Source organism: Sarcophilus harrisii, chromosome 3 (genome assembly GCF_902635505.1).
Source record: "Sarcophilus harrisii chromosome 3, mSarHar1.11, whole genome shotgun sequence".
Taxonomy (NCBI): domain Eukaryota; kingdom Metazoa; phylum Chordata; class Mammalia; order Dasyuromorphia; family Dasyuridae; genus Sarcophilus; species Sarcophilus harrisii.
In genome coordinates this window covers 152515570-152659748 of record NC_045428.1, presented here as the reverse complement: position 1 = coordinate 152659748, position 144179 = coordinate 152515570, and positions in this window count along the sequence as shown.

Sequence of the window (144179 nt, the reverse complement as noted above, 5' to 3'; positions counted from 1 at the left end):
CCAACACACACAAGATGTGTATAAAAGAGATGTATAAAGCTAGGGAAATATTTTTACAGCCAGTGTTTCTGATAAAGTTCTCATTTCTAACACATAAAGAACTGTGTCAAATTTATAAGAATGCAAGACATTCCCCAATTGATAAATGGTCAAAGATTATGAACAGGCAATTCAGGTGATGAAATTAAATTTATCTTTAGTCATATGAAAAAAAGGTTCTAAATTACTATTAATTAGAGAAATGCAAGTTAAAATAACTGATATATCACCTCACACTACATAGATTGGCTAAGATGATAGAAGAAGATAATGATGAGTGTGGGAAGGGATATGGGAAAACTAGAGCACTAATGCATTGTTGGTGGAGTTCTGAAAGGCTGCAACCATTCTGGAGAACAATTTAGAACTATATCCAAAGGGCCACAACTGAGTCTGTATCCCAAGGAAAACATAAAGAAGGAAAAATAACCCACATGTGCAAAAATATTTGTAGTAACTTTTTTTGTGATAGCACAGAATTTGAAAATGAGTAGATGTCCATGAATTGGGGAATCACTGAATAAGTTGTTGTATATGAAGGTAATTGAATATTATTGTATTATAAAAATTATGAACAAGCTGAACGATCTTGAAAACTTAGGTGTGTTTGGAGAAAATTGAATGGTGATATTATGTACATAACACTTATACAAAGAAATGACCATGTATTAGGGCATTAAAACCTCACAATAAAATGCAGAAATGCAAAAATAATAGATGCATCATTTTCAGATCATGATGCAATAAAAATTATGTGTAATAAAGGTCCATGGATAAATAGACTTTAAATTAGTTGGAAACTAAATAATTTAATCCTAAAGAATGAGTGAGTCAAATAATAAATCATATTAACAATCAATAATTCTATCCAAGAGAATGACAATAAGACAACATACCAAATCTTATGGGATGCAGCCAAAACAGTTCTTAGGAAAAGCATGATATCCCTAGATGCTTACTTGCATAAAATAAGAGAAAGACAAGATTAATGATTGAGAATGTAGCTTAAAAAGCTAGGGGAAAAAATTTAAAACCCTTGATTAAATGCCAAATTAGAAATTATGAAAATCAAAGTAGAAATTAATAAAACTGTAAATAAGAAAACTATTGAATTAATAATGAAAACAATTAGTTTCATGAAAAAACCAACAAAATAAATAAACCTTTGATTAAATTGATTTAAAAAAAAGAAAGAAACAAACCAAATTACCAGTATCAAAAGTGAAAAAAGCAAACTTACCATCAAAGAAGAGGAAATTTAAACAATAATTTGGATCTATTTTGTCCCATTGTATTCCAATAAGTGCAATAATTTAAGTGAAATGGATGAATACTTACAAAAACATAGGTTGCCCCAATTTATTTCAGTTAAGGGAAAAATTACTTAAATATTCTCATTTTAGAAAAGGAAATTGAACAAGTTATTAATGAACTTCCTAAGAAAAAAGTCTCCAGGGCCAGATGGATTTATAGCTAAATTCTACCAAATATTTAAAGAATAATTAATTCCAATATTATATAAAATATTCAGAAAAAAATGGGGGAAGAAGGAGTCCTACCATTTGGTGCCTTTTATAAAGCAGATATGATGCTGAAATTATAGACCAATTTCCCTAATGAATTTTGATGCAAAAATCTTAAATAAGATATTAGCAAAGAAATCACAGCAGCTTGTTAATCGGATAATACTCAATGACCAACTGGGATTTATATCAGGAAAACCATCAATATCAAGAAAAACTCTCAGTATAATTGACTATATCAATGACCAAAGTAACAAAAACTACATAATTATCTCAATTGAGGCAGAAAAATTATTTGACAAGATGCAATGCCTATCCCTATTAAAAAACACAAGATCATAAGAATAAGTGGAGTCTTCCTTAAAATGATAAGTAGCATTTATCTAAAATCATCAGCAAGTATTATACATAATGGGGAGAAGCTACAAGCATTTCCAATAAGATCAGGGTGAAATAAGGTTGCTTCTTATCACCATTATTATTCAATATTTTATTATACGTGTTAACTTCAGCATAAAGAGGGAAAAAAAGAAATTGAAGTAATTAAAGTAATGAGAAAACAAAACTATCACTCTTTGAAGTATATGATAGTATAGTTAGAGAATCCAAGAAAATCAACTTCTTAGTTGATTTTTTTAACTATTAAAAACAATAACAAGTTGCAAGATATAAAATAAATGCACATAAATTATCAACATTTCTACATGTTATCAGCTAAGTCCAGCAGCAAAAGACAGAAAGTGAAATCCTATTTAAAATAACTGTACATAATTTGAAATATTTGGAAATTTACCTACCAAGACAAAGTCAAGAACTATAAGAACACAAATAAAAAACACTTCACAAAAAGTTCAATCTAAAGAATTGGAAGAATATCAAGTCTTTATGTGCAGGCCAAGGTAATATAATAAAAGTGACCATTCTACCCAAATTAATCTACTTATTCAGTGCCATACCAATCAAACTGCCAAGAAATTCCTTTATAGAGCTAGAAAATATAATAACAAAATTCATGTGAAAAGATAAGAGGATAAGAATTTTCAGAGAATTCACTTTTTAAAATTCAAAGGAAGGTGGACTAGCAGTACCAGACCTAAAACTATATTATAAAGCAGTGGTCATTGAAATCAGTTCATACGGACTAAGAAATAAAGTAGTGAATCAGTGGAATAAGTTAGGTTCACAAAGCACAATGGTAATTGATTCTAGTAATCTAGTGTTTGGTAAACTCAGAGACTCCAAGTTCTGATATAAAAACTCAGTATTTGACAAAAATTGTTGGCAAAACTGGAATAATAGTATGGCAGAAACTAGGCATTGATCAACACTTACCACTCTATACCAAGATAAGGTCAAAACGAATCCATGATTTAGACATAAAGGATAATACTCTAAGTAAATTAGGAGAACAGAGAATAGTCTACCTCTCAGATCTGAGGAACAGGGAGGAATTTATGGCCAAAGAAGAACTAGATCACATTATGAAATGCAAAATTTTGATTATATTAAATTAAAAAGGTTTTGCACAAATAAAACCAATGTAACTAAGATTAGAAGGGAAGCAAAAAACTAGGGGGGAAATATTAAATATTAAATTGAATGGGCACCATCAGTTGGGGAATGGCTGACTAAGTTAAGGTATATGAATGCAATAGAATATTCTGTGAGAAATGATCAGCAGGCTGATTTCAGAAAAGATTTACATGAACTAATGCTAACTGAAGTGAGCAGAACCAAGAGAACATTATACACAGTGACAAGATTATGTTATGATCAGTGGTGTTAGATTAGACTTTTATCAACAATGTGGTCATTCCAAGCAATTCCAATAGACTTTTCAGCAATGATGTCATTCAAGGCTATTCCAATAGACTTGTGATGGAATGTGCCATTCAATCCACAGAGAGAACTATTTAGATTGGATGTGAATCAAAACATAGTTCTTTCACCTTTTTGTTGTTGTTGTTGCTTGTTTCCTTTCCCCCCCTTTCTTGTGTTTTTTTTTCCTTTTTGATGGGTTTTTTTTTTTGATGCAGCATGAAGGATATGGAAATATGTTGAGAAGAATTGTGCATGTTTAACAATATTGGGTTGCTAGTTGTCTTGGAGAAGGAGGAGGAGGGAGTAGAGGTAGAAAATTTTGAAACACAAAGTTTTTCAGAGTTGAATGTTGAAAATTATCTTTGCATGTATTTGAAAAGATAAAATATTATTAAAATTAAAAGAATGAGTTCAGCACAACAGCTCTGCAGACATTCAGTTTGATAATCAATCGAAAACCTCTCCTCTCTACTTTTCCTTCAGAGCGTCGCAAACGCTGAGTGAGCTCATTATCAATGTGGACATCCCTGGAAAGTATACTGCCAAGTGAACGTATCCACAGCATTCAAAACTTCACCATTTACTATAATTGATGTCTCCACATATGGATAGAGTGGTGCTGGTTGATGGAGAACCTGTGTTTTCATAGTATTAACTGTTAGACCAAACTTCACAGAGGCAGCAGAAAATGGACCTATGCTTTATTGCATCTCAACTTTTTGGAACTTACTTCTCACAATGAATCCCATGATCATATCTGATTTTTGGTTATCATATCCATTTTTTAAGAAAACAGATTTTTTTTTCAAATGAACTGTGATCACATCCTTCTTCTATCTTATAAAGTTATCTCCTTGAACATAAATTTAATATTTTGTATGTAGTCCCATTCAATTTCACTTTGTTAGATTCAGCTGAATTGTCTAGCTTGTCAAAATCATTTTGGATACTGACTGTCATCTACGTGTCAATTATTCCTCCTAGTGGTTTTTCATCTGTAAATGTGATGAAGATATCATTTATCCATTTAACCATGTCACTGACAACAATATTACATAGAACAAATCTACTCATGTCTACTTCACTATATTATAGAAATTCTTTCAAATTAAAATGAAAATATTTTAGGGTACTCCTTGCATTCAGGCATTATCAGTCCTAAATCTACTCAACTCCACTGTCATCTCTACAACTGTACATGGTTTCTTTATCAATAGCATGGGATATTTATCAAGCATTTTGCCAAAATAAGCTATATTTACAGGATTCCTAGATCACTAACACCAAAAAAATTTAACTGAAATGTCTGTTTCTTGACAAAAATCAGGTTAGTTCTTTGTAAATACCAATTCTTCCTCAAAATGCTCACTAAAAAAACTCTTAATAACATATCCTATACTTTTCTCAGAAATTGAAATCAAGCTCATGGAACTATATAGTTTCCTTATTAAATTGATTATCCCGTTGTATGAGGTTTTTGTTTGTTTGTTTTAGGGTTAGGTTTTGGGGAGGGGTCTTGGCAAATCAGAAAAATGTTTTCTTTCCCCAAAACTACAATAAGTCTCCCATTCATCATGAGCATTCTGCATTGTATCAGATACTAGAAGGCAGCCATCCAGTATCCAAAGAGGAAGCCCATCTGTGCCAAATGTTTTAAATTCATCAAGGACAATTTTCTTTATCCTTACCTGTTTTTACATATCTTTAGCTACAAATCTTTGCTACTTTTATCCAACTCTTTTTTCTAATCCAAAGTTCACTCTCTTTGCCAAAGACAGAAACAAAAGTAGAACTAGGCAGTTGTCTCCTTAATTGTTTTCATGTATCATCATTTCTTTGCCCATCACTTTCTCAACATAACTTTAAAAACTCTTTAATATCCTCAACTTCTCTAACTACAGTTGGATCATTGAGCTTTAATACTCCTAACACTATTTTATAATAGTTTGTCATGTTTTTTATAACCATCCATTGTTACTTCCTCTTGCTTCCATAGTCTATGAATATTTTTAAAAATCTAATATGACATGATTTCTCTAAATACTTACCTTGATCCCTTAGGACAATTCAGATTTTTAAATTTTTGTTCTATTACTTCCAAGTAAATGAAAATTATAGAACTTGTGGCTTCATCCCTTATTTTTGGTGCTCTTCTTATTCAGAACATACAGAAGAATCAAAGGACTAACATTTTTAGAGTTAGAAAGGATCTTAGAGTTCTTCTAGACCAACTGCTTCATTTTTTATCAATGTGAAAACTAAATCATTAACAGTTAAATAATTTTATCACATAAATGGAAATAATTATAACATTTAAAGATGCTTCTAGAAATGTCTAGTGAAATCTATACATGAACAGAAATTTTTCATCCAGCATCCTCAGCAAGTGGTCCTTGCTCTACATGATAAACTCTTGTGAAGGGAAACAACAGCTTTCTGAGGTATCCCTTTCTAATTTGGATAGTTTTAAATGTTAAGAAGTATTCTATCAAGGAGAAATTGACCTCTGTTTCATCCTCTTTTTCCCTAGTTCTGCTCTCTGATCCAAGACTACACATCCTCTTGCTTATGTCAGTCCCTAAAATATTTGATGGTAACTATTATTCCCCTACCCCAAGTATTTTGTCCTTCTGGTTTAATATCCCTAGTTCCTTCAAAGGGAAGTAAATAAAAATGCTTTTTTATTCTCTTTTGGCACTCATGTAAAGCCTGATTCTTTATTTTCCAGGATGAACATAGGAAAACTCTTCATGTGTCACTGTTGCCATTCTCTTCCTCCAGGGTAGCTGGGTTTCAGGTAGACATAGGCAATGAGTTAATTGTAGGAAGAACATGAGCTATTTTAAGTCCATAAATCATTTCTAGTTTCTTAACTCAGTAAGACTCACAGCTTGCTTTCTTACATAGAAAAAGAAAATCCCACCAAGTATGAACATTTATCATTTGGAATCTTTTATCTATATGACAAGGCATTAAAAATAAAATAAAAAATAAGAAAAACAAATCCTTGTAATGAAAAAGTCCCTTTTCATTTCAATGGGTCAGGACTGATAAAGCTATTTGCCTGTCATATTCAGGAAATCTCTTAGTTGAAAAGATTGAGTTAAATTAATATTCAGAAATGTACTGAATATAGCTCCAATACAAGGAATAGCAGTTATATATTAGAGCTAGAAAGAATTTTACAACTCAACTAGTCTTACCTCCTAATTTTACAGTTAAGTAAGATGAGACTCAAGCAAAAAAAAAAAAAAATTACTTGCCTAAGGCCATACCAACATTAGTTATTGGCTATAGGAGAATCAGAACTCACATTTTCCTCACTTCTTGTCCAATAAGGTAATATATAAAAATTCTACATCAAATACAAGAATTTTACATTCTACAACTTTTTTTTCTAATAAATGTGGGCCTACAATTAATATAATTTGATCAATATGTACTGAGTTTCAAATGTGTGGTAAGTTATGTTTCAACCAAAAATTTTGGATACAAAGTAGGAGGAGAGAGGATTAGTAGAGAAAACACATACATACACACAATACACCCCTACTTTTTGCATTCTCTTCCTTCCCTTATGGATTTTACCTACCCCAAATTATTTACCTAAGACATATTTTAGATTGCAAATATAGCCTTTGGTTTTCTTTAGTGATTGGTATGTTACTTCCAGAATTCTGAGCCAGTTTTATTACTCTATGAATTGTATACAGCTCAGAAATATGCACACACCTGTGAGGAGGTTGTGACCTATTTGTCCACTGAAAATATATTTGGCAATAAATACAATTATAAATGTCAATGGTTATACAGGCAGATGTTTGGGGGAGGGGAGAGCTATAACAGGTACAATGGGTGCATGTTCACTTTTACAGCTGTACAGATTCCTCAAGTCTTTGAAAATCTGAGCTTGTATATTTGAATTGTTGAATATTCCATACAAATCAATAAAGAAAAGCTTTAAGGATTTAAAAGTGTACTTTCTTCCAAAAGACATTGACATAGTGGTGTTTCTTAGAGAGTTTGCATATTCATTTTGAAAATGAATGCTAGTTCAGGTTCAACTTCAGTTTGGTATTTCATGGTTTTGAAAAAGAAAATTAACTTTTATAACAGAATGAGATTTCAGTCTTCCCTAATGGCATGCAAAGTGCCAGCTCTCAAGGGTTTTGAATAAAATCTAAAAGATAAATTTAACTGATGTGTTTTCCTGTCAAACATTAGCTTTAACATGGACTCCAAGACTCTAATATTTCACTAGAGTTAGTTTTGTAATTGAGAAGCACAGTATTTAAAACAGGTGGAGACCATGCTTAGTTCCCCTTGGAAGTTTAATTCCATGACAAATAATTAAATAGGATATATTGGACAAATAAAGAAAATCCTCTCCAAATTAAAGCCTACAGATTATCACAATATTAGGCATTTGGGCAATTTTCAAAGTATGTTGTTAATGTGGGTACAATATCCTGCACTCAAATACTTACATCTGAATACATTCATGATCTCATTGATTCATTAGTTCTCTCCAGTGATGGAGAGTTCATTTTAGGGATTCTAATAAACATTATAATGACATTCTTCACCCTTATTTCCTTTGGAATTCCTCAACAATTATGTTATAGACTGTTTATCCCCACCATATATATTGCTCACCTTATTTTTCTGAAGTAGTAATTTTTCACCTTTTGCTACTTTACAACACTACTAGTAAATGCCAATATTGAAAAAGAGGAGGTTCATTTTCATGAGAAACCTGGAATCAATGAAAGATCTTCATATTTTCTATGTTTTTTTCTAAAAATCAATAAGACCATCATTTCTCTCTCTGACTTTGCTTCTATTCATCTCTGGCTCCATTTCATTATAAATATTACTGTCTTCCATACATACACACACACACACACACACACACACATATACCATTCAAGTGCATGTTGAAATCTGGGTCTGGTCCTTCCTAAGTGATTACATATCTTTTACAGGAAATTCTAAAATGTTTTGGATCTTGATGTTAGCAGCACAATATTATCCACAAACATCTGGAGGAATCTATCATCCACAGAAAATCCCTCTTCAACCTGAATTCTGTGCCATTACTGAGGCAAATATCTCTGACAAACATTTATCTCCCTATTTTATGCCTCATCTGATTTGATTCATTAAATAGTGAAATATTTGGGGTCTTTTTTATATTCCAAGAAACCTTGGGTTTTATACATATATGTAAAATACCTTGTTGCAAAAGTATCTGTAAGCCAACATTTTATTCTACTGAGACAAATGCTTTTGTATATTCTATAATGAATATAATGAAATTATAGTTTTCTATGTATTTTAGTTAGTTGTAAAATGGTAATGAAGTGAGTTACTGTGGAACAAATCCTCATTGATATTGTCTTTGATCTATTAATGGGTGACTCTCATAGAAATATTATATAGGTGAAATAAGTTTATAGCAGTTTTTGATGTCCTTGAATTTACCTCGTGAAGAATTAATAAAATCTGAGATCTTTCTCATGTCTTTCTTATCTTCCTCTATATCAGATATCTATCAATTCCTAGATTACCTGTAATGATACCTTACTCCTCAATACCCTCACAATTATATTGTCTCTGACATGGGTGTCCTCTGTATTGTACTAATTCCAGCCCAACTCTTATACCTGTCTTTATCTTTTTATTACCAGTTCTGTTTCCTCTATAAGCACATTTGGGCCCATGATGTTAGTTAGGATTCAAGCACAGAATTTCTACCATCCTTCATGAAGACAATAGTTTTTTAGAACATTTAATGCTTTTTTCCCCCATTTTTGTTCTACTTATAATCTTCTGTTTTTCCTTTTATTCTTGATGTTCTTGAGATGATTTTATTTGGCTCTTATAACAAGCTTTCTTTAAACCGATCTTACTCTCCACTGCTTCTCTCTATTTTATAAGATACTACTCACAACACTTATCATCTTTTCAGTCTTCTTATACTTTAGTTGCTGAAACATATTCTGTAGGGAAAAAAGAAGAAAGATTTGTCATATGCCTAGAGGTAACAAAAAACATCTTTTTCAGGGTATATTTAGTGATTACATATTTCAGAACTAAAATAAGTGTCTACAAAAGGAGCACCATGAAAATAATTGCAGCAATGTGGCAACAGCATTCTCTAAGGATGAAGTGCTAGATAATTTCTACAATTTGTTAAGACCCTCCAGATCAAATCAACATTCTAAACATATTTTTATCCACTGTGATTTTAATTCCTTTTTAAATATTTAAAGAAACTCAGTATAGCTGTGTATTAGGATCATTAGGATGATCACTAACATTTTAATGCCATGCATTGTGCTCATCAATTTGCATTACACTTCAAAATACTGATTTTACATTTAAAGAATAAAGCTATTCTGCCATTTCTATATAATAAGGAAACATCTATCTGCACTCTATGATGCAGACAGAGAAACACAGAGAATTAAATGATCTAATTCTATGTCACCCACTAATTCACAGACATAATCGAAATCTGTCAGCAAACAAACATACTGGGAATTTTTAGAGTGCTAGTCACTTTTAATAATTCAGTGCCCTGATACTTCAAGGATATATCAGCTTAATTTTTAAACATAATGGCTGTTTTTCATTCTTCATCTTTCTTGAACACTTAGCATTCTGTTTACTATGCTTTACCCTTTTCACTTGCATAGTCTATCATCTTTAAGTTTTTTTTTTTAAAAGACTATCTCATTGACTATTATTTTCTGTCTCATTTGTAAGGTTCCTCATCCATATCTTTTAGCCATTTTAAAATAGATATCCTGTAGTATTTCAAATTTTACAGGTCTACCCTCTCTCTACTTTCCTAGTATTCTTAGGGATATCACCAACAAACCTCCCTGACTCCTCACTCCCCCATTATAGCATATCTATTATCAAATATTTTGTTTCTACTTTTATAACATTTCTCATACTACCCCTTCTCTCCACTCACACAGCCTCTCCACTCTAGTCTTGACCCTAATCAACTCTCAGAAGAATTATTACAATACCCATTTAATTGGTCTTCCAGATTCTATTTTCCCTTCAATCTAATCCGTTTTCCACTTAGATTTCAACATTATTTTTCATTCTTTCTTTCCTTTCTTCCTTCTACGATTCCTTCCTTCCTCCTTTCCTTTTCTTTCCTTCCTCCTCTCCCTGCTTTCCATATCTCCATATAGAGTATCATATTCTTACCTGTGGATGCTCTGCCCATAGAGATGCAAATTTTCATGTCTGAAACATTGCAAGATACCTTAAGATTTGTGGACTAGATTTCTTTCTTAAGAAAGACTTATCATTGATTGACCAACATAAATCCTAGCCCAAGCCTCGTTGTTTGAGCACTAATGACTCAAGAGTATTTTAAAAATATATATATTTCTGTTTTGGCCAGAAATCCTAGGATCTTCTCCTTTGTTAACTAGGTATATAAAAAAAAGGCATTCTTTCTCTCATTTTTATCTAGTCTTAAGGTACTGAATAGACATTGTCTCAGACAAACACAGTTTTTTGAATATTGTTTCCACCACTAGAATGTGACACCTTTGAGTAGAGGAAATGGGAGAATTTTTGGACTTTCTTGTGTCCTCAGAACTCAGGTCAGTGCCTCACATGTAGCAAGTCCTTAATAAATGGTCATGGACTTACTGACAGAAATGGCAATGCCCTGAAATGAAATAGCAACTTTTAAAAGCTGACAGAACTAAACAACTTTTTCACCAGGTGACCAACTTTCTGACAATGAGTTCCTTCCAATTAAAATAAAAGATATAGAATTCATCAACAGGATGATTATTAAAGCTTTTCTAAGTCTTTAGACATCAGTTTACTTAAACTCCTTTGACATATGCATCAGAATTCAGTGTCTGGTTACCTCCATGTCATAATGGATCATTTATGGAAAATTTTCTTTCCATAAATTGTATAAAAATAGAAAAGACTTGGAATTCCTTTGACACCTACCACACTCTACAGAGAAGAAGAAGGAACAATTCTTGTCTGCTAATAATTGGGACAATTGCCAAGCTCAGAAAGCAAGAAATTGAATGAGAAACCAAAGCAAATATTCCTGATCCAATAGAGTATACAGGATACATCCTGAAATAAAAAAACCAAAGATATTATCTGTAGAAAGGACTAAGAAGATAATTTTTAAATGTTAGAGGGGATACCTTTTCATGGTTGGGTGTTCTAGCAATAGTATTCATTCCTAATTATCTGCTTCTGAGGCAATATAAACCCAGAAGACATTCAAGGTAAAAAAAATAATAATAAGCATTATCACTGCTGCAAAAGTGTGGCTTTTATTCATTTCATTCACTCACTGCGGGATTCAATTTATTGATCTTGGTCTCTGTCTTTTTGTTTCTCTCTGTCTATGCCTGTCTGTCTATCTCTCTCCCTCTTCCTCCTTCTCCTTTTCTCCCTTCCTTCATCCCTCCCTCTCTCCCTCTCTCGATCTGTCTCTGTCTCTGTCTCAGTCTCTTTCTCATTCACACACACACACACACACACACACACACACGCACGCACACACACCCTCCAATCCTTTATCTATGTGTTCATGTATTGAAGCATGGGACAGACATTTCTTTTGGGAATAATACCCAGTGAAGAAACTCACTCTCCCAATACAGACAATAGTCTGCAGGAAGCTTAAGGAATTTCATGAGTTACTCTGAGAGAGTAGACAACTTGCTCAGGTCCCACAATTAGTATGTATCCAAGTTAAAACTTGAATTAAAACTGATTTCAAGGCCAGTTCTTTATTTGCTTTACCTTGCTCTTTCTGTCACTGGCATGTATACAACACTTTAAAGCTGGCAAAATATTTTATACATGTCATCTCATTTGAGCCTCATTATTTTATGATATAATTACTTCTAAATATGATCTCTACTTTTACAGATGATGAAAATGAATTATAGACTACTTAAAAGACTCGTCTTTGATCACAAAAGCTACTAAGTGGTAGAGATGATATTTGAACCCATATCTTTCTGACTTCATTCCTAGAACACTCTCCACTACCCAGACAAATAAATAATCAAGAGAGACTATGAATAAAGTAGAAAAACAAAACTGTATTGAAAAAGAACGGCATTTCAAAGATTGTTCTAAACAGGTGGACAGCCAGAACAACCTCCTAGAAGAAGACAGGAATCAGAGAACGGAAATAATACTATAGACATGAAAAGTGAAATACAATCAGTTTAAATCATTGTCCAAAAGTCATATTAAAGTTTAGTTTCACATATTCTGGTCTGCATAAGGAATAAAGGAGCTTAAATAAAACAGTCTCTGGAAACTCTTTACCTAATGTAATTTGTAAGCTGAAGCCATTTCTAAGCAGGCTATAAAGAATAATAAAGCTACATCCAGAGCCAACAATTGTATATAAAAAAGTTTAAACAAGGTCCCAGTTTGAGAGCTAATGGGAGGAGGAAATTGGAGTTGAGTTCTGTCCTATTTAGAAAAACAAAAAAAGCTAGAAAACCAATGAGACAAACTGTTAGAGAAATCTTTTTAAAAGTGAAAAGAACCTTATCATTTGGATTCTAAGCTTCCTTGCAAAGGTTGTTCATTTTCTTTTTTGCTTATATTAGGAAAAGAAGCAGGGCTTCTCAAATCAGAGAAGAGGAAAAAGGAAATTAAGGCTTTCTATCTGTTAACTTAATAACTAGAATCAATGACTAGGGTTGGGATCGGGTGTAGAGACGGATAGGATTGTCCATGCCCAATTGTTTTTAAAGGGACAAATGGTCCCTTAAAGATATGTTTGATAACTGAAAACAAATCATTGTAAAAACTATTTTGCTCTAACCTGAGTGTCAGGATGTTGTTTAAAAAAGAAAGAAAAGTTTGAAGATGAGTAAACAGAGACCCATTTCATGCCTAATTTATTATTAAATAATACCTATTTATTTTGGACAAGTTTCAAATTTTTCTTTAAGTGTATATTAAAATAATGATAGTTATGGTCCAAATGGATAGAAAGCTTGTCCTAAAATCAGAAACCATGGATGGGCTTCAGCACTTCCTCTGACATATACAGTACTAGTTTTGTCATACTAAGCAAATCAATAATCTCTCAAAAATACCAAAGAAGCTGACTACTTTCATTCATAAGTAGAGAGAGTCTCCACTTCTGAAAGTACCATTTATCGTTCTCTATCTTGGAGTAAGCTATCCTGGTGATAAATAAGGAAAATAAATGCTTACATTTGGTGGCTGAGTCAAAGACATCATCTGAAATATCAGGAAAAACATACAATTGACTTGCTCCTCACTATATGAATGCATAGTAAGATTACAATAACAGCATTTGGTGATCATAACCAAATGGCTAAAACAGTATCTAAGAAAATGCTAAAAAAAAAACTATCCATTAATAGGGGCAGCAGGCAACCAAACTCTGGGAGAAAATTTGTGGTGAGGTTCATTAGAAAGAGTGATAAATCTGAAATTAGAAGGCATGGGGTTCAAAGGCAGCTTAAAGTAAGCTACCCATGTGACCATTGGCAAGTCATTTCATCTCTCCTTATCTTGAAAAAAATAAATGTTTGTTAGAAAAATAAATAATCTATCTTATAAGGATGGCCCACTTACATTATTTTTTTTTATCAAACTTTCAGAGTCTGGATGACAATAAGTTATAAAAGTAGAAAAGCCACAAGTTTGTTTTACTAAAATGAAAAATGCAGACTGGTCTAAAGTGAGATCCATAAGACTCCAAAATAGATCTGCCTAATGGAAAGGTGTTGAGTCCCAATCAAGGGGTTTTATTTGAGTCCATCCTATGAATGGACTAGAGGCAAGATCATTTAATCATGTGTATAACATTTACTCATTTATTCAATCAAAAATCACACATTAAGACCCACTTGGAGTCATACACTGTGTCAAGCCCTGAGGATACAAAGACAAAAGTGAAAGATTATGAAGTTTGGAAAGACTATAAGTTAAAGAAGAAATAGCATGTTTTTAAAAAATAAAACAAAGTCTATGAATTTGTTGTTGAACCTCTGGGTGACATTAGCCAAGTTCTATTTTTTTTCATCCCTTGGGGATCTTCATCTTAAGAGTCCCTCCCAGCTCTCACTCTGTTATTCTATGGTTCTAGTAACTCAAGTATGAAAGAATAAAGAATTGGATTTGTCAGGGAAAAAAGAAAGGAAGAGGTCATTTGTAAGAATATTGATTGGTCTTGATAGATAACAATGTTAGAAGTACATTGCCAAATCCATGCTCAGTATACTCGGTATTTTATTTTTCTGTATCTTAAAGTGAAATTCTCATTTTTCTGTAAACCTTCTCATTGCATAGTGTATTCCTTAGGTTAATCTAGTAGCCAGACTCTATTATTAACTCCCAATACCACAGATGGCTGGGAGACCTATAAACAATTACTGAAGTTGAATCCTCTAGCACTGATATATGGATTAATGTTTCAGCAAACTAATTAAGGTAGAAGAAGTTTGAGCCAAAATGTTACCCCAGAGGTTTCTTTGGTAAAAGTCACAAAAACTAATCACCATCTTTTCTTTCAAACTCATAATCAAAAGTAATTCCTCAGCAGCAAATAGGGACTAGACATGGAAGCAAGTAATCCTTAAGAAAGGGGATGATTGCTGATAACTTTTCTCATTCTTCACTTAGCTGACTGTTCATAGAGCTTAAGGTATTCCCTAGGTTTACCTTTGGTACCCTTTGAATCAATATTTACTCTTTCAGACTCACATGTAATGTAAGCCTTACCTGTGATTTAAAATCAAAAGAATGAAATAAAATCTTTTTTTGAAATCCCTTTCTGTTATTTCTACACAATCCAAAGTGGAACCATTCAAACTGTTATTTTCAATTGAACTTTCTAACCAAAAAACCTTCTGTCTTGAATCAATGGAGTTTCCTAAAGTAAATCTAGATACTATTGGATACTATTTAGGTACTATTTTAGTTACCTGAAGAATCCTGTGATAATCTGAAAAATATTTTGAGTTTACTTATTAGCAAGAATCCCTATCATTGCACAATCATCCAATGTTGTGTAAGACTGATTCTCAAGCATTTCTGACACATCTTTTACAGTTAATGGAGCAGAGAAATACAAGGAAACTAGAAGAGGATAGCCTTGTGTTAAAGTTTTAAGCAGTCTATATAAAGACATCTAGATAGTCATGTGTTTGAATACTGCCTCAGATGCTTGCTACTTATGTAACTTTGGGAAGTCAATTAACCTCTCTGTGTTTCAGTTTCTTCATCATAAAAGGCAAATAATAATAATGCAGGCTGCCTGATAGTGCTGTTGTAAGGATCAGATAAGATTATATATATATATATATATATATATATATATATATATATATATATATATAATGTTCCTTTAGATAGATAGATTTAATATATGTAATGTGTCTTTAGATAGATTGAATATATAGAATGTACCTTAAAGTTTTATATAAATACTATTTAATATTATTATCATCATCATCTACCACCATCATCATTTTCTTCATTATTATCCAAGAAAAGATGAAACTCAAGTTGAAACTCTAGGTACTTAGAACATCTTGTAGTGAGTTAAACATTTGCAGTATGGAAGCAAAATTAAAATTTTAAAGAATTTATTCTCTTACTGCCTGTCATATTGGTTTTAGATTAAAGGTTCATTGAAGGCAGGAGCTGTCTTTGACTTTCACATCTACAGGATGAATATCATTGTTATATTGATAATACTTATTGTGTTGGTCTTGCTACAATTTAAAAGTAAAAGAATGAAGGACAATCACTCTCAAGGTCTCACTAGTTGTGTTTATACACTCCTTGTTAAACATGTTCCATCTGACATGGCTCTTTTCAACAATGAGATGATTGATGCCAGTTCCAATGATCTTGTGATGAGGAGAGCCATCTACATCCAGAGAGAAGACTGTGGGACTTGAGGGTGGATCACAGCATAGTATTTTCACTCTTTCTGTTGTTTCCTTGCATTTTATTTTCTTTCTCATTTTTTCTTTTTTGATTTGATTTTTCTTGTGCAACAAGATAATTGTATAATTATGTATGCATATCTTTTAAAAATTAAAAAGTTTTAATTAAAAAATCTTTTGATTTTGTAGCACTCCTTCAGCTTCATATTGTCAGGATTAGAACAACGAGGGCAGCTGAAACCCTGGTTATGACTACCATGTTGATAGAACTCAATAATTGATTGAATCAAAAGTTCAAGTTAGATTACTTTGACATATACTCTGATTCTATTCTACTACTATGAATTAGCTAACAAATTTTGAAGATGCAGGTTGAGTCTGCTTTCTGACTGCAGCCATCCTAGCTGCCAAGCATTCCAAAATTTCCTTGCCAACCCTATCCCACTATGGATAGTGACCCTCTGTGTTCTCTTACTAGCTTCTGGTGCAGAATAATTCATGACACTTCCTGCATTGAGTGTAACAACTGAATCACAGCAGCTGTGGCAGTAATCTCTTCCATGTGAGGAAGAAAGTGGGTTTTATAAGTGTACTGTGAATTTTTGTATCTTGTGCAGCAGCTGGAAATTTTAATTTTTCCCCCTCACCGAATGAGTGTGAAATTACAGAAGTTCGAATTATTCTCTGGTTTCAACACCTCATTAAAAAGTTTGTAATGCATTCTCCACAGAAATGACTTTGGGTGCACACTTGTGCCTTTGTGTCTGTGTGTGTCCATGTGATGGTGAAGTGTTGTAGTGTGTGGTGCTATGACATCATTTAGAGATATTTTATTATCAACTACTTTCAAAAACCTATGGTCAAAGATGGCATTGCATAACAAAAGACTTAAGCTACCAAGATTTTTATGGGAAAAGATCCAAAATTACCTAAAATTCTTGTAAACTGAAAATCTAGACCAAATTGATCTGGATGTTATCTAAATCTAAAGAAATAATAGTGAACACCAATAATATCCCCTCATATCATATTCATCTTTAACCTGAATGGTCAGGCATAAAGTGCTACTCAATTCACAATGTGGATAACAATGCCATATAAATAACAGATTTAGTTTTCTAAGGCTTCAATGTAAAGATACCGTAAAATGAATGCAGCAAAGTTCATGCACCAAACTCATCTCTTTTGAAAATTCTAATCCCATGTATAATAGCATTCACATATAACAAAAAGTAAAAGAAATAAATTAGGTATTTTTAATTTGGAGAAAAAGAGATTTGGTGTGGGGAACAGAAGTAAAGAATTATAGCTGACCCTTCAAATGTATGACAGGTTTTCAATCAATAAGTATTTATATAGCATTATATGCCAGCCTGCGGTAGGCACTGGGGATAAAAATACAATAAATGAAATAACCTCAATTCTCAAGCAGCTTATGTTCTAATAAGGCTTGCCATGTGGAAGACATATTAGACTTACTTGGCTGCAAAGAACAAATGAAGGATATGGAAAATTTCAGATAAACATATTTGTACTAAAATAAAAGATCAAATGACAATTCTTCATGCATAATTATATTCTAAGCCCTCTTGCAGTAATTCTATAGCCATTTGGTCATCTACAATGCACAGATTGGGAAACCAACAGCTAAAAAAGAAAAATTCTTCTGCGACCTTAGTTTTGTGTATTGACTAACATTGATCAAGTTAATCAACTATAAGGATCAGCCTGGGTCTTAAAATAAGAATCAAGTCATAGGGAAATTGGAGAGACAAAGTCAAAATCTAATTAGAACTGAAGTAAATACGGTGGCCCTAATTTGTAGTAATTGCTGGTGAACCAAGGTAGATGATAAAAGTACCAGAATCTTTTTTATTGATGATATAACCCCCTTAATAGAAATCTTACCAAAAATAATCATGTCCTCTGGTGTCTTAGAAGACAAAGTTTATTGAAGATGATTAAAACTTTTCTTGATGACTGAAAATTACAATTTTAAATATTATTTTGCTGTGGTAGTGTTAGTTGTTCATTTATTTCTGCCATATCCAACTCTTCATGAACTCATTTGGGCTTTTCTTGGCAAAACTACTGAAACAGTTTTCCATGTACTTCTCCAACTCATTTTAAAGATGAAGAAACTAAAGCCAAAAGGGTAAAGTGATTTGTCCAAAATCACATAGCTAGTAAATGTTTTAGACTGAATTTCTACTTATGGAAATCAGTCTTTCTAAATACAAGTCAGACACTCTATCCTCTGCCACACAGTGGTATTTTTAAGGACTACTGAACATGAATTAAGTGCAGAGGAATGCTACTACATGTTTAATAAATAGCTGGGGAGGGGCATAATATAAATATGACACACTTTTTCAATTTTTAAACTATATTATTAATTTTCAAAATATTATTTTTAAGTTTTGAATTGCAAATTTTCTGTCTTATTCCTCTCTCTCCCACCCACCAAGAAAACAAGCAATATAATATCAATCACATATATGAAATCACACAAAATATATTTCCACATTATCCATATTTCCAAAAAAATGAAGAAAAATAAAGAAAAGCATCAGTTCATGTATTTCCAGGTTTTTCAGAAAACATCTTGCTTGTCATTTCTTATTGAACAATAGAATTCTGTCACAATCATAAGCCATAGTTTGTTTAGCCATTGACCAATTGATGAACATCTCTTCAATTTCCAGTTACTTACCACCACAGCGTGGGTAAAAGTTGGTTGGGCCATTTCACTACTGCATCCATTAATGTACTTGTATTTCCCTCACAAGCTCCTTTGTTTCTCATTTCTTATGGGTGTGAGATGGTCCCTCAGAGTTGTTTTAATTTGTATTTCTCTAATAAATATTTACTTAAAGCGTTTCCTCTGAAAAAATGCCTGTTTATTTTCTTTCATCATTTATCAATTAGGAAATGGCCCTTATTTTTATAAATTGGACTCAATTTTACACTTGGTATATAATTGAGAAATGAGATCTTTATCAGAGAAATTTGTTCTACAAAAATTAGCATTATTTCATTGTCTATGATACCTTTTAAAAATGCAATTTCCTTGATTACTTTTTAATTAGATCTATTTTTGCTTTTGCTTGCTCTGAGATTCTTATTGCTACCACTGAATCTTTCCACTTAAGCTGAAGCAAATAGATTCTGCTCCAGTTTTTATTTAACTCACTGTGTATCTTTATGCTTTAAGTGTGTCTCTTGTACAAACTATATTGTTGGATTCTGATTTCTAATCCATTGTTCTATCTATTTCCATGACATGATTGAGAATATCCCATTCCCATTCACAGTTATGATCACTGTATATATATTCCATTCCATTTTCTTCTGTTTCTTCTCTATCATTGCTTTTATGCTACCCTTCTTCAAAGGTCTATTTTGTTTCTAACCACTGTCTCCCTTTCTCTCTCCTAATCTTTATCATCCTTCCATTTCTGTTATTTCCTTCCCTTTCAATTTCCTTATTCATTAATATAAATTTCTATGCTCAACACTGTGTGTGTATATCCTTCATTCTTTGAAACAATTTTTATGAGTGAAATTCAAGCATTGCCCATTATGCTTAACCTCCATTTTTCTCTCCATTATAAAAGCTCTTCCTTTCATATCACTGTTATGTAAGAATATTTTCCTCATTCTTCATGTCCCTTTCTCCTTCTCTCAGAGCATTTCTCTTTTCCAATACTTTATTTTTTTTCATTTTTATAGGTCATTCCAATATAGTCAACTCACACTAAGTCACCTAAATAATCTCTTTTTAACTGCCCTATATTTTAACTACAAATGTCAAAATTCTTAGGAGTTGTATCTTCTCATATAGGAATATAATGAATATTCTTTCATGTTTGCCTTTTTTATTTTTCTCTTGAGTCTTGTGTTTGAAAGTCAAATTTTCTATTCAGCCCTGATCTTTTCTTCAGGAATCTTTGAAAATCTTTTGGATAAGTTATTCTTGGTTGTAATTTTAGCTCCTTCACCTTCCAGAATATCATGTTCTAAGCCCCTTGACTCCTTTAATATGGAAGCCTCTAAATCTTGTGGGATATTTACTGTCTCCATGATATTTGAACTGTTTCTTACTGGTTGTTTGAAGTATTTACTTTTTAACCTGGGAGTTCTGGAATTTGACTATAATAATCCCAAAAGTTTTCATTTGGGAATCTCTTCCAGATGATCAGTGGGATTTATTGATTGTTATTTTACCCTTTGAATTTAAGATATCATGGCATTTTGCCTTGATAATTGCTTGAAATAAGATGTCTTATGATTCTTTCTCTGATCATGACTTTCAGGAAGTCCAAAAATTCTTAAATTACCTATCCTTGATTCTACCTCAATTGTTAATTCCAATTGTTAATTTCTTTTCATTTTTTGACTTTGTTTTATTATTTCTTGATGTTTCATAGAATCATTAGTTTCCATTTGCTCAATTCTAATTTTTAAAGATCATTTTCCTTTTTTAGCTTTATATTTTCAAAATATGTTCATAAATAGCTTTTCATTCACCCTTGCAAAATCTGTATTCCAAATTTTTTCCCTCTCTTCCCACAATCCCCCACTATGACAGAAAGTAATCCAATATATATTAAACATATGCAATGCTTCTATACATATTTCCACATTTATCATGCTGCACAAGAAAAATCAGATCGAAGAGAAAAACAAATGAGAAATAAAACAAAAAGCAAGCAAACAATAAAAAATGAAAATACTATGTTATAATTCACATTCAGTCCCCATAGTCCTCTTTCTGGATGCAGATGACTCTGTCCATCACAAATTTATTGGAACTGATCTGAATCACCTCATTGTTGGACAGAGCTACATCTATGAGAACTGATCAACATATATGTAATATTCTTCTCTAAAATGTAATCTTCTCTGGAAACAGGTTTTTTGGGGGTTTCTGGATGCAGCCTTAGTTTCAATTCAGTGTAATCACCCCGAATGCAGCCAGGAGTTAAAGTTCAAATCCTTTATTGTATCCTTCAAAGTCTTATCTCCTTCACTTGGTGCTCGATTAGTTTTTCTTAGAGGCCTTCTGTAGTCTTGGTTCCAAGAGCTTAAGCTGTCTTCTTTGGCTTGTGAATCTGCTCGACTGAATCCTGGCTGAGGCTGCAAGAGTTTCTAGTCGGCTTGTCTTCTAGTGGGTTTGTCCTCTAGTGGGCTTGTCCTTTAGTGGGCTTGTCCTTCCTGGACCTGAGACCTCCTCCTTATATATTCCACACTGAGTATACACCCATCATTACATCACTAGGAAACCATTATTTGTTGTAGGATTAAATCAATGCTAAAGTAGATTTTAACCATTGTCTTCTCAATTCCACTTAGTACCTTGTTTGAAGTTCTGGCCCATAACATCTCCTTGTAGGATCAGATCAATCATACTGAGCCATGCTAAATCAGATAATTATTGTCTCTATCAATTCCAGTGTCTTATCACCTTGTAAGAATCCTAACACATATACTCTTGTTGTTGCTGTGTAAAATATTCTCTTGATTCTATTCACTTCACTTAGCAGCAGTTCATGAAAGTTTCTCCAGGACTTATTCCATAACATTCAAATACCATAACTTATTCAGCCATTCTCCAACTGATGGGCATCCAGTGAGTTTCCAATTCCTTGCCACTATGAAAAAGGGCCATTAAAACATTTTTGTATATGTGGGTACTTTTCCCTTTTTTATCATCTCTTTGGGATACAAGTCCAGTAGAGACATTGCTGGATCAAAGAGTATGCACAGTTTGGTATACCCTTTAGGCACAGTTTCATATTACTCTCCAGAATGACTGAATCAGTTCATAACTCCACCAATGATGTATTAGTGTCCCAGTTTGTCCATATGCCCTCCAATATTTCTCATTATTTTTTCCCTTAGCCAATCTAAGAGGAATGAAGTGATGCCTCAGAATGGTCTTAATTTGTTTTTCTCTGATCACTCATAATTTAGAACACTGTACACCCACCATCATATTTTTCCCCAAGTTATACTTTTCTCTTTCCTTCCCCTGTTTCCTTCTTCCCCAGTGTTTTGCTTCTGACCATCAACTTACTCACACAACCCTCTCCTTTCACAGATCCTCCCCCTTTCTTATCCCTTTCTCCTTCTAACTCTATTGTCCCTTCTATTAGCCTTCCCCTTTCTTTTCCCTTTTCCTCTCCTCCTTTCTTATAGGATTAGCATTTTTATCTCCTTTTTCATTTGGCCAATTGACCCTTTAAATGATTTGTTTTGTTTTTTAGGGAATTGTTGTCTTTTTCCATTTTTTCCATTCTCTTTTTCAAGGAGTTGTTTTCTTCTTCCATTTCACCAAATCTATTTTATAAGGAGTTGTGTTCTTTTTCCATTTGGACAAATTTATTTTCAAGAAATTTTATTCAGGTCATTTCTCTTTCCTTTTCCAAACTCTGCTTCAAAGCTCTCATTTCCTTTTCCCATTTTTCTTCTAAATCTCTTTCAAGGTTCTTTTTGAATTCTTCCAAGAGAGCTTTTTGAGTTGGAGACCAAATCATATCACCCTTTGAGCCTTCATCTGAAGACATTTTGCCTTTAGTGGCCTCAAAGTTTGAGATTTGTTTTTTTTTTTTTTTCCTGTCAAAGAAGATATCTATGGTCAGAGATTTTTGTGCTTTTTTGCTCATTTTTAAAAGTTGAGGTCTGCTCTTAGGGCAAATGGGAGTTTGTCCCAAGTTTTCTCTACAGGGAACAGTCCCTTCATGCTGTCCTGGGGCTAGTTCTGGTAGTGATGGTTTCCATCCTATGCTGGATGGTCATAGTCAAGTCTCACTTGTTGTTCTTGGGTTTAGGGGCTCAGTACTTGCCTTCTATATTTGCACTGGAGGTCTCACAGCTAGTCTGCTGATCCATGGCTTCTGAACCAGGACAGAGTAGCCATTGCTGTTGTATTTTGGCTAAAAGCCTCTCTGTAGATTTCTTGGCGCATGGAAGCTTGTCTGTGCTGAGTCTATATGCTGTGCCTACACTGGGCTGCTTCCCTTCCCTTATTGAGAAAGACTTTTCCTGATGTTCTTCCACAATATCTTCTGCTGGAAATTTGATATATTCCAAATATTTGTGGGTTCTGTCATTCCAAATCCCATTTGGTCTGGTGTTGATCTGAAGGAAGCCAGGAAGAACTCAAACAAAGATCTGTCTACTCTCCATAATATTAGGTCCATATAACTGTTCTTGACCTTGGAACTATGAACAGTTCCCCTGTTTCCTTGTAATCCACCATCATATTCCCAATCACTACCATTGCACTTGGTGCCAGTAAAGGGTCAGTATTCTATAATCTCTGACATACTACCTGACCCTCTCATCATCTCTGGGCCAAGACTTTTTAAAACTTCTGCTACTTTTGCTACTTATTTTCCTGCTGTATTTTGGGCCAGCATCCACCCCAGTGTTACAGTTCTATCCCTCTGATCCCCTAAATTGTCTTAGGCTGGGAAAATGTATCACCCTAACTTTTTGTCTGCTCTGTGCTCCAAAAAATTTTTGAGACATTATTTTAAAGTTATTTGAAGGGGAACATTATCCTTATTAATAATACCCTTTCCTTTATTTTCCTTGCCAATCTGTTGTGGCCCCAGGAACATTTTCTGATACAGAAAACTCGTGTTTCCCATCTCATTTTCTATTTCTTAAATCTTGAATGGCCTTTTCTTTAGCGCTCTCCCATTCTTTCCTGAACACCTTTCTTGACCTAACCCCTATGACACACTTTCAAGTTTTATCTTTATTCTTAACTCTTTCAATCACTTTCTTGAGTCTAGATAATCAATAAACAGTAAACCAAGCTTTTATTTGTAACTTGGAAATCTGTAATGTTTAAATGCTCACAGTAAAAATTTAACAATTGGCCTATTCTAGCTACTTCAATCTGTCTCCAGCAATTTTTAGTTTTAAGCAACCACATTGATTTACTCCTCACTATTACCTTTGAAAAGTATTTGTCATTTTGTTTGTTTTAATTCTGTGGACACCCTTCTCATTGTCAGCCTGTCAGGTATCTCTCAGTGCAGATATATGCTTCCCTCCATCTTTTCTCTTTATAATTTATTGCTCAAAGATAAAATTTCTTGAGAACGTATGTTATTAAATCAAGGATTGGGGACAGGGATTGGGCCTATGATGTCCTTTCTATAGGGAAATCCTAGACATGAAAAGTCTCTTCCCAGTGCATGCTAACCCCTTCTGTGTAATTATGATCTTAAGGAGCTAGCTAGATCATTGAGAAGTTAGTGAATTGAATTGCCTAAAATCTTGCAACCAGTATCTAAGAGACAAGATTTAAACCCAATACATTCTGTCTGTTGGACCAGCTTGTATTTAATAGTATAGGTAATTTGGACTGCCAGAGTTTGGGGGTGAAAATGTTGAATGTTGGAAGGGATGCAGGAAAACTGGGACACTAATGCATTGTTGGTGGAGTTGTGAACGAATCCAATCATTCTGGAGAGCAATTTGGAATTATGCCCAAAAAGTTATCAAACTGTGCAAACTCTTTGATCCAGCAGTGCTATTACTGGGCTTATACCCCAAAGAGATACTAAAGAAGGGAAAGGGACCTGTATGTGCCAAAATGTTTGTGGCAGCCCTGTTTGTTGTGGCTAGAAACTGGAAAATGAATGAATGCCCATCAATTGGAGAATGGTTGGGTAAATTGTGGTATATGAATGTTATGGAATATTATTGTTCTGTAAGAAATGACCAGCAGGGTGAATACAGAGAGTCTTGGAGAGACTTACATGAACCTGATGCTAAGTGAAATGAGGGAGATCATTATATACTTCAACAACAATATTGTATAAGAATATATTCTGATGGAAGTGGATTTCTTTGACAAAGAGAAGATCTAACTCAGTTTCAATTGATCAATAATGGACAGAAGCAGCTACATCCAGAGAAGGAACACTGGGAAATGAGTGTAAAATGTTTGCATTTTTGTTTTTCTTCCCAGGTTATTTTTACCTTCTGAATCCAATTCTCCATGTGCAACAAGAGAACTGTTCGATTCTGCACACATATATTGTATCTAGGATATACTGTAACATATTTAACATGTATAAGACGGGGGAGGGGGTGGAGGGAGGGAAGAGAAAAGTCGGAACAGAAGTGAGTGCAAGGGATAATATTGTAAAAAATTGCCCAGGCATATGTTCTGTCAATAAAAAGTTATTAAAAATAAAACAATCATCTACCATATTTTTCAAATTTTGTGGCTAAAGACATTTCCTTGAAACCACTTAAAAATACTTTTTGTTTCAGAAAGCAAATTTTAAGAATCTTTATTTTTGAAAGTAAATTCTCTCCTAAAAGAATTTTTATCTTAGTATTTAAAGGGTTTGCTCCTTTGTAAGCTGAGAAATATAAATACGCAGAGTTGAAAAGAACACAATATTGCAAAAAAACAATTTAAAAAATTAAAAATAGAATTCCAAGGACTCAAGAACACAAAAAGGCTCATTACTAAGAACTGAATTTTTCTGGGTGATGATTTAAATATATTTAAATAAATTTTAAATAAAAGCAGAACAGTTTGATAAAAACAAATGCATGATTAATTAAAAATAAAAAAAAATTTCTCATTCTAATTACTAGGGCAATAAAAAATCTGAACAGACTTTTATCATGTTATGTTCTTAATAAAGGCATATTACTCTCAAAAGTGATGCTATTAATGGAGAACTATGCCCAAAGAGTTATAAAACTGTCCATCCCCTACCACTACTAGGTCTGTATCCCCAAGAGCTCATAAAAAATGCAAAACGACTCACATATATAAAATATTTATAGCAGCTCTCTTTGTGGTGGCTAAGAATTAGAAAATGATGGGATGTCCACCAATTGGGAAAGGGCTCCACAAATTGTGGTATGTGAATATAGTACAATGCTATTATTCTATAAGAAATGGTAAGCAAGGTTATTTAAAAAAAAAAAAACCCTAGAAGAACTTAAAAGAACTGATACTGAATAAAGTGAGCAGAACTAGAACATTACACACAATACTAGCAACATTGTGCAAATGGTCAACTTTGATAGACTTTGATTTTTTCAGCAATACTATGATCTAAGACAATTCAAAAAAATCCATGATGGAAAATCATATCCGCATCCAAAGGAAGAACTATGTAGTATGAATGCAGATCGAAGCATACTATTGTCACTTTTTTGTTGTTTTTTATTTCTTGTGATTTTTCCCTTTTGTTATAATACTTCTTTTACAACATGACAAATGTAGAAATATTTTTAATATTATTATACATATATAACCTATTTTAGATTGATTGCTGTCTTAGAGAGGGGTGAAGGGAGGGAGTGAGGGAGGAAAAATGGAAATCAAAATATTATAAAGTAACAGTTGCAAACAAATAAAATTTTTAAACAAGTTATTCTCTTAATAAAGAAACCAAGGACTTGGAGTAGGGATGGGGAAGAAGACACATGGTTTAGTGTATTCACTTGGCAATGAATCAAAATAAACTAATTCAAAATCAAAGGGGGAAAAAATTATCTTGGGGAAATCACATTTAATTTCTCTAAACCTCAGTCTCTTCTTTTGTAAAATGAAGATAGTAGGCCAGATGGTCCTTTCTAACTCTAAATTTATGATTCCATGATCTTTCTAAACAAATAGTTACTGCTCTCCTCTCCTTGCCATGGACAATATCCTTAGAAAAGAAATGATTTTTCGACTCAGTAAAATATATATTAGCAGCATTTCACAGAATATATTACCAAATAGCTCGAATAGTCACAGCTACATTCAGTTCACTTCATCTCCGTAAGAATGTACTAAGTGCCAAGTAAGTGAAAGAGGCCCTGTGTATGAGATGAGTAAGAACAAGCCCATACAAGCAGGAGACATGCACAATGACACAGTTGTTAGCATCCAAGAAGTACACACCTCATTTTCACAGCTTTGAAAATTAATGATCTAATGTGAACTGGAACAGAAGACAACTTCTCATTGTTATATCTTCAAGTGAAAAAATTCAAGTAAAGCTGTGGTAACAAAAGATCTTCAAAACTGTTAGACTTTTAAAAGTGAGATTTGGCACCCTAGTGATACATACCAATTACAAAAGAGGGGAATGTCTGAAAATTGAGCAGAAATGAATCCAACAATAAATCTGCTGTACATTGTTGGCCTTGGGACCAGTGGAGCAGGATGTTGAGCATAATAAAAATGTTCCTTACAGTTTACATGAGCAGATACTTCAATGAATCAAATAATTTCCTCAAAATTTGGCTAACAAAAATATTATCCAGCAAGCTCTGGAAGTAATGTATAAAGGAATTAGTTCCATTTATCCTTAACAAAGTATTATTCAGTTAGACACTAAGATTTTAAAGAGATAAGCTTTTTAGTAGATTTTATTATATAGTTCACCATCTACTGAAGCTCTAAAGTGAAAGCTCTCAAAACATTTTGGAAATCTTATAAACATAAGACAGTCATAATTGCCTTGAAGTAAGCCTTAGAAATTAGATTTTATGAAAAGTGAATATTATTTAATTTTGGTTTTTATTGACTTACCCTTAACTGGTCCCCTCTGTATGCAGAGCACTGTGATATTTACTAGTACATACATTTAAATAATGCATGTCTCTTACTTTTCTCAACCATACAAAGATATAGTACAGTTGAATAACTCTAATAGCAACTATTTCATGTCATTTGGATTATAAATATATTTTAGGTCCAAGGATGAAAGGCATCACCAAAGGAAAAATCAGGGAAGTCTTCATGAAGGAGGTAGCATTTAAATTTGTGTTTAAAATATGACTAGAAATTTGACAGATGAAGAAAGAGGGCATTTTAGGCATATATATTAACAACTCAAAATGATAGTAGTATAAAGGTATAAGAAGTGTTTTACAAGGAGAAATATAAATTAGATGACTAAAGTGTATAAAAAATAAAACACAGCAAGAATATTTGACAAGGAAAGGCATCAGATTGTAGATATCTTTCTAAGAAAAGTATTTTGAGCTTAACTTATTAGGCACTAAGAATCACTGAAGATTATTGAAAAGATAAATAACTACTACAATAACTGAGAAATATTATTCTTGGCATTGGTAATTATGGATATAGGAAAGAAAATAAAGTAGAGGCTGAAAAACATGTTAAGAAACAATTGCAAATATCTTAAAAGATGATAATGAGAGGTCATAAGATTTTAAAGATAGTAAGAATCACATGGGTCATCTAATTCAATACTCTCTTTTTAAGGGAGAAAAAATGAGTTTGCAGGAAGGAAAAATATTTGCCTAAGTTTCTTTTAAGGTAGTAAATGATAGAGACAGAATTTATATGAATTTTTTTCTCATTGCAAATTCAATATTCTTTCCAATGCTTTCTATATACAAGAGTAGTAGCATTGGTAAGAGGAGAAAATAAATGTAAAAGATTCTGCAGAGATAGAGCAACTGAACTTGGTCAATAAGTGATGGAAATTGAAGAATACAAAATAGTAAATATATATATATATATATATATATATATATATATATATATATATATATATGATAAACATAAGAATTTAGGTGAATGGCAATACCAGACAGAACTTGCTTGGGGGAAAGCAAAGTTGGATGAAGAAAATCGGTTTAATTTGACATCAGAGATGATAATGAGATCAAAGACTTAGTTTAGTGCCTGAATAAATATGAAAGGTAGATGGATCAGTTGTGGTCAGAGAAAACTTTAAAGTTTTCCCTCCTGAAAATGGATGGTGACATAATGGAGAGAGTTCTAGTTCTGAAGTCAGAAAGACTCATTTTCCTCAGTTCAAATCTAGCCTCAGACATTTATTAGCTGTGTTATCCTAGGGAAGTCACTTAACCCTGCTTGCCTCAATTTCCTCATCTGTAAAATGAGCTGGAGATAGAAAACTACTCCAATATCTCTGTCAATAAAACAAAGTAAAACAAAAACAAAAAAAAAAATGGGTTGTGAAAAGTCAGACAATGAACATCACAATATCCTGAAGATGGTAAAATTCTGAGAGATGGTAAGATCTTACACAATCATCTCAGGGTATTTCTGAAAGGGGGTAAAGAAGGAAATCTAGAGAGTTGAGGAAGCTTGAGAAAATCTATATTCAATTATTAGAGAGGAGTCATGAATAAAAACAGTGAAATCCTATACGATAATAGCAGTGAATGAGGTGGAAAGGAAAACTGTTAAGGTAGTACGTTGAAAATAGTTGTCTCCCCAAAATGGAAATGATTCACATGGAAATATATAAACAAAGAATGTACATATAGAACCTTTTTTTTACATTTACCTGGTAAAAATAAAAATAAAAATAGAAAAACAAAAATATGAAATTATTAGTTTTCTTTTAAAACCCCTGTTCTAACCAAGGCTTCTTAAAATGCATACATATATATGTATGTATATATGGAAAAGTTGGGGAAATAAACTAGATATCAGCTTAGGAACGCAATAAGGACAGAGAAAGGATAATATATGTAAATCATATAGACTTCTACAGAGGAAAAATCAATAAAGACTGCTAGTAGAAGAATGGTCTAGGAGTAAGACTGAGGACAAGGAATATACCAAGTCATCTCCCTAGACCTGTAACTCTAGATAAGTAGGAAAATTAGTGATTTTTAATAGAGAGAACTGCAATGAATCAAAGTCCTCAAGAGAATGCTAGTTTCAAATTCAAGACAGGTTGAATTTTGGTTGACAGGTTCAAGGGTGCAGGGAAGATTGTTGAGAACAGAATTGGAATTCAAGGGCCACAGTAGAATAAATGAGGTAGTTTGCTTTGAATTTGAGGGGAGAATAGAATTGATAATTATAAATCTAAATAGTACTTTAAGGTTTACATTAATACTTTATAACTCTCTATAAAGTTAGAAAATGAAAATATTAATATTCTCATTTTTCACATGAAGAAACTGACCCTGAGAGGTTAACAGATTTGCTCATGATCACACAGCTAATAAGTATCCATGTTTAAGATTCAGGAATCCTGAAAAACAAATAAATAATCAGAGTAACATTTTCCCCCTCTTTATAACTTGAAGTATGCTGTGGTGGATAGAATGTTGGATTTGTAGTCAGAAAGACAAGCTCAAAACCCATCTCTGACCCACATTCTGTAAACAAAGGCATTGCTTAACTTTTCTATTCTTCATTTTTTAACATCTGCAAAATGGGGACAATAATAACCATCATATCTACATAAGAGGATTTCTGTAAGATTTAAATGTGTTAAGGTATGTAATGTTTGTATCAATTTAAAGGGCTAATAAAATGTCAGTTCTTCTTCTTATTATTATTCAACACTGCCAGATCCTCATAAGGTTTGCCAGAATTTATCCACCACTACTAATTCCCTGACTTATGCAAGACTTCACATGATTAGGAAAGAAAAGAGGGCAGGTCAAATATAGTCTCCAACAGCCATATGCTCAGCATTTTTGAAAGTCCTCAGAGACAAGAAAGACAAAGAATGAGAAGGGAGTGGTAGAAAATCCAAAATTCCCATTATAAATGCAATAGTCCCAGACAAGATTCTGAGAAGTGGATTTGGAATAAGAATGAATTCCAGTCATGGGGAATGGCTTGCATGAATATAGAGACACAAATATCTACAGTACAGAAGGAACTAGAATCTAGTTTTGCTGTAAAAAAAGCATGAAGGGTAGTGTGATAAAATAAAGATAGAAAGGTAGGATCTAAAGCACAAAGCTAGAAGAATCACTTACATTCTAGCCCAATTTTCTTTCTTACAGATGAGGAAACAAAGAACCAGGGGAACTATCTTACATTTCTCCCTCTCGATTCACACAATTAGTAAATATCAGCAATGGCATTTGAACTAAGGTTCTCTGTGGAACTAATATGGTCTCCTTTGTTGATTTTGTTTAAGGCATCTATTCTAAGAAAAAGACTTGTATTTTATTCCATAAGGAATGGAGAGCCATTGAAAGTTTCTGAGCAGGAGAGTGACCTGATCACTTATGAACATTAACAAAATTGTTTTGGCAGTTTTTTGAAGGGTTATTCATAAAGGAGAGTGACTGGAAATAGAGAGACCCATTTAAGAAAAGGAAATAGGTTGTCCTGTGATAATCACAGAGGGGTCTCTCTCTTAGTCACTGATGACAAGATTCTTGCCAGAGTCCACCTTGAAAGGCAGATTCTTCACCCGGAAGATGGTCATCTACCTGAGAATCAGTATGGCCCTGAGAATTCAGAAAGGGCCAAGGAATGGTGGATATGACTTTTGCTTCCGATAACTCCAGGAGAAATGCCAGGAGTAGAACAGAGATCTGTACACAGCATTCATCAATCTGACCAAGACCTTTGATACTGTCAGTCATGAATCCTCATGGGACATCATGGAAAAACTAGGTGACACAGAGAAATTCATCAGTATTTCATTAATAAGATATCTTTAATAAGGCTGAAAATGGCATCAAGACCGACAGTAAATTATTTAACTTAAAAAGGTCACTAGCCCATATAAAATGGAGGTAGAATTGCTGTGCAAATTTTTGTCAACAGAGATGATCATGCATTCAATGCAATTCTGAATCTGAGATGCTACAGAATATGGATGGATTCTCTGCTACTTGTTCTAATTCTACTCTGTCTAATTCTGGACAATTAATACCAAGAAATCGGAAGGTCCCCTCTTTATGGTGGCTACAAGCTCCGGTGTGCTAGAATTCCCTTTCATCCAGAAACTGACACTCAGGACGCCTGGATTTGCATGTAGGCAAAGCACTAGAGTTCTTCTTCAGTACTAACAAAGAGACCCCTGAAATCTCCTTTTGACCAATTGTTCAACCCCCTTATTGTCTGTGGGCTGAGAGCTCAGGAAGCAGCCACATTTGCTGTTAATTTGGTGGCTCCCAAGATCTGCTTCTCATTTGCTGGGGATGGGGCTGTGTTGGACTGTGCTCCCCACTAACCCAGGTATGATAAACCTTTCCTGACGACATTCTAAGTTGTCTGTGGCTGAAAATTATTTTACTCTTTGTCCTTTTATGGGTTCTGCCCCTTTAGCAATTGCTTTATGGTTTTATTTACAGGTATTTGGAGACATTTGGGACAGAACTCAGGGTAGTCCTTGCCTTTTCTCCATCGTTTGGCTGTGCCCCAAATGTATTTTTTGAATACATTTGGGGAGAGGGAGGGAGAAATATTAGACATTTGCAGCTAACTTTTAATAGTAGCTAATTATTAATATGACTAAGTTTTCAAATACATTTTATATACATTCTCTCATTTGAACCTTTCAACAATCCTCTAAGATATGTGCTATATGGAGACAAAGGGATTATGTGATTAGTTGACATAGAAAACTCTTTTGTGGAAATTCCCTCTACCAACTGAAGTTGAGATTGGCTCCTCTACAATTTAGAATCTGAGTTACTTTGATTATTGAGATTTTAAGTCATTTGTCCACAGTCACACAACTAGTTCTATCTGGCTCTTATGTTATCCATCTATTTGCTATACTATCTATAAGCTTCATACTCTAGTAGCACTATTATCTCTATTTTACAAAAATTCAGAAGGATTAAATGACTTGCCTATTATTAAATACAAGATAGGATCTGAACCCTAGTTCCCTGAAACCAAATATAACATGTAATACATTAAACTATGAAAGATGCAAGAAAGAAGCTATGAAAGAAAGGTTAAGGAAAAATGCTAATGAGTAAGTGGAGATATCAGACCAAAAAAAAAAAAAAAAAAAACACTCAAGCAAGCAAACAAAAATCTCATTTAAGAGGTAGGAAAAAAAAACAGGTATATTTTCCCATCTCAGAAGTTAATTGGATTATAGGGCAGAGACTAGAGGGGTACGTGGGAGTATAGTCCCTCCCTGAAACTCTGTCTCAGTGACCTGGCATCATGAAAGTTGAAGAAATCTGTTTTAGTGATATTTATAAAACTCATAATAAGTTTCTACCTTTTATTGAAATTCTCTCTCTATAGCCTGAATTCCTTGAAGCTAACCCTAATTTCTTTCAGACGTTTATCTGAAATTCAATTTGTTTTACATGTCTGTTAACAGTGAAGTCTTATGAGATTCTTAGAAGAAAAAAGGTGTTAAATGTTACAGTTAGAAATAAAAAATCATGAAATATCCATATGTCACATTTGTTCAGAAAGAAGTCAAAGATGAATAAATGAAAAGTCATTTATTAAGCACTTATAATTTTCAAAGAACTATTCTTTACACTGGGGATACATAGTAAGATAGTTTGCTTCCCAGGAAGCACAGATAAAAGAAAATGAAATAATAAAGCTATTTGCAAATCTTAAAGCACTATATAAAATATTAGTTATTAGTAAGGATCTCACATTTTAGTAGGAGATACAATGCATATAAGGAACTTTTAGATGATAGTCAGAAGGAAAAGTCAAATGTCTTTAAAGTGAAGTGACAAAGAGGACAATAATTCACTTCTTTAATATCATTTTCATTTTAAAATAATTTCTGTTTCTGATATAGAACCATTTGGCGGTGACAAGGACTTTGATGGCAATAACTTCCTTTTCTAAGTTTTCATAAAATTGGGCTACTGAGGAAGCAGCTCAAGAACTTGTGTGGTATCTTTGACAAGGTGGTCTTTGCAAGGATTCCTTCTCTAGAGGAAACCTGCAGGAGTCGTACCAGCAGCCAGGTTATTGGCACTAATATTCCTGGAATTCTATGAAAAGTTCATTGTTGCTGTTGTTTATTTTGTTCCCTACACCTTCCAGTTTAATTTAAAAGTAAGTCTACACTAACATTAAAAGATTCTAAAGTATAATTAGTCAATAAAATAAATATGCCAATGGACTTGACTTTATTTCAAAGGCACAAAACAATGCATAATGACTTAGACATCACTGTGACATGCTGTTTTTTTGAAGTTGTAGTTTTCTTTAGAAGTGATATTTCCCTAAAATTATTCTTGCTGAGGAAATGTCTCTATCTTCCTCACAACAGTCTCACAACTTAAGTCATCAAATATTTGAAAGGGAAAAAAAACACCATTAAAAATTCATAGATTCAAAATTGCAGAAATCATGGAACAACCATCCTAAAGAAGTATTTTATACAATCCTCACACATTTTGCAAATTATGCAAATATATTTAATAAAATCAGCATTCATTGGAAATGTACATAACCTCCTTCTCCTCCTCTTTTCCCCCCCATGGGGGCTAACTAGAAACATCTCCCCAGGCACACATCTTTTCATTTTCCTGTTAATCAGTATTAGTACCTCTTTAACCTCCCAGGGTTTGTTTAAAAAAAAAATCTCCAAACTGGAGAAAAAAATGTCTTCTATTGGCCTAATGTGAGCATGAAATGGATATAGTTCTATACATTTTGTGGATAAGACCAATGCAGAATTTTTTTTCTTTATAAACTGTTCATATTTTTCTGAGGATTTTTTCATTTTTTCATTGTTTATTTAGAGAGATATGGTAGAAGGATATGGAATCGATGCTTGTAAAATAAATAATTTACAAAAAGCTTTTGAAAATGGACTGTCATTTCATTTCAAAGGTCACCAAAAAAAAGCAACAAATGTGGTGGCTAAATAGGGAAGAATAGACTGATGTCTACATAGCCTTTCCTACTACTTTGAAAGGATTTCAGAAAAAGAACATACAATATTTTAAAAGATTAAAAATAATGAATGTTTTGCCCAGATAGAGTACTTGAAGAGAAAAATGAATAAACCAATAATATTTAAACTTCTTTAATATTCATATAATTAATATAACTTAACAGAAAATATATTTCTGTACTCATATCAAAATAAGCAAAAAGAATGGAAGAGGGCATGAGATGTTGAAATCCTAACATAGAAATGAGATAGAGAACAGAGATAGGAAAATCAAATGACCCACACAAAATTTAAATAACTAAAGTTTATTGACAGTAGAGTAGAATTTTTTTAAAGTCCTCAAAGCCTATTATAATTTAAAGTATTTAAATTTAAGAGAATTTAAAGTAAATTGATGATTATCTAAAAAAAGTATAAAAACCTATTATCAAAACATGAAGTAGAGATCTTTAAAAAACCAAAAGACAGTTCACCAAACAAAATTGAACAAACAGAGTAAGGGAATAAAAAATTTCCATAGTCCTGGTAGAATTAGATGTGAATTCTATGAAATGATAAAGTGACAATTAATATGTGTGCTACAAGTATTATTCTTCATAATGGAAAAAGAAACCACTCTCTCAAGTCTCTTTCATGAAATAAATATAATTCTAATACTGAAACTTATGAAGACATAAAACAGAAAAAAAGATCTATAGAGTAAAATCATCAGTGAATTGCCTTTCCCACAGTCACACAACTGGTGCCAAATTTGGAACAGAATGAATAATTTGATTAATAGAACTCTTTGAAAAAGGCAAAAAATGAAAACTTCTACTCAAAAATATGCATAAATTGCTTATAAGCTAGAATAAACTCACTAAGACTTAGATTAAGTCAGCCTTAGTCTATAGATTAGATATCTTTTACATCCCCTCTAATCATCTTTCTTGACCATGCTGTCATCTGACCTACTGACACACATCTATTGCAAGTATTAATTATTCATATAGACTCTATGTGCTTCACCTATAGTAGAGCCTTCCAAGCTCGTATTGGTCTGATTAGCCATAGTCAGATACACTATAACTTGTTTCAAAGATACTGGTGACATTTTGGTTCTCTTCAAGAATGAAGTACAATAACCATCAATACCATATCTCTTCCCTTGTTCTCTCCCTCCTTTTCTAACTCATTTTGCTCCAAACTCAATAATAGGATCAGTACTGTACCACACTTCAAAGAAAAGACATGTGAACTGGCTTTACTGTAGTTCAATTCAACAACCTTTGTTGCCCTAGGCAATCTCCTTCCTGGTCACCTGTCCCATATATATGGTGTCCTCCTTTATTGGAATTTAGATCCCTTAAAGGTATGAACTGTGCCCCTTTTATATTGATATATGAGTGCTTACCAAAGTGTTTTGCCTATTGTATGTGCTTAAAAATAATTATTATTCACTAGTTGACAATCAAATATAGTGCATAATCTATGTATCACCAAAGAAGAAAAAATTAGACCATAAGGGTTAAAATATTATGATCGATTTTTTTTTAACCAAAGGCTAAGAAGTTAATGAAAGGAAAAAGAAGAGGACACTTGGGAAGAAGAAATATCATAAGATAAAACAAAGAGAGAAATATGAGGGATGGAGAGTGCTCCATTCTCTGGACAATAACTACTTGGGGCAGAATGGCTTGTAGTAACATTTGAAATGTAAGATGGTACCAGTTTATATCTGATTTAAATAATTTGAACTGTATTAAATAAGCAACAGGGAGCCATTGAAGAATTTGAGAACATAACCATATAAGCAGAAATAAAATAATCTAATCATAGTATAAGTAATAATTTGAATGGGAAAGTGGAAAGAAAGGTAGGAAATGAAAAGAGTGAAAGATAGCTATGACTTCTAACCTAGGAGACCGGAGAACAGTGGTATCACTGATAGAAACATTGAAATCAGATAGAAGAGCAAATTTAGGGGAGAGAGGAGGGTGGGAAATCATAAGCTCAATTTTGGGGAAATATTTCTGAAGGCATAAATGCGACATAACATGGAATTAGAGACAAAGATAGGACCCATAAAACAGATGGTGTCATCTTTTATAAAAGAAAATGAAGGTACTAAGTTTTTTTTTTTTTAATTTGGACTTGCAGTAATCCAGACTCCCAGTAGATATATCACCTCCCCTAAAAAAAAAAAAAAAAAAAAGAGGGAAAGATGCAAAAATAGAAGGGTGATGACAAGAAGATGGGGCTGTATTTTGGAGCTTACACCAAATGATTTTTAATTTCCTATTAATTTACATTAATATTAATTTATTATTATTTATTTATTATTATTTATTTTATTATTATAAAATTAATTTACATTAAGGCAGTCATCAGCTGTGATGTAGAGGGAATGGATAGCTTACTAAGGATGAAGTTCTGGAATAACCCCTATAGTAAATTAACCAGAGAGCTGATAAGAGACAAATAGCAAAATTTGCCAGCAGTGACTAGTTACAAAGGATAGTTGGAGAGTATAAAATTAAGAGAGACTAGATCTTTTCAGTTTAAAGAGTTTTTTTCAACTTTGATTTTTGGCCAGATGGGTAGAGAATCAAATGAGGGTGATTTTAGGATGGAGATTTGCAGGGTAGTCAAAGTCAGTGGAACCAGAGATATTAGAATGTTTTAGAAGGCAGCAGCAAAAAACTTAATTGTGACATGGGAAGGCAAAAGACAAATGGGGTCAGGAGGGAGCTAATAACACATTTCTAACTCAAAATCTGTGCTTTTATCATAAGTAAGAAAGTGGGAAAATGTATGATATTTTAACGTCTTTATGAAAGTTGAAGTCAGGTTTGGTTACTATGAAACAACCATGATAATGGCAAAATAACAATGAATTTGCAGTCAGAAGTTCCGAGTTCAAATCCAGACTCTGCCATTTTTCAATTCTATGACATTGAGTAACAGTTCACTCAATCTCCCTACATTTTAGTTTAGCCATTTATAGAAAGGGAATTTTAGATTACATCATCTTTAAGGTTCCTTTCTGCTTTAACATTATAATTCTATAAAATCACAGATAAGGAGGATTATGTACAGACATGAGAGGAAGCACAAAATCTGAAGGCGTCATGTTGAGAAAGGCCAAAATATAATTGTTAGTGCAGAGTGAAAGGGTGAAGGCAATAGACGTTATGGCGAAAAAAAAAAAAAAAAAAAAAAAAAACCACCTCCAATACAATTCAGATTACAAGGCAAAGAGAAGTATCATTCTCTCTCTCTCTCTCTCTCTCTCTCTCTCTCTCTTTCTTTCTCTTTCTTTCCCTCTCTGTCTGTCTGTCTCTCCCCTCTCTGTGTCTCTTTCTCTTTGTCTCTCTGTCTCTTTCTCTCTCTCACTATTATTCTATCATGGCTATTATTCTATGTTTATCTTATTTTTGCTGATATTTTCTTCAAATAAACTGTTATAACTTGAATATGTTTGCTATCAATATTTCCATTTTGATTATTTTAAAGTTTAACTTAAAAATCATCTTGTCCAACTCCGTCATTGTAGAGAGAAACTTGACTAAGAAAAAGAGGGGAGAAATGTGTAGAAGAAATGGAGCTCATTATGGAAGTAAATATATAAATAAATAAAATAAAAGTAAAATAAGATTACTAGAGAAGAAAGAAGAGGAGGAGAAGGAAAAGGAAAAGGAAGAGAGCATGAAGGGAGGAGGAGAGGAAAAGGAAGACAGGAAAGAAGGAAGGAAGGGAAAAAGGAAGGAAAAAAGGAAGGAAGGAAGGAAAGAAAGAAGGAAGAAGAGAGGGAAGGAAGGAGAGAGAGAAGGAAGGAAGGAAAAGAGAAAGGAAGAAAGGAAGGGAAGAGGGAAGGAGGGAGAAAAGGAAAGAAGGAAGGAAAGAAAGAAAAAATATGTAGGATGATCCTGGAAAAATTTTAAATAGCTAACACAAAACATCCAGTCAAATCAGAGAGCTAAAGGATAATGTCCTTGCAAGTGTAATGTTTTTTGGAAGATTACCTTTTATAAATTTTAATTAACAAATGCCCAAACAAATAAAGGGTGCTATATTCTGTAGTATAATTTTATAAGGCTCTCATGTTTGCTTCTGGCTATTTTATTACTAGCATTAACAGCAGAGAGAAAATGCAACTGTGTAACAATTCACAAGCAAATTGAGTAATGATGATAACTTGAGCCAAGTTGGGGGGGTGGGGCAGGAGAAGGGAACAACAGCAAAATAGCTATTACTGGTCGAAAGACTCAAGTTAAGGAGAAATATAGAACACAAACCTAAAAATGATCAAAAAAAGGAAAATTAAATTTGATGGATCAGTTTTCCTAGTTTAATTGGTTTAAACTATATAGAAATTACTAATTTTAAAAGTTTCTCCCTTTATGGAGATTTAGTGTTAAGCAATTGAAAAATTCCCTTTCTTATTTTATAGATAGACAAATATACACATTTACACATAGCATACATATGTGTCCATGAATTTATATATGTATACATACATACATACATACATATACATGGGTGGTGTGTATGTGTAAACAGCTTGTGTATTAACTTGAGTCTGATTTGCATGAAATTTTGTATTCTCATACTTCTTGATTCTAACCAAGGGAAAAGCTTTGTGTGAATTTTTTTGCCCATGTATTCACATTCCAATTACTATTTTTCAGTTGTAATTTTCAATACATTTTTACTGTACTTGAACAGAAGGAGAATATTTTATACTTTAAAAATGTACTATCTGATGCTCAATATACTTCAGAAATATTATAATGAAATTTTTAGAGCTTTTTTCCAAGAAGTTTTTTTTTCTTTTTTAGTAGTAAATAACCTTAAAAATCAAGCTGTTTTTGAATGTATGGCTGGGTCTATAGAATCACGAATCACTTTTAGCAAATCATTCCAGCACTTAGTGTTCAATGGCACTTGGGGAGTTTTTACACAAAATGCTCCAAGGACCCCGACACTTTCATTGTAGGAGTCAGCCAGATACTAGATGTAGAAGATGACAGCTTATAGTTCACTATGACTACCACCAATTCACATTGCCATTACCAAATAATAATGGATGAGGGAAAGGGAATAGAATATTGCAGCTGACATGCCATTCTGCTAGGCTATCTGAGAGTCTGTGGATTCTATGTTACTATTTCTCATTATGAGAACCAAGATTATGGAAATATATATTAAGCATATTAACTCTGTCCCTACAATACTAGAAATCAGGACAAAGACAAAAAAAAAGTCTTTAATATAAGGATTCCAGATTGTGTCTGATTAGTTTTAAAAGAATCATAAAACAATTGAAATAAGTGATCTAATGAATTGGAAAACTGTAGACAGGAGTTTTCTAAGTCCATAGCTGCGTCACTACCTTCCAAAGGCTTTCTGCTGCTTTTAATATTAACATTCATCTGAGGCAGTTAAGTAGCATAGAAGATTGAGTGATGAAATTGTTACATCTAATTACTCTTTCTATGCACATTCAACCCATTACTGATCAAAGGAATACCTTAAGAAACTTGAAAGGTCAAAAAAAAAATGATAATGGGGATTCTTTGCATCTATGGGTTAAACTAGGTGGCTGTTGGAATACCTTCTGAAACTTAAATTCTGTAATTTTCATTTCACCCAATCGTCTCATTTTTTAGAAGTAGAAACTGAAGTATAAAAACTGAAGTTATTGTACAAGTTAGCTACAGAATTGGGACTAGGATCTACATCTTCTGACTCATAGCACAATATCCCTTCCAATATACAATAATAAATGAGTTTCATATACAGTGTGATTGCATTATCTCGTTTTATCCTTATGATATCCCTATCCAGTACATAGGACAGTATTATTATGCATATTTTCAGTGAGAAAAAAACACTCAGAAAGACTTGTTCAATTGCCCATAGTCCATATCTAGTAAATGAAAGAACTAGAATTTGAATTCAGGTCATCTTACTTCAAATATCCTAGAGTATCAAATTAATTCATGGTACAAGGAATCTGTACCATGCTACAATAGCTAATTAAGGGGAAAACTATAGACAAAAGATGCTTGTAGGTTAGTAAAATTTTAGACAAAACAACTCATGGAATTCTTGTGGACTAGGTGGAGAGAAATGTTATGATAACATAGTTAAGTAGATTCCTAATGAATTGAATGACCATATTCAAAGTATGAATAGTAATGAGTTTATGTTGTTGTTTTTTAAGGAATTCTCTAGTTTATTGGTCCAAGAATCTGACTTTGGATTTCTGCTGTACAGCACAATGAATTAAAAGGCACATCAATGGAATCCTTATCAAATTTCTATATAACAATAAACTAGGATGGAATTAACTTACACATTGCTTGAATAAGGATCTAAAATTAGCTTAACTGAATATAGTATATCTAATAAAATGAAATATAAAATAGATAAATGTAAAGAAACAAATTTAGGCTCAAAAAATATGATTTGTAACTCTAGTTAGAAGAATAATTTGAGTGAATTGCTACCTGGCTGGATGGGATATGAAAAACTATTTTTTAATGATAACAGTACATTAATAATATTACCAGCAAGAGCCAGAAAACATATATTAACTTAGCATTGATTAGGTGCTTATTACTGGATTGCAAGGCAAGCTTTGTTCTCCAAAGTATTTTTTTAAGGCAATAAATGTTTAAAAATGTAAAAGGAAACAGAGAACAGCCACTAAAAATGTTCAAAGGGTTGTAAAATGTATTCAAAAGTTGGAGGAGAAAGGATGAGAGCAAAAGAGATTATTTGGCATGGAAAAAGAAAAGGGTAGGTGTGAAGATCATGTATTTTTAAATCAGCAGGAGACAGGAATTCAGGTTAGGGGAAAATCGTCAGTCTTTATTCTCAGTGAAGAAGGATCAGAGGTGGAAGAGAATCGGCGATAGCAATGTGTGCAGCTGAGTCAAGAAGCTAGCTCAACCAGCAGCCACACAACCAGCAGCTCGGAGTATTGAACCCAGGCCCAATCTCTCCCAGCTTCTCTTCCTGTCCCTCTCTCTTCCTCCACCCACCAAAATTGTCATTTCCTATACAACACATCAGGACTTGCACAGAGAGTGAGCAGGGACCATTCTTTATCCAATCATGTATATTAATAGAGTATAGCCCAATTATTATTTAGCCTCACATATTTGGGACCTCAGTGCATCAACTCAAACCTCAGCCCATTACAGGTAAGAGAAGGTATTCAATGATAGGGAAAAGTTAATGTTTCCCCCCACACCTCAGGAAACGTCTATTCATGTGTTCACCATCAATTATAGATATGCTGAGTTTAAGATATCTATAAGACATTCAATTCTGGATATCCAAAAGATAGTTGAAGGTGCAAGACGGGCAATCAGGTGAGGGATAGACGAAATGATTCAAGAATTTTCTGCATAGAGATGATAGCTGAATTTATGGGAACTGATAAGATCAACAAATAAGAAAATATAGGAAAAGGAAGAGACCCCAGGGCAGAGATTTGGAAGACAACCACAGTTAGCAGGCATGACTTGGATGACAATCTAGATGACCAAATCTGAACTTAGAGTTTTGAGATGGTGAACATTTTAACTTAGACCATGTGTATGCCTGGGGAAAACCAATGTCTCCAGTTGATGGCTAATGCTCCTCTCTCATACTATTTTCTCAGACACATCATAATAATATTCTTGTGGCTTTGTCTGCTTTGGGTGTGTCACCAAATCCACCCTCCATTTCCAGAACTGTTGCTAGCACACAAAACCAGTTTCAAAATTTTACCTTGCACATGTTTCTGTGGTTTTTGATACAGAACAGAGACCCTCTAGTGTCTAATTTAAACTATTCATAAGCAACATCATTAAAGTAAAATACTAAAATAGCCTTCAGATAAAACTCCTATTACCACTATACTTTTATCACAGTTTTCACCCCTTTGGGTGAAATTACAAGGAAATAATTCATTTTCTAAAAAGAAATCTGCTAAATATATTCAAAGAAAAATGGCATGTTTAAAATGTGCTATCCTAAAGAGAAGTAATCTTGCATCAGCAGTGTTCATGTTAAGGTCAAAAACTGTTCAGTTAAGTAATATAACTCTCAGGTTCACAAACCTACAGAAAACTTTTGATTGTGTTTTCTTTAATTGGTACTTTAAAACCACTAATGTTTTTCTTCTTTGCTTTATTTGTTTCTCTTTTACTTTTTCACCTTACATTTTTTGTTTGGGAAATGATGGCCTATGACAGTAATTTTTTTTTAAGCCAGTGTAAGGTGTTCCTACAGGATGTTTAGAAACACTCCACTTTTTTTTTAAACATTTTTCAGTCACAATACCGATGCTTATTGAGAGAGACATAGTAGTATCACTTGGAAATCTTTGAAATTTTCCCTCTCTTTAGCTTTTAATATGGAATGCAGAATAATAGGAAGTCTACTAGAATTTAGTCTCATTTCTAGAAGAGATGGACAAGTCCCACTAAGGAAATCAATCAATCAATAACATATATTAAGAGTCATATAAATAGACATAAACAAAAAGAACCAATTTCTACTCACAAGGACTTTATATTATGATGAGGGAGAGAACAATAATGTGTGTGATAGATAGATATATCTATTATGTATTGAATGTATGTGCGTGTGTACATATACAAAATAAACACAAAAACAATAAATATGATAAATGAAATGAGTTAATATAAGATAGATAGGAAGGGAGGACACTAGCAGTTGGAAAGAAAAGGAAAAGTTTAATAGAGAAGTCTTTTGGACTTTATCTTGAAAGAAAGATAGATTTTCACAAGTAGCTGAGGATTCTGATTGAGAATATACATCCATTCATGGGAGTTAGCCGATACAAAAGCGTGGAGATGGGAAATGTCATGATAAGTAATAGGAATGAAGAAAGGCCAGTTTAGCTGAATTTTAGATTACAGGAAGGAGAGTAGTATATAATGAAGTTTGAAACATAGATTGAGCCAGATGGTGAAAGGTTTTAAAAGCTAAATAGAAGAGTTCATGTTTTATCCTAGAGGCAATTGGAAACCACTGGAGTTTATTAAGTTTATAGTTTAGGTGCTCAGATATTAAGTAAATTTCCCAAAGCCTCAAAATCAGTATGTGTCAAAGACGGTACTTGAACTAATATGGAAGCCAACTAGCTCTCTATCTACCTTTCCACATTGTTTCAATGGACAGTTCTTTTGGGTCATTTCTTATTATATTTTCAGAGCATACTCTCTACAATTAAAACACCAAATCTTTTAGATTGAAACACCAAACAGTGGATTCTGGTTCCTAAAAAAAACTTAGCACTTACCAAACTTCATTAAATGATTAGAAATTAGCAACTATTAGACATCTACTAGGTTCCAGGCAATGTGCTAAGCTATGTTCAAACTTGTGAGTAACAGTATCTACAGAAACTGATAATAGTTACTAAGAAGAGATCTTTGAGTTTTCAAATGCCCCAGGAATCTGACATGCTCCTTATGACCTGGACACCCTTGTATGTTTGTTCAAAGAAGAAATGAGATTAATATAACTATTGTTTTCTGCTACAAAGAGCCTGAATAAACAGGTAATTTGAAATGTGGCCAATGTGATGTCAGCCTTGCATTCTATGAGTGGGAGGCAAATCCTGCAGAATTCTGAGGTTAGGCTCAGAGTGCCAAGAGGGAAAAATCCTTTTATGTAATGGAAAGGCTGAACAAGCCCATATACTATTGTTGGGACTGCAGACAGCCAAATCCCTGTGGCAATGAGGTGGAGTGTTACAGCTCATGCCATCCAGTTTGGCACTGTGGATGCAGCCCATAAATGTTCCTTAGCATTATACCTCTTTGGTAGGATCATTATGGCTTTTATTAGAGTCCTTTCAATGAAGAGGCATGAGTTTAAGTTCTGAACTCCAAGCAGAACTTTATAAAAAAAAAAAAAAAGCTATTTTCCATCACACTTTCTCCAGAAGCATCCATAATGATTCATACCTTTCATGTACCCCTAAAATTTGCTATACTTGTGAGTCACTTATACCTAAGGTTTTGTTTTATACCAGATGGCCCTATACTTTTACATCCTATTTATGCCTAGAAAAGTAAAGCAGCATTAAAATTGCCCCAATAAAAAAGTTTTCAGATGGTATATTCTTCTTATACATTTACATTTAAACATCTTATAAGACTTACAACTGCCATAGTAAATAGTAATGATTAAAATATATAAATGCTTTAAAAAATAGTTATTATTGAATAGGGAAGTAAAGAACAGAAAAGCCTTTATAACAATATTGATATGGTGACTATTGCTACCAGCTTGCTAAATAGTAACACTGAAGGAATGGCACTCAGCAGGCCAATGTAAATGGTCAAAGCTGGGTCTGACCCAATAAAATGTGTTTAATCACTTATGTAGATTTAAGGCTACAGCTGTCTAATCACATGATGATGGGCATTCTAGGTTGCAGAAAGGCTTCGCCTTCCTTGCTTTTTATGTTGCTTTCTAGTTCTAATGTGCTGACCTTTGGACAAACTCCCGGGGTAATTTCATGTAGTTTTGTCAAGTGTGTGACCAGGTTCCTCCCTTGCCCTGTGTCATTCATATACTCATATCTGGATATTCTTTCTACATTCTAGGGCCAGGGTGAGGGGAAGGCCCACAAAACCATTTGCATAATCAAAGGGGAGTCAATGATGAGCACAAAGCTAGATACAATAACCTCCCACTGCTTGAGCTCTATAAGTTGATAATTTTACATGGCTTGTGAATGAATGATGTTATAAATATCCAAATGGCCCTTAACAAAAAATAAAAATAAAAAATCTCTACCTCTGTTCTAGGAAGACTTAAACTTGGAGAGAACAGGATTTTCTTGTATAGTTCTACTTGCCTATCCAAAAAGAAAGAAGCCATTCTTCCAGGATATCTCATTAACAGAGCCACATGGCAGAGGTGGGGGAATTGGAAGTGTTCCTTACAAGCACATGTCTGAAACAGATGGGGATACTCATTTTTGACTTTAGTGGAGATAAATGAAGACACTGTGACAATGAGGTGGTAAATGGAGTGCTGGAACTGAAGTAAGGAAGACATGAGTCAAAATCTAGTGTCAGACAATTGCAAGCTGTGTGACCCTGAGCAAATCACTTGGCTTATGTAAATCTAAGTTTCTTCATTGATAAATTGGGAACCCAAAAGCACCAATCTTTCAGACTGTTGTGAAGATGAAATGAAATATTATTTTTAAGCTTTTTTGCAAATCTTAAAATACTATATAAACAATATGTCTTACTGTTTTTGTTGTTGTTGTTTATAGAGCTGTTAGTGTTGTGGCTATTGTCAGTCAATGCAGTCATGTCCAACACTTTTTAATGCCCCATTTAGGATTTTCTTGTCAGAGATCTTCAAGTGATTTGCCATTTCTTTTTCCAGAAAATTTTACAAATGAGGAAAATGAGGCAAGCAGAGTAAAGTGGCTTAACTAAGGTCACACACTTAGTAAATGTCAGATTTGAACACAGAATGATCAATTTTCTTGACTCTAGGCCTATGCTCTATCCACCGTGCAAACCAGCTGTCCCTGTTGTTAGAGAAGGAACATTAAGTCATAGGCTCTCAGAATCATAAGGGACCTTTTCATAAAACCATGAGATCATAGATTTATAGTTGCAAGCACCCTTAGAAATCATCTATTCCAACTCCCTCATTTTATGTGAGAAAACTGGGGAACAGTGAGGTTCAGTGATTTTCCTAGAGTAAGAGCTGGCTAAGTCTTTCAGGCAGGAGTTAAACAAATTTTCTTGAATATGAGCTTAGCATTCTATTTACATAAACATACCATTTTCTTGATCTTCCTTACTCTAAAGTCATTGCTATAGCTTTTATGCTATTTATATGACCAGTCATATAAATTCATTCTTTTTGGAACCCAAGATCATAGAATCACCAATTTGAAGTTTTAAGAGATCTTAGAGATATAGATATAAGAATCACAGAATCCAGTTTTTGTAATTTCACACCCATCAATATATTGATGTTCAGGGTTTTACATTTATTCCAATTAAATTTCATCTTGATCCTTTTGACCCTAATTCTAGTGAGCAGAGATAGTTTGGGGTACTGATTCTTTAAAAAGTGAACTATTGTCCATGTTCAATGAAGACCAAAAAATGGAGTTTTGTATTATTTTAATGCTCCTATTTTATATAAAACTGCTACTACTTTTCCTGAAATTGGCAAGGATATGACTGAAAAGGCCAGTGTGCTAACCAAAAGCTCTTTCTTCAGTTACTGCATCTGAAAAAAGTGATGCGATGGTAATAGGATAAATGACCTCTTATAACTTTCTTATAGCTATCTGACTTTAACATAAACTTTGTGTGAAATACAACAGATGGAAGAAAGAATAAAGATAATTCAAAGACTGTGAAGGCAGTTGAGTATATAGAGTCATTTAGGATGAGTCTGTGACATACCTAAATTTTCAACCAATGATGTTCAGCACAACATTTACCAATTAGGTCATTCCAGAATATTATATTATAAAAATTATAGAAAGCACTAAATTTAACTCATTAGTTCAAGCATCCTCAACAGAAATAAAGACATGACTGTCACATTGAATATTCGGTTAGAACTTTTTTTTTTGCAAGACCTAGCTCAGATCCAAGTGAAAGGAAAGAATTTAAAAAAGGGTTATCAGAGAAAAAGAATTGTTTATAAAGTAATTTGCAAATGCACATTGTTAGAGGAATGCTAAACAACAACACATGTTGTGAATTTATTGAGAATAATTTTCTTTGCATTAATAATGAAAATCATGCAAATCATCTCTCTCAATATGTCAACTTCTTTATAATAACTGACGTAATGGTTTGGAATAGTAACTCCTACATTATACTTGAATCAATAAATGTAGGTAAGTCTAAGAATCTCTTTATAAGATTTAACACAATAGTGTTTTAAGAAGTAGAGAAAAGTTTATTTGATCCAGATATACTTTGGGAAACATGACATTTGACATTCTGAGATATTAATTTGTATGCCTATTTCTTAGAGGACAGATGAAAGGCTATTTCCTGATCTCTCTTCCTTCAAACATTCTGTGCTTTACTTACTAGACATTAGTGTTTTATATGTTATAAGCATTATCAAACATTTAACCAAGCATATACTATATACCAATTCTGGGCAACTAAGTTGTACAGTGAATATAGTCTCAGGCCTGAAGTTAGGAAAATTCTCTTCCTGAATTCAAATCTGGTTTCAGACACATACTAACTTTGTGACTCTGGGCAAGTCACTTCACTCTGTTTGTCTCAGTTTTCTCATCTAAAATGAGCTGCAGAAGAAAAGGACAAATTACTCCAAGAAAAAAAGAAATAGTCACTAAGAGATAGATATGATAAATGTGACTGAACAACCATAACAAACAATAATAAGAATAACAAACAATAATAATACTGGGCTAGATGCTACAGATTGAAAATCTGAAGTACAACAAGCCCTGTTCTCAAGGTGCTTGCAACTATGCTGACAACATATGTGTGTGTGTACATATATAATGTACAATAGGACAGCAAAGTGATGCTATTCAGTCACTTCCTTTTTCCTTCCACCATAACTCTTCTATTGACTTATTACCTGACTGGGTTTCCCAGTATAATCATCATCTCTCTGCCATGGGAATTTGCAACAAATATTTATAATTCTTTCTTTTTAAATTATAAACACCTATTATGTGGCCAGGCATTTTGCTAAGCTATTCCCATATATTATCTCAATATTGATCAGAGGCAAAGATAAGATGAGAATGAATTCTAAAAAATAGCTAGTACAAAAGTATGCAGAAGGGAACTAGCATGTAGGAGAGATGAGAGAGAGAACAGGCATTTATTAAGTATCTACTATGTGCCAGAAACTGTGTTAAGCACTTAACAAATATCATCTCACTTCATTGTCATAGCAATACTGGGAAGTAGGTACTGTTATTATTCTCATATATAATTGAGAAAGTGAGGCAAATTTTCCCAGTCATATAGTTTCTAATCTGAAGCAAGAATAGAGCTCATCTTGCAGACTTTAGGCCCAGTTAACTTTGGTTGAACTATAAAATATAGGAAGAAAAATGATATATAAGAGGCACAAAATATAGATTAGGATCTAGTTGTGAAGGTTTTTAAAATGGTGAGCCACATCAGGAGGCCATTATAATAGTCTATGTGAGACATGACAATGTCCTAAATTAAAGGTGTGTTTGTATCAATAATGAGAAGAGAGCAGATATGACCTGTGGTTGAGGAGGTAGAGATAGGAGAACATGACTGTTATATGTAGTAGAGATGATAAGAAAAAAAGGGAGGAAGGAAGAGAGGAAAAAGGGGGACAGAATGAAAGACAGACAGAGACACAGAGAGACAGAGACAGAGAGGAAGCTTAAAGACAGAGAGACAGACAAGAGAGAAGAAAAAGGCAGAAAAAGGAGAGGGTTGAGGAAGGAGAAGAGATAGAGAAAAAAGAGGAAAAAGAGAAGAGATAAAACAAGAGATACAAAAAGAGAGAAAAGAAAATGGGAGAGAAGGAAGAGGAGACAGAAAAAGAAAGAAATTTAGAGGAAAAAAAAGAGAGAAGGGGAGACTGCTTCCCTCTCCTTAGTGATGGCCACCAGAAAAAGGACAGAGAAGAGGAGAGGATACAGAAAATAAGAAGACAGAGGAAAGGAAGAGAAAAAAAAGAGAAGGGAGAGAAAGGAGACAAAGAGAGAAGAGAGGTAAAAGAAAGAGAAGAGAGAAGGAGGAAAGAAAAGAGAAAGAGGAAAGGACAGAAGAAAGAATAGAGGGAGGAGACAAAGAAAGAAGGAAGAGAAATGAGAGGAGAGAGAGAAAGGAGAGAATGAGGCTAGAAGAAAGAGAGGGAAAGAAGAAGAGAGAGAGCGAAAAGAAACAAAAGGAAAATAAGAGGAGAAAGAAAAGAAACTGACACAGAGAGAAAAACAGAGAGAGATACACATAGAACATGAATGAAAAAGTGCAAGCAAGAAGAGAGCCTCTCCCCTTAAGTTTACATCCTAAAGGTGGAAGATGATACAGAAAAGGATAAAGAGGAGCTAGAAGAGATAAAAGGCTCCTACATAGAGAAAAAAAATAATTGCTAAGGAGGAAAGCTGAAGAAGAAAGGAAACAATTCCAGAGCAATGAATCATTAGTGCAGTAGACAAAGACTGAGATCCCTTTTGAAATAGAGGTCTGATCAGGCAGTCATCAATCTGAAAGTGAAGTTTTTGAATGGGAGTTTCTCCAAGCTGTCAAGGCTAGTGAGGAAGTAGAGAAAGAAGAGATAGCATGTTAAATTTGTGATGTCCATGACTATTAGACATTTTTCAAGTGTCTAATAGTCGATTAATGGTGCCCCACTGGAAGTTAGGAGAACAATTAGGGCTAGATATATAGATCTGGAAATCATATGCTTGGGAAAGACAATTAAACTTAAGTGCATAGACAAGCACACCATATTAGAGAGTATACACAGAGTGGGAGAACCCCACAATAAAGGACCATGCTAAGTATAGTGGTAGAACAAAAAAGACTGAGAAGCATCCCGAAGAATAGAAGGAAAATCAAGAAAGAAAGAGTAGTGTCACAGAAACTAAAAATACAGTATTGAGAGAGAAGAAAGTAATTGATACTGTCAAAAGTACAGAGGTCAACATAGATGAGGATTGTAAGAATACCATCAGAAGTACCAATTAAGAGAATATTGGTAACTTTGAAAATAGTAGTTGTAATCAATCTGTGAGAACAGAAAGCAGATTGCAAAACTTGGAGGTGTGGGAAAGAGGTAGCAGAAGCAATAGACAGCATTTTTAGTTGGTTAATGATAAAAAAGATGGAGGGGAGATAGAAGTTGATATCATGATGTGTGATGGTTTGATGCATATTTGTTAATGACATTATTTTTTATTTAAGTTTATTTTTGGTTTTGGTTTTTTAAACAACATTTTCTAGTTCCAAATGATGTATTTGGAGTTTAGCACCAAATGATGAGATTGATATTCAGGTACCAAATACTGGGGTTCAGTTATGTAAAGAATTCACAATGGCCATTTAGGTTTATTTAAGAGAAAAGGCTTACACAGACAAAATGAAAATAAATCAGGAATCATAAATATGGAATAGAATTGGGAGAACACATAGCAAGGAAAGGAGTTTTAACTATTAACAATGGAAAAGATAAGTTCCCTAGTGGAACTCACAATTAACCAGAAGAAAGGGAACACTGAAGTAGGAGCATGTTCCTAAGTGACAGGCTAAATCCAAAGAGAAGTTTAACTCCTTAACAGGATTAGTTGAGTTAATAGAAAGACAAAAGCAGGATAGGGCAGAGGGAGAAAGAGAGATACCACATTGGGGAGGGAAAAGACTCTACTAGGCAGAGTGCTGTAATGGCCTAAAACCCCAAAAGGGATTCAGTAAAGATGACATGGATTTCTGACTTTTCTTTTTCTACCAACCCCACTTAGTCATCAGCACTATTTTATATGAAAGTAGAAGATAGTTACCTATCCCAATGTGATTATATGAAAAGGGCCAAAAGACCATGCTCACCCTAAATGTCTTCTACTGATTTACCATTATCTGATTTTCCGCAGGGTTACAGGTTAAACCACAGTGAATGAAACATAAAATTTCCAAGTGTTACTTGGAATGTAGAGTTATTGTTTGTTAATTAGTTCAATTCATATATCATAATAACTAGGTTGTACCTAGGGCCCTGAGAGGATAATTTATAGAACAGATAATTGAAGAGATAGAAGGGAGTAAACTGGAAAAATTGAGTTTGAGTACAAGAGGTAGTATGATAGCCATAGGCTATGGAGATATGACTTAACATAATGGGAAGTCTTGAGATAAAGGGATAATGGGAATGTGAAGAAAAATAAGCCAAAAGCAAATTTTATCAACTACTTAACTATTCCTCAAATTGCCCAGATTATCAATTAGGGCATGAGCTATTTGGCAACATAACACAGTAGAAAGAATGTTGGAATAGGAATAAAAGAATTCGTTTTGCCATTTGTTCCCTGTTTGACTTTGAGCAAGGCATAATCTTGATATAATATAGCTTTTAGGGGAGATAGCAATGATTTTTGAGGACCCCTTATTTTATTTTTTTGTTTAATTTTTTTTATTTTTTTTATTTAATAGCATTTTATTTACAGGATATATGCATGGGTAACTTTACAGGATTAACAATTGCCAAACCTCTTGTTCCAATTTTTCACCTCTTACCCCCCCACCCCCTCCCCTAGATGGCAGGATGACCAGTAGATGTTAAATATATTAAAATATAACTTAGATACACAATAAGTATACATGACCAAAACATTATTTTGCTGTACAAAAAGAATCAGACTCTGAATTATTGTACAATTAGCTTGTGAAGGAAATCAAAAATGCAGGTGTGCATAAATATAGGGATTGGGAATTCAATGTAATGGTTTTTAGTCATCTCCCAGAGTTCTTTTTCTGGGTATAGCTAGTTCAGTTTATTACTGCTCCATTAGAAATGATTTGGTTGATCTCGTTGCTGAGGATGGCCTGATCCATCAGAACTGGTCATCATCTAGTATTGTTGTTGAAGTATATAATGATCTCCTGGTCCTGCTCATTTCACTCAGCATCAGTTCGTGTAAGTCTCTCCAGGCCTTTCTGAAATCATCCTGTTGGTCATTTCTTACAGAACAGTAATATTCCATAATTTTCATATACCACAATTTATTCAGCCATTCTCCAACTGATGGACATCCATTCAGTTTCCAGTTTCTAGCCACTACAAAAAGGGCTGCCACAAACATTCGTGCACATACAGGTCCCTTTCCCTTCTTTATAATCTCTTTGGGATATAATCCCAGTAGTAACACTGCTGGATCAAAGGGTATGCACAGTTTGATAACTTTTTGAGCATAGTTCCAAACTACTCTCCAAAATGGTTGGATTCGTTCACAACTCCACCAACAATGCATCAATGTCCCAGTTTTCCCGCATCCCCTCCAACAATCATCATTATTTTTTCCTGTCATCTTAGCCAATCTGACAGGTGTGTAGTGGTATCTTAGAGTTGTCTTAATTTGCATTTCTCTGATTAATAATGACTTGGAGCATCTTTTCATATGACTAGAAATAGTTTCAATTTCTTCATCTGAGAATTGTCTGTTCATATCCTTTGACCATTTTTCAATTGGAGAATGGCTTGATTTTTTATAAATTAGAGTTAATTCTCTATATATTTTGGAAATGAGGCCTTTATCAGAACCTTTGACTGTAAAAATATTTTCCCAGTTTATTGCTTCCCTTCTAATCTTGTCTGCATTAGTTTTGTTTGTACAAAAACTTTTCAGTTTGGTATAATCGAAATTTTCTATTTTGTGATCAGTAATGATCTCTAGTTCTGCTTTGGTCATAAAGACCTTCCCCTTCCACAGGTCTGAGAGGTAAACTATCCTATGTTCCTCTAATTTATTAATAATTTCATTCTTTATGCCTAGGTCATGAACCCATTTTGACCTTATCTTGGTGTACGGCGTTAAGTATGGATCAATGCCTAGTTTCTGCCATATTAGTTTCCAATTTTCCCAGCAATTTTTATCAAACAGTAAGTTCTTATCCCAAAAGCTGGGATCTTTGGGTTTGTCAAAGACTAGGTTGCTATATTTGTTGACTGTTTTATCCCTTGAACCTAATCTATTCCACTGATCAACTAATCTATTCCTTAGCCAATACCAAATAGTTTTGGTAACTGCTGCTCTATAATATAATTTTAGATCTGGTACAGCTAAGCCACCATCATTTGATTTTTTTTTCATTAATTCCCTTGAAATTCTTGACCTTTTGTTTTTCCATATGAACTTTGTTGTTATTTTTTCTAGGTCATTAAAATAGTTTTTTGGGAGTCTGATTGGTATAGCGCTAAATAAATAGATTAGTTTAGGTAATATTGTCATCTTTATTATATTTGCTCGCCCTATCCAAGAGCATTTAATATTTTTCCAATTGGTTAGATCAGACTTAATTTGTGTGAAAAGTGGTCTGTAATTTTGCTCATAAAGTTTCTGATTTTCCCTTGGCAGATAGATTCCTAAATATTTTATATTATCAGTAGTTACTTTAAATGGAATTTCTCTTTGTAACTCTGACTGTTGGATTTTGTTAGTGATATATAAGAATGCTGATGACTTATGTGGGTTTATTTTATAACCAGCAACTTTGCTAAAGTTGTGGATTATTTCTAATAACTTTTTAGCAGAATCTCTGGGGTTCTCTAAGTATACCATCATGTCATCGGCAAAGAGTGATAATTTGGCTTCCTCATTGCCTATTCTTATTCCTTTAATCTCTTTCTCAGCTCTTATTGCTATAGCTAGCGTTTCTAATACAATATTAAATAGTAACGGTGATAGTGGGCAACCTTGTTTCACTCCAGATCTTATTGGGAATGGTTGCAGTTTGTCTCCATTACATATGATGCTTACTGATGGTTTTAAATAGATGCTGCTGATTATTTTAAGGAAAAGTCCATTTATTCCTATACTCAAGTGTTTTTAATAGGAATGGATGTTGGATTTTATCAAATGCTTTTTCTGCATCTATTGAGATGATCATATGGTTTTTGTTAATTTGGTTATTAACATGGAGGACCCCTTATTTTAAGGGGGGCTTCTGTTCAAACAAGTCAGTAATCCTATATCTTCTGGTTTTGGAGTCTGCCTCAGAGACTTCCCAGTCTAAGAACAACAATCTGTCGGGTTCTGAATACACCACTCTTCAATTCATTGCTGACTATCAGATAGCTTCTTGTCTCAGGATACTGCCAGGGACCAAATTCCTAAAACAATAGTGATAATCTGTTGGTCAGTGAGAACCAAATTCTGAAGACTACTCCCTGGATCATAGAATTAGCATGGATAAGTGTATCTTCTCTCTTTTAGCACTTTTCCAATTTCTTTTGGAACTTAGCCTACTCCAATTGACATTATAATTACAATAAAACTTTGCTCCTTAACCAGGAAAGGGGTTCAAGCCTGCATATTCTTTTGAGTGACACCAGTCTGTGACCCCCAAACTTTTGGGGTTCCCTTTCCAACCTCAGTATTCTAATCAGAACCAGAATCCCATGGAGCATGCTTGGGGTGCTGCTGAATAAAAGATGTGTGAGTGCAGTTTCCTTGGTGAGGAACCTTATGTCTTGATCTTGTTGTCTATCTGTAAGATAAAAGATCTGGGCTAGCCAGATGATCCCTGAAGTTCCTTTCAGATCTAAATGAGAAGCAATGAAACAATTCCAATTTTTATAAGTGGGAATATGTCTTGGCCAGAGTTTTTCAGTTCAATGCTCATATCAAGGTCAGCATTCTATTCACTGTACTACCTAACTGGTTAGGAGCTGGTCTCAACAGTCATTGTACTCCATTGTTGTCATGTAACCTTCCATCCGCTCCCCGCCCCCCCCCTCCCCCCAGCTACTTATGTGTTTGACATTAAGCTACTCTCCAGTTCTTTTTTTTTTTTTTTTTTTTTGTGAGGAGGGGAAGAAAGGGAGGAGGAATTTTTTTGGACTTAAGACTTCTGCCCTTTCTCATACTTAGCTCCATAAACCCATCTGATAATTAGCTCTTACATACTCAGAAAACAATGTGCGTGGATGAACTTGTCCCAAGTTGTAAAATTTCCCATTTATAGCTCTCTGCTACCCCCAACTGGGCCATGGATGTTATAACCTTCCCCATCTCTAATCCAGTTAACCCCTTGTATCTTAGGCTCCCATGTTTCCAATGGAACTTAATAAAACTTGACTCCCCTTACCATTGTTTGATATTTTCCATCCCTAAATGTTAATTTCATCTTCTGACAAAATTCAAGTTAAGATGAGTTGAATCCTTCAAACATCAAATAAGAGCCTAATATCTTGAATGTTCTACCTACTTACACTTATAGAAGTAGAATTTGTTCTTAAGACCAGAACAAAATGTTTTAGGTGAGCTATTTTCAAGGGTTTATAAGGTGATGACATGACTTCAACTCACTCATCATAAATGTGTCACTATCATAATCCCTGTTTAATTGCTGTTTATTAGAAATGAATTCTCTCAGCATTCCAGTGGGACAATTTTCATTTCTGTGTCAGTGAAGTTTCTTCTTACAGAACCTTTGCCCCCAGCTACCAATGATAATATAGCAGAGATGTACTGATCCATAGACCACAGAGAGCAACACCTGGAATGCTGGAGGCAATGTCTTTGTTGAAGTGCAAAACTCAAGTAAATAAAAACTAAAGAGTAGGGAAGAAAAGAAAAAGCCACTGAATCTTCAAAAGCAAATATTTTATCATTTTTATTATATCAAGAATATTCATGAGGCAATATTATCCATCTTCTGACCAGATACCCTCTCCTTTGGAAGAGTGACAGCTAATTAAAATTAACAAGACTAATAATTCCCCTCCCTATCCAATTTATAGCAGTTCATGTAAAGCAGATTGACAAGGGAAACACATAACAAAGGAAGCTAAAGCAATTCATTTGCACCTGCTCAAGAGCAAAACATAGTAGAGGTCAACCCAAAATTGAGTTAATTTTAAGACAATTTTGCCACAAAATAACAGCTAGTCTAAATGGAATGTCAAGGACTTCATTTTTAGGACTCCAAAGGTTTAGAAATCAAGTCAATTAATATTATTTTCATTGAATGGATTCTCTGTACCTAAATGCATTGAAATAAACACTTGAGATAAGCAAAGCTGGTACTAAGGAGATGGGGCAATTCATTAGAGCCAAAGAAGGACATTACCACCAGGTTAGGAAGTTGAGATTTTAAAACTTAAAGTAATTAATTTCCATCAGAGTTGGTTTCAAGGTCAGATGTATAAGACCAGCCATTATTTTCTCTTTGCTACCTTTGGCAGGCGTTCCACATGTCTCATCCATAAATAATTAAAACCAAAGTAACTGTGGCTTTAGCTTTACTAGGGCAGAGCAAAAATACAGTTCCAACATTTTATTTCATTTTGTGCTTTAATAAAAAAGGAAACAACTCTACAAGAGTATTAAGAAATGGCTCTTACTTCCTGCATAAACAATACAAAGTTTCTTTTAAAACATTCACAGTGCTCATTTCCATCTGTATTATTCTAAACTGTTTGAGCAACTGAAACAAATTACAAAAACAAAAGCTCTATACACATGCAAGCAGCATGAAATCACTTAAATTTGAAGAAACCTGTGAGCTGATAATGGTGAGTCATCATGAAAATGAAATGTTTGGGGGGGATTCATGATGAAATGACAGTTTCAACTTTAGCAATGTAACTAACTTTCCCAAAGCACCAAAAGGGCCTCTAATAGGAACCTTTTGAATCTTCCACTTTGGATTGATTTTAGGGGGAGAATATTTTGACTCCATTCATAACACAGAAAATAGGATATATGAGGTGGGGACTGGACTTTGACTCAAAAGGTTCTCTTTGTCAGGATTTTAATTTCTTGAGGGGAATGATTTTCATTCTTCATTAATCACTCTTATAAAAGTATTATTTAATTTATAACAGATGCACCTCTGGAATATGTACACACAAAATAAACACAATCAATTATTGCCCAAAACCAATATCTATCATGTGAATGCTCATATACATATTTGGAGACATATTGATTTGTGTCCATACTCTTTTGCCTAGTGTCCTTGTCCAGAGGCACAAAAGTCCAATTAGATTACAAGTATAATAAAATGATTTTAATTCAAAATAAGCTAAATTTAAAAATCTATATTTTGCCTCAAGAGGAAAAATTATCTATGATGATTAAAAATCTGGAATAAAAATAGCATATATTTCTTAGTTCTTAAGATTATAACAATAACTCTGATGGTAGGGCAGTTATTATTATCCTCATTTTAAAATTCAAAGAAATGAGACATAAAACAGTTAAGTGATTTTTCCAAGGTCACAAAGTTGGTAACATAAAGGTGAAATTCAAATGTAATGTAGTTTCTACTATCACCACTGTTGCCATACTCAAACTTTCAGATTCTCTATATTTTCTAGGAGGTGAAATATTTCATGATTAAGTCAGACAGAAACAAGCTAAAAAAAATGTAAAAGATGTTATTATTCTTCGTGGGAAAGACAGAGTAAAGAACACACAAGAAGTACATAGGAAAAAAATAAGATACTATTTGTGATCATATACTTGCCAACTAAGTAGGGGTAAATAAGCATTAGACTACAAAAAAAGGAAGTAGCTAAAACTAAATGTATTAACAGTGATTAGCACCATTACTTAGAGAAATTTAAATTATTTAATATTAATAAATTATTTAAAATCACCACAAGGAAGAGGACCAATGATCTCAGAAACCACTTAAATGGGCAAACACTTATCTCTTTGCTGAAGAGGGGGTAAGGAAGTTAAGAGTAACACTAGTATGGAATGTAAACTCCTTTGTAAAATATTATAGAAAAGAAGATAAAAGTCTATGACCAAATAGCAAAAAGGCAGTGGGAAGAAAAATGATTCTGCACAGAACTTGGCATGAGATCAAGCTAAGCTAAATCAATCCAAGAGTACTTGAAGATGAAACTAAACAGACATGAAATGATCATATTACAGTAATGACCTATTTTTAATCTGTGAGAATAATGGAACCACTACTTTTTGAACTCTACTGCTTCAGGATCCAATATAACATTTATAAAAGTAAAAAGAAGCATGCAAAGATATGAAGAAAAGTAGTATTATTAGATCTGACAAAACAAACTCCCAGAATGCCAGACTCAGAAAGTAACTCTCCTGCTATCTGGCCAGCTCAACTCAATCAGCCTAAACAAGGATATCCTCCACAATATTTCAAAAAAGTGGTCATTCGACTCTTCTTTAAAGATTTTTAATGAGAAGGAATCTGCTATTTCACAAAGCAGACTACTGTTCCACTTATAGACAATACTAAATGTTCACATATATGTATATTGACATACATGCTTATATGAATAAATTGAATGTAATCTTTTAGCAATTTTTCCTTTTTCTAATTTTGTCTTTAGGGGTCAAGCAGAGCAAATATAATCCTTCCATGAGACAGCCCTTTAAAATACATGATAATAGCTATAATGCCTTCCCTAAATCATCTTTTCTGTAAGCTAAGCATACCTTTAAGTTGTTCCTCAAAATGCTAGTCACACTCCCCTGAATTTTCTCCAGTTTCTCATTATTTTTCCTAAAACTGGGTCATTTAAAAATTTTTTATTAAAGCTTTTTATTTTCAAAACATATGCACAGATAATTTTCAACATTCACCTTGCAAAATCTTGTGTTTCAAATTGTTTCTTTCCCTTCCATCCCTTCCCCTAGACAGCAAGTAATCCAATACAAATTAAACATGTGCAATTCTTCTATACATATTCCCACAATTATCATGCTGCACAAGAAAAATCAGAAGAAAAAGTTTAAAAAAATGAAAAAGAAAACAAAATGCAAGTAAACAACAAAAAATGTGAAATTATTATGTTGTGATCCACACTCAGTCCCCTCTTTGAGTGCAGATGGTTCTCTTCATCACAAGACCACTAGAAAAGGCTTAAATTTTCACACTGTAGAAAAGAGCCACATCCATCACAATTGATCATCTTGCTGTTACTGTGTACAACATTTTCTTGGTTCTACTCACTTCACTTAGCTTCCATTCATATAAGTCTCTCCAGGCCTCTCTGAAATCATCCCGCTGATCATTTCTGATAGAACAATAATATTCCATAACATTCATACATCACAATATTCAGCCATTCTCCAACTGATGGGCATCCATTCAGTTTCCAGTTCATTGCCACTATAAAAAGGGCTGCTACAAACATTTTTGCACATGTAGGTTCCCTTTCCCTTTTTATGATCTCTTTGGGATACATGCAAAATTGTTTTTTTTTAAACTGAGTAGAATACTATCATTAACAACTGGTTAGTGCACAGGTAAATTGGAATATCATGCCCCATTTTCTAGACAATTTCTCTCTACAGAAATATTATGTAAGAATAAGCTTTTGCAATTACCATATCACACAGTTTATTCATATTATACTTCAAATATCCTTTAAAAACAGTTTTCTTTTTCATTCAGGGTGTTATCTATTCATATTTCCTAAATCTAGTATAATTAATTTTAGTTTTTGAACCCAAATGTAGGACTTTATATTTCTTTCTTTTTTTTTTTAATTATATTTAACCTAGCATTCTAGTCTTTTAAGATCTCCTTGGATCCTTTTTGTCATCAAAATATCTATTTCTGCAATTTTGTTTTACCTCCAAGTCCAATAAGCTTATTATCTATTATTTTATTTAAATAAATTGATAAAAGTTGATAAAAGTAATAAATGATACAAGACTAACAAGACACAGTAGATAGAATTCCAGACCTAAAGTCAGGAAGACTCATCCTCTGAGTATAAATTTGGCCTCAAATACTTATCAGCAGTGTGACCCTGGATAAGTCACTTACCAGTGTTTGCCTGAGTTTCCTCATCTATAAAATGAGCTAAAGAAGGAAATGCAAACCACTCTATTATTTTTGCCAAGAAAAAGTCAATAAAAGGGGTCATAAAGAATTAAACACGACTTAAACAAACTAAACAATAAAGCATAGATACCTGAAGCATTCCAAAAGAGACATCTTTTTTCATTGCTATTGACTACAGGACAACTAGACTGCACAGTGGATAAAATAATGAATCTGGAATCAGGGAGAACTTGAGTTCAAATCTGCTCTTGGACACAACACTTACTAGACAAGTCATTTAAGCTTAATTGCTTAGCCAAAAAAAAAAAAAAAAAAAAGGAAAAAATATATTGACTATGAATCACTGTTCTTTATGTATTCTAATTCAACTGGTTCTGAAATCATGTAACCAAATTATTATCTATACTCATGTATTGCAAAAGAAATCTCTCTGTATGCAATTTTAAAGTCCCCTTTGAAGCAATTTTTAAAATCAGCTTTAAAGATATCTCAAAAAGGGAATGGTGCTAAGAAAATTTTCAGAAGATCATAGCTCACACTTTTATCAAAAACAAAGCAAAGCAACTGAGAATACATCAGCAATTAATGATGATGATGATAATAATAAGATGATTCATTGGATACAATGCCAAGCCTGGAGTCAAGAAGAGGTAGGCAGTATTTAGACAGTATCTAGACAGTACCTTCTATCTAGACAGTATTTAGACAGTATCTAGACAGTACCTACTATGTTCTATGTACTATTTAGACACTTTAGAAATATTATCTCATTTGATCCTCAAAACAATCCTGGAAACTAGGTGGTACTATTATTTCAATTTTACTGTTGAGGAAATTAGGCAAACACAGATTAAATGACTTGTTCAGGATCACACAGCTAGTAAATGTCTATGGTAAGATTTTAACTCAAGTTTTCATGATTCAGGTCTGGTACTCTGTCGACCATCACTGGGAAACCATGTGTCTAAGTTCACATAATTAAAAATGGTAACATGGAAATAATATATAACAATGTCAAATGTATACTTGATGGTAAAGGAACACTAAAATTTGCTTAGATAAGTTGCCATGGAGAACAATAACTTTGTGTTAACTTAGATTTATACACTTGTTTTATATAAACCTATAGTTTTTTTTTCCTTTGAAGCTATAGAAATCTCCTTGAAATTAACCATTGTTTCATTTTTATTATTATATTCCAAGAACTTAGCCCATTCTTTAATACACAGTTGGTGTTTACAAAAGCATTGTTAATACCCTTTGATTCAGCAGTATTACTATTGTATTTATATTCCAAAGAAATCATAAAGAAAGGAAAAAGATCCCCATGTGCAAAAATGTTTCTCACAGCTCTTTTTGTGGGGCAAAGATTTGGAAAGAGTAAATGCCCATCAATTGGGGAATGACTTCATATATTATGCTATATGAAAGTAATGGAATATTAGTGTTCCATAAAAAAAGTAATGAACAAGCTGATTTAAAAAGGCCTGGAAAGATTTACGTTAACTGATGCTGAGCCAAACAAGTAGAACCAGGAATACAGTGCATAGAGTAATAAGATTGTATGATGGTCAACTATGAAAGATTTGTTTCTTTTCAGTAATTCAATGATCTCTTAAACCTTGGATAGAAAATGCCCTCTTCATCGCAAGAGAGTACTATGGAGAATAAATGTAAATCAACACATGCTATGTTCACTTATTTTTTCATTTTTCTTCTGTTTTTTGTCCTCTAATGGTTTTTCTATTTTATTCTGATTTTTCTTTCAACGTGATTCATAAATGTATATTTTAAAAAAATAATGTACATGTATAACCAGAAAAAAAGAAAAGAATAAAGAAAATTGGGAATGGAGGGTTGGAGGGTTGGAGAATGTCAATTATTGTTGACAGAATGATTGATAGGAAAAATGACACCCTGGTAAGTCAATTAATTGTTGATTTATATAGGGTAAAACATTATACTCAACAAAATGCAGTTTTAAAAGCACTCCACACAAGATATCTTTCTCGCACATTTAAAATATAGTACTTAATGGTATATGTAGATTTAAAGATGATGTATTTAATCACCTATTCAAATTTAATATAACTTGAAATTAAAAAAAAAAAACAAGGAATATGTATATCCTAAACTGTTTGCTCATATCATGGAGAATATACTATGAATAGTACAAAGAGAAAAAGATTCTCTCTTCATTGCTGGCTTTTTTCAGAATCAGATCTGTGAAAAAATGACACAGATCCAAGCTTCAAGTAGCTTATATTCTTCTAATTAAGACTAGATAGATAGATAGAAAATTATGACACAGTGTAGAATGTAGGAAGTGCAAGAGTTTCTCTTTTTTTTTTTTTTCTGATGCAATTGGGATTAAGTAACTTGCTCACTTGCCCAGTGTCACACAGTTAGGAAGTGTTAAGTGTCTGAGACCACATTTGAACTCAGGTCCTCCTTACTTCAGAGCTAGTGCTCTATCTCCTGCACCACCTAGCTGCCCCAAGAGAAAGTTTCAATAGAGGTGGATATGCAGTTTGAGAAGAAAAAAATCAAAATATAAATTACAAGATGAACATTATTATGGGCCTTTGACTTAATTACAGTCGTGTTTTAGTGCCAAAAATTGTCAATTCATTCTCAATGTAATAACAAAAAGAGCAGAAGCCAAAGAAATGAATCTAAAACAGTTTTAAAAAAATCTTTGACAACCCATTATCATAAAATGACTTAAATTTTGCTATTTAAAAATTAAAAACATATATTCTGAATTGCTTTAAGTTAAATTGTAAAACCTAAGAACTCCTAAAATCTTGTTGCTAAAAGCAGACCTCAAAATAAAACCAGAAGGATATGCTGGTGAGAGAAATGGAATGTGAAGCTGAAAGCAGAGGGCTGTTTGCTCTCCTGAGACCATGTGTTTGTCTTCTATTTCTGAATGTGTAATACAATTTTATATTGCAACAAGTATAACCTCAAGCAGTTCTATATCATAAAGGTTCTACTAAGTGAAGTTACAGAAATAAAAAGTTTTTGTTGTAAAGAATGTTTTTATAAGTTTTAGCCTTTAAATTGGAGGTATTGGGGTTTTGAACATTGATTTTGATAATTGTACATTTGCTTGCTCTAAACTATTTTCTATTTCCCAATTCTGGTCTTCTTGCTTTTTGCACAATATTGAACAGTACACTAATAACTTACTCTAATACCTCATCATGGCATAGAAGGGATTTTGATCTTTAAAAAAAGGTTCTGCCAGGAAAATACAAGGTCTATCAACCAATCAATAACCATTTATTGAGTGTCTAGTATATGTCATGAACCTTGTTAATCATTGAAAGATAAAAAAAAAAAAAAAAAAGGAAAAAAGTTTAAAACTCTCAAGGAGCTTATAATCTAATGGGAATGATAATATGCAAACCAAATATATACAAAGCATGGGATATACAGGATAAATAGGATATAATTAACAGACGGACAATGCTAGAATTAAGGAGGGCTAAGGAAGGCTTCCTTTGAAGATGGGATTTTATAGGACACCAGGAAGATCAGTAGTCACAGCTCAGAAGGAAGATTTTCTGGGCAAGGGGACAGCTAGAGAAAATGTAGAGAGCTGAGAGATAGAGTATAGTTTCCTATCACTGGATCCAAGAATAAATTGTGAAGTAGACTGACAACGAAGGACAGGGCGAAATAGAGAATTGTGTATTTATTCCTGGAGGCAATAGGAAACCACAGGAGTTTATTAAATAGGGAAGTTAAAATATTGAACTAGTGATTTATGAAAATTACTTTTATGGATAAATAGATAAATGGAGCAAGGAATAGAGTGGCAAGAGATTTGAGGCGGTCACCAACAAGTTATTTCAATAATTCAGATATGAGATGATGAGTACCTTTACTCAGTATGGTGGCAGTGTCAAAGAAGAGAATAAGGTATTCAAGAGATATTGCAAAAGTGAACTCAATAAATTTTCACAACAACTTGGATATGAGAAGGAGGGTGAGAGAATGGAGGACTATGAGGAATCCAGAATGGCTCCTAAGTTGTGAATCTGAAGAACTGGGAGAAAGATGTTACTCTCTACAGAAACAAAGAAGGTAGAAGTAGGGTAGAATATAAGTAGAAAAACAAAGGGTTCTGAGTTTAAGATGTCTACTAGACAGCCCATTAAAGATATCTGAAAGATAGAGATGTGAGACTAGAGGTCAGAAAAGACAACTTAGCCCACTATCTGGTACACAGTTGATGCTTAAGAAATTATTGTCGACTGATTGGTTGATATTCGAGAAGCAGTAGCATAGAGATGGTAATTAAATCCATCTGATATAAATCTGATGAGATCATCAAATGAAGTAGTGTAGACTGAAGAAGACCCAGGACTTAACCCTATGAGAGATCTAAATTTAGATTATAGCTCTTTAAGGCTTGCATAGTCATTTACAAAAAGTCTCATTTGTTTCTCACAATAATTCTGAAAAGTAGGTACTATTATTTCCATTTTACAAATGAAGAAACTAACAGATTTAAGATAATTTGCTCAAAGGCACACACCTATCAATTTTATCTCAGGTCATTTTTATTCCAAGTCTATTGCTCCACCAGCTATCTATATTATTATTATATACATATATATATATATGCTGAGGCAATTGGGGTTAAGTGACTTGCCCAGGGTCACACAGCTAGGAACTATTAAGTGTCTGAGACCAGATTTGAACTCAGGTTCTCCTGACTTCAGAGCTGGTGCTCTATACACTGCACCACCTACCTGCCCCCATCAGCTATCTATAAAACTGGAAAGGATCATCAAAGGACTACACCAGTGATATCAAATCCTAAAAATACTAAATTAGGCAGAAAACTATCAACCTACCCTTCCCAAGTTTCTTCACATTCTTAATGTTCCTAAAAATGTTCTTTAACTTTTCTTCTTTCCTAAAATTTGATTCACTGAACTGGGTGTAATATTCCAAATTAAGCCCAATTAGGTCAGAATAACTGAAAGAACTACTTTGTAATGGGCTGAAACTCAAATTGATGCACTGAGGTCCCAAGCAAGTGAAGCTAAATAGTAATTGGACCACACCTTATTAATATGTATGCTTGGAGAAAGAATGACCCCTGCCCACTCTCTGTGCAAATCCTGATGTGTTGTATAGGAAATGACGATTTTGGTAGGTGGAGGCAGAGGGGTGGAAAGAAGAGGAGAGAGACTGCTGGCTGGCTTCTGGTCTGGCTGACTTCTGGTCTGCTTGGTTTCTTGACTCAGCTGCACACATTGCTATCATGAACCCTCCCCCCTTTACCTCTGATCCCCCTTTACCTCCTATCCTTCTTCACCTTTACTGAGAATAAAGATTGAAGAATTTCCCTTAACCTGAATTCCTGACTCTGGCTGATTTTTAAAACACGCGGTCATCACACCACTCCATCCTAGATTCTGGTTTTTTGCCCCCCCCCCTTTTTTTTTTTAACATAGCCAAAATAAACAATAAAGAAGCCTCACATCACTCCTTTCTCTCCCCGCCCCCCATATTCGCCAGTTTATTCGATCCAGATATGAATAATGAAGAGGAAAATACTATGGCTCCTTGTGGTTAAGGGGGGGTACCTACTATCTTCCTTCTTGAAATTATTATGTCTCAATATAAGTAGGAAATTTTGGAGGAGAATCCCTACCTCTTCATGCCTTTTCTCTATTTGGTCCAGAATATTCTTGGGTCACTTAATTCAAATCTTTCTGACCAAAAAAATTCCCTATTAATTATATATGTATTTATTAATAGCCTATCATTGTATTAGGGAGGCAGGAGGGAATACTGATAATATATATATATATATATATATGTGTGTGTGTGTGTGTGTGTGTGTGTGTGTGTGTGCGTGTGTGTGTAAAAAATATGACATTTAGGAAAAGTTATACAAAGTAATTACAACAGGTATAGGGGTTAACAAAGTGTGGGAGGAAGAACCAGAAAAATTTCATTTTGAGGAGGCATCTAAATCATGCTGGGGAGGAAGTCAAAGTAATCCTAAATTGGCCATGGAAGATCCTGGTTCTGCCCTACAGGTACATTTACATATAATGATAAGAAAGTACAGTCTTTTAAATCATATGATAGATTGATATTGAGATACAGATACGTATGGATATGTGTATGTGCAAATACATAGATAAACAGATAAATGGACAGATGGACAGAGAGATAGATGACAGATATTTAGATCGATAAATTAAAAATAGTGTTTTCAAAAAGTGTCTTTGTTGAAATTTATTTGGTGTCTTTGCAAAAGAAACCTGATCTAACTCCACTGAAGTCTTGAAAGGTTTTTTATTACTTTGCTTTTAATAAAGACAGAACTGCTCTTATTACCTGATTTTGCCTGAGCAAAATGTCTTACTGTTATAACTGAATTAAGAGAGATTATAATAAATTCATGGATGCCCATGACCACTCTCATATGTAAGAACATTTTTGTTGTGATTGCTCATTGCTTTTCACTTGTGATTGACATGTTGTGGTCCTGTTTAGGTTTTTCTTCACAAAGGTACTGAAGTGATTTGCTATGTCCTCTACTTCATTTTATAGATGAAATTATCAATAGCAAGGTATTTGTCAAAACAGAGTTGTAAATAACATAGTTACAACACCTTGTTACTGTCACATGCATTCTTCATCAAAATTATTCTAATTTTATCCCAAGTATATCTTTCAAAAATTAAGAGAAATGGTGAGCCAATAGTTTGATGGCTCACCCTAAGAGAGAGCAGGTCTCAAGTAAGACCTGGATCAGAAGCTTGTTGTTCATGGATTTATTCAATACTGGCCCTCTAAAATACAGTATGTGTCTGAGGCTGGATTTGAATTTAGAAAAATGAGTCTTCCTGACTTCAGGCTGGGAACTCAATCCACTATACCAGCTAGCTTTCCATGAGAATGCTAAATATACCTTCATTTTATATATAGATATATACGTATATGTAAGTATGTATGTATGTATAGATATATATACATACACACACACACATATATATAGATATATATATACACACACACACACACACACACACACATATATATATATATATATATAAGAATGTATGTGTGTGTATATATATATATGTCAGGAAACTGAGAATCAAAAAGATTAAACAATTTGCCCTCGTTCATACAATCAACTGATGTCAGGAATGGGACCAATTTTTTCTTGATTCTGAGTCCAGAGCTCTTTCCATTAAATTTCACTGGCCCTAAAAAATTACCAAAAAACCCCACAAAAAACAAATCTGAAACACAATCTTTCCTCCGAATTAATTACTTATATTCTATTATTTCTGCTTGTAGTAGGATAAATACAGCCAACCTAAACTAGTAACTTCAATTATCTAATAATTTTTAAAATCATAGTAAAAGTATAATGTTGTTTTGAATTTTGAAATTTAAAATGAAAATATAAGTAAATTCAGATCAAAACTTATAATGTTCAGTACCTAATGAAGCATAATCACTATTAATGGAAGCAAAATTCAGAAGAAAAAAAATCATTCTCCTCTTTATGGGCCCAAACAGTTTTGTCTGTAAGTGGAAAGAGTTTCAACAAGTATCTCACAAGTCAAATGGACAAATTAGTTTTAACTTATTCCTTGATTCTTGGGAGATGCCACTAAAGACAATTTCTGTCACTTCAAGAGTGTTTTCCAAATATATTCTTTACACAAATAATTATTTGTAGCACATAAGGAATGGTTATTCCAAGATAAGGAACCAATTAGAAATAGAACACCAAAACAAAATAAAAAGTGAAAGGGTGGTCTGTAGTGTTATTCAATGAATGAACCCTTTTCAGGAGAAACACATCTAAGCTATGTTTTTTCACTTAGGCAATTCTGTCATCACATGAATCCTTTAGAAAGTATCTACCCAACTCCTTTCTCTGGTAATCTTGCCAAGCAACAATCCCACCTTTTCTTGTCCATCTATTTGTCTGAGGACATAGATTATGCTGCTCTTCTTGCTTGTTCTTGACTGGTAATGGGTCTCAGTCTACTTGACAAGCCTAGCTGGTATGTCTTCTTTGTACAACTTTAAATCTTCAGAAAGAAAACCAACCACAAAATGAAAATTCAGTCTGTCTCCCTTTCAGTGTCACCACCTCAGTGATCCAATTTGTAGAACTCCAGGATCACACAGTCCTTCTCTTGCCTACTGAAATGGAAATTATACAGCTCTGGGAGTTTCAGGAACATAACAGATGCTAATGCCCTGTGGCCTCTGCAGTAATTAGCCAATGTGAGTTAATGGAGAGGGAGTCATGAGACCTGCTCTCTAGTCTTAGTTCTGGCATTGCCTCATTGACCAAGGCAATTCATTTAACTTCCCTCTGCTGTAAATTCCTCATCTGAAGAAGGGGAAAAAAAGGAAACTTTAAAAGCTGTTTTCCCCTTCACTTCTGAGAGGGTAACAGCAAGCCACACTCAGGTTCCAGAGAAGAAAATCCTTTCTATTTTCTACAAAAATTCACCTTAACTGGGTTTTTGCTTAAAAGATGAGAGAATTGTGCACAAGAATCCAGATGTCCATGTGTAAGCTGGAAAAACATATCAAAGGGGGCGTCAGGCAGCTGGTATGGAAATGTAGTAGAGGAAAGAGAGCTACTCAGCACTTAGGCAACAGGATACCTGGGGCTGTGAAATCTAATCCAGGCTGAAGCTTTTAGCCAGGAGAAGCAGGAGATGATGGAGGATAGATGGTGGAAGAGGAAAAGGAAGAGGAGGAAAAGGAGGAAGAGGAGAATGAAAAGAAGCAGAAAGTGGAGGAGGAGAAAAAAAATCCTCATAAGATCATAAGACTGCTTTATGGAATACACATGCAATATTTATACACATTCAATAGCATAGAAAAGTTAGTGGACACCTGAATTTCATTGTTTAAATGTTTTAGACATTTTATTTATAATTAATTCTCCTATCATCATTTCTCTCAAAATAGGTACTCACTGCAGTTTCATAGAGTCAAACTCTAAAGGTTGTTTTTTGTTTTTTTTTTCTTCAAGAAAAATTGCCACTGCAATTTCTCACTTTTGGCTGTGCTAGCCATTATCAGTTCCTGAATCTTCACAAAGATTGAGAGCCAAGAGATGAGGGAGAAATTTTCTTTAAATTTGATCCACTCTTCTTAATAAAAAGTCAGCTTCCAAGTGAGATTACTCATTGGAACCAGCCTTGTGCAGGTATTCTTTGTCAATGACTTGTTATCTTTAAAATTACATTGCATTAAAACCCACCAAGAAAGACTGAAATGAACAAATATGACATTTGTCTTGAACTAGGAAAATGGGGTTGGACTAGTAGGAAGCCAATAAAAATTATTACCACATAAAAGCAAAGCCCAAATGTAATTATATTTTTCTCAAAATCCCCCATGATCCAAAGTAAATGTGCTAAGATAGTAACTGTCTAAAAGCTCCCAGTTTTCACTGTCATTCCTTCTGTTCTTTTTAAAGCCATCTATTTTAATAGTTGAGTACATGACCTTATAACTTTACTAGAATGTAGGTGGGGGATATCCTCAAAACATTTTTTTACAAAGGAATTGGTAAATCAAATCATTCATTTATTGTAGTATTTATTATGTTTATTTATTTACTAAGTAAAACCTATAATCAAGATTATACTACATATTACAGTAACATCCAGAATGTTCTATATGCTGGTTGTATTGCATATGAAATATATTCCAACATCAAATTGTCCTGAGTCCCTTTCTGCCATGGAAATTCTTCAGAGAGGAAATTAGTCCCCATGCCAACTCTTATATTTTGTATAAGCCCAGATGTCACACTTCGCTAATGTCATACTAGACTGTAATATTTTTATAACATGGTGTAGAAAACCAAAGCTGAGCCAGATAGACACATTGCAGCCAGATGGTTGACCTTTATTCACTGATAAAAGTTTTTAAAAATCATAAAATTTGAACTTATTAGAAACGATCTGCATTTCCAACTTTAAGGTAAATCTAATTCTCTCTTTTCATGGCTGGAGAAAAAAAAAGGAGGACAATCTTATTTAAAAACATGGCATGTGTAAGAGAGATAATTGCACTGGAAGATGCTTAAGAGAGAGAAGAATATACCTAGAAAGAAGGAAATAGTCATCCCTTTACAAATTCTATAATCCCGCATAAAATACAAGACATATATACTTCCTTGGATGCACCACTCCAGTGCTTTCTTTCTTAAGGGTAAACTGAGGCTATTTCTTCTGCATTTCCTGGGCCAGAGGCAGATTCTCTTAAATACACTATATTTCTAAGCAAAAGATTAGAAGGGAGGTTTACCTAAAGTGGTTTTAGGAGGCTCTTGTTTCATTCTGGAGAACATATGCTCTCCAGCTTGAAGTATCAAGCTGAATGTGTGAGGTTCCTCCCACTCCACACCACAACATCCATTCTTTTATGGTAACATTAATCTTTAATTGAATGTAATCATGTTACTTTTCTAAGACCATTAAAATATAGCTTTTCCCTTCTCAGAGAGCATTATTATCCGTCTTCCACATTTCTTTATGGCTTTATTTTCTTTTAAACATTCACATTTACATTTTTCTCGCCTTTCTCCCCATGTTCTTTTCATCATTACTGCCTTAAAAATATACCACTAGGGTTTTAATGGGTCTTTTTTATTCTGTTCAAATTCTTTACAGGTTCTCTTTTCCTTCTTACCTCAACTAATATGTATTCATATTTGTTGACTTTAAATGTGAACAGATCTACAGTTATCGTTTGAAAACAACAATTCATGCCTTCTGCCACTATTATCACAGGATTATTTCTAAAAGTAAAAGTTATGATGACAACAGCAATACTTCAACCTATATATTTCTTTCTTCTTGTCACATCAAGCATACACATCATAATCATCTTGACTCTATTGCATATTATTGGGACAAAGATTTGTTAGCATTCCTTACATAAATCTGGTATTAGACTATAGGGTCGTAATACTCCAGCTCATCCTACACATTATTGCCAAAGTAATTTTCTTTAAGCAAAGCTCTGGTCTTTTGACTCTCTTACTCAAATATGGCTTCATAATTGCTTTTAAGATGAATTAAATATGTTTAGTCTTTAAAATACTACTTAGTGCTCCAAGTTATCTTTTTCGAGACTTATTGAACATCACCCTCCCTCAATCTCTATAAAGTAAGAAATGCATTAAACATACCGTACTAAACATTTTGCAAATGTTACTTCATTTGATCCTCACAAGAAGGGTGTGAAGTAGATGTTATTATTACCCTCATTTTATCATTTAAAAAGAACAAATTGAAATAAAATGACTTTCTTAGGGTCACAGAGCTGCTATGTGTCTGAAACTGGATTTGAATTCAGGTTTTTTTACTCCAAGCTCAGTACTCTATCCATTTTATCACCAGTTGGCTCTGTACAATCCAGACAAATTATTCTTATGCCTCTGCTTAGCTTAGGATGCTCCAAATTCTATCTCTATGTCTTTGAACTGGCTGTTCAACATTGCTAAAAAAAAAAAAATATCTCCTTGCCTCTGTCCAACAGTGTACCAAAGCCAAAGTGTAGCACAACCAATTTTAAAATTTTGATTGTGAATATTCACAACTCAGAAATGGGCAAGCACTACAAATAAGGGTTTTGATTGACTAAAAAAAAATACGGTGAAAATGTCAGTTATGTAGAATAAGCTTTGTTGGCACTGACTGCAGGAATCTGTTACTTTGCCCATACACAGTTCTAAGTAACAGTGTATGAGCCAAGAGGAAGACTAGCAGGAATGGGAATCCTAGACATGGTTCCATTCAAGAAAAGAGGATTTGTGGTCATTTATAGACAAGAGCACAGGCCAAAAGAGAAATGGCCACTTTTTGCTTTATATGATGCCATCTTGCAAGAACTAAAAACTTACAGAATCCCAGAACTAGCTCTGAGAACAACTCCACAAAGGATCTGAAGCTTAAGAAACTGCCCTTTTTATCCCAGGAGTATAGCCCAATGTTAACAGAAATTTGAAAGGCAAGAAATAAACTAAGGAAAATGAGCAGTTGAAAAGAAAATAACTTGATCATAGAAAGTTACTATGGTGACAAGGAAGATCAAAACACAAACTCAGAAGATTAAAAAAAAAAAAGAATTACATACCAAGCTCCAGAGAAAAATATGTGAGCAAGCAACTAAAAAAGGTAGAAAAAGAATATATTAAATATGTCAAATTTGAAATCCTAAAAATAAAAGGGGAGATTAATAAAATTGAAAATAAGAAAATTATTGAATTAATAAACAAAACAAAAAACTGATTTTATAAAAAAAAAACAGCAAAATAGATAAACATTTAGTTAACTTGATTAGAAAAAGAAAAGAAAATAATCAAATTGTTAGTATCAAAAGTGAAAAGAGTGAATTTTCTACCAATGAAGAGGAAATTAGAGCAATAATTAGAAGTTATTTTGCTCAACTGTATGCCAATAAATCTGATAATCTAAGTGAAATGGATGAATAACTACAAAAATATAGATTGCCCAGATTAACTGTGGAGGAAATAAATTGCTTAAATGGTCCCATTTTAGAAAAAAGAATTGAACAAGATATTAATCCACTCCCTAAGAAAATATCTCCAGAACCAGATGGATTTACATTTGAATTCTACCAAACATCTAAAGAACAATTAATTCCAATACAATACAAACTATTTGAAAAATTGGGAAAGGAGGAATCCTACAAAATTTGCTTTTATGACACAGATATGGTGCTAATACCTACACGATGTTAGAGTCAAAACAGAGAAAAAAATATTGATGTAAAAATTTTAAATAAAATATTAGCAAAGGAATTACAATAAGTTATCACTAGGATAATATACCACGACCAAGTAGGAGTTATACAAACAATACAGGCCTAATTCAATATTAGTAAAAGTTAATTAGCATAATTGACTATCAATAACCAAACTAAGAGAAATCATATGGCTACTCAATAGATGCAGAAAAAAGCATTGACAAAATTCAATACTCATTCCTATTAAAAACACTACAGAGTATAGAAATAAATGGAGTTTTTGTTACAATGATCAGTAGCACCTATTTAAAATCATCAGCAAGCATTATATGTAATAGAGATAAATTAGAAGCATCCCCAGTAACATCAGGGATGAATCAAAGTTGCCCACTATCACCATTACTATTTGATATTGTATTAGAAATATTAGTTCTATCAATAAGAGAAGAAAAAGAAATTAAAGGAATTAAAGTAGGTAATGAGGAAACCAAATTATTACTTTTTGCAAATGTTATGATGGTATACGTAAAGAATCCTAGAGAATCAACGAAAAACTACTAGAAACAATTCAACTATAACAAAGTTGCAGGATACAAAATAAATTCACAGAAGCCATCAGCATTTCTACACATTATCAACAAATACAAAGAGAAATTCCATTTAAATACAACAAATACAAAGAGAAATTCCATTAAAATACAACAAATACAAAGAGAAATTCCATTTAAAATAACTGTAGCTGATATGAAATATTTGGGAATCTACCTGCCAAGACAAAGCCAGAAATTATATGAACACAATTAAAAAAAATTTCCACACAAATAAAGTCAGATCTAATTAATTGGAAGAATATCAAGTGCTCATAGATAGGCCAAACTAATATCATAAAAATGACACTTCTACCTAATTTAATCTACTTATTCAGTGCCATGTCAATCAAAGACCCAAGAAATTATTTTACAGAGCCAGATAAAATAATAACTAAGTTCATCTTGAAGAATGAAAAGTCAAGAATTTCAAGGGAATCAATGGAAAAAAAAAAGTAAATGAAAGTAGCTTAGCTGTATTAGACCTAAAACTATATTATAAAGCAGCAATTATCAAAACCATTTGGTACTGGCTAAGAAATAGAATAATCAATCAGTGGAATAGGTTAAGTTCACAAAACACAATAGTCAATGACTATAGTAATCTAGTGTTCGATAAACTTAAAGACCCCAGTTTCTGGGATAAAAACTCACTATTTGAAAAAATTGCTGGGAAAATTGGAAATCAGTATGGCTGAAACTAGGCACTGAACCATATCTAACACCCTCTACCAAGATAAGGTTGAAATGGGTTTATTATTAACACATAAAAAATGATACTATAAGCAAATCAGAAGAACAAAAGATATTCTAGTTCCCAGATCTGTAGAGAAGGAAGGAATCTATGGCTACAGAAAAACCAGAGTACATTGTGGAAGGGAAAGTGGATAATTTTAATTATATTAAGTTAAAAAGATTTTATACAAATAAAGCCAATGCAGACAAGATTAGAAGGGAAACAATAAATTGAGGGGAAAAATTTACATCCAAAGGTTCATATAAAGGCTTCATTTCTATAATACATATAGAATTGACTCAAATTTATAAGAATATAAGCCATTCTCCAATTAATAAATAACCAATAGATATGAACAATTTTCAGATAAAGAAATTAAAACCATTATTAGTCATTTGGAAAAATATTTTAAATTATTATTGATCAAAGAAATGGAAATTAAGACAACTCTGAAGTACTACTATATACCTCTTAGATTGGCTAAGATGACAGCAAAAGATAATGATGACTGTTGAAGGGAATGTGGAGAAATAGAACATTAATACATTATTGGTAGACTTTTGAAGTTATCCAACCATTCTGGAGATCAATTTGGGACTATGCTCAAAGGGCTATCAAATTGAGCATACCCTTTGATCCGGCAGTGTCTCTATTGGGTTTGTATCCCAAAGAGATCATAAAAAAGGGAAAAGGATTCACATATGCAAAAATGTTTATGGCAGACCTTTTTAGTGGCAAGGAGCTGGAAACTGAGTGGATCCATTATTTGGAGAATAGCTGAATAAGTATGGAATATAGTTTTATAAGAAATGATCAGCAAGATGATTTCAGAGAGCCTTGGAGAAGATTTATATGAACTGATGCTAAGTGAAATGAGTAGAACCAAGAGAACATTGGACAAAACAACAAGATAATATGATAATCAATTCTAATGATGTGTCTCTTTTCAACAGTGAAGTGATCCAGGCCATTCCCTATTGTCTTGTGATAGAGCCATCTGCATGCAAAGAGAGGATTAGGGGAACTAAGTTTAGATCACAACATAGTATTTTTACTTTTTTGTGATTTGCTTGCATTTTGTTTTCTTTCTTATTTTTTTCTTTTTGAACTTATTTTTCTTGTGCAGCATGATAATTGTGGAAATATGTATAGAAAAATTGTTCATGTTTAACATATATTGAATTACTTGCCTTCTGGGGAGGGGGGAGGGAAAGAGAGGGAGAAAAAAATTTGGAACACAAGGATTTGTAAGGGTGAATGTTGAAAATTATCTATGCATGTGTTTTGAAAATAAAAAGCTTTCAAAAAGGAAAAAAAAAGAAAGAAACACATCTGGATTTGATCTCAAATCCAAAAAGAAGTCAGGAAAGACCTCCAAATAGATGTTAAAAATCAGTTAAGAGAGATGGGGGGGGGGGGGAAATGAAAAAATATGAGTGATATGAAAAAAAAATCATGAAAAATAGTTGAAATGGTTTATTAAATGGTAAAAGAGGCACAAAATTCCATTGAAGAAAAGAACTATTTAAAAAGCAAAATTGGTTAAGTGAAAAAGAAAGTATACTTAATAAAATAGTTCATTGAAAAATTAGAATTAAACAAGAAAAAGCTAATGACTGCTCAAAACTCAATAAACAATAAAACAAAAGAAAATAACATTGAATATTTCATTGAAAAATTGAATGACTTGGAAAATGGACTGAGGATAGATCACTTAAAAATTCTTGGAATACCAGGAAAACATAAATAGAAAAAGAATCTAGACATCATATTTTAAAAAGAAAAAATTTCAAGAAAAACCTGACCCAATATTTTAGATCTAGTGGTTAAAATAGAAATGGAAAGAATCTCACAATCACCTCTTGAAAGGAATCCCAACATGAAAAGTCCCAAAAATATTATTGTCAAACTGAAGAGCTTCCAAGTCAAGGAGAAAATATTGCAAGCAGCCAGGAAAATATATATATATATTGAGAAGCCACAGAGAAGAGGACACAAGAATATTAGAGGACTTGAAATATAATGTTCCAGAATACAAAGGATATGAGATTACAAACAAGAATAAACTATCCAACAAAACTAAATATAATAATTTAAAGAAAAAATGGAATTTTAATGAAATAGAGCACTCTCAAGCATTCCTAATGAATATACTAGAACCAAATAGAAAATTTGGATCTCAAGCAAAAAACTCACGAGAAACATAAAAAGTTAATCTGGAAAGGGAAATCATAAGAGAATTAATAAGGTTATCATAATTAGTTAGAAGGACTATACATAGATTGCATAGGTTTGCGTTGACTATGATGGAATAATATTCAAAATAATAAAATTAAAGGGTGCAAAAGAGGAATGCGCTGGAAGGAGAAAGGAAAAGATAGAATAGGATAAATATCTAATAGAAAAGAGGTGTGAAAGAGCTTTTACAGTGGAGGGAATTAACAGGATAGGAATGATGGGCAATACTGGAAACTTACTGTCATTAGAATTGACTGAAAAAAGGAATAATGCATACTCATTTAGGAATAAAATCTACTTTGCCCTTCAGGGAAGTATGAATGGAAGAGAGTGAGGAAAAGAGGGGAAATCTGATAGAAAGGAAGGTAGACAGGAAGAGGCAATGATCAGAAGCATACTAATATTAAGAAGGGACAAGATAAAAGTAGCAGGATAGGAGGAGGGAAAGAGAGAGGGAAAAGTGAGAAAGAAGGAAAACTGGAGGTGAAGTAGATTAAAGGAAAAATATAGTTATACTGATAACTGTGAATATGAATGAGAGACGTAGCTAGCCCTTTATTTTTATGCTATGTGTGTGAAGAAATACTCCAATTGTAAGCTAAAGGCTTAGAGCAGAATATATTATGCTTCAGCTGAAGTTAATAAAAAAGCAGGGATACTAATCATGGTTTCAGGAAAAGCAAAAACAAAAGTGGATCCTAATTATTTTTTAAATTTTATTTATTTAATATTTTCCCAGTAATATTTTAAATGATTTTTACATTTGTTTATCAATCTCTGCCTCTCTCCCCAAAAAAATAAATCCTCAGGAAAAATAAAGAGAGAGACAGACAGAGATAGATTCCGAGACGAGAGATACACACATAGAGAGAAAGAGATAGAGAAACAGAGAGAGAGTATGCCTCAATAGGTATTCAGACACAATCAGTTCCTTTTTTGTTATGAATACAATTTTTCATCATAAGATGTTCAGAGTAGTCATGGATCACTCTACTGCTCAGAATAGCAACGTCTTTCACAGATGATCATCCTACATTTCACTTTGCTTGAGTGCATGGAAGAATTTCCGATTTTTTCTGAGAGCATCCTGCTCAATATTTTCCATAGAATAATAATGTTCTATCATTATTGCACATCATAATTTATTCAGCCATTCCCTAATTGATGGGCATCGTTTCAATTTCCAATTTTTTGCCCTGAAAAGAGAACTCTATAAATATGTTTACACATATATGTCCTTTTCCTTTTAGAATCCTCCTGGGAATTCATGTCTAGTAGTGGTATTGTTAGGTCAATGTATATGTGTGGTTTTATAGCTCATTTGGTATAGATCTATTTTTGATCATTTATCAATTGGGCCATGGCTCTTATTTTTTATAAATTTGACTTAGTTCCCTCTGTGTCTGAGAAATGAGGCCTTATCAGAACACTTTGCTTCAGAATTCTTTTTACAATTATTATTTATTAATATTACTTTACATTATTACTATTATTAATAATTATATGCCTCCCTTTATTTTTATTCTCTCTCTCCTTTCATCCAATCAATCCCTCCTCAAAAGTGTTTTACTACTGACTACTCCCTCTTACAATATGCCCTCTCTTTTATCATCCTCCCCCCTTTTTATATCATATTTCCCTCCTATTTTCCTGCAGAGTAAGATATATTTCTATACCCATATTGAGTGGGCATGTTATGACCTCTTTGAGCCAAATCTGATGAGAGAAAGGTTCACTCACTCAACCTCTCCTCTCCCTTTTCCCTTCTACTGGTTCTTTTTATGGCAGATAATTTACACCATTCCACTTTTCTCTTTCCTTTTCTCCCTCTTAATTTCACTTTTTTAGATATTATCCCTTTATATTCAACTCACACCTGTGCCCTCTCCCTAAATATAATCCTTTTAACTTCCATAGTAATGAGAAAATTTTAATGAGTTACAAATATCATCCTCCTATGTAGGAATACAAACAGATAAACTTTATTAAGTCCCTTACGATATCACTTTCCTGATTATCTCCTTATGCTTCTCCTGGATCCATTTTCTGTTATGGGCCAGAAATCTGAACTTGAAACAAAGGACTCTTACAAGGTGCTAAATCAGTGGAATTGATAGAGACAATGGTTGTTTAGCAGGGTGCTTAACAGTTCTCTAGCTCAATACATGTACTTAGTACTTACTACAGTTCCACAAGATTCACATCTTTAAGAGAGCATATGTAAGTTAGGAACCTCAACCAGGATTTAGTCAGGGAGATTCAGAACCCAGAGAAGGCAGCAGGAGCTTAAGCTCTCAGAACCAAGGAGAGACAGAGGCCTCTAAGAAAGTTAACCGGGCCCCAGGAAAGGAGACAAAATTGGAAAAAGACAATAAAGGATTTGGACTTTTAACACCTGGCTGCATTTGGGGTGATTACTAAACTGAAACAAAGGCTGCTCCCAGAGAAACCCAAGAAAACCCCAACAAGAGTACATTATATCTTAAAGAAGAATATTACAATTTCCCAAGTCAGTTGTTTTTCCCAATGAGATATTTCACATTATTTTCCTACTTTTTTCCTTTTTGGTTTTGCTTTGTTTTATTTTGACTTTTCATAAAGTCATTAGAAATGCTATCAAATTTTCCATTCAGGTCTGATCTTTTTATCACAAATGCTTGAAAATTCTCTATTTCATTTAATATCCATCTTTTGCCCTGAAAGATTATACTCAGTGTTGCTGTGTAGTTAATTCTGGTTATAATATTAGCTCCATTACTGTCCAGAATATCATATTACCTTCAATCCTTTAATGTAGGAAGCTGCTTAATCTTATGTTATCCTGACTGTAGCTACACTATACTTAAATTGTTTCTCTCTGGATGTTTGCAATATTTTCTCCTTGACTTGGGAGTTCTGAAATTTGGTTATAATATTCTTGGGAGTTTTCATTTTGGGATCTCTTTCAGGAGGTGATTGGTGGATTCTTTCAATTTTTATTTTACCCTTTGATTCTAGAATATAAGAACAATAGCCTTTCAAACTGAAGCTTAGTAATAATATTATTATTATAACTTAAGATATTTTTATAAATGCTAGTTGTTTATAGTATTATTATTATAGCCAACATTTATAGTACTTTAATAGTTGCAAAGCATTTTATAGTTACATTGAGTCATTTTATCCTTACAAAAACTTGAATATAGGTTCTATTGTTATTAGTATTTTATAGTTGATAAAACTAAGACAGAAATTTAGTGACTTGCCCAAGATCAAAAAGCTTGTAAGTTTCTGAAGTCAGATTTAAACTCAGGTGTTCCTGACTTCAGGTACAGCATTTTCTCCAAGAGACGTCATGATTTTTCCAGTAAATAGAAGTAGGATCTCATCTCCCATTATCTGACTTCAAATTGCATTTTTTTTTACTGCACTATATTATCTTTCCTATATTTGCAAAAGAATACTTAAGTATTTCAAAGATGTAGTTAGTATTATTACTTACTAAGGTCCTCCAATTCTGTTTTTTTAATTAATTATTTTAATATTAAAAACATTGCTTTATCATGTTGGGGAAGAAAAATCAGAACAAAAGGGAAAATTCATGGGAGAGGGGAAAAAAAAACAGAAAAAAAGTAAACATAGCATGTGTTGATTCACATTTAATCTCCATCGTTCTTTTTCTGAATGTAGATGGCATCTTCTGTCTAAAATCTATTGGGACTGCCTTGGATCACTGAACCCCTGAATTTTTTATATGGAATCTTTCATAGTTTATTATCACACATTCTTGCTGTTATTGTGTATAATGTATTCCTTATTCTGCTTGTTTTGTTCAGCATCAGTTTGTTTAAGTCTTTCCAGACCTTTCTAAAATCAGTTTGTTCATCATTTTTTAGAACAATTATATTCCATTACCTTCATATATCAATAACTTGTTCAGCCATTCCCCAACTTATGAGTATATATTTATTTTCCAATTCTTTACTACTACAAAAAAGCCACTATAAACATTTTTGCACATGTGGGTCCTTCTCCCTTCTTTATGATTTCCTTAGGATACAGACCCAGTAATGGCACTGTTGGGTCAAAGGATAAGCACAGTTTTATAGCCATAGGGCATAGTTTCAAACTGCTCTCCAGAATGGTTGGATCATTTCACAACTCTATCCACAATGCATTCATGTCTTAGTTTTCCCACATCTCCTCCAACATTTATCGTTATCTTTTCCTGTCATTTTAGCCAATCTCAGGAGTATGAGGTGATACCTCAGAGTTGTTTTAATTTGCATTTCTCTAATAAATAGTGATTTAGAGGTCCTCCAGTTCTTCAAGGCACTAATTGCCACTTTCTTAGCCAAGAGAAAAAAATCCTATTTCTACTAATTATTGAAATGGCAAGTTCAAATTACTGAAAAACACCTAATTCAAGCCCCCCCCCCCCCATACTAAGCAGCTTCAGAATAGATCTGATATCAAGAAAACAGTTCAAATCTAACCTCAGACATTTACAACCTTGATCACCTCAGGAATGTCAATTTGGCTGGCTCTTCAATTTCCTCATCTATAAAATAAGGATTATAAATGCTACCACCTACTTCAGTCTCATTGTGAAGATAAAATGAGTTAATGTTTGTAAAAATATGTACAAACTTTAAAGCACTATATAAATTCTAGCTATTAGCTCTTCAACCTCATTCAAACTCAATTTCTTCCTCCATAAAATGGAGATATATATGTATATGTATATATATATATATATATATATATATATATATAAAGTTTTCTAAAACTTAAAGTGCCATGTAATAACTCTGGCTATTATTATTATTACCTTTTATTAATAATCATTGTCAACAAAAAGCAGTTGATTTCTTTTAAAATTATAGGCTATTTTCAAAAGAAAGGAAGCTACATCATGTTGAAATCTACAAAGTTCTTTCAACCAAGTTAAGAATTTGAACTTAGTAAAGACTCTGCCTAAACAAATAAATATACATGATTTGTAATTTGAGATTCAAGTAGTGACCTAAGCAAAGTTGTCTGTTTACTTTTCAATTTTTTTTTCTGTAAATGAGAATACTTAAGTAACTTAAAAATCATTCTCACTGGGAGATACATTTAAGATTTTTTAAAGGAACCTTGAAATCATGTTTACACTAAGCAAACTTTTTTTTTTTAAATTTAACCCAGGAACCAACAATTTCTGGTCTTTGGGGAGTTTTTCTTGGAGTAGCCAGAGGATTTTGTAGTTTTCCTCAAGATAACGCTGGAAACTTCTTCCAATAACTTGTGATTAACAGTGATTTCTGTATAAAATAGAATACAATCTATCTCTTTCAGAGCTCGTCTATTCTCACCCTAGTTTTGTTCCTAAGGATGCTTTTCTTTACCTTAGCTTTTTTAAAAAAGATTTTCTTTTCATTTATTTTCTTAAACAACTATTTGTGTAATTGTTCCTCCTCCCAGTTCAGCTCTCAATGTTTTTCCACTGCAATCTTCCCCACCCATACTGATTGTGTTTTCCCAATTGTCTTGAATCATTATTACCTCTGTCTTTTTAAATGCATCATCTCTTAACAATTCAATATATTCTGAAAAAGGAAGTGCTGTTTCTTACACTCTAATTATCTTTGAAACCTTCAGGTTCATCTATTTTTCTTTCAAAGGAAATATAGTTTGTCCTTATACAACCTTAACCCTCTTCCCAAGTGTCCCATCATCCCAAAGTTAACCACCATCTTTGTAAAACTCACTTTGACTTCTATAACCATTAGGCTATAGGTTAGAGGATTCATGATTTTTTTGTTACAGTCTCTTCCTTCACAATAGCAATTTTCAATTTTTCTAAAGTTTAGAATGTGATTTTTTTATTAGAGATTAGGAAGGGAGAGTGGAGAAGGTTGAGGAAGGAAAGAAAATAAAATTACCTGGTAGCCAGCCCCAATACATCCTGAAACGTAAATGAAAACATAGTTGAAAGACATGCTCTCTATAGGCAAGCCCAAATTTGAAACTTCTCCAAGTTAGTAGGATATGCCAGAGTTTATATTCCATTGGCATAGTCTTTAAGAACTCGGGGTTACTCCTGTGTCGTCATAAATGTAGGATATCTGTAAATAATATCAAAATAATATATTTTGTTAAACCATTTATTAAGCTTATATTTCCTTTTTTTTTTCTTTCCTTCCCTTCTTCTTCTTCCCTTCTCCCCACTTTGGAAGCAATCAAGGTTAAGTGATTTGCAGTTAGTTAAGTTGCAGAGATAGGATTTGAACTCAGATACTCTTGGCTCCAGGATCAGTGCTCTATTTACTATGCTACCCCCATAGCAGCCCCTATATTTCCTATTTTAAATGCATGATTTAGATAAATGAATGGATAAAATTTATCAGCCCTTTTAATGATCAGAGATCAGTCTAACTAGAATAAAGTGATTATATAAGGGAATATGGCAATAAAATTTGAATGGTAGGTTATTCCCAGATTGTGAAGAGCAGAGACTAATAGTAGAAGGAGCCTATATGTGATCCTGTAAATTCTATAGTATAAATAGTTGGGAATGAAACAAGATTTTGAGAAGGACTGCAGAAGAGAGCAGCATGAACTGAACAAAGAAGTATTTTTTTTTCTTCTTTTAGGATATTTTTTGAATGGCATTGATTTGTTTTGTTATTTAAACCATGGGCATAGAGACCAAACAAAACCTTTGTCAAACAAAGAAAAATAGATAAACAAACTACTAAGTGACCATGTTTGATCCAGTTTGGGGCATTTCACATCTACAGTCCCCATCTCTCTACCAAAAGAAAGCTTGGGTACTTCATAACCTAAGGCAATGTTTTAGGAAGGTTAATCTGGCAACCACATTAAGGAAATAATTGAACAGAGAAAGAGAGACAGAGAAACCATTTATACAAGTATAAGTTTGTGAAGATTGAGACTCGGAATGCTGGTGATGGGAATAAAAAAGAAGGGGGAAATGTAAGAGGGTGTTAAATGGATAGAATTTTATGAAAAAATAAAGGAAACAAAGAATACTTAACATATCTCCATGAGACACAGTGTCCTGATTTCCAGCTTTGAGAGAAGATACATAATCTCTACCCCATTCTTCATTCTCTGCCCCTTTCTCTCTCATAATTTACTCTCATGGAAAGAGAATTTATACATTATGTGTATTGTCTAATATATCACCTACATAATTTTTTATTTTATTTTCTGTTCAAGTGAGTTTATTCACTATTTACTATATATGATGCCCTTTGTGTAACTGGCACTTGGTAGAAAGGGAATCAAGTCTTGAAATAAAGATTGATACCCTCCATCATGTTCCCCCTAAAAAAAAAAAAAAAAAGAAAAGAAAGAAAAGAAAATGTTTCCCTTCAATTAGCAATATTTCAAGGAATAGATTAATATAATTCTAGTCTGGAAGTCTTTTTCTGAAACAAGCACAATTTTTTTCAGCCTTATGGCCCTAAGTTTTTGTTGCCCTACTGGCAGAAATTAAAATCTCCCTTGAAGAATGGTGGACAGAGGAGACTACAGACATATCTAAGCATATCTCCCTGCAAGCCACTTTTACCTAACCAAGATATCTCTTTCTCTCTCTCTCTCTCTCTCTCTCTCTCTCTCTCTCTCTCTCTCTCTCTCTCTCTCTCTCTCTCTCCCCTCTCTCTTTCTCTCTCTCTCACTTTTTCTCTCTTTCTCTTTTTCTCTTTCTCTCACTCTGTCTCTCTGTATGTCTCTCTGTCTCTCTGTCTCTCTCTCTCTCTCTCTGTCTGTCTTTGTCTTTCTGTCTCTCTCCCTGTCTCTGTCTCTGTCACACATACACACACACACACACACACACACACACAAACACACACACACACAACAATAAGCTGAAAACACTGAAGTGATGGAGAGAATACTCACATTGATAAAATACTAAATCAATTCCCTTTGCTTATAGAAAAATTGTAAGAAATATACAGTTACTATTGTTTTAGTCACCCAAATGTCAGCAGCTTACCTGAATAATTTGAAGAAAAGTGGACTTCTCCCAAGATTATAGGCATTTTCACAGGATAGGGCCAGAAGGAACCATAGTTATAATATACTTTAAACCTCTAATTTTAGAGATAAGGATAAGAGACTTACCCATTTCCCACGGAGTAAGTCACAAATAGAAGCTGCAAACTCTGGTTTTCTTTTATGACAGTTTATTTAACCTACAATAAATGATTGTAAGTAGTAAAACTTTCACATATAAGGGAGACAAAGGTGGGGGAAGAGAAGAGATGTTTTGTTTCAATGAGAGGAAGGAGCAAGCTTTCCTATTCCCTTCATAGAATCATAGAATTTTGAAAATTGGAAGAAAATTGAATATTTAGTGCAATTACATAAAAAGTATTTTCACTATAACATATCTGACAAGTAGTAATCTAGCCTCTCCTTGAAAACCTTCATTGAGCAAAATCCAATGATCTCTTGAAGTAGCCACGCTTTGTTTTATTTTGCTTTTAATTCCCTCAAATAATATCTTTTTGACAAATAACTATATCATTTGATGTTCCAAAATTTGTAAATAAATACCCACCTTTCATCTTTTCCCTTTCCCATATAATAACAAGAAAGCAGGGGATAAGTGTTTCAGTGATTTGTCACAACCCCATTAGGTCTCAGCTTTCTTATGTATAAAATGAGGGACTTTAGGTGACTTCTAATGCCCTATCCAAGTCTAACGATTCTATAAGCTTAGGAACTGTTATTAATCTCTTTATTATGTCTCATATTTAATGTCTCATATCCTTTCCTTCCTTTCTGTTCCCACTGAAGGGAGAGCTTTCATCACTTTTACTACCCCAATAATGGCTGGTCGTCAGATGATCATTTTGTTTTCATTCATGATACTTCACATATAGAGAGATTGCCATTTGTCAGTGAAGGAAGTATTAGCAACCAATGAAATCATCAATTCTGCTAATATGTAGTATTAGAGCTATATTCTGGAGTGAGCTCATATAGAGAAGGCCAGCAGTGATACTTCAGAAATTAGCAAATACAACAAACATGGGCTGAATTTATTGTTTTATTCATGGTCTAGACTTAAGAAAGTGATGGGAAAAATATTAATAATGTAGATTAAACTTGGAACTAAATCATGAATATTTTTTAAGGGAGCTGGTAGTTAAATTTTTATCACTATATCACTATAATGGCAAATATCCAGTCTTTCTTCTTCAAGTTTCATTTTATTTGCTTTTTTGTGGCTTCTCTCTCCTTTATGTTCTGTTCTTATTCACAGTTAATTATGTTCTGTTCTTATTCACAGATAATTAAATTAAACATACATGTATCTTTATTATATATATAATTAAAATATGTGTATATACATACATATACACATATAATTAAAGTATGTGTGTGAATGTGTGAGTTAAATAACTTTGCAAGTTATTTAAGTAGCTATTATGTACTACTCTGCCCCTATTCTCCATACTTAAACACTCAGGAAAGAGATAACCTATTCATAAATGGTTCCTTGATTCCCATTTAGGGTTAATGCATAGATGTCTATTATATCTTTAGGAGGATCTGTATGAATTCAGGTAAAGGATTCCAAGCTGATGATTTATTCTAGCTTCTGGCCCAAATTCCATCTCATATTTGTATTCCCTTGTCTATATCCCAAATCTCTCCAGTTTCTTATTTGGCCCTCTTAAATAATGTTGCAATGTCTCCTTAATCATACATATATGTCATCTGTAGCAACCATTTCATTTGTAAATAATATGCAAGCAGACTTTATTATGGCCTTGCTTAATGGTATTTTTCTAATGCTAAGCCAGAAGTTCACATTTTCTTTTTTGTATATTTCCTTGAGGATAAATCATAAAATGTTTTTTTTTTCTAAAAATGTATATTATATGCTTCCATACATCATGTCTGAATCAATGCTTAAAATTTATTGGTATCATCTGCATTAGCTTTACAAGAGTCCTTTTACATAATTGCTTTATGAGCACTTGCTAATCATTTGAATCTTTTTTTCCCCCCCTGAAGACTCTTTTATTTTTTCAGGATAACACATTTCAACTTCTGTGTGGATCATATCTCTTATCTTCGCCTAATTAGAATGTAGGTTAATCAAAAGAGATTACATCTGATATGGTTTTGCTTTTCCCACCTTCTCCTGACCCTTTCCCAATGGATTTTCTGAATTTATCTCCTTGTTTAAACATTCCTTCTTCTCCTGGGCCACTTCACATTTTAGTGTCTTTTATTTCTTTTTTGGCCTGAGTCTGACCGGCACTTCAAAGATCATTACTATACCAGTGGAAGCATTTTGTATTTGGAAAGTCCATTTGCTACTTGTTATCAACTTTCTACCATTGACATTCTTGTTCTCCATACCAGGACCTATAATTTGACTTTAATTCCTATTTTCATTTCCTTCTTCTCTTCCTAAAGTCTCTATACCTCCATTTTATTCATTTTTTCATTATCTTTTATTTAATTCATTTTCACCATTCTCTGCTCACATGACAAGAGTCTTGCCAACTTTCACTGAGGTAAAGTAAGTAGCTTATATAAAGCCAATTTTACAAATAGGAAAATTAAGGAATCAAGGCACATGAAATAGTTATATGATTTCATCATCAACTCCCAGCTGAGAAAATTCTCTCTAACAATACAATCCAGTACCTTCTCTTTAATATATCATTTTAGACAATTTCCTGCAACAAAATAGTCGGATTCATCATTTACAGGGGCAGCAAGTGGGTATAAAACTCTCATTGAGGTCCAAATATGATTAAAATGTAATTGGAAAATGTTTTAAATATATGTATATAGTCAATTCAATGTTAATTTGTAGTTTTCTAACTCAATATGTAGACTTAGGGATTCAATTTTATTTGGATTTGATAATATTAGAGAGCTTTGAGTGGTTGACTTGTTTTGGGTCATACATTTGTCAGAGGCCAGATTTGAAGGCATTTTTTTTTATTTTTCTGGCTTTGAGATTGTATCAATTTGTTATGCGATGTTATTTCCCCATAAGTAGTCAAATGATTATTTTATTTCCCCAGGAATATAAGGAAAATTCATCTCTGAATATAGTTTTGACCAAAATTCTCATTAGCTTTAATCCAGTTTTCTATATATACCCCCACTGAGATTGTGTTATTTATACAGTGGGAAAAGGAAGAAATTGATTGTTTTAGAACTTTGTTAAGTCAATATTATAAGTTGGCATCAACATTCATAAGCCAGTAAGATGTTATATTTCAAAAGTAATATTATAATTTTATTTGCCTACCTAAAACATATTTAAAAGATATTTTCTAATCCATTAAAGCAATTCTTTGGATGTGCACAATGTTGGCAGTGGTTCACTAATATTGGATTTGAATACTAACTTTGTCATTCTATTGGCTTGTATAAATCATTTAACGTTACTGCATTTCTCTTATCTATAAGATGACTCAATAAGTCTAAATAATTGCCAAGGGCTTGACCAGATATTGGCACTCTTCTACATTCTAATTGCTTGAAAATAGTTATTTGGTACCTAGAATTGGTTCCAACACTGTCACTTAATTCCTATATTTGATTCTATGCTTATTGTAAACGTCTTCCTCAAATATTAAATATTATGAATCTGTACAAGGAAAATGTAAAGGATTGCCTAAAAAATGTATTTAAGTTGGGACAGAATAAGTGTGCTTACCATTAATGAAAAGTTACAGATGCCTGATCCAGTGAGAATATAAACAGAAATTTATAATAAAGATGTCAGGTGTATTTTGTATTATATCAAACATGTTTTTATGTCTCTGCAAATCTATGCAAAAATTACAATTTTTGACAAACTATATCCTCCTGGAAATGGTTCATGAAAAATTATCCCACAAATATTATCCTTTCCCTCAATATTTGCAGTATAATGTACTCAAACCAAGTTAAAAGAATAGTTGTTTCTCTCTTAGAATGGAACATTTTTCCCCTTGTGATGAAAAGTGAATTGCTAGAGATAATTCAATGAGCCTTTAAAATCCACATGAATGCTATTTGTAACAAGGTCAGTCCAACCTGTTGCCAGGCTAAGAAATAAAAGCTGGCTTCACATTTATATCTTTTTGAGCCCATTTTTAGTAAACATTAACTTAAAAATGAAATTCTCTAACATATCTTCAAAGAACACCCTTGTTAAATTAATATTGAAACAATGTGAATAAGGTCAGAATCTATTTCTTTAAGAGTTGATGTTTCAGAATTTAAACCAGTTTTGTAATCCAGGAATTTATATCCTAAAATGTTATTCATGGTCTTTTAGAGAAGAGAACACTCTCTATACCCCAACAACTATATTTTCTTCAACCAAAATAATTCTATTTCTCCAATATTTCTTCTTAGAAATGACTCTTCCACTAACTAGCCATATGATCTTGGGCAAAGCACTTAACTTCTTTGAATATCAATTTCCCCAGCTGTCAAAATGAGAATATTGTCTAGTTTCCTAATATAAATAATTGTGGCAATAATCAAAACGAAATAATATAGATAAATATCTCTTTTTGAAGGTTATAGAGTTCTACATAAATGAAGGTAAGGCATTATTATTATTTATTCCTCAAGGCAACTATGATTTCCTTTGGGTTTACCCAGTCCAACAACAGAAATATTGATAACTTCCATACTTGAGCATGGAAACAGTTTCACTAGGGTCTGTACTAAAAAGTTCATCCTTCCAATCACACAGCTTTAGGGTCATTCACAACTCTTCCATCATCAGTCATCCCCATATCCGATCTCTTTCCAAGTCTTGTGCATTCTACCTTTGGATCTTTCCCTTATTAGAATTCTGCTCATGCAACACCCCATCCTCGTTCAGGCCCCCCTTAACTTTGACCTGGACCATTGCAATATCCTCCTACTTTTTCTCCTTATACCCAAACTCTTCCCTCTCCCATATATTTTTCACACTTTTAGTCTAATTTATATGCTTTAAGCACAGGTATGACAGTCACTTCCAGACTTGGGAAAACTTCAGGATTCCCTAATTGCCTTTAAGATTAGAAGACACATCTTTTTTGTTATATAAAACCTTCCAAATCTAGATTTTCAAATTTAAGTCATATTACTTCCCTTTCATGGATTCTACATTCTAGCCCAACTGGCTGTTCTTTATACAAGATATTCTTTTTTTTTTTTTTTAATAGCCTTTTATTTACAGGTTATATGCATGGGTAACTTTACAGCATTAACAATTGCAAAACCTCTTGTTCCAATTTTTCACCTCTTACCCCCCCACCCCCTCCCCTAGATGGCAGGATGACTAGTAGATGTTAAATACATTAAAATATAAATTAGATACACAATAAGTATACATGACCAAAACATTATTTTGCTGTACAAAAAGAATCAGACTTTGAAATATTGTACAATTAGCTTGTGAAGGAAATAAAAAATGCAGGTGGGCATAAATATAGGGATTGGGAATTCAATGTAATGGTTTTTAGTCATCTCCCAGAGTTCTTTCTCTGAGCGTAGCTGGTTCAGTTCATTACTGCTCCATTGGAAATGATTTGGTTGATCTCGTTGCTGAGGATGGCCAGGTCCATCAGAACTGGTCATCATATAATATTGTTGTTGAAGTATATAATGATCTCCTGGTCCTGCTCATTTCACTCAGCATCAGTTCGTGTAAGTCTCTCCAGGCCTTTCTGAAATCATCCTGTTGGTCATTTCTTACAGAACAGTAATATTCCATAATATTCATATACCACAATTTATTCAGCCATTCTCCAATTGATGGACATCCATTCAGTTTCCAGTTTCTAGCCACTACAAAAAGGGCTGCCACAATATACAAGATATTCTATCTATGCATTTGCATAAGCTTGCATAAGCTGCTTGAAATAACTTCCTTCCTCAACTCCACCTAACATAATACTTCACTTTCTTGAAAAACCCTCTGAAATGTCCTTTCTATATAACCATATCCATATTCTTCCAATTCCAACTACCTAGTCCCATATTCCCAATTAATATATATTTATTCTGTTCTTTTTAAAATATGTATTTGCTTTTATTGTTCATATCGCTTCCTCTGAGAAAATGCCAGAGAAAAGCAATTATTTGGTTCTTTACTGTATTGCCAAAAATCCATATTTTTTTTAAATTTGGTATTGTATTCACATGCCATTATGTGCCTAAGTAATAACATTATGTGCCTAAGTAATATTCACTGTTTATTTCTTGGAACTGGTAGGTTCCCATGACTTCAGTGCTACTGGTATTAAAACTATGATGCTCTGATCATCACTTTACAAAATCCTAATATATTAACCAGTTTACCTTGTCACATACCAATGGTCTGAAAGAATATTGCACCAATAATTTAGCTTTAGTTGTGGTTATACACTTTGGACTATATCATTTTTGAGGAAAATCTTCAAGTTTCCAAACTTTCAAAAAAGTCTAGAAAAATTTGCAATGACAGATTTTACGATGATTTTCACCTGCACATGGTCAAATGAAAATCTTCAACATAATCACAAAGAAATAGAAATATCATGAATGGAATTATATGGGGAAACAAATGTCAAAAGTTAGTTGTTGTTCCAGTTCCAGTTCTAGTTAATGAGCTCCAGTATCTGTGGGAAAAGTCATAACTATAGCATGGCTTTTTCATTAATAATGGATATGATATTTCTTCATTTGTGCATCAAAAGTTTGGTATGATATACACTGATACCTATACATGCATACATACCAGTCAAAAAATATGCCATAGTCATGAGTGTTTCTATCATTTACAATCGTATGTCAGAGAGGCAATCTTCTGAAGACATGAAATACATTGAAAATAAAGCCAATTACAATCATTTGCAGAATACAGATTCATGGCTTAATCATGTTGGTTTTTAGAAGAAACATATTTTTTTGAATATCCCATTTGACTTGTCATTAAAGCTACAGTTAACTATTAAAGAGTGAGACTCCTTTCAAGGAAAGAAATAGGATATAGTTGTTCCTTATTCATTAAAAGAATATGTACCCTCTTTATCCTTTTATCATCCCCTGCTATAAAATTATATATATATATATATATAAGCATATGTATATAACACATATATGCATAGATAGGGATATATTTGATGATCATTTTCAGTTTGTATAGAACTATGGGTTTGCTCAGCTACATACGGGGGTTATATCATTTAAGTGCTCAACTCTCTCAGCTTTAGGTCTTGCTGAAATAATCTATTGATTCTTCAACATCTTTCTTATATAATGTCTTGATTAGTACTATATCCTGTGTGAATTTTTTTTCCCCACCCTCTTCAAGAAAAGAGGAATCCTCCCAAAGACCCATCTCTATTTAGCTTACTTGCAAGCTTTCTGGCAATTTTAAAGGAAAAGTTAGACGATTTTTTTTCACTATGATATAAGCAAAAAGTAGAAAGAAAAGTAAAAAGCAAAAAGCAGATTATATAGAGTCAAGAAATGGATATTCTTCACTTTACTCTGCCATTGGAACCTATAAAAAATTGGCCTGATCAGCTCTTCTAAGTCAAAGTTTCTGACAAGAATATGGGCATAAAACTAGACGAAATTTCATTAGAATAGGGAATACTCAGTGGAGAATTATACAGACAACACCTGCCCTGAAATTTGCCTAGGGTTGCCTAGGGGCATTGAAAGATTAAAAGCCTTGCCTAGGGTCCCAAAACCAGTATGTTATCTGAGGAAGTACTTGAAGAACCCAGGTCTTTTTCCACTGGAAGATTGGTGTTCTGCCTACTACTCTGAGCTGCTGCTTTTTTGCCATCTGTCAGGATATGTAAGACAATATATACCCCCAAAGTTGTAACCTCTAACTTGTGATGATACAGATGTTTTATAATTCTTTTTTATTAGCATTCAGAAAGTATGAGAAATTGATTCATTTAGAACTTGCCTTTAGGCACCAGAATAATATTTTTTAAATAGAATGGTATCAAGGCTAGGATTTATGACTTATGGCTCTGTTCTCCTCCCTAAAGATAATCTGCATCTTCAGGACTCCAGTCTGACCTAGCAGTTTGCATGTAAAGAGCCTGAGGTGGTCACAAGGCATCCAGCATTATTTTTATCATCTCTGATATTATATTCATGCACTGCATGAATGTAGATCAAATCAATATCATTTTGACATTTGAAACTCACTTTGATTCCAATGTTGCTAATAATCAATTAAATTCAATGGGCAAAAGACAAAATGAATAAACATAATCATATTAATAATAACAGATATCATTGTTGATGAAACTAAACAGAAGTTAAGTGACTTGTTCAAAGTCACATAGCTAGTCTCTGAGGCCATACTAGTTTTCCTGACTTCAGACCCAGCACTCTATTCACAGAGTCACCTAGCTTTTTGTGTTATTTGCTCAGGAAAATGAAAAGAATTGTTAACTTTTTATTTATATGTCAACACATTCCTGTACTTCTAGATGCATATTCCTCTCGAGCATACTCCTAGGATTGGACACTCATTGGTCAGGGTTACATTTATCAAGGATGATAGTCAAGCATATGTACTTCACACTTAGCCATGTAAATGACTCAAGATGGTCAATTCATGTTAAGGAGATGGCAATATATGTGTAACAAATGCAAAAATAAAAATAATAAGCTTCAATTTTCAATACAGAAAAATATTGTCTACTATGATTTTAGCAAGTAGACAATATTTTTCTGTAGAATGTTCAATTATATAAATGTTTTAATAAATATTACTTCAGTTTTCATATTAAAATTCAAATATTTAAAGAAATGAGTCAGTGAGTGCTAGAGTATAAAAGATTATCCTTGAAATAAAATATATTTGTGTTCAAATTGTGCTCAGAATGTCTTTGAGCTGAATGATTCAGTCACTCAGACAACTTTCTGAGAGAGTAAATTGCAAAGGAGATACTAATTTGCATCAGTGAAAGTAGTTTCTTCATGAAGAATTCCTCAAAATAAATCATAGTATCTTAGCCCACTCTACCCAACCCCACAAAAAAGGATTCTTTTACTAAATTGCAATAATTCAATTCAAAAAAATAATCACAGACTCTTAGTGTTAAAAGGACCTTGCAGATCACTAAAGCCAACTCACCCTGAATAAGAATGTCCTCTAAAGTAAACCTAACAAGGATCTACTCAGTTACATCTTGCTTCTTGAAGATTTGCAATGAGAAAGAACATGATACAGCTCAAAGCAGTTCATTCCAATTTTGGACAATTTAAGTTACTAAGAAGTTTTTCTTTAAGTCAAACTATAATCCAACTTTCTGAATAGTCTAACAGGACTCATGTTGTAAAATGTCAAATTTCAAAAAGATGAGAGAAAGAAAAAGAGAGGAGATAGGATTCAATACCAAGATATTCCACAGAAGTTAGACCAAGAGGGACAGAAAATCCAGAAGACATGAAACATACATAATTTGCATGGGAGGGAGGGAGGGGAGGAATGGAGGGCAGGAGGAAAAACTTGTTTAAATTATCAAGTATGCAGGAGGCACAGGCTACTTATTCATCATAGAAGAGTGGAGGGAAGTATAAAGAAGGTGGAATTAAAGACAAGTAATAAAGTATAAATTTTAAGATCCTGTATTATTTATGCCACTGAATGCTAATTACAATAAAAAAGGGTTGTTTTATTTTAAAGTCAATATATTAGGTGCAAGAAGACTATCCAAGAAAGAAAGAGAAAACTGCTTTGGATCAGATGACGCCCTGATAACAGACAAAAAATAAAAACAAACTTATCTTGGGTTTCAGGAGTAGACATTGTCATTCTTCTTGTGAAAACAAAAAGAAGAATGACAATGTCTACTCCTGAAACCCAAGATAAGTGTCTAACACTCAGGTACCTGCCTAGAGTTGGAAGCTTATGGACACTGACACTTCCTCATGAGCCTGTTCCTCCCTAAGTGTAGCTTCAGAGGCAACCTAGACACTCCAGGATTTACAACCAGGAGAAGGAAACCTTGACACTGCCTCCTGAAACATGTTTTCAGCAGCCTCTAGACAACTAAATAGAAAAGCTGAGAGGTAAGAGACCAAAATGTTACAACCTCTCCTTCCATTTACACTATATATATTTTATACCATAGTTGTCTCCTCCACTAATATGAGCTACTTGAGGTCAAGGACTATTTTTGTCTTTCTTGGTGTGAAGGTGGGAATCACCTGAGTCAATTAAGCAATCACCCCCAGCCCACTTAGTCCTGAAACCTTTACCAAATGAGAATACATTTCCAATTTCATCACAGATATGAGGTACATATGAATAAGACCCAGATATAGTCACTGAATGAATTGATCAAAAACATTTCAATGAGGTGTGACAAGAAGTCTATAAGAATTGGTTGAGTAGACCTCATCATTCCCTAAGGGCTTATACAAAAGGAGAAAATTGAAGTTGTAAGTGGTAGTATTAGGCATTTTAATAGTAGAAGAAGACCCTTACAAAGTATCCCTTGCAGAGTGGAGTAGACTTTGGCCCCAGGTTCAATCTTAGTAAATCATCCCCTTTCCCATCTTGACTGGAGGAAAGCTTTCTAAATTTTAAAGAGTTTTATAATTTTTCATGGTTGTCCTATCAGCATCAATAGTAACAGTTTCTGAAAGTATCTGCATCAGAAATCAAGGACAACCAGACATATTGAGGAAAGAAAGTTTCATCACTGTAAAAAAGCTCAACAATAAAGCTGCACTGTGTCTAAGAGGTATTTTGTAAGTACTCCACAAATGAGGAAAAGGACTTGTGAATAATCCATTGGTCCAAGTGATCTCTGACTTTGAGCTCATTTTCCCCTGGATTATATACATACATATAGAGAGAGATATAGATTAAGAATATAGATGTCGATATAGCTTTGAGAGAGCATAACACAATTTTGGGGAAGTCATATTGGATTTATTAACATAACACCCTAGTAAATATTCTTTCTAAGAGATAATTCAATCTGCCTGATTAATTGATGTCATGGTTATAGGAAGAAGTAAATCAGTAGGGGGTTAATGACATATGGAAATAGAAAGCCATCCTTCAATGCCTCAGAATTAAGCATAGAACTGGAAAGAAAGCTGTAGTAGCTGCCTTTGGGCACCCAAACTGTTACATGTGAATGAGGATTGGAGAGTAATTCAAGAGCTGTACTACATTTGTATCCTTTTCATTTAGTACAGTAGCTGACATAAGGTTACTTAATAAATGCTTGTTATGGTCAATCCCCAGTTGATAAATGGTCAAATGATATGAACAAGCAGTTTTCAGACAAATCAAAGCTATTTATAGTCATTAGAAAAAACACTCTAAATCACTGGGTTAGAAAAATACAAATTAAAAAGCTCCAACGTATCACCTCACTATCAGATTGGATAATATGACAGAAAAGGTAAATAATAAATGTTGAAGAGAATATGGGAAAATTGAAAGATTAATAATGGAGTTGTGAATTGATCCAACCATTCTAATTTGCAAATATGCCTAAAGAGTAATCAAACTGTGCATAACCTATGATCAGGCTACAAAGTTTGTATCCCAAAGAGATCATTTAAAAAAAAAAAAAGTACTTGCATTACAAAAACAATATTTATATCAGCTCTTTTTATGGAGGTAAAAAATAGGAAATTGAGGGGATGCTTATCAATTGGGGAATGGCTGAACAAGTTGTAGTATATAATTGTAATGCATGGTATTGTATGCATGTTGTTTCTGATGGACAGGATTGTTTCAGAAAAATCTGGGAAAATTTATATGGATTGAGGCAAAATAAAGTAAGTAGAGCCAGGAAAACATTTTATATGGTAATAGCATTATTATAAGGATGATCACTGTGAACATCTTAGCTGCTCTGATCAAGATAATGGTCCAAGACAATTCCAAAGGATCCATGATTTCCTTCTTTCCTTTCTTTTGATCATTTATTTGTCTTCCTTTCTCCACACTTTTATCATTTTTTCTATTATTTTCTTTACTTACAACTTTATTTTTGGTTTTATCTACCTGCCTTCTTTCTTTGGCTCACCTGCTCATTGCTACCCATAATTTATCTACATTCATTTTAGCCCTCTGATTTTTATCCATTAATTCTCTTCCATTCCTTTTCATTTCTTTCCTCTCAATTACTGAATTTCACCATTCTGTTTGTTTTTTACTTCTTAAGAAGATTAATGATATAGTAGGACAAGCACTGAAATAGGAGATAGAAAATGTAGTCTATTCTTTCCTTTTCCTCTAGCGATACAGCCTTCATCAAGACACTTATTATCTTTGGTTTTCTCAAATTAAATGTTTGACTATATAACTATCAATAGTTCTTCCAGCTCTAATATTCTGTGATTATGTGGATCATGTCTTCCTTTAGAAGGGGCTTTCCTACATTCTTTACCTTCTACTACTTACTCTTTTTTTATTATTTAACCTCATAAATGAAGCCTTCAAGATTGGGCCTCATATATCTTAGAGTATTTCTCACTTTTCTGGCTTATCACTTCTACCCAGAACATCTGGGAACATATCTATATGACATCATCTCCTTGCAAAAACATAGCACAAAACTAAATAAAAATGATTTTTTGCTATCAAATAAAATAGAACAAATAACAGTTCCTTGGAACGTCATCTATTGCCAACAAGAGGTCAGTGAGAGACTTCCACAGAAATCTATATAGTATTTTCATATAACCTTATGAAACATATGTGTGTGTGTGTGTGTGTGTGTGTGTGTGTGTGTGTAGTCATATAGCTACTTACCTAAAACCTTACCTAAGCAATCATAAAAGCACACACTTATAAAGCATTTTAAAGTATGTAATCACTTTATATGTGTTACCTCACTTGATCTTCACAACAACCCTTGTAATCAGGTACTATTTTCATTCTAATATCATAGATGAAGAAACTGAGACTGAGAGGGGTTAAGTAACTCGCCCAAAGCTAGGAAATATGTCTCAGCCAGGATTTGAACTCTGGTTTTCCTGACTTCAATTCCATAACTCCTGCCTAAGTAAGGTTCTCACAGATGTTATCTCTAACAGTTTCTTAGAATACTGTAACTCTACATAATTCTCAGACCATGGATCCTATCATCATCCCTCTGCATTTACTGCACTATTGTAGCGCCATATCAGTTATCACAGCTCTCTCAGAATTCTACTTTTTCTCTACCACGAAGCCCTTCTGCCCACCTTTGTACAGAAAAGAAAGCAATTTTGGTGTCCTTCCATGGTAACTTTACAACCTTCACAGATGCCAGACAAATCTTTTCCTTCCATTCCAGGGTCTCTCTTCTTGCTCCAAAGTTTTTGCAACCTTGGTTCTCACATTCGAGAACACTTAGGGGTCAAGAATATACTCCATCCTTCTTCCCTCAAGTTTGGATCTCCTTCCCTAACAAAGTAATCTTGTAGGTTAACATTACAATTGATTTGTTCTTTCCTCCCTGCCACCTCATATCCCCTTTTATGAGCCTAAAAACTTGACTAAGAAAACAGTTTCTTCTTAAGTATCTCTTAGGTTAGATCTTCTGGGTACAAGTCAGAGAATTTATTCAAATAGCCTTGTTTGTCTGGCTAACTTATTTAAGGTTTAGTGATGGGTAGGGAAAGCCAAAAATTGCCATGGTATACATCACGCTAAGGAAAAGGGTAAATTATAGTCTCCATTAAAATTGAGCATATATATCTGTTTGCATAGCCTATGGATATGCATAGTTTTATGAGCATATACACATGCATGCTTATGGAATGAGAGGGTTCAGAGTTTCTAAGCTAAAGTTAAGCAAAGAAGTCCTTGATTCCTTAATTCTGGACAATATTGATTTATTTTTTCTCTTTAAAAGATATAATTATTTTCATTTAGGAGACAGCTTTTCTGTCAAACAAAAAAACTATTCCACAGAACTAATGAAAGAATTATTTTATAAATGAAGAGTTGGATGAGAGCAGATCATAGAATCACGAACATTTTGAGCTGCAAGGACATTAGAAACCATTCAGATTCAAACTATTTCTTTGGCAGACAAAGAAACTAAGTCTCAGAAAGATCAAGACTTGCACATCATTACTCAACTAATTAAAAAAAAATCTACTCTCTAGATTTCAATAGAAAAGAAAATTACCATCATCTTAATCATTGATCTTTGTCATTTCTTTAGTACTTTCAAAAGAGTGAAGTATTTAGTTCCAGTAATAGCTGGATAACTGGCTAACCAGCTAGTTAGTATAGTATACTCCATAATAATGGACTTTCAATAAGGAGTAAGGAAGTTTAAATACTATCTCAGACATTTACTAATTCAACCACTATTTAACCTCTTAAAGCTTCTATTTCCTCTACTATAAAATAAGGAAGGTGAACTTGATGATTTTTCTTGTCCCTTGCAGTTTTTAACCTATGATCCAATCCACTACCATTTTCTTAATCTTTCCCTTTTTATTCTCCTAGTCCTTTTGCCCGCCCCCCGCCAAAGATTTGCACAGAGAGCTTGATTTGAATTCTGATTAGTGATAATGTAGCCCCAAACATATACCAGCTTGTCCTGGATCCAAAAAACATATAGTTTGAGGTACAAAGATAAAGCTCATTGAAAGATCAGTAAATATTTTATTTTATACTCATAACTTCTCAACTTTATCACAAATTTGGTCATTAATTTGCATATTTTATTATACAAATGTCACTGCTTTTTTGGAGTTCTGCAACCTATGGTTCATTAGCCTAATATATGTAAAGGTAACAACTGAACATAGCAGCACATTTCTTTCTATGTCTCTTTCTCTCTCCCCCTTTCTCCCTATCTCTCTTCTCTCTCTCTCTCTCTCTCTCTCTCTCTCTCTCTCTCTCTCTCTCTCGTTGTGACTCTGTCTTTCCCCGTGTTTCTCCCTATCCCTCTCCCTTTCCCTTTCTCTTTTTCTCTTCCTCTCCTGTCTTTTCCTCCTCCTTTTCCTTCTCTGTCTCTATCTCTCTGGGTGTCTCAGTGTGTGTGTTTCTCGTCACTGTCTCTCTCTGTGTCTCTGTTTCCATGTAAATGCACACACATACACATATATGTATGTATGCATATATACACATATGTGTATACACACACATATATTGTTCTCTTTCTGTAATACTCAGTCACCCCTGGACCACCTCCAGTAAGAAACCTCCTGTATTAAGTAACCACTTTAACATTTCTCTGAGGTTTCCAAAGCAATTTCATTTGACCTTTATTTGAAAGCCACCCTCCTCCCTCTCTCCCTACCTCACCATTCTCCCTTTCTTGGCAACTGCTTTTCAATGGTCTCTTAGGTTGCTAAGGAGGATAAGTTGCACATGTGATGTTATGTCATGTCCTTTATCAAAATCCAGCATGAAGGGAGAGAGGAGGTCTGTGGCTGTTATCTACAGATGTTTTATCCAAGTGAATATTATTAATGGTTTTTAATTGTGTTTTCAGATGCAAAGCACCCACTGAGGAATAACAGCCCTGATAGACTTATAGAAACTCAATAAAATAAATCAATAGCACATGTCCTGGAAGAGTTTTGCACTTCCTAACATTTTGATCAATATTGACCACTGACCCACAAAATTTTTCATCCACAGTGTGTTTTCTTTTCTCTCTCACAATCTGTCCTAACAAATGACACTACATTTGTAATGCAGTGAAGTGACCCTGTTTCCTGTCTGTGTTTCTACCACTACCACTCACTCAGTTTGATATTGCAGCATGGTCTTGCCTTCTCTCTAATTCTCCCTGTCTGTTTGTATTAGTTTGATTCTCTTCTCTGAAACTCATAACCACAAACAGGAATGTCAATATATCAACTTACTGAGGATATTTGCATGGGTTAGAAATGTATTGAGCTAGAGCTGGAAGGAACCTCAGAAGCCATTAGTTTGAACTCTCTATTTTATAAATGAGAAAATCAAGACTCAGCGAGGTAAATGACTTGCTTAAGTTCACGCTGGCAAAATATGTCCAAGATTGAATTTGAATCCAAGAAATGTGTTTTCAGAGCCACTGTTCTTTCCACTGTACATTAAAAATGTGGTTATACTCAGGACACATAAGAACCAGAGACTACCAAATGATACTATGGACTTGATACATTGTGATTCTTAAAGGCAATAAGTGGGAAGTATGTTTGTGCTCTATGAAATATAGAGAGCCAACTGGAGTATGGTAGATCCATTCATCATTCATGATTTCCTGCATGGGTATATGTCAAGCTCTAGACTTGGAGGCAATAACCTTGAGTTCCAAGTCTAGCCTCTAAATTTATTAGCTTGTTTGCTAGTCACACAAAATCTATTACAGAGCCAAAGTCTCCAACACCAGGACTCTTACTGCCAGAGAATTTCCAGTGATAATGATCTCAGACACCAGGCCAAACCTCAATCTCTAAATCTGTCCTAACCATAACCAGGAAGTGAGACACCTAATATCTCCTACCACAGCCACATCAGGATTAGGACCTTAGACACCAAGTTCAACAGGGAACAGATTATTCATTTGTTGTTCATGGTATTTTCTGGTTGTATGCCTACTATATGAGAATGAATCAAAATCTGCCCCCAGAGCATCCAATCAGCAAAGAAGAATATAAAAATAAAGATGTGGAACTGAAAGGAAACTTAGAAGGTGAACTAATCCAGCTTTTTAAATCCATATATGAGGAAATGAAGATGATTGAGTTATATGAAATTGCCTAGCAGTAAAATAGCATATGAATCTAGGTGATCTGATTCCAAAGTCAGTAAACTTTGTATCATATTGCCTCTTATACTTACAGATTCATATATCCTGATAGGACCCCAATCAGGATCAGAGCCTTAAGGACCCTACCTTGCTAGGAGCAATATATGTAATTCACTTTTGGAGTATTTTGTGAGCTCAAATTCTTTTCATCTTGACATGAGTGGAAGGAATTGTTGCCAAATTTGATTTCTGTCCATCTCCTGGACATTCAACCATCACATGTTAACTTATCCAGATCCCCTACTCCCTTATACCTCCCACACCAATTACCTCCATGTTGTTTGGAAAGCAACCACCAAAGTCATTGTCTCAGCATACATATGCCTTCCACTATTGTAGGATGCTAGTAATTAGAGATTATGAGCTTCTTGAAGTTAGGGACCATGTTTTGTTTCTTTTTTAATTCCAACACTTAGCATAGTGCCTAGAACATAGCAGGGCTTAAAAAAATCTTCATTGTCTGATTAAGTAGTCTAATTATTTCAAACTCAAATAGGAACAGATACTACTGGATGCCTGTTATGGACTAGAACTCTGAACTTGAAACAAAGGATTCTTACAAGGTACTAAGTCAGTGGAAATTATCTAATTTAGCATGATGTTTAACAGTCTCTAGTTCAGTACATGTACTTAATATTTATTATAGTTCTACAAGATTTGATAAGAGAGCATATAAGCTTGGACAAACTCAGTCAGAATCAGAACTAGGGAAGACGGAGAATTTGTGGCAGACTATCCTCCCTCACTTCTCCCTTGAAACCAAGATTCCGAAGGCCTCCGGAAAAACTAACCTAGCTCCAAGTGAAGGAGACAAGACTTTGAAAGAGACAATAAAGGATTTGGACTTTAATCTCTGGCTACTTGTGTGGTGATTACTGAACTGAAATGAAGGCTGCTCCCAGAGACCCCAAGAAAGCTCAACAGAGAACATTATATTTTAAAGAAAATATTACAGATGCCCATCAATAAGGGAATACTTTAATAGAATGTAATGAAACATCATGGCAATATAAGAAATGATGCAGGTGGTAAGTGCAAAGAAGCATGAAAAGGTCCATATGAATTGATGCAGAGCCAAGTACATAGAGCCAAGAAAATTATACAACCATGTAAATGGAAATCACAATAATGCACCAAAAAAAATAAAATACAAACTTGAGTTTCTCTTCTGAATGACTTTAAGGGGATCTATTATTCTTATGCACGTATATTGGAATTCTCTTGAGGAGAGTGGAAAAATCTTATCCCTCATTCAAAAAAATCAACCTCCCAAATACAAGATGGGGGAGGGCCTAGATACAGCTGAAAAAGAGCCAAGAGATTTAAAGTCTCAATGTAAATCCACAGTATAAAATAGCAACCAAGAAAGTTTATGGAATCGTATGCATTAGTTTCCCAATATAGGTGGATAAGAATCCCTCTTTGCCTGCCAGAGGGAAAACACATCTGAAATTCTATTTAATTATAGATATTATTGCATTTTAGAAAAGAAACCCCTCAAAGTCATTCAGAAGAGAAACTCAAGTTTGTGCCATTACAAATTTAAGTTTGGGACTGAAATCATTCCATCCCATTTTAGCCTGATACTCAACTATGGCAAAATTTGTTTCAAACTATCTAAGGTACTTAGACCGAGTATGAAAAGCCTTAAAAATTCATTTCATGAAAAGAAATGACTCCAGACAATAGGTCTGCTCCATTGGACTGAAGAATTTCATTATGGACTCTGAGTCTATTATAAAAGTACTGAGCCAGTTATAATGTAATGTTTTTTCTAGAACTTTGAGGTAGTGTAGCTTCCCAGCATATTCCTGAAGAAGAATGCACTTGGGAAGAAGGATTTCAGCTTTAGTATGGGAAGAAGACCTTCTAACTTTCAAGGAATTTGGATTTACCAAATTCTTCTCAATGACTTAAATGATGCTCCTAGATTAGTTGAAGTCCACAGGATAGATTGACAGAAATTCACCACACTTAAAAGAAACATTATTATTATCGCCATTTTACAATTAAGAAAATTGAAGTAAATAGAGACTAAGTGACTTGCTGAGGGTCACATAGTTAGTATCTGAGACTAGATTTGAACTAAGATTTGCCTAAATCCAGTCCCAACATTCTGTCCCCTGTGCCATCAGCTAAGAGATAAAAACCTCTAGTAACCAGGAATTGTGTCAACACTTTGCCTTATATATTCCTTTTAAAATGTCACTTACATTATTTTGAAAATAAAATAAAACAAGAATTGTTATCACATACTATTATATTTTAAAAAGATAATTGTACCTGAAACTGCAAATCTATTATGCCAACTTACTATATCTTTTAAATATGTAATATTTTGTAAATTTCTTTTTTTCCTTTTTTTTCTTTCTCTTCCCACCACACACTCTAGAGCTGGCTACCATTAAACTCTAGTATACAAACACACACACACACACACACACACACACACACACACACACAAAATCATTCTTTTCATGCTTTTATTTATCAGTTCTTTCTCTGGATTCAAATGACATCTTCCTTCATAGATCATTTATAATTTAAATTCATTTGAGTATTTGTAACAATCAAAATGACTTAGCTACTCAAAGTTGTTTTTAAAACGTTATTGTTTTTACTATATACAATGTTATCTTGGCTCTGTTCATTTCACTCTTTATTATTTCATATAAAAGTCTATTTATCATTTTTTTAAAATCAACAAGCTCATCATTTCTTATAGCACTGTAGTTTTCCATCACAGTCACATACCACAACTTCTTCAATCATTCCCCATGTACCAAAAATTCTATCAATAGCAATAAGAAAAGAAATAGAAATAAAAAGAATCAGAATAGGAAATGAGGTAATAAAACTATGTCTTTTTGAAGGGGACATGATGATATACTTGGAAAATCCCAAAGACTCAACTAAAAATTAGTTGAAACAAACACTCTAACAAAGTATCAGGATATAAAGTAAATCTACATAAATCATCAGCATTTCTATATATCACCAATAAAATCCTGCAAGAAGAAATAATAAAAGATACCCCATTTAAAATAATTCTAGATAGTATAAAAGATCCGGGAGTACATCTGCCAAAACAAATTCAGGAGTAAATTATATTTAAATTTTTTTATGAAAATAAAATCAGAAGTAAATAATTATTAAAATATTCATTATTAATATGTAATTTTAGCTTAAGTCCATTTCTCCCAGAATTCTCTATGTGGTTGTAGGAGAGTGTCAAAGCCTTTGGGAAGGAAGATATTTTGTACAAATTGTTTCTTTTGTTCCATTTGGTAAATATCACCATTTAAATGCTTTTTAGGCTTGCAGACCAATTCAGAAGTGTCAAACATGGTCTGTGGACTACGTGTGGCCCACAAAACTCAGAACCAGATTAAAATGTCACTGGAAAATATTTAACAAAATAAATAAAATTTCAATAAATGCAATAAAAATTACATCTTAAAATTAAATTTTAAAGTCATTGTGAAGTCCAAAGGAATTCTTATGTATAGCTTAGTGCCTCTCATTTCTATTATCTACCACTGGACTAAATGCCTCTCAATTCATAATCGTAAAGGGAATCACATAGGTGAAATGGTATTGATGGCTTTAGAAAGAATCACTCAATTGTCCTTCAAAGTTACTCTATAAACCTGAGAGAGAGATATAACCAACAAAGATCTAAAATGGGGTAACTTATTTAGTAGTGGACCCCCTCCCTTTTCTTGGGTTCTTCAGGCCTTTAAATGATGGCTAACAATATGTCAAACATATGTTAGACTAAATGGTTTCTGAGATATTCTTAAAAATTAAGATAATTTATGATTTTGAAAAAAACAAAGGGCTTTAAAGGCCATACTTCATTCACAATCATTATCCCACTTGTCTACATTCTCTTTTAAAAACTCACACTGTCGATTCCAACCAAGAAGCATTCTTCTTGTTCTCTGTATATTTTCCCCACGATCCTATCACTTTTAATTACCATTTCCAATATGCTTCTTGAATGCTGTTTCTTATTTCCTCTGCTAAGCTTTTCTGTTCCTCGAAAATTGTTCAGAATCATATCCTCTATTAAATCTTCCCACTGATTTTCATCAATATTCAGTAGTCAGCCACCTTACCTTCTTATTTACTTGGCACTTGTGCAATAGAGTTGTCCTAGTTAATTCCTCTCAGTTGTTATAGCTATCTTATTATCTTAAAGGTATGGGTGGGGGATGGGAATATAATGGTATGTTACTTTTTTACTTTGTCTTCCCTTCCTTTTTGGAGCTTACAATTTAATAGTGTGACATAGTGGGGGAAAAACTGGGATTTGGGGGATCATATATCTAAATGCAGAAATCATCAAGGAGGTCATGGAGTCTACCAACACTTTACAATTGTTGGTTCAAATAATTAGACTTATCCAGATTCATACAGCTATTACATAACTGAACAAGTATTTGAAGGAGGATTTGAACTCATGTTTTCCTACTATGCAACACTGCTACTCTTCGAATTTTAACAAATTAATTTATGATTGGAGGGAATTTAGGTGGGGAAATGAGGGGAAGAATTGGAGGGTTGTTTGTTTAGTTTAATTTGTTGGTTTGTTTTAATATAATAATTGGTAAGAAATTTTTTGTAGGATAGCTGATTGAATAAGTTATGATATATAATCAAATAGAATAAATATGGATGTGAACATACCTATTAAGTACATTCTGCTACCTGCATTTTTATCTTATATAACATGTATTGTGTTTGTTAACCTGAAATACATATATGGATATGTATGTGTATATATAAATATATATTCCATACATATATCATATAGCTGATGTATACATGTACTTTTACAAATTTTCTTAGAAAACTGATTTTTGTTTAACTACTATGTGTTATTTTTTTGTCCTTGGATAGCATCTGTCTCATAGTACATGCTAGTAATGAATAAAGGTTTTATAGTATTTTATTTTTAGTTTAGAAATAGATAAAGATTATTTTTGTTGAATACCATTGCAAAATACAATACAGAAATCTTACTTTGTCCAATAGCTATTTGCATATTTCATGTTAAAAATATTTTTTTATTTCAGTCATGTTCAGTCTACTTGGAAGATATTCAACGTTTACATTACCTTCTGCTTTCTACCAGGTAAAGAGAGTGAACCATTTTAATTTTTATAATGTGATATATTTTAATAATATGTCACATATATAAAATTAAATACATGTATATGTATATGAATATTTGTGTATGAAATGAGAACCAGACAGAAAGAGAAAATCAGTTAATTTTAAATAGTTATAATCTATAAATCTGTATCTAAAAGTATAAATACTTTTGGATAATAAAATACATATATTTAGACCTGTGATTGCACCTGTGTGAATTCCCAATAATGAAAATTCCCTTTATTGTCATAATAATTAAGTAGGTCATCTATAACTTATATTATGAAAGGATTAACTAAAGTATTGAGAGCTTAAATAAATAGCCCATAGTTTCACAGTTATTATTTGTCACTAGCAGAGTTTAAATTCAAATCTTCTTGATGCTAGGTTAGCTCTGTATTTTTAAGAGGATAATCTTCGATCATTTTAGTAGAGTTTGATTCTTCATGTATTGGGAACCATTTCCTTCTCCAGCTCATTTTACAGGTGAGGAAATTGAGACAAACAAAGTGAAGTGATTTGCCCAGGTTGACACACTGACTAAGACCAGATTTTAAGTCAAGAAAAGGAATCTTCTTGACTTGAAGCCCAAGACTTTATTTATTGCACTACCTTGCTTCCCCTAAAAAATATTATGGTCTCATAAAAATATCAATATGAAACAATGTATCTAGATAAGGTGATTCAGAGTAAAGACAGCAGAATCAGATCTGTACTGATTACCACTATTTTAAAAGAAGTTGATAATTGTTATGATCATCATCATTAACATTATATGTCACTTTAAGATCTACATATCACTTTGCATCTGTTAATTCATTTGATTCTCACCACAAACCTGTAAAGTGGTATTATTATCCCATTTTACAGATGAGGAAACTGAACCACAGAGAAACGGTGACTTCCCTAAGTGTCCTGGATCATATAGAAAATACCAGGTGGGGCCACAATGCATGTTATAGCTTCTTGAAGCCACAGATGAGAGTTAGGTGAAAGATGGTCACCAAAAGTGGACGAGCAGTCCTAAAAATGGCTTGTCAAGCCCTTACACCAGAGATTCTAGTCCTCTTTGAACACTCCATGACACTGTCTTAGCAGACATGCTAAACTAGACTGAGGATAATCAACAGATGGATTAGATAAATGTCTATCCCAAGGATATGTAGAATTCCTTCAGTGGAACAGGCAATGAGAAAAGTTTGGTCAGACACCGAGGTCCCAGCCATTGCCACTCATTCCAACTTTTCTTTTGCCACTGTATTTTGATAACTCTGGAAGAGGGCATGAGATTGATGATGTTCTCTACTCTGCTTCACTTAAATGTAATTCATGTGCAAATCAAGACATCACCCTCAGATGTCATTGGTCTTCAGAAACAAAAGAAGAATAGCAATGACATTCTGAGGTAAGATTCAAACTCTCACCTTACTGGCTTCAAATCCTGCATTCTATCCATCATGCCACCAGGTTAAAAGGAAAGAAAAAGACACAAAAGAGAGCCAAAAGTGGCATTATTATCATGCAGATCTGAAATGGGTCATAAAATTATAGCATTATATTTGTTTTTCATTAATTATTTTAGTTTTGCCTTCTAAAATGCTAAGGGATTTGGGTAGTATATCTGATTGGCTTTGTTGATGGTTGCTAAGTTTGGTATTATAAAAATATATGCATGTAGAGGGAGCTAGATAATGCAAAGGATAGAGCATTGGCCACAGAGTCAGGAGGATCTTTTTTTTTTTTTTAAATTACACTTTTTCTCAGCAGAGCAATTTAGCTTTAATTGTTTAATGTAATATCCTACACTTCTGTATTAAGTATCCTCTGGTGTACTTTGTAAAACTAATGAAGTTTTAGTAACATGACAACTCCCTATTAAATTTTGCTTTAAAATACCTGCTGAGAAATGGGGTGAAGAAGCCGAGTTTTTCTGAAATAAATAATTAGTTTTGAAGATTCCCTAAGAAACTTATGGAGGTTCCACTTCATTATTTTTAAGTGCAATAAATTACAAGAGAGAGGCAATACAAATGTAATTAAATACAGAGTAAAAGTGAGAGGACAATCCCAAATTGTTAAAAGAATGTGTCAAGCCTACTTCATAACAAATGTGTAAAAATGCATTGTAACCACAAAAGGATAAGTTTAAAATGGGAGAAGTAACTCCTATGTTGAATGAATAAATAAAAAACAATGTGCAATGCTGTTTTAATCCTCATAATTATTTGAAGTGCATTGCTACAGGAATATCATAAATAAACAAATATATAGTTTGGCAACCATAAGTGGGTTGTACTGGGCTTTTTATTAACTAAAAGAAAAGAGTCTTTCAAATCTCCTATATTTATTTATTAGGTTTAAAAAATAGGGAGTCTAGGGAAACTATTGCATGTTGGGAGCTATTATATACTAAATTTTATTTAAGCATTTGTGAATATGGATGTGTGTGTATGTATATGTCTTTGTGTGTGCATATGTGTGTGTGATGCTCACAGATTCCCTGAAATAAATCCACAAATCTCTTTAGTATATGATTGTGGATTCCTATTCAAGATAAAATGAAATGAATTCTGAAAAAGTATAGAAAAGAATGCAAAGGATGTTGCTCTGAAACTAGATAACCTGAATTCTATTTATGCTCCTGTTATTTACTACCAACATTACATTGGGTTAAACATTTTAATTTCTCTGATAATAGGTTGACAGGACTGATTTTGAATGTCTCTTCTAGTATATACTTCTATTATTATATATCAAAATATTCTTAAGTAGTTAGAGATTGTCATAGGAACAGCCAACATTTTCAGATGTTAGCTATGAAATCTAAATCCCTTTTGAATCAATCAGAGAGAATAAGTACCTGGGAAGAGTTTCATTGCTGCCTTGTTAAAGAAAAAAAAAAAAAACAATCACTTAAAGAAATAAATTTAAGTAAGGTATATTTCATGGGTTCACAATTAAATCATCATAAGAAGCCACTTGAGACTTTGTTATACATATGCTGAGTAAAAAAAAAAAAACAATCATAGATTGCTAAATTAATAAGAGAAGAGCCAGGGATAAGCAGTTAAAGGCTTCTGGATTTGGGGCTTTGGTTTTGTTTTAAACTAGCATCTCATCTTTTATAATGTTCCTAGAAAGTATAATTTTTCAATTTCCAAGTTGAGGTTTTAACAAAGATTACATTCTTTAAGGCAAAATTGACAAAATTCAGCAGCCATCTCTATTTTTTTCATCATTTAGTATGTAGTGAGACTTTTACTCTAAAAGTCATTATGTTATTTACAGTAATTTCTGGGTTAATATCCCAAATTTGAGTCAATTAGAAAGGGTACTCTAGTATCTTTAGAGAAGACTGAAAAATTAAAACTATAAACAATGAACCATGTAGCACAAGGATCTTATGCCAGGATTCTGAAAGAACTTAAATTATTCTCCATTGCATTGAGAATTTTTTCATTTATGATTTTTCAAAGACATTATCTTCACTAGAGCTATTTAAAATTTTAAGAATAAACTATTATATTCTCCCAAATTTTATTTCTTAAGCAAAGTATTTTATTGCTTCTTGTGGTCATTTACACTTAGTAAAATATTTTTTAAATAAGAACTGAACTTCTTTATGATCAATAATCATTCCCAATGACTCTGTGAGTTAGTGAGATTTATATTTCATTTATGAGAAAACAAAGGAAATATGTATATATTAAGGCAAAATAAATGGGGATCAATATGTTTTTTTAAATGACCAGGAGTCAATATCAATATCAATGTGTATAATAATGATCCATAGGGATTGATTCATGACCAATGCTTTCTCTGATGAGACATCTAAATTGATAATACAGAAATGGCTGCTCTGAACCACAACCACTGATTTTCCATCACCTAGTTCACCTGTCCAAGCCTGGCAAGAAATAAAGAGATAGAACTACTGCCTTGATGATTATAGAAAAGGTGCTAATATCTTGGAGATTTTTAAATAAATCAGAGTAAGAAGACAGAGGAAAAAGTTCAAGTATGCAAAACACTGATAAAGTTGTTTTTGAACTCAAAACCTCCTTTATACTTTTTCAACAACTATAGCATTTATCAAAAGTCTAATGAATATAGAATAGTGGGCTTACATATAACAGAGAAAATTTGGATACACACAAATACACATATATATTTAAACATATATGTTCATGTAGTGTGTGTATCTGTGTTAATATGCATATGTATATATGTTACTATATTAAGACTTTTGGAAAGCACCCTGGATACATAGAGAGCTATATATACCAAGAGACAGGCATATAAGGATAGGAAAAGAGACACACAGAAATATAGAGAGACAGCGATCTTATGATCAGAAAAGTACCCCAAAGACCAGAGTGGAAGAGACTGGAAGGTTAGTGCAGATGAATCAAATATTCATTATTTACTTCATGAAGAATGTGGGTCATAATCCAAAGCCAATAACATAAAATCATATCAGAATCCATAAAACCAGATTAAAATATCAACAAACCCTGACAGAATAGCTTTTATTGCCTTTTAGAAACAAATAGCTTCTTTTTTGTTTTAATGTCCTTTTCCATTATAAAATTATCAACAAATTTCTCAGTATTTAAAGAACAAGGAATAGAATTGTATAAGAAACTGTGAAACTTGTTTGTTTTTTTGAAGAATATACATATATTATATACATACATACATATACACAAAACTACATATATAACATACAAATTTAAAGTATTAAGCAAATGAACATATCTCTTTTTGCTTCTGTATTTTTTTTCTTATTTTTATAATTATATTGTTAGGTGTTTTTTAACCTACCACTATCCACTAACCACTCTCTCTCCAACAATTGAAGCCTTTGCTACTAATGTTTGTGTGTGTCTGCATATATGTAAATGCATATATGTACATATATGCATCTATACATATAAAAGTGCATATGTATACTTAATAAATGTGCATATATATTGTATATTTAATAAATTTTATTGCCTACCTGTCTGACTAAAACAAACAGAACTAGTAGGATGATTTATACCATGATCACAACAATAATGTCAAAGAAGAAAACTCTGAAAAGCTTCAGACCTCCAACCAAAGGAGAACTCTCATCAACATAATGACCACAGGAGTATTGAAGATGAAAGAAACTTTTCATCTCTTCTTTTGATAGGTACAAAATGAGACAAGTATTCTCATGTATGGTCAATATGCTGATTTATTTTTCTTGATTACAAATACATCTCTCTTTAGATAAATAGATATATTAACTTGAAATTAGAAATAGATATGTCACCATATATATTAAATACATATGTGCATATTTATCATTACATATATAAGTATATATGTACATATATGAGTGTGTATGTGTAATAAAATGACTAAGTGGATAGAATGCTGTATCTGGAGTCAAGAAGCTTCATCTTCCTGAGTTCAAATTAGGCCTCAAACACTTCCTAGCTGTGTGATACTGGACAAGGCACTTATCTTCTATTTGCTTTAGTTCCTTATCTATAAAATGAGCTGAAGAAGGAAATGACAAACACTGCCAGTACCTATGTCAAGAAAACTCCAAATGGGGTCATGAACAATCAGATAGAGCTGAAACACTTGTGCAACAAATACACACACATACACACAAAATCAAGAAATCATTAATGTAACCATTTACATTTCAACAATGCAAAAATCTTCATTTTAAGGTCATCTTTATGAATGTATATGCAACTTGACATTTTTTTAAACAGCATGATATAGTGGAAAGAAAGGTGGACAACTCAGGGAGAATACAGGGTTTGGACCCTAGTTTTAAAAGCTAACTTGTGTTAACTAATACACTTAACTATGTGATATTAGGTAAATGTTATTAGGTGCAGAGCTAAAGCCAACACCTTCTTAATTTAAGTTTAATATTGAAAAAATAAGACACTCACAAGTCACTGAGCATTTAACAAAGGAGGTTTATTTTGTTTTAACACAGCAAAAATATGCAAAAAGAATAGAGTAACATTTATCTTCTCTGCTTGAGGGCCCTCTAATTTCCATCCAGTGATTTATATATGTCAGACACCTACCAAGTCTGAAAAGTCCCAACTATACACAGATGGAAACTTTTGTGTCCAAAAATCACGAAGCTATGTTAGTGAAAGTGAAAACATCAGAGAATCTACATCAAAAGAACATTCCTTTCACAGGCTCCTTCTTTGGTCAATTCCAACTAGAAACTCAATTTTAAGAAGTTTTCTGGCTTTGTCATGTCTTTATTCCTTTCTAGGACATACATCTTATTCTCAGGTTTCTTTACAATATCATGAATTATTTCCTTTTCCACCCCCACCTCCCCTTTAACTACTTCTCTGGGTCATCTTACCCTATTAGAATAGGTAAACTCTTTCAGGGCAGAAACTTTTTTTTTTGTTTGTACTTATAAAGCTAGGTCCCAATAATTGTGATGTGTATCCCAAGATGAAGTGGTTGTGTGTATTCAAATTTGCACTATTCAAAATTATAATTATGTAAAATATTTTTGTAATCTTTTTGTAAATTTTTATAATTAATTTTTGTAATTTTAAAAAAAATTTGTAATTAATTATGTAAAAAGTTGGTTCTAGTTTTATACACAGTGAGAATTTGAAAAATGCAACTACTTCATTGGATTCTTTTTATTTTTTTGCTCTAATGAGATCTAGTTCTATTTCCAGTGATTAGAAGAGTGCCTTGTATATAGTCTACACTTCAATGTTTGTTGATGATCTGGAATAGGTGCTTAATAAATGTTTCTTGAATAAAATAACTAAAAACAAGTAATTCTTTTATTAGCATTTTGCAGAGTGCTTTCTTACAACAACTCTATGAGGTAAGTAGCAAAGTTGTTATTAGCTTTTTAGAGATGTGGAAACTGAAGCTTCTGGTGATTTAGTGATTACTTAAAGTTCCCACAACTGGGCACCTAATCTCACATTCTTTTCCTTTCACCATTGAATCTCATCTGTGACACTAATAGCTTCTAACAATACTGAGGATTGGAACACAAAGCAATTATATTCCAAACCATAATGCAGTAATGATTTAAGACATGGAACCCATTAGAAATAAAGAACACAATGTATATCTATTATTGCACAAAACAGGTTTTCATAACTGAGGACAGACAGCTCAAAAGAATTAGATGACTCCAAAGAGGAAAATATGAAGAGCCAGCCCTATGTAATCCCTTAAGAGGTAAGCAAAGTAAAGAGAAAAATTGCAATGGACAAATAATGTGGGTGCTTAACAATGCTCAGTTGGGAGTTTTCCATTTTAATTTCTCTAACTTTTCTCTAAATGTAGAAAGAGATAGTGCTTGGTACTTGGGAAAGTGGCTAGAACTGAAATATGTCCCTGGAGTGAAAAGGCATCGATCTCATTCTTCAGTTAATTACATTGCTGTTTCCCAGCTCTGTGAGGAGAATTTCTGTTCTTTCAAGCATAAGTAGTGCTGAAGGACACAAGGAATGTGATCAGTCCCTTTCCCAGCAGTGTCCCCAGAGCTCTGGATGGGAGAGGTAGTAATATGGGACACACTCCTAAGTAAAAAAGAGTCATTCAACAACCTTCATTCAAGGATGGAGCTGTGAAAGGGATTTTTTTTTTTTTTAAGGATCAAACTTTTTTTCTTTATCTAATTTATAATTCATCCCACTTGAAATCATATGATTCTCCTGATGAGTACATTTTAAAGCAGTAAATATATTTATTTATTTTCAATACTTCTATCATAATTTGCTATTTTATCATACTATTCATCATAAAAGGGAAAAGGCAGGCTCACAAAATTATGTGTTTCTATCTGAACCATAAGGATTCACCTTTTTAAACTACTCTTGTGATATATAGATATATATAGAGAGAAAAGTTTATAGTTAGTGATAATATCATGAAAAGACAAAACAATTTAAGTAATTGTCCCTAACTTCCAAAAACTTCAATTTTCAAATACATTACTTAACCATCAGCCTCATTTTCTTCATCTATAAAATAGATAAAACAGACAACAGAGTATTTCAAAAATAAACATAAGAAATAATAATAGAGGTGGATGAATTAAAAGGATATAGGTGGATCCTAATCCTGATCATACCAGGATATCAGGGAAGTGAGGAAGGCAGATCATTTCTACTCTAGCATGAATCCTACCACAGTCTCTTAAGAAATAGAAATTTCATTGCAAGGCCAATGGATTTTTTTGTCTTTTCCTACACCAATAGAGTATGATATATGAGTATATACAAGTGTGAGGGCTTGAGAATTTTTTAGGATATCATTGGTGTCTACCTGATTCATCCATATCTCATCTGTGGCTCCATTAAGCTACAGCATATACAGCTACCACATCCTAATAAAACTATCTTGGCTAATGGCTAAACCAGATTGAGGATAACCAACAGGCTTCACACCCATCATTGAATTGGGTTTCTCATTGGAATTAGTAAATAAAAATAATTTGTTCCAATGGCAATGAAGGCAGCTGAAGCAGACATTGTGGAGCTCTTAAAGCTTTATTAAACATCATATACTCCAAGGTCATCCATTGTATCTTAGTTCATTGCCAGTCATCTTAACTTTTGTCCTGCCACTGGACTTTGATTAATTACTCAGGATGAGAGAATGAAGCTGATGACTTTGTGCAATTCTCTCTTAATTAAATACAATTTTCAAGCAAGTCAAAACATCACCAGTGATGTCATTGATCCTTTTCAAAAACAAAGGACAAATAATACTAGCAGAAGCTAAAAAGATAATTATGAAATGATGAGAAAAAGGGATTGCCTAGAATTGTCGTCCCCAGAGAATTTGCACTTTGCCTTCTCTCTATTTTCAGATAAAAGATAGGGTTTAGAGAGACATAGCAGAGCCCAAAAGTACTTGAGGGAGGTTTGTAGGCTTGTTAAGTTTAATGGGGATAGTAGGGGTTCTAAATTTTACATTCAAGCAAAGAGCTGCCCTTCTCACAGAGTGGTAGAGAGAGAGAGTGAGCAGGATTTTCGGGAAAAAGAAAGAACATGGGAAAATGACCCCCTTTATACCTTCCTCTGAAAAGTCCAGTATTTGGTTTGTTAACTATTTGAAATTCTTTCCCTTAATTTACTACAATCCTTTACATCTTTGTGAAGCAATATCTTTTTTAATTGACTTTAGAAAAACAAAGCAGATTTTTTCAATTTGTTTTTTTTTTGGGGGGGGGGTTGTTTGTTTGTTTTTCTTTTTTTTATCTTTGTGTGTAGGTTGTGGGTATTGGACCAAATCTTGATCTCATTGATATAAGGAACATCTGGTGAGTAAATCTCCTCTACCTGACAATTTTTGATATTTAAAGTCTTAAATACTTACCTGGGGGTACTGAGAGACTAAGTGACTAATTTAAGTGACATAATCAGTATGGCCAATCCATACTGAGACTAGATTTGAACTCAGGTAAAATGATCTCTTCTAAATACTGCTTTGGTCAACCTAAGCAAGTAAGCTAATGTCTCAAGACCCTAAGAAAATATGTGATGCCCTAAGCAACTTTGATAAGGGAGTCCCTCATCCCAAGATTCCTAAAATCACAGATCTAGGGAGAGGGAGGGGAAAGGATTGTGTGTGTGTGTGTGTGTGTGTGTGTGTGCTTCTATTCCTTTCAGGGAACTCTCATTTGAGAGATTTGTCCTAAATTCAGACCAACATGTTTAAAAATATCAGCTTTGGTTTATTGCTACTTTTCCATAGTGAGGGAAATATATAAACATAAGTATATGTGTGTATACACACAAATACACACGCACTATATATGTATTATACATGTACATATAACATGCATGTATACACACATATAATATGCATTAATAATTGTTATTCATTAATAATATGATGTGGACAAAACTTTCTCCTCAGAAATTTTCTGCCAAGGTATGGGGAGATTAGAGAGGACTGAATAAACAAAAATTATCATTTATATTTTGCTAAACATGTATATTTAGTTCAATTCAACAAGCATTTATTAAATTCCTATAGAAGTAGAGAAGCATTTAAATAAGTAATTCAGCTTCAGGAATCTATATTTGGTAATACCATATATGTTTTTCCCATTGTTCTTCCACTCCAGGCACTGTCAGCAACAAAAGCTTTTACTTTCCCAGGACTACCCAATGAAGTGGGACCATGAAAAAATAGAAAAATCTTGGTGTGTTTAAGATCATGTGCTTGATAAAGCTGTTGTCTTAGCCAGACAAAGTGTGAAATTCTTTTCATGGTTTTTAGTGTAAGTAATTTGAGCAGCTCCCATTCAGTCTGTCGCCTAAAGCACATCAGTTACTGGGAGGGCTACCCAGAAAATGTTTCCTCCTGCCCAATTCCTTTTCCACTGATGGAACAAGAAGACTAATAGGATATGGTGTCTCTGATTTGATTCATTTTTTTACTTGGCAGGATGAGTCAATCTTTTCATAATTCAGAAAAGACAGCATTGGGCATGGGTTTGTTGTTGTTTTCTGTTTCAGTTCTTTAAAGTTATTCTAATCTGTCTCTGTAGCACTTTTTTTAGTTGCATGAGCTCCATCCTGCTATAACTCTCCTGAGTTTTTGAGTATATGGTAAATTTTTATTTAAGCTGTGTTTATTTCAAAAGACCTGACTGCACTAAAGAAAAACCTCCAATTACATAGTCTGGTATCCTAATCCCAAAACACATCAAGTAAAGCTCTGTTTAGGGAGTGCTTAGGGAGATTGTAAATGGGTTCACCACTTTTGATGTGATGCCTTTTGATGCCTTATTTTGCATATGGAAGTGAACCTAGGTTATTGAAGACTATGCTGGCAAAAGACAAGCTTGATAGCTCCTATCAAGATACAAAGCTTGGAATAGATAATAAAAGTGTTTATCTGTTGTCAGATGACTAGATTTACAGAATGCAAAGGTTATCAGAAGATTAACTACCACATGATGACTTTTTTCTTAGCCAAAGCAGCTCATAAAAATTGAGTATAAAAATGTGAAAGGCTGTAGGCTGTATCAGTGCAGGAAAGATCTATATTATTCTTCAGCTGCTTCTGCCAACCTGGTCCTCCAACTCCTGTCCCCAATCTCTCCTCCCCTGATTGGTGAGTAGTTTTACTATATCTAACTGAATCTAGGACATATAGGATAACTTGTCTTTCAATTTCAAATCATAATAACTTATCTGGATAATTCAATGAGTAGATTTTTATCACTCTTCAAAATTTAAACAAGGAAGGATTTGAACAAAATACAATGACAACTGGAAGTCATGGATCTAGAAATTTGACAGTAACAGGTCATAGCTTAATGATTGTTTTGAGAAAGAAGGCAAAGAACTTTTCTTGAGTTTCACATATATTTAATTTGTTTACTCAGACACAAGTTTATCTTGGGGAAAAAAAAGAACTCTAAGTTCTTGCTGTGCACTTCTAATGACCCTATGGCTTTGGAACAATTGTTCAGCTATTCTTTTTCCCAGTACTATTATGTCATAGGCTTACTCCATCATGGATATAATCCTAGGAAGCATCCTAAATGACACATAGTTCAATGCCCTTACTTTTCAGATGAATACTTTGAGGTACAGAGAGGCAAAGCAGCTTCCCCAAGGTCACATAGCAAATAGCAGAATCTGAACTTGAACCTCAACTCTCTGATTTTAACATTAGTGCTCTTTTTACCTTTCCATTCTGAAGACAATTCAACATAATTAACCAAGTGATAAATCGCTAATAATGTATTTTGCTCATATCACTATACATAAACCTTTGGGAGATTCAAGTACTATAAGGTATTGATATCAAAATCAAATTGAAATTGGTGCCATTGATATTTATATTAGAGGATCTTGGAATAAGTAAACTATAAACTACCTTCCAAATATGTTTTTCAAAAGTATAGTTCTATGACGAGAAAACAGCCTTTTAACTACAAATGAGAAATATATGACTAAAAATAAATCAAGGTGAATAGTTAAAATAGAGAATAAAAAAGTATGCTAGAGGATTCATATGAGGGAGAAATAGGAGATAAGGTGGGAAAAAGCAGTTTTAAGGAAAGAGCACTAGGAATTTTAGTAAAGACAATAGTTATAGCCAAATGTAGCTCTAGTTACAGTCAAATGTAGCACTTCTAGAAAGTAAAAGATTTAAAAAGGTGCCAGATGAAGCAATAATCAATAAAACCACAGTCAATGCAATCAACTACTGTACAAAATTATGTCAAAAGCCTACAGGCCTTGTGTTATGGGAGAAAGACCCAGGAGGCTCTCCGCCCTGACCTGTCAGAGATGCAGTAGGGTACAAAACCAACTCCCAATAGATCACTCTACAACATGACAGCAATGGCTCTGTCCTAAAACAGTGCATTCATGCTCCAGAATTCCTCAAGAATTGAACCCAACTGATCTCTGATATACTGCTAAGTGTATAGCAGGAGACAAAGTCAACTCTCAGTAGGGGACTACCAAAGGAATCAGAGAAAATATAAAGATACCCAGGCAGACTGTGTTTGGGTGACTTTCAGGAGTCTCAACCATGCTTTTGTGGCTTTCAAGAATCTTGAAAATGCAAGATTTCTGATCTCTACTTGGAATCAATCATGGCCATTTAAAGACAAAAATCTACTCCCAGTTCACATTTAAACAAGAATGGGTACCAAGATGAATACTTATACTAGATTACCTAGTGGCTGGTTCAGAAGTCAAATATTCAGGGAAGAGGTGAGTCTTGTTCACAGCTCTGGGCCCATATTTCTGCTCAAAGATTGGGTTACCAAAGAAATGAGAAAAGAAAAGGAAATCAGTCACCAGACATACCATTATGCCTAGACTGCCATTCTATCCAAAAATGAAAAAGAGAAAGAAATATGATTCCTGGGGAAAATTCTAATCCAGGTACTAAGGATAGAGACATAAGTAACCAGAAGAAACTCCTAATGCAATGAAAAAGCACTATGACTTTCTAAGAAGAAAACCTAGAAGGAGAGAATAACTCCACATTAAATACATGTAGTACCCAAGGGATGGGGAATAATTATGGTTTGTCCATAAGGGCTAGAAGAGTGGATGGAAAAAATAAAGATATAAAAAATGAATTACCACTTGAAAAAAAAATAAGAGAATAAATAGCAGTACTATAGGTAGAACATATGACTCAAGTAGATATATTCCTTGAAAAATACAGTTGGCAAAATAGAACTCAATGAACTAAATCAGAAAACTGAAAAATTAAAAGACATATGTGTGGTATGTACTTTCAAAGATAATTATTCTAGAAAATAGGTCAAGGATGAATAATATAAGAATAATCATATTCAGAGAGTCAATAGCATTTGAGAACAGACAGCTAGCCTTAAAGTGAAAAGAACCTTGGTTTAATTCTCTCTTCTGATATATATATATATATATATATATATATATATATATATATATATATGTATGTATATATATGTATTGTATAATTCTGGGAAAGTCGCTTAGCTGTGCAAATCTATTAGGAGTTCCCTATACCAATAATAATCACCAGTCCAATTTGGGGGAATAATCATTACTACCTGAAAACAATGATCAAAATGACAATCTGTATACCACATAAAAGAAAACCTCTCATATTTATTAGAATAAAAAGGGAAAGTGATAATAGAAAGAATCTAGCAAATTCCTTCCATAAAGAAATTTCAAATTAAAATCCCTAAAGAAAATTATAGCCTAAATCTAGGGCTTTTAGGTCAAATATAAAATACTGGAAGCAGCCAGAAAGCATTTTAAGTACTAAAGAACAAAAGCAAAATCACATGACTATACTGAAACTATTCTAAGGAAAAGAGAATCTAGACTATGATATGCTAATTTAATCTATAATGAAAATAAAAGATTTTTTAGCATTACTTATGAAAAGACCAAGACTGAGTTGAACCTTTGAAACACAAACAAGGAAGATAAGAGAAAGGTAAAAAGAAAATGATAAGTATAAAGAATTCAGAGAAGACATATGAATTGATACAGAGTGGACTTAGGAGAAAGAAGTGGTATATCCCATTATTACATCTATATAAATAAAATGAGCAATAAGACAAAATTGAACAATATATAATTACAATGATTTAATAGGCCACACAGAAGAGATGATTAAATAAACCTCCTTCTCCCTAAGGAGGTGTGAATATAAGTATAAAATGTTATATATATATATATATATATATATATATATATATGTCACAATATCATATAAATATATATATATATATATATATATATATTAAAATAAGGTCTCTGTGTTGAATGGTTTTACTGAATTATATTTGGAGGTGGGTTTTTTAATATAGTTATTGGAAGCAATGGATTATTTGGTAGATCAGGAAAGGGCAAATATTCATATTCAAATGTAATATAAAAGCATAAAAAATCAATAAAACTTTAAAAAATAAATCATGAAAAAGTAGGTTGAAATCCAATCGTGGCAAGCAACAAGGTATATCCTTATTACAGTGAAATAAAGATTGAATTTAGTCAGGGGACTTCTAGGCCCCCATTTCCTCCCCTATAAGATGGAATTTGGAGTATCTTAAGGTTATTTTAAGGTCTACACTCTATCTTCCAATTATAAATAAACTTAAAATTTACTACACTCATTTAGCCTCCTACTGCCATTCCTCTGATCTTTCAATTGCCCCCTTTCTTTTGTAAATTCTAAATTTGACTACAGAGTAGGATGAAAACAGGTCTTAAGGAATAAAACATTAATTGAAGATTGTACAATTCTCCTGACTAAAATGGGAATTTGTCACATAACAAGTATTTACTAAAAACTGAAGTATAATGGATAGATCACTAAATTTAGAGTCAAGAAGACATCAGTTCAAATCTTTCCTCAAACATAATCTTTGTGACTCTAGTCAATTCGCTTAACTTCATTCAGTTTATTCATCTGTAAAAGGAAGGGGGTTAAATTTAGTAACCCCTCATGTATCTCATTGCTCTAAATATATGTCACAGTGATAATGAAAATCTACTAAGCACCAAAAACTGTATTTTGTGCTTGGGATACAAGGACAAAAGTGAAACAAGTTTTTGCCTTCAAGGAGTTTGAAATCCATTGAAAAAGACAGTAGATATAAGAATAAATAAATATGTGTGTGTGTGTGTGTGTGTGTGTGTGTGTGTGTATATATATATATATATATACATACATATATATATATATATATGGCAAATTTTATTTATACAGTGTATAAACGAAGTCCAATGGGATCTGAGCTAAGAATATCATGTCACAAAATGACCCATCAGCTACTTGTTCAGCTGTATTTGACTTTTTATGACCACATGGGGTCCTTGGGGATTTCTTGGCATAAATGTTGTTGTAATTTGCCATTTTCTTCTTCATCTTTACAGAGGAGTAAATGAGGTAAAGTGACTTGCCCAGCATCACACAGCCAGTAAGAATCTGAAACTGGGTTTGAATTCATATCTCCCTTATCCACTTAAGGAATAAAACATATTTTTTTCCACTTCACCATCTAGGGGTTCTACTACTGCATGCACTATTATTGGTTCATTTCGTTGTCTCTAAATTTATTTCAAATTTATTCAGCTATAATTTCTATGTATACAAGCCCATTGAGGAATTTTCAGAAGTAATAAAAAGGTACAACTGGAAGACATTCATTAAATGTTATGGGACAGTACAGAGAGATAACTTAATTCTTAGTCTAATCATTTCTTAACACCCTGAATTGTTAACAGATTCCCTAAACTTGCTTGCTTCTACATGGTGGTATTCAATATCTTAGCAAGCTTGGAAACATAAAGCTCTGACTTCAATTACCTGTCATTATAGAAAATAAGAGCTGAGGATTAAAAGGGGCTAGTATAGTGGTAAATTATAACCTACCCAGAAAAAGATGGTGAGGTTTTATGATATTGTGATAAAAGGTTATACTAAGTACAAGACATAAATGTTTTATTTGAGTTTGTCCATTAAGAAGAAACAATTTGCTGAATTTTAGATCCAATATCCTTAATAACACATTACCCATCATCACTAAGATGTTGAGCCAGATTCTTTCAATGCTTAAGCTCTGTTTAAGAAATTGAATTCACTCCTTCCACCCATAGAGCCATAACAGAGTAAATTATATTAGTGAGAAGAATGATTTAATACATCTTTCAGATTTGCTTAAGAGGCAGCTTAGGCACCAAAAAGATCTTAAATTATTAGACATTCTTGGTGTAAAGGCAAGCTAGATCATCTGACTTCTTGATCAGTACTACCCATTTTAAATATTAACACCAGGATAGAGGGGTAAAGCATAAAACCAGCCAGTCTGTGTCCAGACTGGTAATAAACAGACAGACACACACACACACACAAACACACACACACACAAATCCACAGAGGCCAGACAGTCTGCTCAGGAAATGTATTTCCTAGATCTTGCCCCTATATTCAAGTAATGACTTCTTTTAGTATTTGGATTTATTGGAGATGTACAAATCCCTTTAATAATTGCAATATAATGAATCTCTGTAATCAGATAGCTAAGACTCAGGAAATGGATTATTTATTTTTAATGGATAATTTATGAATGTATCATGTATATAAGTTACATGCATATATAGATCCATCTAAACACACACACATATAAGCACACCACACAGGCCAGTCACTCTGTACAGAAAACATAATTCCATAGATATTATCCCTTTATTCATGTTATGATTTCCTTCAGTATTTGCATTTATGGGATTCCCTTTAATAAATCACAGTGTAATGAATTCTTATGATCAAGTAGCTAAAGGCTCAGGAAATGAATTATTTATTTTTTTAAATGATAATTTGTATATGTAAATATATGTATAATTATATGAGGCATATGTATATATACATGGACACATACATCTTATTCACATATGTATGTGTGTATACATATATATAATATTCCTTTAAATTCAAAAGTTAGCAAAGTATTTTCTTCTTATGAACAAAAATGATTAATTTACATTATTATACGTTCAAATATGCCCCCTGATAAAGATCACCTTATAAATCTGTGCTTTTCTTTTTCTAGGAATTTTATTTAAAAACTATGTATAACTTGGTAGATAAAACTTAGAAAGTTACCTGAGATTCAAGTAGTTTAAAAGACTTGACCAGAATTTCACATCTACTAAGTGGGAATTTACAGTCAGAAATGAGATTGGAACTCAGCTTCTCCTAAATCCAAGTGTATCAAGCCAGATCTTGACAAATCCAAGTCCAAAAATCTATCCATTTTACTATTTTGCTTTTCTTTCTCCAATCATAATGACTATTCCAAAGCAATCACTATACCATAATGCCTCTTTTTCCTCATCATCCAGAAAATATAAAGATGGAAATTTCAATTAATCTAAAAACAATATGAAATATAAAAACCAGATGAAGAAAACTTGAATAAATGAGGCCATTAAGTACAGAGATTCTTTTTCATGGTAACTAGTAGTTGTTAATTTCACATTTTCCTTTTCCTTCATCACATCTGTCTTCTCCATCAGAGATCCTCCAAATGACAAATAGTAAAATAAAAAGAAAATATAAAACACAATCTTAATAATGTCACTTATTGTTGTTGCTTTCTGGTCCTTCTATTAATCAATGAAGTGATTGGGTGATAAAATAATTACTTTTCATTTATCTTAGAGACACCACAACTATGATAACATTCCAACATGTCTATTTTGGAGGCCTGTCTTGAAAACATAGGCCAGACACTCTATACAGAAAACATATCCCTAGATCTTACCCTTAAATTCATGTTATGACATCTTTCAGTATTTGGATTTATGGGAGTTGTCCAAATCCCCTTAATAATAACAGTGTAATGAATCCCTGTGGTCAGGTAGCTGTAGGCTCAGGAAATGGATTACTTTTTTTTTAAGGAATAAAATGAGTGGACACAGACACAATATTAATGGCAAGACTAATCCCCTCCCTGTTTTGCTTTCCCTTTATTAAAATGTTCAATGATTGAACCGGTAGCAGTCAAAGTTGTTACAGCTGAATATAACACCAGAAGGGAAAGGGGGGATAGTGGGGGAGAGAACAGGGGAAGAATCTGGAATTCGTGATAGGACATTTATGGTCATTTAAAAGGAAATAGGCCTCTTCTCATGAAAGGAAGAAAATCCTTATATCCCAAGGAATAATCTGTAAACTAAAACATATACAGCCTTTGGCTCAGAAAAAGAGAAATTATAGCTCCTCATCTCCCAAAACATTTATTAACCATCCATCTAAAGTTCAGAGTGTAAAAGTAAGCCAAGCAAAGCCAACCCTCCCCTTGTTGGAGCTTATATTTATAAAGAGAAGCTTATCTTTGAGGCTGCTTTTATAAGGGATAATAAGAGTCCACTTCTGTGTAGTTTAATATGTCCAGAATCATTTTGGTATCACAATGGATCTCACAACTTGCTTAGCAATGTTCCAAATTAAAACTTTTGGTCAACCTAAAAGGTAAAGAGAATTTAGTCTATTCATACTATTGTGCAGATTAAGAAAAAGAAGATGAAAAATGTTAAGTGACTTTCTCACAGATCACCAATTACTTACTAGGGAGGCTGGTAGTCTTTACTCTTAGTTGAATGCCGTCTCCAATTTAACTCAGCAATCATTTGTTAAATACCTGTATTATGGAAGGCATGGAGCTGGGAACTAGGAATACAATGAATAAAATACTCACTGTCAGCACTCCCCTAATCTGTGACATAGCCATATCAGAGAGAATAGGGAATGACTTAAAATGTACTGTCAAGGACACAGCTAATGCTGACTTAGTGGCAGAGATTCATCACTGCCCCAACTCTTGTTTTAATTTTCTTAGGATATATGACATTTTATTTTATGTCCTAGTCTACAAGACTTCTTGCTAGACACCCAGAGTACAGAAAAGCAGATATACAAGGACAACCATCCAAGCACAAAAAAATCACACAACCACAATGTTCTATCATCTAAATATCACTGAAAAAAATTACAGATGTGATTCCTGAACTATTATTAGTGATCTGTGAGGGATTATAGAGAATGAAAAAAGTGTCAAATGAATGAAATAGGGCCAGTGCAGTCCTGACTTTTTTTTTTTTAAAGAAAAGAGAGTAGAGTCTGAAAACTATAAACCAATTCAACTTTGTTGGCAAAATATTGGGATATGCTATTAAAGTAATGCCTTGTGAGCATTTAGGAAGAGAAGTCGTAGCTACTAAAAGTCAGCATGGGTTCATTAGGAAAAGGTTATGGCAGACTAATATCCTTTCCTTTCTTGACAGGAATCATGACTGATAGATAAGAAGAATATTGTGAACATCGAATAGTTATGTAGCGATTATCCCAGCATCTCCTCCCCAGAAGAAACCTGGCTATATCTCCTCAAGATTCTGGGGGCACCCCAGAGGTGGAAGAGATATCACACTCTGATACTATTAACTTGAGCCTTTATTCTGGTGTGATTTCCCCAGTCCTTTAACCACCAGTAATCAAAGCACCAATTCCATTTCACCAATTAACATCAATTAGATTTAACAAAGGGATATTTACTTTGAAGATATAGCAAGAACAGAAGTATAAACAGTGGGGGAGAAAGGGGGAAAAATTCCCCCTAGCTGTTCTGCAATTTCACCAGCATGAGCCATCCATTACACGCTCTCAGGAGAGGGCAAATGAGTTTATAGGAAAAAAGCAGATTCTATTCCCCGTCTCAGGCAGTTTAAGCATCTGTTGCCTTCTAAATTGCCTACCTCAATTGTTTACCATTGTTGTTATTAGTTATGCATCTGTTTTCCTCTTTATATAAAAGAAAATCAGGTAACCACCAAATACAGTCTGGCAATTGGTGATTAATGCTAGCAATAGGTAGAGATCCAGGAAGGAGTTTTGATCCCAATAGAGAGATAAAAAATAAATCTTTTCTTCAGTCTGGCTGAGGCATGAAGAAAAAAGGAAGAAGGAGACACTGATCCTATTTGGAAGTCCCACAATCAAGAAAGACATGTTAATAACATAACTTTTGCCAAACAATTTTCACAAGAGGAGCTTACAAAAAGAGGTATATTATAGATGGATGGATGGATAGATGGATAGATAGATAGATAGATAAATTAAATAGATAACAACATCAACAATAATATTTAGCATTTATTTAGAACATTAAGATTTGCAAAGCACTATAAATATGATTCATTTTATCTTCATTTAGATGCCATTTTAGAGATGAGGCAGAAAGAAGTTAATGACTTGCTCACAATAACTAATAAAATCTGACATTGGATTTGAAATCATACCTTCCTGATGGAATTTCTACAATGTATAAGATCCTATGATAGAATTGCTAAAAAGATAAAAATCTATATAGTCCATGCTCAAAGAGATTTAAATCAAATAGCAAAACTACAAAATACATACAGACATGTACAGAATATAACATAGATATATACTTATATGTATTTTATTATTCTTACAGGGAAAGAAGAGAAACTTAGACAACTATCATGTTAGTTGAGTAAAAAGAAACAACCATGGTCATGGAACAAGTAATAGAGCATAACTTTAAATCATGGCTCATGACCCCATATGAGATCTTTTTAAGAAGTGGGAGTCACAAAATTATTAGTTATCATTAAATGCTTGATTTGTATATCTAATTTATATGTCTATATGCCAGGGTTATGTAAAAGTTTCTTGGACTAAAAGGGTCATGAGTGGAAAGAGTTTTAGAATCCCTGGAACAGAGGATCATTGCATGTTCCAGAGAGAGGATGGAAGTTGATCTTGTCTTTTAGAAAAGGATGTCAATAGGTAAATTACCTGAAAAGAGGGTACTGTGGGAAATCAAAAAAAAATTTTTTTTTGCAAATGTGTACAGGAGGAATTGTACTTTGAGGAGGAATAAAACTGAAGAGCAGTTAGTAATCCATGGGATTAGAAAGTAGTGTGTGTAAAATTAGGATTAGTGTAGTAAAATTAGGATGAAAAGTAATTTGGATCCAGATTAGAAAGGTTCTTAAACACCAGAATAAATATCGCCAAGTCCTGCTATGATATAGGATAAAATATAGCATGAAGGTGATTCCTAGTTCATAAAGGCTATACTATTGGAACACAAACTCTAACAGGTTCTAAAGTGCTAGAAAAGCTTTTGTTTTTCTTATTGTTGGTGGTGATGGTGCTGGTGTTGGTGGTTCCTAGCTTTTCAGTCATGTTCAATTCTTCATGACCCTATTTGAGATTTTCTTGGCAAAGGCACTGAAACGGCTTGCCATTTCCCTCTTCAGTTCATTTAAATATAAACTGAGGCAAAAAGAGTAAAGTGACTTGCCCACACTCAAACAGCTAGTGAGTTTCTGAAGCCAAATTTGAACTCAGGAAGATGAATCTTCCTGACTTCAGATCCAGTATTTTATGCGCTACACCAATCAACTGCTTTAAGAAAAATCTTTAGTTACAAGCTCACAAATAAACGATCCTGATTTTCCAAGGAGCAGCCTAGTCAAAGAACAGAGAGGATTATCACATATAGGTCAGTTACTTGGTCATGAATTCTTTGATCATAGAAACTCATGAAACTAGGAAAAATATCAACTGTGTGACCCTTTTCCACTTCTTTGGTGAAAGTTACAGAGTATTCTAAGTATCAAGCAGTTTTTAGACATGTAAACATTAACTTATCTATTAGTATTATAAATGACCAATAATCAACACGTAGACACACTTCTGGACAAAACAATTCATATTGCCCCTAATATTTTTTCCTATAATGAAACCAAAACACTTCAGAAGAAAGTCACAGCTAAATGGAAGGATAGCTTACAGGCTCTACTTGGAGAGATTAAATGTAAGAATGACAGAATTGGTTTTATCATGCCTCCAAAAGATAATTGTGTAAACAATTCTATGCCAACATTGGTGCAAAACATGACAAAGTAGAGAAATTCTGAGTCCTAGCAAATTAAATAAACATATCATTTGTTACCTGATGATTCCAAAGCAAAAGTAGACATAGGAAAGTATGAAGAAAAATACCTTGGAAAATTTGTTTTAGAAATAAGAAATGAGAAACCAAAGGCTTGTACAATACACAGAAGTCTTCTGCCTATTTAACATAAATGTTTTCTTCAAGAAAAAAATGTGGAGGCATTAGACATAGTGTACCAGTGAACATCACCTCTAAAAATGAAACTAACTACATTGTAATAGCTAGAAAATAATTCATTTTTTGTTTGTGGCAGCCCTTTTCATAATCAAGAAACATCTCTTGAGTGGATGTCCATCAGTTGGAGAATGACTGAATAAGTTATGGTATATGAATGCTATGGAATATTATTGCTCTACAAGAAACTCAGCAGAATGATTTCAGAGAGACCTGGAGTGACTTAGATGAACTGATATTAAGTGAAATGAACAGAACCAAGAGATCACTGTACAAAGAAATAAGATTATATAATGATCAATTCTGATGAATGTAGCTCTCTTCAACAGTGAGATGATTTAGACCAGTTCCAAAGGTCTTGTGATCAAAAGAGTCATTTATACCCAGAGAGATGACTGTGGGAACTGAGTGTGGTTCATAACATTGCATTTTCATTCTTTCTGTTCTTGTTTGCTTGCATTTTATTTTCTTCATCATTTTCTTTTCTGCTTTGACTTGATTTTTCTTTAACAGCAAGATAATTGTATAAATATGTATGCCTATGTTGGATTTAACATATATGGGACTACTTGCCATCTAGGGAAGGGGGATAGAAGAAGGGTGGGGGGGAACTGGAACACAAGACTTTGTAAAGGCTAATGTTGCATAATCATCTATGGATATGTTTTGAAAAATAAAAAGCTTTAATAAAAAAAGAAATACTAAAAAATAAAAATAATAAGTTTATCCTCAAACTTAAAAAAAAGAAAATAATTCATTTTCTATTTAAGAGTTATTCTAGAAAAATGGTCTACTTATAGACCACTATCTTTGACTCATAGTTATCATAGGTATGTTCTGGAAGAGATCTTGAAAGTCATCTAGTAAAACCTTCTTAGATGAGGAAACTGAGGTCTAGAGAGTTTAAGTGACTTATTCAAAGTCACTCAATTATAAGTAGCAAAGCTGAGATTTTATGCAAGTTCTCTGATTCCAAATCCAACATTGTACATAGACTTTTTATAGTAAAGATTAAAATTCATTTGAAATCAGAAGAATAAAAATGACAAAAATATATGATGTACAATCAAAATGACTCTAGCCTGACACATTAAAATAATCTGTTAAAATTTAAAAATAATAATTTAATGGAATGACAAAAAACATAAAAATTCCTAAATTAGTTTAACCAATGTTAATCAGTTGTTATAAAAGACCAAAAAGGCTCAGAAATCACTTGGGTCTGCAAATATTTAATCTCTTTGACAAGTAAAATAATCTAACAATTTCAGGTACAAATGAATTTAGAAGAAAGCAGGAATTTAAAGGTATACCTGTCCCAATTTGGTTTCTTTCTCACCAACTACTCATTTTTCCTTTTTCAACTCATATAGAATCTTAGGATAAAGTCAAAAAATCACCACTACTTTGGTCACATTCATAGTCATAAGCAATCAATCTATACCATCTGTCTCAGTTCTCACAAATTTCAGAGAAGTCTTAAATTTACCTTTAAAATCTCCTTAAATCAGAACATTAAGCTTCCTTAAATGCATTTCTAACATAGAAAGATAATCTGATACACATACACACACACACACACACACACACACACACACACGTGTGCACTTAGGAGAATAAAAACTTCTTTCCTTCCATATTCTTCCTAATCCTTCAATCCAAGGAGTTTTTGTTTTTGTTTTTTTCAGAATAAACAAGGAGAATCCCTTTATTTCTCAGGCTAGAGTTGTTTGATGGCTTTGATTTTTGCAAAATTGAAAAGTTATAAATTTAGAGAGTAGATAGTTCTGTGTAGTAATGGCATTTTAGCAACTTCTTAGCCATTATGTAAGTCCAGGATCTCAGAAAAGGAAGGTTCCAGAGGGGATACCTAGTCCAATCCAGGACTGACCAAAAATCCCTTCTATAAATCATAAGGAATTGTAATAATGATATCAAAATGTAAATTACCTTAGAATACTATATCCTATACTATATCATGGCATGGCTTCATTAAAACTCTGCCGACCCAGCTCAGTCAGATCCTAGCAAGCTGGGAAGTATTCAACAATAGGCTCAGAGTGACCATTCAAGGATCCTTCAAAGAAACTTAAAACAAGTTTGCCATGGCATTATGAACTTATTAGCCACAGCAACTGAAAAAGAATGTATTTTATAGCACAGTCTATCTGCTTTCTTAATTGGCGGGTACAGTATATACAAGAATGAACTAGTATATCCTGCATCCAGAGAAAGAATCAATGAATAGATTTGTAGAATAATGTGTGTTTGTACGTATGTATGTATACATCTATTTGTGTCTAATGGTAGCCATTTCTTGGGTGGGGAGTAGAGGAGAAGAAAAAAAAAGAAATATACATGATAACTTTACTATATATTTAAAAGGAATAGGATGTTGTACAATAATTTTTTCTATTATGCTATTATAAAAATGCTTGTTTTATTCCAGAAATTAAAAATAAAATAAATGTGAAAAAAGAATTTTTGTCATTGAAATAATTAGATAAACATGCCTTACACAAGGAAGAATATTTAAAGGCAATTTAAATAAGGTTTGCAGAGTTTTGAAATGGTTTCACTAAGCAATATATGTATTTTTGTTATCATTATTTTAGCAAGTCTATGTGGTGTAATGTATTTATTTAGCTTTATATTCAAGACAATGTGGGTTCAAGCCCAATCTCTAATATATAATGACTGTGATTTTAGGCATTTAAAATGTGACCCTTCAGGCAATTTTTATGACAAGTTACAGAATTGTTGCTCTTGGTTACAACCAGAAGAAGTTTCTTCAAAAAAGACCTTCCTAAACTAATGAAATCACAGAGCTGGGGGATTTTTAAAAATCATTGTCATTATTGGTGTGATAAAAAATTCTCTTTTCAGACTGAATGTCTATAAATTTGTCCACCTGCAGCTTCTGCCTATATTCTTGTCATGTCTTCATTAATGAATACCTCAATCTCTGATTCTGTGATTTTGTATTTGCTATGCCCAATTGGTCTGTTTGTGGCTATTTTCTTCTAGTATTTCAGGGTCATAAGCAATGGCCTCCATGATAATCTGTAAGAGTAGGCCTTTTCTACACTTATAATTCGGTTTTCCCCCTCTTCAACTCACAATACTGCTTCTGTTATCTCTCTGCCATACACTTCCAGTCCAGCAGAACAGAGCAATAGCAAGAAAAACTTCAAAGTTGATCCCATTTATTGTTAAGTATGATTTGGGATTGACACTGATGAAAGAATCAACTGGTTGTTGGGTCATTTGTGATGTATATTAGTTTAACAGGTGTTGGATGAAATACTATGCAGTTCAGAATTGGGGAAACTATTAGCTCTGTCTTTACCACAAAAATGTCCTTCTGGCTAAATTGTCAGCATAAGAATGTTTTCCTTATCATAATGACTATATCTTTTTTCTATTTTTTTCAGATTTTATATTTAATTTATGGAATAAAACAGGTATTCCCATATCATAGTACAATTAAAAAGATGGTTGCACATGAAACTACACATAATGGTAGCCTGCTTCTGTAATCTATCCAAGTATTCTATCTGAAATGTGTTACTCCATATGACTAATGTAGTCTGGACAGATCAAAGTATAGTGACAATATCTACTCCTTGTTTCTTAAAGCTAAGCCTTTATTAATACAGTTTAAAATCAAATGAAATAAAATTTATTAAAATAAAATTATTCTACCTTATCTGGGATCTATCTGCCATTTCATTTCTTCATATTGCAGAAAAACTTAAAAGATATTTTTATGAACATGTTTTAATTTTTCCATTAAAGTGGTACAGTCAACTGTAACTTCTTAATAGTATTATATTAGCTTAAAAAGATTTTTATTCCTCTTTTTCTTATAAGATTTTAGAACTTGAAGGGAGTTCAATGACAATTTAGTACTGGTGTTTTTGCAAATAAACAAAGGTCAGGCACTGGAAGGTCTTGTGACAAACTCAAAATTACCCAACTCTTAGGACAAGAATGCAGATTCACCTGATTCCTAGCCCAATATTCATTTTACTAGATCATTTTGCCATAGAAATTTGAGTTTTCCACATCTTAAAATTAACTACTTTTTAACTTCATGGTTCAACTAATTAATGGTAGACATGTAATTTTCCAAAAGTATTACGTTTGCCATCCCATTGAAGATTGACTAAAGATTGGAACAAATCCAAAGTTCTTATTCTCTCTTAAGCAGAAAGAGACCTCTTGGCAAAAGGGAAAATAAATTTCTTATAAGGGTTCCCTGCCCAGTCCAAATCTATCACATACTAAACTTTGCTCTAATCAAAAAAGGTTTGAAAGGCAATAAAACTAGAGCTTCTTTAGCAGTCATATTCAATCAATTGACAATTATAAGTAATGAGAATCTAACCTCTCTCATGAGAAGTCTGAAAAGAAAGATAATATGCTAGACAAAAAGAAGGCAGCCAGTATTAGGAGTAAAAAGGGAAATCATAAATAGTATTTTTTTTTCTCCTTTGTTTTTGGGCTTGTCAGTGTGTGTCAGTGGGCTTGTCAGTGTGTGGCTTGGGGTTAGATGATTTGCCCATAGTCACACAGTTAGCAAATGTTAATTGTCTGGGGTCAAATTTAAACTCAAGTCCTCCTGACTTCAAGGCTGGGGTTCTATCCACTACATTCTCTTTTGATTAAAAAAAATTGAAAATGAAATGTTGCTTTAATACCCCTCACATAACAGGCCCTTAATAAATATTATTAATTTTATTTTGTCAAAAGGAATGGTTTTTAGGAAGGTATAGATATAAATTAAATATCATCTACAATGTTATGATGATTGAAAGAGATATTTGTAAAATGCTATATAAATGCTAGCTAGCTGTATGTGTATGTATCTGTTTCTTTAAAAAAAAAAAAAACCTTACTGAGCAGTTTTTAGAAAATCTTCTTGTTCTTTATATGCTGGAAAAAAAAAAAAACAAGTTTCTTCTATGTTCCCCTTTCTTAATCTTTGAATAATAAAATGTCACTATCAGTAATTAAGTTTACAATTTTTAAAAAGTTTAATGTTTTTAAAAAAAGAAAGTGCTTTCATAATTCCCAAATGTAATTTGACCCATTTGACTCTGATTCTAAGATAATCTCACTGTCAATTGGCAGCAGCTGTCAAAGATCAATGGTATATTAATGCTCATATTGAGGTGATATAGTCAAGTTCTTGTGATAATTAAGAAAAATTTAACTAAATAGTGGAAAAGTTGCCAAATATAATTAATATTGTTGAATTGCTGCAAAGTAAAATCTTTTCAGCATAACTCCTAGCTAATAGCCTAAACACATGAGCAGAAATAGGAGATACTCACAGATTTATACTTCATTCTTTAGTAGGGAAAGGATCAATTCTATGTCCAAACTGGGGGGAAATTCTTGGTTCTGTCCTTTATTTACAGGGGACATAGATGTAGGAGAGGTATTTAGAATATGTCCTGGAGACTACAGATTTAATAATTTTTTTCTATCTCTATCTTTACCACTGTCTCAGCTGTCCCTTCTCCCTTTCTTCAGTCAACTTTCTTTTCAAGTTAGGTACTTGTCCAAAAAGAGAAAAAATTTTGTCCACTAAATAAACATTCTGCTAATTAACCAGTTTAGTAATAAGCTTCCCTTTCTCATTGCCAAATATTTTCTATTGGTATATCTACATGAATGTATGTGATATACTGGAGTAGGAGGGGAGAGGAAAATATGTTGCTTGGAGTCAGTAGAGAGACACATTAGAGTGAATTGAAAATTGGCTGTTTGATACTTATTGATTGTCCACAATGTTCTTATTTCCCATGTCCTTACAAGAATGAATCAGTCATGCTTATCAACCTAAATGCATTCCAATGAAAGATTGAAGCAATTTGATTTGAACCATTTTTCTTTTGAATTTTTCTTCTTAATTAAATGGGAAAGCTATTTTATAAAAATAATTCTGAAAAGATATTTGTTATTATCTCAACACTGGCCAGATAATATGATATATGTTTCAGTTATAGTTCTCTCTCCTTTCCTATGTATGATTGGTTGACATCGTTTATTTAAACTAGAAATCAGGAAGAGTGTTCTGGCTCCATTGATGTTATCAGTGAATTTAGTGTAGTACAAGATTTGTGTGGTTAGGCATTAGTGAGTTATTTAGCTCTAGGGACAGAGTGATTAATTAGCTTTCCATGTGCAACTCAGAAGCTTAAAACATACATTAGTGTCTAACACCCATTCTTAGTGAACACACATGATGAATTTCCGATGCACACAAAATTATTATGATTCATTGATTCCTTGTTTGGACTGCTACCAATATTTTCCTATGGTTTTTATCAGTTTCCCTAGGCCTTCTTCATACATCTCATGTCATTAATGTTTTTCCCTTTTAATGTGCATATATTTTGAAAGCTCTCAAAGTACCCAACTGTTCTTATTTCAAGAGAGAGAAAGAGAGAAAGAGGGTTTAGTAAGTGCTTACTAAATATCAGGTATTGTGGTAAGTGAAGGAGATAGAAATACAAACATCTCCTTTCCCTCAAGGAACTTACCTTTGGGAAGAATTCGAGGTTCACATCGTGGAGTGGGTTTGGACTTTGGGGATGGTGACTGGTGTGCAAGTATCACAATAAAGAAATAGTTGGAAAGTGGTATGGGGGTGTGGTTCTTCATATGAACTTTTTCATTGACAAATTTTCCAGCACAATGGAAATCATTTAAACAAAGAATTATATTACTAATAATTAATTGTGCATCTTTGCTAAATATTACATATATATACATATATATGTATATATATATATATATATATATATACACACACATACATATACCTGTGTGCTTGTGTTTGTGTTTAACCAGAAAAGATAAAATGGAGTAAGAAGGAATAGTTTCTCTGAGATCACTTCTCTAGTTGTAACAGTTTATAATCAGAATCTAGACCAAATTATGCTTATGATCTTAATTCTTTAATATTTTAAAGTTCCTTTTCCCACCATAATATTACAAAAAATATTTATTTGTCATTTATGCCAATTTTGAAAAGTCCTTATGTCCCTGCTATGTTATATTGAGGATTCCCAAACCAGTCTTTATTCCCCTATAAGCTACATTACTTCAATCTCAATTTCTAGACCTGGAATGTCACTTAGGCTAGGATCTCCTCGATATAAAACATCCAACTGCTCTACAATCCTTCTCAACATGAAGGATTCTCTCTTTTTAAGAACCATCCCTTTTTCCAATTGGTGAATTCCTCTTGGAGCCTCCATTTTATTAAAAGACCTAAGTCTTCATTCCTATCCCAGATCTGTTCCTGATTTCTACATTTCAAAACCATTATTCTCACCAGGTACTTTCCTCCCTTTTCCTCTTTTTTTATCTTTCCTTTCTTTTCCCTTTGTTGTTGTCTTCAGTATAATGTTAACTCCTTGAGTACAAAGACTATTTTTTCTTTTTGCTTGCATTTGTATCACCAGTACCTAACACTCAGTCAAACTCAAAATAGGAGCTTAATAATGTTTGTTTCCATTTTCTTCCTATCTGAGGTTAACAAAATAGTAGATGTGGTCTGCTTTAGTTGGACAAAATATTTAGTTGAAGAATCATATTTCCTTTTTTCTCCATAATTGATTTCAGATTTTTCAAAAATGCCTTCTAAAGTCTATTTTTTGATTATTCAGGGAATTCTCATTTAAACTGATTTTTTTTCCTTATGTGACAGATATCAGCTATGAATTTCAAAGTTGCTTTCATAAATCATCTATTATGTAGGTAATAAATTCACTGCCCTGTGATTTTGGCAAATGAAATCAACATCTTATATCATGATACTGGGCTATAGATGTCTTCTCCTTTCCCCAAATATCAGTAATTTAATAACATTCCTTAAGGCATTTAAACTTCAAGTTTAAGTTTTCCTCATTCACTCTTGATTCTCTAATATTCTCTTTTAAATTTTTTTTCATTGGTTGCACTCATCATTTTCAGAAGTGTTACCATGGAGAAAAGCAATTATGAACACAGCTTCAAATGATGGGTGACTAGAGTCTGGATCAATCATATAATCATAGTCTTAGAAAACACCTTGAAATATCCTCATAGTAACCCATCTTTCTTCCTTTAAGCAAAGGCTAAATTTAAACTACTCATTAAAATTTGAGATACATAACTACTCTTTTTTCCCTTTGAGCGTTAGTTTCTGGCAAAGCCTGAATTAAAATTAAACTTATTTGTAGTCCTAATTATGTTATGGGTGCTAATAAATACTTAATAACATGAGATCAATAATAGATTGTGTCTCAGTTTTCAAAAGACTTACCTTTTCAGGAATATCATCTCTGCTGACCATTAAGTTAAAATGTGATTAGATTTAATGCTAAAATTGCCCACAACAATGAAATATTGAATCATTAATAATCATAAGCAAAAATTATTATTATTGATGATGATATGTCACTTTGTAGTTGTTTTCCTCAAGCATAACATGAATTTTGTCCTTTGCGATGACAATGTTAAGTACTCAGTCTCCTGTGTCAGAAGAACTGAATTCAAATCCCTTTTCTGATACTTGTTGTGCAATCTTAGATAAGAAATTTCCAAGTACCTCAATTTCTTTATCTATTAAGAAAAAAAAAGAAGGTTGGCTGAGATGGCTTCTGAGACTCCTTTCACACTAAATCTATCATTTTTCATCTTTTTCCCCCTATATTACCAAGAAATCTACATTTCCTACTTTTTTTTCAGAAGTACATTTTTAAATTGTTCTAAGTGCCACAATTCTACACATTCTTCTCACCTTCCCCTCCAGAAAAATCTACTACCCTAGAATGTTATAAAAATAAAATAAAATAAAATAAAAACAGATGAAGCAAAAGAGAGAAAAAACTTTGCCCCATTATATTCTTTTATATATTTTTTTTCACTTTGGATATCAAGGCATTGTTTGGTCAAGATATAGTTATTCACTCACACAATGGATGGCACAACTAGTAATAATAGGGATTGGAATTGCAATTTTATCTTCAGAGGTCATTCCCTATCAATTCAAGTCTGTATCTTTTCAGCAGCTTGTAGGCTTAGAAAGTTGCCTGGAGCACTGAGAAGTTATGTGAATTAACCAGTGGCACACAGTTAATATGTGTCAAAGATGAGACATTGATATTCACATAGCTCATTTGGTGGCAAATGCTTATGAGTCTTTTTACTTTTTTATTATAAAGTAAATTTATTTTTAATTAACTTTTTTTCACTTGGAAAAAAAATTTTCCCCTCCCAGTGTTTAACATAGTGTCAGGTACTTTTAATGTGTTTAGCAAATGTTCATTAGTTGATTGATTAATTGAAAAAAAAAATATATATATATATATGTCTAATATTTCTAGTTAAACCAAACAAATGACCCCACTAGTCAAATTCAAAAATTATATGTTTCATTCTGCATTCTTAGTCCATCACATTTTATGCAAGTAGCATGCTTCATGATAGGTTCCCTGGCATGATGGTGGATCACCATTTACTATACCATTTGTTTTATATGTTAAGTATTGAAATTAATTGTTTACAGTACATTTAAACAAAGTGAAATTTCCTCTTTATCTCTTTTAATCATCTACTTTTTGTTTACGTGTCTGGACAATGATAATTCATCTTGCTTTTTTTACTTTATTATTTTATTTACTTTACTTTATTTTACTTTATTGCTCAAGTCTTTTGTTTTAACTCCATGCATATATTTCAAGTGTACTTCTTGTAAACAACATTATTGGTGTCTTCTATCTAATTCATTATGATATTCATTCTCATAGTTATAATAATTAATTGTATATTTCATATTTTTCACTTTTTAACTTCCTGCCTCCTCTTACAAAGAATTAGGGAACAGTGGAATAGGAATGTGATCTGTAACTATGCTCTAGGTTGAATAGGTGCTGCTTCTGCTCCTCTGTCTCTTTTCTCTTTTCCTGACTCAGATTCTAAATCAAAGTTTTTACTCTTCATTTCAGCTGTTATTTTTCATTTATTTTTAAACCTCTCTTTATGATCATCTTTCTGAGTTTGGAATTTGTTTTGGTTCTGACTAGGCTGTCCTTAAACCTACCCTCATTCTTCTTTCCTTTTCCTTTCCCTATTCCCCTATTGAGTTAAATATATTTCTACAACAAATTCTTTCTATATGTATATATGTTCTACCCTCCATTGACCAGCTCAATTAAAAGTGATGTTTTATTGACTCCTATTCCTACCACTCCTTTCCTTGTCTGTACAGATTTCTATTTGTATAATCAATCATGTGATAGAATGAATTTACCTTTCCTCCATTTTTCTTTTTTTCTCTAATGCTATTTTTTAAAATGTTCTTTCCTTTCTTCTCTAAGATTATCAAATATAATAGAATCAAATAATAGGACCACTCTGACTCTCTGACACTATTTGATGTCCTTCATGATCCTTGAAGAAAAGTGGGTTCTTTTTTTATTATTATTATTATTATTATAGTAACTTTTTATTGACAGAATCCATGCCTGGGTAATTTTTTTTTTTTTACAACATTATCCCTTGCACTCACTTCTGTTCCGATTTTTCCCTCCCACCCTCCACCCCCTCCCCTAGATGGCAAACAGTCCTATACATGTTGAATATGTCCTGGTATATCCTAGATACAATGTATGTGTGCAGATCCAAACAGTTTTCTTGTTGCACAGGGAGAATTGGATTCAGAAGGTAGAAGTAACCCGGGAAGAAAAACAAAAATGCAAAACAGTTTACATTCATTTCCCAGTGTTTTTTTTTTCTTTGGGTGTAGCTGCTTCTGTCCATCATTGATCAAATGAAACTGAATTAGGTCTCTTTGTCAAAGAAATCTGCTTCCATCAAATTACATCTTCATACAGTATCGTTGTTGACGTATATAATGATCTCTTGGTTCTGCTCATTTCACTTAGCATCAGTTCATGTAATTCTCTCCAAGCTTCTCTGTATTCATCTTGCTGGTCATTTCTTACAGAACAATAATATTCCATAACATTCATATACCACAATTTACCCAACCATTCTCCAATTGATGGGCAGCCACTCAGTTTCCAGCTTCTAGCCACTACAAACAGGGCTGCCACAAACATTTTGGTACATACAGGTCCCTTTCCCTTCTTTAGTATCTCCTTGGGGTATAAGCCCAGTAGTAGCACTGCTGGGTCAAAGGGTATGCACAATTTGATAACTTTTTGGGCATAATTCCATATTGCTCTCCAGAATGGTTGGATTCGTTCACAGCTCCACCAACAATGTATCAGTGTCCCAGTTTTCCCACATCCCCTCCAACACTCATCATTATTTTTTCCTGTCATCTTAGCCAATCTGACAGGTGTGTAGTGGTATCCCAGAGTTGTCTTAATTTGCATTTCTCTGATTAATAATGATTTGGAACACTCTTTCATATGAGTGGTAATGATTTTAATTTCATCATCTGAAAATTGTCTGTTTATATCCTTTGACCAAGAAATGTGGGTTCTGAAGAGACATTTGTTAAATGTGAACAGCACTCTTAATAAAGTGCCTTTCCATTGCTTAATTGTATTTACATTTTTATGCTTCTATTGACACTCACATTTGTATTTCAAAGTTTCTACTGAGTTTTTGTATTTCCATCAGGAATGTTTGGAACTCTTCTATTTAATTTAGATAATATACATTTTTGCTGGGTAAGATTTTCTTGGTTGTGAGTTCATAATTTTCTCACTTTGGAATATCATATTACATGGCCTCTGATATTTTATAATAATAGGTGCTAAATCTTACATGATCCTTCCTGTAATCCCTCAGCAATTTTTCTTTATGGTTACATGGAATACTTTTTGTTTTATTTGAAAGCGCAATCATTTGACTATGATATTACTGGGAAACACTCAAAGAGTGTCTTTGAGGAGATGGCCAGAAGATTCTTTGTAATTTCATTTTGTCATAATTTTGTTCTAAGGTATCTAATATAATGCCTGTAATGTTTAATGTAGATTTTAAATAGAATTTCTTTAAGTGTTCTCATCAGTTTTGTTTTGGTTTTTTAATTGTGATTTTCACATAGTCCAATTATTGTTAAATTAATTATGCTTAAACTATTTTCCAGAATAGTTCTTTTTTTTATGTCATTTACTTCTCTGGACAATGATAATTCATCTTGCTTTTTTTTTTTTTTTTACTTTAGTTGAGATATATTTGTTCCATTTTAATTTTCAAGGAGTCTGCTACTTGGGTTAGATTTTGTACACTTTTGCTAAGCAATTTATTCTCTTCCTAAGTCTTTCAAGCAAAGCTCTAATTTCTGATTCTTTCCACCATGACTTAGCTCATTTATGTTATTATTCTTTAACTTTTTATTCCTTTCTTATAGGAATTCTAATTTATTATGTTGGGAAAATTATTTTTCTTTGAGCCTTTTCTTGGTGTTTCAGAAATATTTTCCCCTTCTGGGTTTGTACATTTATCATCCTGGCATGCAATAGCCATTTTTTTTTTCCTTTTTTCATTTGTTTCTTCACTCATTATTCTATTTTATTTCTCAGATTGAAGCATTGTATTAAGAACAACAGATTTTGTATTTCTGGGAAGAATTTCCATGGCCTTATATGATCCTGTCTTATTAAAGCCTGTCACCAGGCAGATGGCCTGACTTGTGGCTATTTTCTTTAGATATTGAGTGCTGTGTCTGTAAGGATCTCGGAGGCAATTGGAGCCAGGTGTCTGCATCATTTCAGTAGGCCTTATGAAGTCAGATCATGGACTAAGTCTAATCATTGACCCTCTTGAGCTTTCCAATCTCTAGACTTTAATTTTTGTCTAGGTAATATATGTGCAGTCTTGCTCCAAGTGGTGTTATGGTGTATGATAGTTGGTCATAGATTCTATCAGACTGATGAAATTTTAATGAAAATTGAACATTGGTTCATTGTAACCCTGTTACTGTCCTATCCCTATTCTGGGCTTGGAATTAATACCCAATCTACTCTGGGTATTTTGCTGATCTGGCCCTGATCTATTCAAGGTTATCTGTATTCCTGACCAAGCAAGACCTTTCCTTTCCTGGACCAAGCCAATGGCCTGAATGACTCTTCCCTGAGCCAACCTATTTAAAATCCTGGGGGTTAAATCCATAATCCCTGACTACTGAATATTCCATGTTGCTGGATTTCATCAACCTGCGTCTTCAATCTCATCATCCCCTATCAGTTGACTGTAGATTGAATTTGTGATCTTGTACTGGAAAAATATTCTTTAAATCACTACTTAGACAAATGTATTTATAGGGGATGTTTAGCTATCCTGATTCTTCTTACTTTGTAATAATGTAAAATTATGAATTTACAAGTAATGATAATAAATTCATTTATAATGCCTGACTCAAGGACCAGCACTCTTCCAGAAGTCTCATATTTGTGAACTTGCTGACCTCTTTCACTTTTCTTATAAAATGTTCTCATCTGGAAAGCATAATATTTTCCTGTGACCCAGTAAATGTAGGACAATAGATAATAGCATTTTACTAATGAGAAATGGAAAGTAATTCCTCAGTAAGATGAAACTAAATTCTAATCCTATCTATCTTCTTAATTGCTCTGCATTTGCTATCCTAAATATTTTCATATTTAAAAAACAAAAAATGAATTCTGTAAACCTAAAACCAATGTTATACTAACCTGATCTTTAGTTGACACTTTTCCTACAATTGGAACCAAGGAGGGGGTGGGGTGTCAGAATCACAAGCATATTGGCTTCAGTCCTAAGCAAGCTCATCTGCTAGGCAACATGTCCGGGCCTTTGCTTTCTATATATGCAAGAAATCATTTCCCAAAGAGCAAGAGATTGTTCTCACATGTCATTTTTCATAAAATATTCAGCAAAATAAAGACAATGAGCAACAGATACCATTCTTTAGCTGTAGTAAATGTGCAATTAAAATACAGAAATACAATCCAAAAATGAAGCAATTAAAGCATTTAAGATAACAGTACCTATATGTGATTTCCCTTTTCAAATATATACTATGTTCTCAACTATTATACTCATTAGAACACATTCTAATTTTTTTTCTGGTTATGTTTCTGAAAAATCAAGCCTGGAAACTTGAAAAAGTTCATTATCTCTCTAACTTCTTTTTTTTTATTATTAGAAGATTAAAATGTAACCTTTTGTTCTGTTTCCAAATTCAATTGAAAATAGAATTTACTGACCAATTGTAATATATATGAAGCTATCGCAACCAAACATACACACACACACACACACACACACACACACACTTCTATTAAATATTTATGGCCAAACCACAACTCTTTGGTTCCCCAAACTACAGAGTGAAAATTAAACAGCCATCAAAAGAAAGGCAGTGTCATCACAGGTAATTTGGTATTGCTGTTTCAGCTCTTAGATGCTTTTCAAGTGTGCACTGAACAGATGGAGATTGTTACAGTCTTTTCAGACCAATGTTTACTACAAACTTTCAAGCAATCTGTCATGATTTTTGTATTCCCAGTGACCTTTTAAGTCCTTGCAAAGGGGACCAACCCTTCAAAAGTGATGTTTACTAAGCAATGTCTATTAATGTACAAATACATTTTCATTTTCAGTATCAAAGACTCAAAAAAAATTTTAATATACTTATATGACCACCTCTACTACATAAAGGTTTGTTTTGGTTTTCTATGTATATTGTCTTTTTTTTTTTTCTCCTAAAGCCTGGATTCCACTGCTTGGGAAGGTCCTGGCATCATAACTACAAGTGATGCTACTCCTGGAGAATAAGCCATATTTTTCCCTTCCAATTAATGACATGACTTGTTAAATGCCACTATAGAATAATATGCAAAACTTCAAGCCCTCTTCCCTGCTGTTTAGTCAATGAGAATGTTCTCTACACCAGCTGAGATTTGCATTAGTTCCAAATTGTACTAAAGTAGGGAGCAAGGATTGTTGTACCCTAATTACCCATGAATGCAATTTGCCTCTGCTAAGCTTTCATGCAGAGTTACCCTGAAGTTTCCTATTTCCATTTCAATAAAAAAAAAAAAAACCAAAACACTTCCTTTCAGTTATTTTTTTGTCCTTGCAACAAATAAGCAAGGAACTAGAACGCTTCTTAAGACATACCTTTGTATCAGTTTTGGTGTCTGTATA